This window comes from Populus alba, chromosome 2 (assembly GCF_005239225.2).
Source record: "Populus alba chromosome 2, ASM523922v2, whole genome shotgun sequence".
In the NCBI taxonomy this organism is placed as follows: Eukaryota; Viridiplantae; Streptophyta; class Magnoliopsida; order Malpighiales; family Salicaceae; genus Populus; species Populus alba.
Genome location: NC_133285.1, coordinates 2,693,616 through 2,819,693, shown reverse-complemented (window position 1 = coordinate 2,819,693; position 126,078 = coordinate 2,693,616). Strand labels below are relative to the sequence as shown.

Here is a 126,078-nt window from a genome sequence, read left to right as displayed (position 1 = left end):
ATACATTTTTCGTTTTCATTGAATTCTTGCTGATGAGCTCCTTTTTGATATTTTTTTTCAACATTAATAGTTGAATTAACCCGCTTTCAGAATTATATATTATTACTTTGTTTTTTTTATACATTAAGAAGTTGATTAATTGATCATTACAGAAATAAATATAATTAGATTAGATTTATGTCAAAAAAAAATTTCTTTAGTTCAGTGTAAAAAATGTATTCCATTTGTTAAACCAAAACATTGCAGCTTGAAATCGAGATTCACCTTCGTGCTTGTAAAATAAACAAAGCAAAAAAGAAGAAAGTTATTCTTTGTTTTCCCTTTTCCTTTTGCAATATTCGTACTTAATTGTTCTTATACATGAGAACAATTATCACAGTACTACAACTTTAAATAGCCATAGAATATAAAATTGTGTTCCACGTTCATGACAAATTGTCCTTTAATTCTATTTCTAACAAGCCAAAGGGACATCATTCCCTTCTGCTAAGACTATAGCTAGAGTGCAATGGAAATGATCACCAACCAGCTACAAGGCTAGCTAAAAGGTAACTACCCTGTCATGAAACACGAGATCAAAAGCTAATATATATATATATAGACTATAGCTAGAGTGCAATGGAAATGATCACCAACCAGCTACAAGGCTAGCTAAAAGGTAACTACCCTGTCGTGAAACACGAGATCAAAAGCTAATATGTGTGTGTGTATATATATATTCTTTGTTCTTTTATGTTATATTTCTTGGATTTCTTTAAGAGTTTAAATTTTGGGGGTTAAAAATAATTTTTTAACATTATATTAAAATTTTAATGAGCAAGAGATGACGATAAGTGTTAAAATTATAAGTGTAATAAATAAATGATTTTTCCATCGGTTTGTAAGAAAATTGGTAAAGTATTTTGGTCTTCATTTTGATAGAACAAGTGTCCATGTTATAAACAAAGAGCGATAAAGCTAGTGTTTCGCACCCTTCGCTGCTTTGCTGACTTCCAACTGACTAACTTTCGCCCCCAGGTAGATTTCCTGTTATCCAAGCTACTGCTCAATTCGCATCCGAGAACCCTTGAATAGTAAAAGCATAGTGCGAGTCTCGAAAAAAAAAATTCGTTTTTTTCTGGTTGCAGAATCTTTCTAGCCTTGCTGGCCAGTATCCCTTGAATAGTAAAAGCAATAAGTTGCCTTTTCTTTTGTATTTTAGACTATATGTTTTTTCTTTTGCTAGCACACCATCAAATTGTTTTAGACCAATAGATCACTCTTCATGGATTAGAATCTAACGAAATAATTTAAACTAATAAGATTGTACACAAAATAATGATGAACATGTGCAATTCTTCATATTCAAAGGGTTTTTCATGTATTAGAAAGTTAAATTTCAAATCATTCATTTCACGTAATTTAATAATTTAAGATAATTGATGTGACAAGTCATACGGGGTAAATTATGAGTCTACTAAATAAATAATCAGATTAAAATGAAAAAAAAAAAGTAATTTTATATCTGTTTGTTCAAAAAATTGCTATATTATTTTGGTCTATGTTCGATAGAATGTGGATCCATGTTATAATTAAGAGCGATTAAAGCGACCTCCACTAGATGATAAAGATTTGTGCTTTATATACTTGTAAAAAAAGAGATCACAACCTTTTAAATTGACTTTTAAAAATAAAATAATCTGAATTCTAATTCAAATAAAAAATAACATGAACATCAAATATTATGCTAAAAATTTAAAATTAACTAGAAAAATATAAAAAATTGAATAATATAGCAACTTTGAGCCTAGTTTAGAGGGCAATTCGAGCTTTGTTGGCTAGCTATAACCAGCTGACAATTTATACAAATGATACTGGAAAGTTTTTTTTTTAAATTGAGATATATCAAACAATTGAATGAGAATTTATGAAACTTTCCGTCAAATAGATAGGTTTTTGTGACATTATCTGTTTTTTAGATTTGAACTTTTCCATACAATTCAAATATATACATGTTGCGCTGCCCACAATAAATCTATGTCCGATTGATCAGAATCTCTTGCATCAAGATCCTAGCAATACCTAGTAGTGCCGTAGACTAGAAATCCTAGTCTGTGTGTAACCTACTTGGTTGACAGAATAAGTAATTATATATAAATTTAACTCTGTTATTAAAACTGCCCAAGCTAGTTAATCTTGAAACCTCTCCACTTTAACTCTATACTTAACTCAAGTTGTCAATTAAACCATTTTGAAGCTAACTCAAATTAAATGGATTAATTTTATTGGTCAAAATACAATCTTAATAATGGATAAAAACATGATCTAGCTTTTTAAAAAAAACTTTATGATGATAATTTTTTTTAAAAAAATATTAAAACAATTACAGATTGGATTGATCTCAGTCCCAGTCCCTTAGCGACAACTATCATGGACTAATTAAGTTTAATATATTTTTTAATTATATGATAAAAATATATGCTTATAAAATTCATCACCAAACTCAAAATAGATACTTATTTGAGACAATAATAACCTTATAGAAAGCAATAAAAAATAAATCATGCAGTTTATTTTCCAACCAATTTAATATTAAAGGACAAAATTAAGGGGAAAAAATTAGAAAAATCAAATGACCAAAAATAAAATAATCATATCCGTTTAGTGGGTAAACTCATAAAAACCTGTGAATTAGGTTACTCGGGCTAGCACACCAAATCTGTTAACCAAGTTATAGACTCTAACGAGATTATAATTCATTTTATTCTTCAAACTATCTTTTATTTAAGTATTTGATTAAAAAAAAAAGACAATCTCTAAATCGAACACCAACTCAATACTAAGATGTTGAAAAAAAAACGTTAAACTCGTCAAATCTATGAATCAGGTCAACCAGCCAAACTTGCGAACATGTCCATGGATTTAATAAAGTTTAATAAAATGACTTTTCTATAAAACTATTTTTTTTATAGTATGAAGAAGAAATTAACAAGAAAAAAAATCATGTTTAATTAGAAGAAAAAAGACAGCTCACCAAACTCGTAAATTGAGGCAACCTAGGTTACCCTAGCAAACACACAAGCCACACTAACCCTATATAAAGGAAAAATAAAAGGAAGGTTGGCGTTATCATTATCGTGATCACTTTCATTATTATTATTACTGTTAATACTATTGTTACTATTATTATTATTATTAGCATTATTACTATCCATTATCATAACTATTATGATTACTATTATAATTATAATTATAATTATAATTACTATTGTCATTACTACCACCACAATTATTATTATCATTATTATAACTATTACTATTACTATTACTATTACTATCAATAGCATTAATACTATTATTGTTGTTGTTGTTATTATCTTTACCATTATCGATAATATTATTATCACTATTATTTCTATTATAATTATAATAACTAATATCACAACTACCACAACCACCCTAATAAACTATTACTATTATCATTATTATTACTATCACAATTATTAATATCACCACCACCATTATTATCTTACCATTACTAGTTATTATTATTGCTATCAACATTACTTGTACAACTACCATTGCTATTAGTAGTAACATTACCACTACTATTATTAATATTATCATCATCATTACTGTTACTATTTTTTTTTTGTGGATAATCTCATTACTATTACTATCATCATCATCATCATCATTATCATTAATATTATTATCGCAATCATCACCATCATTACTATTATAATAAACAATTATTATTACCAATATTACTAACATTATTATCACTATTATTAGTATTGCTAGTATCATTTTTACTATTACTATTATTATTACAACTACTATAATTACCATTATTATTACTGAAATAATAAAAATTATAAACTTCATTTGAAGGATAAAATTAAAAACTGTAAGAACTTTGACAAAGGAAAAAAGGAAACAAATAAGAAATGAAAAAGAAAAAGGACTAAACTAAAATAAATATTATCACTATTGAAAAACAATCAAAAACTTAATTTGAAGGATAAAATTGAAACTATAAAAAATTTGAAAAAAGAGACAAGGAAAAAAAAAAAGAAATCAAAAGTAGAAGGACTAAATCGAAAAACTTTATATACACAAATTAGAATTGAAGTATCAAATTGAAAATAAATAAAAGTTTAACAAAAGAGAAAAGGACTAAAATAAACAATTAAAACTAAAACGATGGACTCTAAAACACCAACAAAAATAAGGGATGAATTTACTTTTTTACTTGGTTGGAGAGAAATGAAGGACAATAATTGAAAGGGCCATCAATGATGAACTGACCATTTTTGGATAATACGCGCCACCTTTATAGGAAGAGAAAACAAAGACCAACAAAACTATGCAACAAAATCATATTTTTAACCACCAGGTGGCGTTGCATGCACCACTCCAAAAGCACGGGGCCTCCCACATGCTGGCACGTGTCACCAACTTTTTCAATTTAAAAATTAATATTTAAATGGTAAATTACATTATCACCCTTGACCAACCAAATAATCACAAAACAAAAACCATAAGTGGAAAGACACAATTACCCCTGTGTCAATAGCTTAATGTTTTTCATGCGAAGGGTAAATTTATAATTTAACCATAAATCAATAGGTTGAATACCCGGAAAGCCCTTTCTTCTGAGATGGATGATTTTTTGCTTTCAACAAGTTATTTTTCTTGCAATTAAACCCTTAATAAATTCGATTAAGCCATAAAAAAAATTTTAATTGAGTCCTTAAAACATCCAAACTTGATTTTTCTTTGTCAATAGGGTCTTAATTAGTTGAAAATAAATTGTCAAATCCAATTTTAATTTTCCTTAAATAGTCTTTGGTAATTTCTTGAGCGTTCTGGTATATATATATTTTCTTTCAAAAATTTTGTATTTTCTTTCAAAAATGGGTAACAACTATGCCTCCTCTTTACAATACTTATGGAGCAAGTACTTGTTAAGTGCTTTGCGTAGTAAGTTTTTAAGATAAACAAACTGTTCTTCCAAAACTTATCTTCTTAAAGCTTCTAGTTCAGTTGACCTGAAACTTTGTTTTCGCAGTAAACTTTTCAATTAGAACTATTATTAAATTGTTTATAACTTGGTTAACCCGAAATTCCAATATGATGATTCCCTGAACCAGAACTAAAAGCTCACTCAACCTAAGATCTCAATCAGACAATTCTCTTTAACTAGAATCAAAATTTAAAAAACAGCTCAACTAACCTAAAATCTCAATTCTGGCAATCCCCTTTGTCATAACCCAATGGATGACAACATAAATTCACCTAAAAAAATGAAATGAATGAAGAAAAACTAAGATTTGAGTCAAGACAAGACAAATTGAAAGTCTTGAGGATTTAATCACGTTGGAAGCCAATGCCCCAAGCTTCAGTGATATGTTGAGCTTACCATTCACCAGTCCCCCAGTAAAATGCCCACCCTTTATCAATCACGTGATTCATTGCCCTCACTGTGTCTTCAATAGGAGTGGGCGATGACAATAGATGACATCAACATAGTCCATATCCAATCTCTTAAGACAAGCCTTAGTACCATCAAGAATATGTTTCCTAGACAAGCCTTAATCATTAGGACCAGGACCTCCCCAAAAGATCTTAGTAAACACATATCGCTTGACCCATGATTTCCTCGGCTCTTCCATTAGCATAAGCCTCTGCGTTATCAAAGAAATTGACACCATGGTCTCTGCAACATTGCAACAGTGATCTCGCTTCTTTGACGTTTTTTTGGTTCCCAAAACTTACCCAAACTCCATATGAGAGAGCTGGCTCACTTTCAGCCCTAATCTCCCTAGATTCTTGTATTTGTATTTTTTTATTCTTTCCTTTTGAGGTGGATTGAAGTGAGAGAGAGGCGTGCAAGTATGGAGGAAGTGAAGTGTAATAGTGGTGTTTAGTGGTTGTTATGGCTGGCTGAGGTAAAGGCTTTTGGCTGTGACTTAGAGGGTGGGGTTGTTGGTGATGGTGTTACTGGAGCTGTAGAAGTGGGAGGTGGGTCTCACGGTGCTTGCGAGTCAGGGAAGATGATGGAGAGGGTTGTTGGTTTGGGTTGTTACGGGTTGGTTCTGGTCTAAAGGAATGAAGAAAAGGCTGCTGGCCGCTAGTTTTGCTTATTGAGTCTAGTTTTTTATTTTAATATCTATATATTAAGTAATGTTTTAAAGTTGTTGGAAAATTACTGTAACTTTTCCATGCCTTTTACTAATATATTTACTTATTAATATATTATAATATTATAATTATAATTATATTATATTATATAACTATTTTTTTCTTCTATTTTTTTTTGTTTTTAATTTCTTTTTAATGAAAATTTTTTTGTTTGATTTAATTTGTTAATGTTAAATTTTTTTATTTAGTTATAAGATTTTCATAATACAGATCCCGGGTTTAATTGGTTAACCTGATTTGACGATTTTCATTTAGTTTAGTTTGTTAAAGTTAATTTTCTTTCTATTTAATTATCAGACTTTCATGACACGTATCCTAGGCTTAACGGGTTAACTTGGTTTGATGGGTTAACCTAGTTAATTCTAGGTAAACCCGTTATTTTTTTTTCTATTTAGTTATCAAACTTTCATGACACGAATTCCAGGTTCCTGATGATTTTTTTTCTTTGTTTTTTTTAGTTAATATATTTAATTATCACATTTTTATGACACGACCTTATAGCCAGACTCACATCCAATATTCTTGGGTCCGGTGTTGCAGCCAGACTCACTTAAACTTGGATCATGCAAGTTTAATATTATTATTAATATTATAAATATTATTTTTAGGTTACTTTTATATATATATATATATATATATATATATGTTGTCTGGGCGACTGCGAGCCGGTAGATGTTCACAGAACACGAAAAGTTCAAATTCTAATTCAAACACACACTAAACATTTACAATATACATCCAATTTTATTACCATGTAACTGACTGAAGCAAGCTTGAAGGCCTGTCATCATAACATTCAAATACCAACCTATGACAAACTATATATAATACATACGTACTGGCTTCAAGGCCGTCATTGAAAAGAGCTCAATCACATAAATATCACGAAACTAAATAACAACCATACATTCAATAAAACACAATATATAATGATCTATGGTAGAGGTTCAAACCATCAAGAAAATGGAATAACCTCTATGCCAGTTAAATTCCCCATATTAATCAGCTCGACGGATCTTTTTCCGTCGTGGTAGGCAACGGACAAGAAACGGTGGTCGAGCTTACCTGGTTATCTTGAGAATGTTGTATGTAGAACCCATAAATGAGACGTACAGACGGAATTGCATTATTGCAAATACTAAGACCGGAAGGAATGCAGCAATGGAAAGGAGTAATGTTGTCAACTTTTTCTCTGACTGAATGAGTATCAAGATTGTGGCCCCAAAAGATAGCATGGTCGTTATCACAGCGAAGAAGAGGAAGGTGAAGCCAAAAAGAAGTTTCCGAGGAAGAGAGATGTGAAATTCTTGTAGCTCAAATGGAGAGGTCAACAAAGACAGAAATACCACAAGCGAAGTCAAGGAGCTTGCTAAGGAAAGAACATCCGAGACAGTGAAAACCAGAAAATAGGGAGAGTCGATGAAGTTGGGCGTGCCATTCTTATCAGAACCTCCGGGCACAGTATAGGCAGCAGCAAAGACAACAGTAGCAACAAGTGCAGCTACTGTGGAACAAGACTGGGTCGTTTCCTTTATCCATGTTTGTGCATTTTTCAGTTGGTCCTGGTGACTCTCTTTGAAGAGCTCGTCTGCAGCCTTGCCATCATCGTTTCGAAGCGTGACATAATGAGAAGGAATTACCTTTTCCACTTGCTGCAATAACCGGGAGATAAATATGATTGTTATATAAATGGAGTTTGTAAATAAAACAACGTATTATTTAATTCCGTATAATTTTTAATAATATTTAAGTTGTTGGTTTGGGTGACAAGGAGAACTAGATCAGCCTGATGTCCTAATTAGGTGACATGTCTACGTTTCATTAGCATTAAAATCGATTTTTTACAGTTTAACGGTTTTTCTATAACCTTAACTGGATTGGATAATTTGATTGAAACAAATGTTTTAATAGGTTAGGTGCTCTAATACACAAGACGGATAATCCTGTACAAAGTCCATGAATAATTTTTATCAGGAGGTAAAGAAAAAGGGAAGAAAAGGTCTCACCTCAAACCATTGCAACTCCTCCTGAAGTTTAAGTGCAGGCCCAGGCTTGGTTCCTCCTCTGTAATGCTCCATATCTGCAACATGGTGCAACAATGTGTTGCCCTTCTTATCAACAACTCGATGCAGTCTAGCCAATGGTACTTTCTGATGCTTCACAAGACTGAAGATGTTTTTCTGGCGATGCTTGACGGCCACATCCAAAATGCTCTGCCCCTCCTCATTGAGAAGCTCAACAGCGTGGGGATATTGATTTATTATCTCCCCCACAATCTCTTCTATTCCATGTATAGTTGCAATAAACAATGGGATATGCTCCTTCCTAGTTAGTGATGAGTCCGTTACATTGAGCAGCACAATAGCATCGGGATATTTTTTCATTATCTCCAACACAATTTCTTCTTTTCCATTTTTGGTTGCAATAAACATTGGGATCTTCTCCTTCAATGATGAGTTCGTTTCAGAAATATCTTTTCCTTGGCTAGTGGATTCAGAGAACTGGTTTTCTCCCTTTCTATATTCTTTCCCACCCAGTCCTTCCTTTGTTATGCTGACTTTATTCAATGACTCATCTTTCTTTATTAGGATTTCGGCGAGCCCCAAAGCAAATACATGCATTCTTTTCTGGTTCCAGAATCCTTCTAGCCAACATCCTACTTCATGTTCAAGCGAAGGGGAATGAAATTAAACATGGATGAGAGCTAGACATTTTTAAGAAACAGAAAGAAATGTTAACAATGATAGTAGAAGGATGAACAAAAAAATATCATGATTGTAGAAGGTGAAAAAATAGAGACATGGTAAAGGTGAAAAAAGATAATGATTGTCTGGTTTTTAACCTTTATATCAGCAATTCTCTTTACTTTCATGCCTTATACTTTATATTAGGTACTAAAAAACTATATGGCTAACTTTCCGTTATTAAGAATAGTCTCTCTCGTTTATAAAAAAAATTGTAGAAAACAAAACAACACCAACATTATTAAAAGAAGAATTCGTACGTAGCTAGAAGAAATGAATCTAAATCGTGCAACCATAAAAGCGAGCCTGATAACAATGAGTGATGCATAAATTAAGTTGAGAAATAACCACCCACTGCAAAACTTGAGTCTTTTGAATGAAATACAGAAATAATTATCAAAATCCAATATAGTAGGGGAGCCAGTAAGGACTTAATGGTCCAGTGAAGATCACGAAATTCAAAAGCAAGTTACAATTACAAAGCAATTTAGTTTTGAAATATACACTGTCTTTTGCTGAAATTGTTAAGTTAATTGAAAAAATGAGTGTTAGGATTGGTAATCATTTCTTATTATTAAAATGATATTTGTTTTTGTATTTTAAAAGTATTTTTTTATAATTTTTTTATTTACTTTAAATTAAATATTTTTTTATATTTTTATATTATTTTGATGTGCTAATATACAAAAACAATTAAAAAAATATTATTTCAATAAATTTAAAAAATATATTTTAAAAAACAACTACAACCATGATATCAAACGGAATCTAAATCTCTCATTAAACAGAATTCAAATTCATAATTATCTATTATTAAAGTTATAGTATCATTTAAAAAATCATTTCAATACAAAAAACTTTTAGTTACTTAGTAATACTTATAAGAGAACAACAGAAAAAGGTGGTTGTATCTCTACTCACGTCATCATATTAAAATCTGCAACGTGATAGATTATTACTTATCATTTTTGACGCCGCAAACTGGAAATACAACACTTGTAAAATTTGAAGGAACATAACAAGTCCATTAAATCTTCCTTTGAAAAAAAAAATAAGAGAGAGAGACTCAATATATAATACCGGATTCAAATGTTTGTTCGAGCCATGAAATTTTAATATCGATATACAAAGGTAGCTCAATATATAATACCACCTAGCCTTGAAACCAAAAAGAACGGGCCTGAATTGTGTCCAATACCTTTAGGGACCTTTAAATATTTGAGTATGCCGCCTCTTGGTTTCCTCTCCAGCATCTTTCTTTCCTTCAACCAAGTTTCTACCTGTGATTCTACGTCGTGGTGACGTTTAACAGGAAGGCCTGCAACATAATATAGAGTTCAATTTATATGTGTGTCCATGGTATACATACAAGAAATATGTAGGCAATATAACATGTGTCCATGGTATGCATACACATATATACATGTAAGGTCTAATAATGTGGTTAGTGTAGGCATACAGCAGTAGATGAGTCTTTCACATATGCCCATGGGAAATCCACTCTCAAAAGCGGTTGGCATTTGGGCTAGAAGTTGAAGAGCAGTTACGCCGTCTTCGTCCTTCAACTTGTGGAGCGAGTCATCCAGTTCTTGCAACAGTAAAGCTGTTTCTGCATTCATGAAATTAGGAATAGAAAAATTATAGGATATCTTATATATGTATACTTTTAAATTCGATAATTAGACAGAGATCAATTGTTACCAAAGTGTTGCCCTGTGATAGCAGCGCTAAGGATAGACAGGCCATCCGTTCTCTTGCGGTGAATTGATAATAGGCGGCAGTTATCATTCACGCATTTTTCTGGTTTGGATGTGATTAAAAGCTCCACTATTTCTGTCTCAGCAAATCCAGCAGCTGTAAACAATGGGGTTTCACCGTAGTTATTTTTTTCCTTAAGGAGGTCTGGACAACGTTCTACCAAGAGCCTTGCAGCCTCATAATTCCCGTAGATGGTTGCCTCGTGAAGAGCCGTATTTCCAAATTTGTTTTTTCTCTTGAGAAATTTAATCTCCGGTACAAGGGACTCTGTCTCAGGTACAGGGGATTCTGTCTCATCAGGTACAAGGGATTCTGTCTCATCAGGTACAGGCACAAGGAATTCTGTCTCATCAGGTATATACTTCACGATTTCAAGTAAATCTTTAAGTGGTTGCTTTTGTTTGCTGTACACAGCTAAATGAAGTGCAGTATCCGCAGAGAGCGTAACTGGGAAGGGCACATCTAGGACACGTTCCTGATAATGGTCAAGCATGCTTTTCCAATTTCCATTCATGGCTGCTCTATAAGGTATCCCCATTATAGGAAGAGAACCCATATTTTCTCTCTACAAAAAATTACGCAAGTGACTATTGTTAATAAACAATCTCAACTCAAATCTAAATGAGGTGAAATCCTAAAAATAAATTTATATTATATAGCTCATTAATATAATGGAAAACAAAATTAGGAAGTGAGCACTCAAGGAGAACTGTAAGCATGTCATACCTTTTAGTAATGGAAATGATCGAAATGCTCCTCCACCTACTTCTTGGTAAAATCAATGTCAACAAGAAAACTTGTTTCCGGAGAGATGACTACAAAGAAACAACCTAGCTTGTAGTTTTTTTTCTGAATTAAGTCGTTTGAGAACCCTATATATACAATCCCTTAGTTCCTTTTTCAGAAAAAAAAGAAGTAAATTAGGATCTGTGTGTTGCTTGTTTGGTTTATAAAGTGAAACTATTATGAGAATATAATAAAGATATGTTGATTCTCCTTTCGCTTAAAAATGTATATATATGTTCATGTAAAAACTAATATAAACGGATATCTTTTATATTTATTTATATTTTTTGTATTATTCAATATGGGATATGTTTGTGCTTAACACATGAAACTCTAAGAATGATATGATTTTCTATTAACTTTCTAAAACAACCTCTTTTTTTTTAATGAAAGTAAACTTATACTTTTAAAAAAAAAAATTAATTGTAGTGAATAAGAATTATAAAATTCAAACTCCTTACTTCTAGGTAAATACAATTCTAATATTATATAAAATTTATCTCAATCAAAAAATTTAAATTTTATATCTAACTTTCTAACATTCCATACTATCAGCACCCATCTAAGCTTATTATTTATTTTAAATAATTAAATAATGCTTTGTATCGATCTCCTAAAATACACTTTTTGTTTATGGTGAATTCTTACTGATGAGCTCCTCCTTTGCAGGGATATTTTCTTCCATATTAATAATTTAATTAATCCGTTTCCAGAAGTATATATTAGCTTAAGAACTTGTTTAAATGATCATTATAAAAATAAATATATTAAGATTAGATTTTGGTCAAAAAAAAAATTTTCTTAGTTTCAGTATGAGTGAAAAATGTATTGCATTTGTTAAACCATAATATTAATTGCAGCTTGAAATCAAGATTAACATTCTTGCTTCTAAAATAGGCAAGCAAAGAAGAAGAAATTAATTTATTACTTATCCTTTTTTCCTTTTGGAATAATCCTATTTTAATTGTTCTTATTTGCTTCTTTTAGTTAATTTGTTATTTTTTTTAATGGCATTGCCTAAATCTTATTACTATGATCTCTCAATTACTATAAAAAAATATATATTCTCATTTGCTTTCTCGTACATAGTTACACTTATTACACTACAATATGAGATGTTCTCAGTTGCTTTAAAGAAGCATAGAATATAAAATTGTATAAAAAACAATTCTACCCTTAAGTTCCATATCCATCAGTTTCAAGTTAAATTTATGAGATTTGAATTTCTAATTATTTAATCATTAAGTTCTCATAACATGTTAAATTAAATTATTGAAATGGGGTCAGTAAAAAAAATTCAATTTTATAATGTATAGTCCGTTCAACATTTTTTATATTCTCTCAATTGAAATTAGTTGCTTTATATTTTTTTTTCTAATTTAATTAAAAAATATATAGAATATAAATTTGGAACTCTTCACAGTTTGACCAATATAATTTTGATATTATATTAAATAATTATTTTAATTTTAATTTTTAAATTATTAAATAATTATCAGATTTGTTTTTCTTAGTTCATTATATATGAAAAAATGTATTGCATTTGTTAAACCAATAATATCGCAGCTTGAAATCGAGATTCACATTCTTCCTTCTAAAATAGGCAAGCAAAAAAGAAGAAAGTAAATTATTACTGGTTTCCCCTTTTTCTTTTGGAATAGTTCTGCTTTAATTGTTCTCATTTGCTTTCCCCACGCCACATGTTTTTTTTTTTATTATTTTTTTTTTCTGATGGTTCATTTTTTTTTTGTTTTGTCTTTTTTTTTCCCACATTTGTTTTCCTTTTCTTTTTGGTTTTACATGTTTTCTTGTTCTTTTTTTTTCCAAAATTGTCTTCTTCTTTTATTTTTGTTTTCTTTATTATTTTTTTTTATTTTTTAAAATTATCTTTGTCAATTTTTTTTTTAATATTGAAATGGTTGAAAATTTAGTTCTGTAGTTTTTTTCTTTAAAACATTATGGATTACTACAATGTTTCCCTACATGCCTTCTTTTTATTATTTGTTTTTTTTAATGGTCTTTGTTGATTTTATTTTTTTCATATCGAGCTGGTTGAGAATTTTGCTTCGTACTTTTTTCTTTAAAACACTGTTAATTGTTACAATGTTATCCCATATTATTTTTATTTTGCTATATAGTGTTTCCCCACATGTTTTATTTTTTAAATTATCTTTATCAATTTTATTTTTTAATATTGAGTTGGTTGAGAATTCAGCTTTAACTTTCCCCACATGTTTTTTTTTTTTTTTGCAAAATTATCTTCTTTTTTTTCTTCTTTTTTTTTTGTGTTCTTTTTCAGAATTTTTTTGTTGAATTTTTTTTTTTAATATGGAGCTGGTTGAGAATTTAGTTTCGTAGTTTTTTTTCTTTAAAACATTGTGGATTGCTACAGTGTTTCCCCACATGGTTTTTTTTTCCTTTTTTTATGATTTTTTTTCTAGAATTGTCTTTGTCGATTTTTTTTTTATATATATTCAGCTGGTTGAGAATTTAGCTTCGTAGTTTTTCATTAAAACACTGTGGATTGCTACAGTGTTCCCCCATATGATTTTTACTATTGAGCTGGTTGAGAATTACAATTGTAAATTTCATCATGAAACACTATAGATTGCTACAATGTTTCCCTGCATGGTTTTTTTCCTTTTGTTTTTATCGATTTTATTTTTTCATAATGAGCTGGCTGAGAATTTAGTTTCATAATTTTTTTTTAAAAAAACAATGTGGATTGTTATAGTGTTTCTCCATATAATTTTTTTTATTATTTTTTTAAAATTTTTCTTTATTCATTTTATTTTTTTAATATTAAGCTGGTTAAGAATTTAGCTTTGTAGTTTTTTCCTTGAAAACATTGTGGATTACAATAGTTTTTTTTCATATAATTGTTTTTTATTTTTTTTCATAAATTAACTCACGACAACGCATAAGCATGCTATAAATCTGCAGCATCGCGCCGATATGGCATCTAGTTATTACACTATAATATGAGATGTTACCGTTTGCTTTTTCGTACATAGTTACAATTATTACACTACAACTTTAAAGAAGCATGGAATAGAAAATTGTAGTTTTTTCCTTCTTAAACCGTTTGAGAAACCTATTATTGATGATGAACTCTTCATTTGTAGGAATATTTTGTTCAACATTAATAGTTGAATTAATCCGTTTCAAGTATATATAATACTCTGTTCTTATAGCTTATGAACTTGCTTAATTAATCATTATAAAAATAAATATATTAAGATTAGATTTAGGTCAGATTTTTTTTTCTTAGTTCATTAAATATAAAAAAAATGTATTGCATTTGTTAAACCATAATATTGCAGCTTGAAATCGAGATTCACATTCTTGCTTCTAAAATAGGCAAGCAAAAAAGAAGAAAGTCAATTATTACTGGTTTTCCCTTTAGCTTTTGGAGGAGTCCTACTTTAATTGTTCTCATTTGCTTTCTCGTACATAGTTACAATTATTACACTATAATATGAGATGTTCCCGTTTGCTTTTTCGTACATAGTTACAATGATTACACTGCAACTTTAAAGAAGAATGGAATATAAAATTGTGTTCCACGTTCATGACAAAGTGTCCATGAAATCTATTTTTGAGAAACCTATTATTGATGATGAACTCTTCATTTGTAGGAATATTTTGTTCAACATTAATAGTTGAATTAATCCGTTTCAAGTATATATATTATTACTCTGTTCTTATAGCTTATGAACTTGCTTAATTAATCATTATAAAAATAAATATATTAAGATTAGATTTAGGTCAGATTTTTTTTTTCTTAGTTCATTAAATATAAAAAAAAATGTTATTGCATTTGTTAAACCATAATATTGCAGCTTGAAATCGAGATTCACATTCTTGCTTCTAAAATAGGCAAGCAAAAAAGAAGAAAGTCAATTATTATTGGTTTCCCCTTTAGCTTTTGGAGGAGTCCTACTTTAATTGTTCTCATTTGCTTTCTCGTACATAGTTACAATTATTACACTATAATATGAGATGTTCCCGTTTGCTTTTTCGTACATAGTTACAATGATTACACTGCAACTTTAAAGAAGCATGGAATATAAAATTGTGTTCCACGTTCATGACAAAGTGTCCATGAAATCTATTTTTCCGACAAGCCATAGGAACATCATTTCCTTCTGCTTCGAGTATAGAGTGCAATGGAAAAGAACATGTATTATTAATGGAAGAATCGGTGATCATCAATTCTATCTAGTGCTTTTTACAGAGGATAAATCATTGGTTAGCCATGGTTGTGCATTGTGTCATGCAATTATGGAAAAAGATATGTTAGCACACCAATTAGTGTTATTATTGAATTATTTTTTTCTAATGGGTTGCCTTCAAAATAAAGATCATAACCTTTTTAAATAGGTTTTAAATTGACTTTTAAAAGTAAAAATAATTAGAATTCCTTTTTTTTGTTTTGGTAATAGTTCGAAAGAATTAGAATTTCTAATTCAAATAAAAAAAATAACATAAATGTAGGGAATTTCGATCGGTGATATTCTGATATTTGTCCATTAGAGGCTAAGCACACTGACACAATATTTAACGTGATTCGACAAACCATCTACATCCACAGGAAAAGCCATTTGATTATATAAAAAAAGAACAAGATTTACAATAATAAAAAAAAAGAAATCATCCTCTCTTTGACAACTCTCAACTTCACTCTATTTCTCTCTTCTCCCGTAAGCTAAGTCGGCTACCAGTACTGGAAATTCTTTTCCTCTGTCTCAGCAATTAATTCATTCAGGAAAAAAAGTCAATTAAGCATAGCCGTTACCAGTAAGGAGATTTTTAAAATAATGAAATTAACAAAGGATGGAGGGCACGGTTGATAGCAAGGAGAAAAAAGGGTCACAACTTTTATATGTTGTAATTACTAGGGGAGTTATTTATTTTTGTATTTTAAAAGTATTTTTAAATAATTTAATTTTTTTTTATTTTTTTTACTATAAATAAATATTTTTTAATATTTTAAATTATTTTAATATACTGATATAAAAAATAATCTTTTTTAAAAACTTAATAATAATAAAATATTATTTTAATATATTTCTAAATAAAAAGTAATTCATTACCAAACTCTCTCTAATTATTAGTCAAATCATATAAGGATCGCAATTTTTAATTAAATAAGACAATACCTTCAAAACAAAATGTCACAGTAACTATTTTCGATAAAAAGAAGTCTCTTGCTGGTCAAAGTTGTTGGTCACTATTCATGTATATGGATAAATTTTATTTAGTCCCTAAAAATATGCAATTGTTTCAAATAGAATACTAAACTTTAACTTTATTATTTAATTTGATAAATATCAATAGAATTGGTCCTTAAATTTCTAATTTTAACTTTTATATTTTATTTTCACAATAAAACATATCTATTTATTATAAAAATTTAGTATGATCAAATCAAATTTTAATCAAAAAAATATATTCAAAATGTAAAACCCCCTCAATTATATTTTTGAAACATGTCTATTTATTTTTAAATGTAAGTGAACTTAGAGTATATGTAGAAACCAAAATTTTTCTACCAATCAAATTTCTTCATATATTATTTTTATTTTATTTTTACAATAAAATAAAATTAAAATAAATTAAATGCCACTTTAGTCTCACATATTAATCAAATCGAGCTTTTATACTTTTTCCTGGGACAGAGCTTTTTCCCCCATGGTAGCAGGCAAGAGACACGAAACGATAGGAGAGCTTTCCAGTTTGTCTTGAGAATGTCGTAGGAAGAGTCCAGAATTGAGACGTAAAGACGGAATTGCATTATTGTAAATACCAAGACAGGAAGAAAAGAAGCAACGGCAAGGAGTAATGTTGTTAACTTTGTCCCTGATTGAACGAGTATTAAAATTGTTGACCCAAAGGATAGCATGCTCGTCATCATTGATAAGAAGAGGAAGGTGAAGCCGACGGTAAGTTTTCGAGGAAGAGCGATGTGGAAATCTTGCAGCTCAAATCGAGAGGTCAACAAAGAGAGAAACACCGTAAGTGAAGTCAAGGAGAATGCTAGGGAGACAACATCCGCGACAGCGAAAGTCAGAAAATAAGGAGATTTGATGAAATTGGGCTTGCCATTCTCATCAGAACCGCCAGGCACAGTATAGGCAGCAGCAAAGACAAAAGTAGCAACAAGTGCAGAAACTGTGGAACAAGACTGAGTTGTTTCCTTGATCCACGTTCGTGCACTGTTCAGTTGCTCCTTGTGCTGCTCGTAGAAGAGCTCTTCTGCAGTCTTGCCTTCATCGTTCCGAAGCCTGACATAATGAGAAGGAATTACCTTGCTTACTTGCTGCAATAATTGGGAGATAAACATGATCATTATAAGGAGTTCTAAATCAAACTAAATATTATAGAAATGAAATTACTAGAGTGCAGATAATATTTTAATCGTTAAGTTTTCCTCAAACTAGTTGGTTCATGTGGTAAGGAGAACTCGTTCAGCCTGATGTCTTAATTAGGTTCGACATATACATTAATTGGATTGGATAATATGGTTGAAACAAATATTTTGATAGGGTGGTGTTCTTATACACAAGATGTATAAGATGGTACAAAGTTCATGAATAATTTTTATCAGGAGGTAAAGACAAGGGATGAAAAGGGCTCACCTCAAACCATTGCAACTCATCCTGAAGTTGATGTGCAGGCCCAGGCTTGGTTCCTCCTCTGTAATGCTCCATATCTGCAACATGGTGCAGCAATGTGTTGCCCTTATTATCAATATTTCGATGCAATCTAGCCATTGGTATTCTCAGTTGCTTCACAAGATTGAAGATCTTTCTCTGGCGATGGATGACGGCCACATCCAAAATGCTCTGACCCTTGTAATTGAGCTTCTCAACAGCATGGGAATATAGTTTTATTATCTCCCACACAATCTCTTCTATTCCATATCTAGTTGCAATCAACAATGGGATCTGCTCCTCCCAAGTTAATGGCGAGTTCGTTGCATTGAGCTGCTTAATAGCGTGGGGATATTGTTTTATTATCCCCCGCACAATCTCTTCTATTCCATTTCCAGTTGCAAGAAACAATGAGATCTGCTCATTGCTAGTTAATGACGAGTTCGTTACAGAAGGTTGTGCTGTTGGATGTTGGACTTCTATTTCTTTTGCTTTGCTAGTGATCATTTCAGAAGTTTGCCCCAAATAAGAGAGCTCGTTCTCTCCCTTTTTAATTCCCTGCTCTGCTTCTTTTCCTTTATTTCCCCAAAACAGTCCTTCCTCTGTTTTGCTGACGCTCTTCCATGACTCATCTTTCTCTATTAAGATTTTGACAAGTCCTAAAGCGAATACATTCGTTCTTTTCTGGTTCCAGAATCTTTCTAGCCTTGCTGGCCAATATCCTACATCATGTTCATGTGAAAAGGAATGAAATTAAACATGGATGAGAGCTAGCCATTTTATGAAATAGAAAGAAATGTTCATAATGATAATAAAATGTGAAAAGAAATGTTCATAATGCTAAAATTAGTTGAAGCACAATTAATTATCATATAGAAAACAAAACAACAGCAACATCTAAGTCATGCCGTTTGTCCCAACCACTTTGATTGTTAAGTTATTGAAGATGTAACATTCAAAATCCCATTTGTCAAGCCTCAGGATTATGCAAGTAAGAAAAAATCATTTCAATGTAAAAATTTAAACCATTAAATCAGATTTAATTTCATGAATTGTTTTATTTTAACTCACCAATACACTTTCGTACGTAAGTGATAATGAGATCTAGCTCAGTTAGTATTAGAACCACCAATCTCGCATAAATAAATAATAAGAGTGATATATAAAGTTCAGAATAAGTCATCCACCATGAAATTTAAATCTTTTAAAGGAAATATAAAAATAATTATCAAGTTTAATATAGTGGATGATCGATCTAGTGAAGATCATAAAATCCAATTCGAATCACAAACCTCAAAAATAGGTTACAATTCGAGTCAGAACCACCAATCTCACATTATACAAGCCTTGACTCTGTTGAATCAAAAGTCAATTATCTAATTCAATAACTGGTTGTAGTGTCCTCTCTTGAGAGGAATTGAATTCAAACCTCTTCTTTCTAACAAATAAAAATATACACATCTTCTTAATTGAAAGTTCTTTAATTTTTTTAAATATACACAACCTCACAACTGTTTTTTGTTGAGATTTTTAATTAAATTGAAAACAAATGCTTGAATGATAGGATTTTAAACTCATGGTTGTTTATCATTAAATTATGATATTATGTTTAAAACTATTTTAATAGAAAATTTAAGCTATTAAGTATAACAAAAGGTCACATGAAAAATAACCATATAAAAAGAGAGGGTTTGAAGAAACAGTACCTTGAGGCAAAAATCTGCAACGTAATAGATTACTTACCATTTTTTACTCTGCAGACGGGAAATATATATAACACTTGTAAAAATTTGGAGGAAGGAACATAACAGTCAAAGTTTGTTGGATTTAAATCTTCCTTTAAAAAAAACAGGAAGAAAGAAAGCGAACAGAGGCTGGCTACATGATTCAAATATTTAGTCAAGCCATGAAATTGAAAATTCTTATGATTCCTAGCCTACATGATTCAATCATGAATGAAATGTGTACATATACTCTCGATATGGACAGGTAGCACAATAATACGACCTAGCCTCAGTTGTGTCCAATACCTTTGGGGACCTTTAAATAGTTGAGTAGGCTGCCTCTTCGGTTCTTCTCCAAGCTGCTGCCCGGAGTACCGCTCTCAAGATCTCTCTTCTTTGCCCTGCACCAAGTTTGTACCTGTGATTTTACCTCGTGATGACGTATAACAGGAAGGCCTGCAACATAATTTAGATTTCAAATTAATTAATGATATACATATATATGTATTTGTATATGTCCTTGGTATTCGATCAAGAAATATGCATGTAGGAAATATTGCTAGGTCTAATAATGTGGTTGGAGTAGGCATACAATAGTAGATGAGTCTTTCAAATATGCCCATGGGATATCCACTCTCAAAACCAGTTGGCATTTCGGCTAGAAGTTGCAGAGCTGTTCTGTTCTTATTGTCCTTCAAGCTGTGGAGCGATTCATCCAGTTCTAGCAACAGTAAAGCTGTTTCTGCATTCATGAAATTAGGAATAGAAAAATTATACAATGTCTTATATATATGTGTATACTTTTTTAAAATTGAGAATTATATAAAGAGAGGAATAATTATTACCAAAGTGTTGCCCTATGATAGCAGCGCCGAGGATGGACAGGCCATCCTTCGATCGCTGGTGGAGGATGGACAGGCCATCCTTCGATCGCTGGCGGTGAATTGATAATATGCGGCCATTGCAATCCACGCATTCTTCTGGTTTGGACGCTATTAAAAACTCCACTATTTCTGCCTCACCAAATCCAGCAGCTGTGAACAATGGGGTTTCACCGAAGTTATTAGTAATGGAAATTAGGTCTGGACAACATTCTACCAAGAATCTTACAGCCTCATAATTCCCATAGATGGTTGCCTCGTGAAGAACCGTATTTCCATATTTGTTTCGTGTCCCGGTTAAAATGAATTCTTTTCCCTCCAAGAATTCTCTTCCATCCATGATTCCAAGTAAATCTTTAAGTGGTCGCTCTTCGTTGCTGTGAACAGCTAGATGAAATCCAGTATCTAAAGAGAGAGTAACTGGAGAGAACAAATACTTTGAATATTTCTTATAGTAGTCAATCATGTGTTGCCACTCTCCATACATGGCTGCTATATATGGTGTCTCCTGTATCATCTCAGAATCCATATCCTGTATCATCTCAGAATCCATATCCTGTATCATCGCAGTATCCATATTTGCTCTCTACATAAAATTATGTAAGTAACCATTGTTAATGAACAATATCAACTCAAAGCTAATTGAATTGTTGGGTGAAATCATGTTTAGTACTGTTATGTTTTGTAGTGTACATGATACTTTGTTTGCTGTTTTCTTTCTCTCTTTGTATAGTCACTATTTTACTGGCAATAAGAGATATTAATGAAGTTCCTCTAGTATATCATACCTTGGAAAACAATATTAGGTAGTAAGCAGTAAGCATTGAAAGAGAACTGTAAGTATATAATACCTTTTAGTAATGGAAATGGTCGGAATGCTCCTCTACCTAGCTCTTGCTAAAATCAATGTCAACAAGAAAACTTCTTTTCGGAGAGATGACAATAAAGACACAACCTATCTTGTAGTTTCGGAACCCTTTATATACAATCCATTAAAGAATGGTTCCTTGATAAAAAGAAAAAGGTAAATGAGGATCTGTGTGTTGCTTGTTTAGTTTATAAAGTGAAACTATTATGAGAATATAATTAATGAAGCCAAACTTCTATATTTACTTCTTTTAAAAGAATATAACAATGATGAAATTTAATATATTAATTTTTAACACATCCTTAATTTTTAACACATCCTTCTTTATTTTATTTGCTTAGTCATTAAAAAACTTAAACCTTGTAAAGTTTTATATTAAATTAAATAGCTGAAAAAAATCAAGTCTTGTAATGTGTAGTCCATTCAATATTTCTTTATATTTCTTTATATTTTTATATTTACTGAATATGGGATATGATTGCTAACATATGAGACTCTAAAAATTATTTGATTTTATATTAACTTTCTAAAAATCATATATAATTTTTATATGATTCACATTCTTGCTTCTAAAATAGGAAAGCAAAAAAGAAGAAAGTAAATTATTACTGGTTTCCCCTTTTGCTTTTGGAATAGTCCTACTTTAATTGTTCTCATTTGCTTTGTCGTACATAGTTACAATTATTACACATCAACTTTAGAAGCATAGAATATAAAATTGTGTTTCACGTTCATGATAAATATATTTCCAACAAGCCAAAGGGATATCATTTCCTTCTGCTTGGAGTATAGAGTGCAATGGAAATGATCCCTTATCAAATATGTTTGTTTTTGCATTACAGTTTATTTTTCAAAATACATTTCTATTTTTTTTTTGTCTAAAACGCATTAATATATACTTTTAGATAATTTTAATGATCTAATATTATAAATAAAAAATTATATAAAAAATATCTTATTGATATATTTTCAATTAATTATATTACAACACAATAACGAGACCGCGGTTAGAATTCTATAAAGAGAGAAATAGTTACCAAATACTAACTAACTACTTTTTCTTAATTAAACCGTTTGAGAACCCTATTTATACAATCATTCAAAGAATGGTTCCTTGTAAAAAAAAAAAAAGAGTAAATTAGTATCTGTGCTTTGCTTGTTCAGTTTATAAAGTGAAACTATGACGAGAACATAGTAAAGCTAAAGTTTTATTTATTTCTTTTATAAGAATATAATAAAAATATGTTGATTTTTTTTAATGAATATTGAAGAATTATATAGAGTTGGTCATCTAATGGATGGAAATCCGGCTTGGTAGCATATTACAGGTATTAATTTATTACTCCAATATGCTACACACTCTCTATTTTTTTAATAGATCCATACAATTATGTATAAAACTAGGTTTAAACAAATGAATCCAAGATGCAGCAATGTAAAATAATAATAAAAAAAAAAACAGGGATGATTGCTTCTGAACTAAACAAGCAGAAAGTAAATTCTTTATCTTTTTCCCTTTTCCCTTTGGAATAATCCTACTTTAACTGTTCATGCATAGACGCATAGAATATACAAATGTGTTTCACGTTCATGACAAATTGTCCTTGAAATCTATTTCCAACAAGCCATTAAAGGGGCTTCATTTCCTTCTACTTGGAGTATAGAGTGCAATGGAAGTAGTGATCACTAACCAGCTACTAGGCTAAAGGGTAATTCCCCTTGCCGCGAAACATGAAGTCAAAACCATTAAAGTTTCAGTCAAGAAACTACATCCTTGAACAAGGCAGGCCGAGAATAATATTGCAGTTCTCTTCTATATTTCTGAATACTATAAATTCTTTGTTATCTTATGTTCTTAAAACTATTTCTTAGAAAGAATTTAATTAAATTTTGGAGTTGAAATGATTTTTTATATTATATTTAATTTTAATAGCAAAGAAATTAATGTGTCATGGTTCTAGTCTCATTATCCTCATTGTTTTTTATTAAATTGATAAAATCAGTTATAAGATAGTGGTGAGCCATTAATTTTGACCAAATTCTGCAGTTTTTTACTTTTGACCCATTAATTTAGCTAGCCTACATCTGCAGATTTTTCTTTTTTTATAATAATCGAAATTTTATAAATAAAACATAGTCTTTATATAGAGAGAAATGGAAAACTCATATATAAAACAATTAAACCAAAAGATATTCAGCAGTTGTTAATTTGTCCAGCATCAGATATTTCTATCGGACTTCTGTAAAGATCCATCCCTGTATATGAGAAATTATTGTCCACGGTGTGCAACAATAGTGCTAGGTGGTGAAGGATTAGTACTGTAAACACTGCATTCCAATCGGTTTTTAGTTTTCAAAAATTAGTTTATTTCTTGATGTCCAAATGCCCCGTAAAATGCCATGCGAAAGCAAAATAATTGCTTTCGTTGGAATATCCCGGTCACCAGTGCACTCCTGAGGCATAATCCAGCTGCAGTCTAACCATTTTGTGAACTTCATCCACAGTTTCCACACATCATCACAGTGCAAGAAAAGATGAACAATTACTTTGACCGGTGTCTATCAGATTCCTGTGGAGAAGAAACTCCCGAGTGCAGACTCTACTCTGAAGCAACATCCAAATGAACTGAACCTTCCTTGTGAGTCTGCCTCCCATACTCTAGTGTCCTTTTTATTCAAAATAAATTGAACCCAACTTCACATATGCACGTAATTCTGGAAATTGATTCAATGGATAGATGGTGGCCATTTCTTGAATTTTAATTTCCAAGAAACAGAGAAGGTTTCTGGAAACAGAGTATCAAAGATAGGGAAAGGTACAGTTACAACGGCTCAGCAACAACAGGTTAGATGTTAGAGCTGTCTGGTATGTGCCATGCTTCCATGTAGATGCAGAGAGTAGGTGTGGAAAATATTTCAACACACCAAGTGGTGTTACAATTAGCAAACATGCTCTGCATAATATAAATTATGTGCACAGAAAAATTGTGCGATGCATAGTCCTGGGAAATGAAAAAATATTGGACATTCCGGGTGAAGACGGGTTAAAAATAACTGTGTTTGGGTTGCCTGAGGAGGCTTTGGGCTACCAAAACGCTGGGGAGGTGCCTGCCCAGTGTTGGCGCTTAGACTAGGCTTAAGAGCTGGGCACTGCTACACGCTTGGCCCAAGCATGAGGATTTTTTTTATGTATATAAAATATGCCCCATTCGGTACAATAAAATTAAAAAATAAAAATCTCTCTTTTTAGGTCAGGCCTAAACTTATAGAATTATGTCCATTACTGGAACAGAAATCTGTCAGTTTAGGCTTGGTCGAAAAGAAATCTGTTAATTTTATGACTAGACCAGCCCAACCAGACTAGTGTCCTATTTTTATTTTATTTTTCTTAAACACACGCGTACATGGCAATCCAAATGGACTCCCCCTTTCTCTCGATTCTAAATATATATATATATATATATATATATATATATATTGAGCTCACTGGACTCACAGAAAATCTATAAATTAGCATACATGACAATGCGAAGTTACAAGTTTAAATACAATTAATATGGTGTCATACTATTTTCAGCTTGCTCATAATCTTTTCATTAATGATATAACTATCAACAACTTATTTTTTCTATTTATTTACAAGACAAATACAGAGAATCAAAAAAGTGAAAAACAAGAAGCAAAGGAGGGAGGAGGAACAGAGGGTTCAAAGCAAATCACCGTCTATTCTAGCCTATTTGGGGTTGTGTTTTGGCAAATTTTGATTATTTTTTTTTTGTTAGAATTGAATGCGGTTTGTATTTTTTGGATCGTTTTGATGTGCTGATATCAAAAATAATTTTTAAAAAATGAAAAAACATTATTGACATGCTTTTCGGCACGAAAAACTATTTGAAAAGCAACCACTATCACACTCCCAAACACCTTAGCTCCCTGCACAGGGGAGTTCTTCATTTCCCTCTCCTTTGTAATTACAGGTATAGTTTAGCCAACATATAAGTTACTGTTTTGTGCATAAACGTGTGAACTAGTTACTACGTGCCTGCTGTCCAGCCGGGTTATTGGTCTAGGATCGTGATCAGGTTGGGTGTTGGGTCTAGGTTAACCTATATAGGTTGAGCTAGATTCAGCCTTAAAAAATTAAAAAATATAGTTTTTAAATTTAAATTTTATGGGTTTATTTATTGACATCAGAATAAAAAATACTATATTGTTTGGATTATGTAATATTTATCAACGCCAGAATTTGAAATATTTATAGGTAAATATTTACTGACATTTGGGAATATTATAGAAAAACCATAAAAAAAAAATAAAGACAAATTCTTAATCGGTAATTTAAGACAATCACCAATGTAATTTACCTCAGATATGATAATTAAAGAGTGAAAATATCTTCTTTTTTTTGTAATTAATCTTGTATCTTATAATTTTTATTGACCAATTAAGTTTTTAGTGACCGTAATATTAAACTTCGACTTCTTAAATAAGATTGTTTCTCCCAAGAATAAAATACAAGTACTTGTTTTTATTTTATTTTCTAAAAAAAGTTTAATCTGTAGTTGTTATGGACGGGTGTGATAATTAATTTGACAAATTTATATGTGCGAGTCAATAATCAATCTTGAAAAATGATTTGTGTGAATTTGACTGATAGAAAATTAAAATTTCTGGCTCCACCATGCACGATTAACCCTTCTGCATCACCTTCACTTGTATGTCATTAAACACTCTTTGGAGTTCATTTCCTTTTTCTCTCTTTACGTAGCTATATCATATAGTTACTATAGTAGCTGTAACTAGTTGAAATATGAGTCAACTCAGTGTGCTATTGCAGGAGCCAGAAAGAGAAGCACAAACGTTTCTTGCATTGCTCAGAGATCATATGAATGGTACTGTAGATTCTTCAAGGAGAAGATTGCGATTGAGTCTTAAGGAACGGCTAGGATTGAAAGGGTTGGGTTGTTGTGGGGCCACTTGGGGTTTCAGGGCCACCACCATCACCAATGATGACCTTGATCATGAACAAGAAGACATGGAGCTGGTTATGGTAAATTCGGATCAAAAGGGTACACCAATATTGTTACTTATGATCGCCCAAGCTCAAGCACCTATCAAACATACATGATCGCCCAAGCTCAAGTTAAAGAATAAAGTATTTCTTTAAAACGGGAAAGCCAATTTCTGAGTGTCTTTGAGGTACACGTACATGATCGCCCAAGCTCAAGCACCTATCAAACATCTGAATAAATTGACATTTGATCATGGCAAAATTAAAAGCATGGACATATCACATACGAACTCAAAATTAGCATATCGTGGAGAAGTATGAACCGTGAGGTACGTACATCTCTTAAGCATAAAGAGAAAACAAGAACATGAAGAACAATAAGTTGAATAGCTAAAGGGACGGGGCATATAGCTTTTAACGGGTATGAAATGGATGTTTTCATGTTATCTGCGAGGTAATATTACATAACTTTGGAAGTGAATGAAAAAAGCCAAAAAAGAAAAACAAAGTAGCTTCCTTTTAAGTTGATGAGTACTGGCTCTATATTCCCTTTGCCTCCAATTCCATCTTTTGAGAAAAAAAAGCCTGTTTTTGATTTTTGCTTGAATCATGAGTTCTCTATCTCTCCATTGTTTCTGACATTCACTGTATTGGACTTTATATATCGTGGCAATCTCTTTCTTATCTTTTTCATTGATGTTGATACGCACAAATCTCTCGAGTTTGTGTTTCTTAGAGTTATAGGTCTGAATTATTAGATTCTGTCTGGGAATTTACCTTGACTTTATCGAGTTTTATTTAGAGGGTTTGTCCAGGTTAATTAGATGATAATTTAACTTATCATCTTATCTAATCCTGTGTTTATTAGCATATATATGCACGACAAGTCCATAACTATGCGGCCACTAGTGCGAACCCTCAATTTTTTTGCAAAGAGTACCCTATTATCCTTGACTACTTTCATAGTATTTCATTTGATCCCTCTATATTATTAATACCAGCATATGTTATAGATTGAATGTATACAATAGGCTTTCTTGTGTTGGTAAAATTAAGTTTAAAAATGTTCATTTCTTAAGGTAAATTTTTTCTTCAAGTACTTAGCGCATTTGCATGATTTAAAATCAATTTAAATGACCATTGATTGAATCATTCTTTCCCAAAAGAAACATAATAATTTTTGTTATGACGAATAAATATTGTGCAATTATAATTGATGATATTTAAAAATTTAATATATTCAGAAATAAGATTTAGTGTTTGGATAGTGGGTAATTATATATTTATATCAATATTTTTATTAATATTTTTAAGCTTAAGTTTAAATTTAAACTTAGGCTTAAAATTAAATTTTAAAAATAGCTAGGATGATTCATCAATAATAATAATAATAACATATTCCATCGAATTATCTCAATATTGCAGCCACGATATGAACTTATACCGTAATCAATTTGTAATTAACCAGATAGAGAGCTTCATTTAATATCCAGTTACGGATAAAGATTCCACTTGCGCCATGCTTATATGTGATTTCATTACTCCAGGGATTGTGTTTCCTATTTTATATATTATTAATCCCACTCCTGACTCCACCTTTACTACAATCAATGATCATATGAAAGAAATTATTGATTGATAAATGAATGACAAGTTAAAGTACAATGATCATATGAAAGAAATTATTGATTGATATATTTGTTGAATTATAGTCGGAAAGGGTCCCATTTAAACGATTCCATGTCTGCTTCGGCCTTGTTAACCTATTCCTAATTTTGGACGATTAATCGATTGTGCAATGGACCCCTTCTGCAAGGGCCTGTTTTTGGAAGACAACGTTGGTGGGCTCAACCGTCTAGCACATCATCTTGAGTTCTTGATGAGGTAAAGAGACATAAATTACACATAAAAGAGCTACAGAAGTTATTGAAGGCTGCTGTTTTTTTTTTTCTTTCTTTCTTTTATAGTGAAGATTACTGTTTGGACGCAACTTGAATACATTTTGGATGAAAGCGATGATGATTTGATCAATAAAATTCTATTGTCCCATATGCCATAAGTAATCTGTGCAACTTGACGTGGCATCCACATCTAAATTTTGGTAGAGTCATTGGATACCAAGTGGGATTTTTTTTAATTTGAAAGAATTATTCTTCTTTTTCTTATTATAATTAAGTAAGAAGATAAAGAAAATGTGTTTTTTTTAAAAAGCAAAGGAATTCGGATTCTTCTGCAAAAAAAAAAAAAAAAATCTCAGTGCATATTACGTGTATGAAGGGAAGAATCGATTCAGAAATAATTAAACTCGTGGTACTAATCCTTTTTTTATTACCAATTAAGGAATTAAATTTTCAAAGCTAGCTAAGAATATAAGGAAATTATAATGGTGCAATTTGATCATATGTTATTCTTTCATAGCCGCCATAAACTTAACATATCTATTTATGTTAAGTTTATAAAGAAAGAATCTAGCTAGGGAATCAATGTATATATCTAGAGAAAAAATTAACCTCGAAGCTCTAATCCAAATTTTTTTCTATTTATATGAGTAATTAATATAAAAACATACTAAATCCTCAAATTAAACATAAAAATCAAAATTAATATGATAATAAAATTACGCAAAGTGTAAATAGTATTCTTACATAACGCACCATCACATGCATTGTATTAATTTCTTTTTAAATTTTTTAAAATAAAAATAGTGTTTCATTAATACCAAAAATATACAAATACATAATTATTTTAAAGATCTGCTAGGGTTTCAACCAAACGTGTATCATATGAAATTATATATAATATAATAATATTGGATATATGTACGAACAGATTTTAAAGAATTCTCTTTCAAAGTAATTGACGTAATGGTGGCATGTATAGTCATTTCATAATTATAGAAACAAAAGAAGAAATCCCAATTTATTAGAAATTAATGAAGTCGTTGATTAATTTCCAGTCTTGCTGTTGAAGGGTCAGTTCCTAGTTTTGCTAGCTTAATTAGGTAGACCTTAGAAAAAATTCAGAGTGATGACCGATGACCAAGAACTTGTTAATTTTTAGCCATCACCAAATCTTGCACCTATCATAACACGTTACCCACAAGCTTCTTTGCTCTCTTCTCTTTTTCAATGGAAATGCCATACGATTCATCCATGGAACTGGACTTTAATGAATATTCATTATACACATGGACCTCAATAGTTTTTTTTTCCAACTTGCCAACTTGTTAGTTCAATGTTTTTCTATCAAAGTCCTACACGATTTTGTGCTACATGATGGAGATGAGTAGCCTAAATTACAAGATACTTAACCTTGAAACTAAGAATCTATTTTGTATTTTGCTTAACTTATATTTTATTTCAATTGCGGGGTTGAAAGGATTTGGTTAAACCTAATATCAACTATAGATTTATATGAGTTTCGCTACAAAATCTTTCTTGAAAACTTAGTTTGGAAAAACCTACAATTTATATAAAAAAATCTTTTATCCAAAATATACTAGGATGAAGCAGTTGAATGAGGTATTGACCAACATGACGTCTAGTGGGTTTTGTTTCTTAAAAAGCATCTCAGAATAAGAGAGGTGTTTTTGGTGCACCATATAAGCAACCAAAATCCTCATCTCCTAACCGATGTAGGATAATGGCCTTATCAGAACCCTCCAGACGAGGGGCTTGGGTAGAGCACGGTGTCAACTAATGAAGTGTGTCCCTATCTGCAGCATGGTAAGTCCACAACGAGGTATTGTCCCATATTGCTTCCAGTGGATTTTGTTCCTTAAAAAGCGTCTCGCAATAAAAGAGGTGTCCTTGGTGCCATATAAGCAACCAAGGTCCTTGTCTCCTAACCGATGTGGGATAATGACCTTATCACATTTCATCCTATATTTTATTTTAATGTTAAAAGTGTTTGGTTAAATCTCATCCACTACAAATTTGCTTGGATCCCATTAAAAATCATTTCTTTAAAACTTAGCCAAAAAAACAATTATTTATATTTTTAAAAAAAACTTGTTTTTTTTAAATAATATTCACAAAAATTATCATAATATCACATAAAAAAATGTTTGTTTTCAATTGTGTTAGTTAATGCTTGGAACATCCTCTTCAACTTGTGTATAGAGTACTTTTTTTGTTTTGTGCCAAACACATAACACATAAGGATGATATATAATTTGATCAATCAAACGTGAAATTAGGGTTTGACATTGAACTTTGCACTGAGTTGATGGAGAGACCGAAAGTGGAAAGTTAATGGTCGCCTGATCATAAGCCCATAGCTTCTCTTTTGGTTGAAAGATGAAAAAGCCCCTGGTTTGCTAACTACGCATGAAGCAGTTTTGAAATATTACTTAATCAATTTAGCCACCTAAGTAGCCCAACAACCACCGCGAACTGTCACCCCATAGGTGGTCCTGCTGCCTGCTGAGGCTGTCAACTTTTTCCTCCCCCTTCAAACAGTAAATTTCGAAAATAATTAAATTAAACAAACATCTATTTTATTTTTCTCTTGATTAGACCGTTACCAATTACTGAAATGAATAGATAAATTTTATTGACATTTAGAATTAAACTACTTAACGGTTCACGTCATTGACTATGACCAATTTTCTCACCTTTAGCTCTTAAGAATTTTCTTCCTTGCAGTTTGGTCATTGCATTTTTTATTTTTTTTAATTTTACCCTTTAAAATATTTGTTTAAGGGTTTTATTAGGTCTTATTATGTCCCAATATCTATTTCTATTTACATTCCCTTGTGTATCTAGTATGTCATGAAGTATTTTAACATTAAATTGAAGATATATTTTATAAAATATAATTTAAATTTCTTGTCAAAATAAAATTAAAAAAATCAAGGATCAAACTTGACATAAAAAATAAAATTAAATTTATTAAAAAAAAAACACGAGTTTAAGTTCAAATCTTTATTTCTTTTTAATGTTTCATAATTCCCTGGTTATGAGCTATTAGAGAGAAAGTCATCAAAAAAATAATAACAAAAGAGAAAAGTGTTTATTAGCCCACCATAATTCAACCATTATAATAATTAACTGAAATTAGTGTCAATTGATTCATCCTAAAAAGTAAAAATGGACTAGGTAACTGAACTCAGTGTTTTATATTTTAAAATGTGTTTTGTTATTTAAAATGTGTTTATTAAGGTTTATATGATGTTGTTTTAGATATTTTTAAATATAAATAAGTTGAAAATAAGTTTTTAGAATCCAAATACTCAAATCCTGATTTTCCAATCACAAAGATATGATCATAAATTGCAAAAGTAAATGACACAGCATCTGGCATACTAGATGACATATAACTTTTTCTTATAAGTCACACATATTGGCGTGGCTTGCTAGGCTTAATAACACCTAAACTCTTTTTCTTTTTTTTAATCTCTTTTTTTAGATTTAATTTTTAATTAATACCTACTATATTATTTTTAAAATTTTTTAAATTAAGTTTTTTAAAAATACCAATTGATATTTTGGATTGTTTCTATGATTTTATAATACTTTAAAAATATTTTTTAATTTATCTTTAATTTTTTTCATCTCAAACTTTAGATAGATAAGTTATATTTATATATTTTATTTAGAAAAATAAAAAAAATATATATAAAATGACAAAGGATAGCTATAGTAAACATTTGCAAGTGTATTGATTTGTTGTTTTTTTATAGAGAAAATCAGCTTTTTTTTTTAAAATCAATTTTAACAACTCTTATTTGATTTATCAATTCTTATATTTTTAGTATATTTTATTAAACATATACATTTATTTTTATATTTTTAATTAAAAAATTTATGTTACTGGAAAATAAGTCTACAAAGTCATTGTGTTTTTTTTTTTTTACATAAAAAAATCAACTTGAAATCATATTCACAACATCGCGTAGATGTACTAACTAGTTTTATTTCTAAATGATTTTTAAGATAAACAAGTGCCGTGATTTTTAACTACTAGTCCCTCCTTGAATTAATTACATGTATAGCAATATCTATGATATATCTTAATTAGCATCATGCATTAACATACAGTTTAGTTAACACCAAAGTTTAACTGGATTCAAAATTGAAAACTATGAAAATATATGCTTGGTTTTTATCCCTTCGATATTCAAACCCAAATCCTATAAATATTTTAATGGATGCACTCTTGCATATGCATTTGATTATTCACAAGGTTATGGTATTTATTTCTTCCTTTTCCCATGAATATTTAGGCTTGTTTGTTTGTTAAAAATTAATTTTTTTTATTGAAAAATGATTTACAAGAAAAATAAATCTCTAAAAAGTAAATTATTTGTTTATATTTGGCAATGTCATAGAAAAAAATAAGTTGAGAAATAATTTCTAGTGTTTAGCTATATTGTGAAAAATAAGTTAGAAAATAACTTATTTAATAATATTTTTTAAAATTTATTAAAACAGTAAAAATTAAATCTAACAGATAAAAAAATTTGATAAAGGATGTAGTTGAAAAAAAATATATAATTTAATAAATTATTTAAAAAAATTACAATGAAAAAAAAAAGGATCAAATCTTATAGATTAAAAAAATTAATAGATGATGAAATTGAAATAATAATTAATTTCATAAATTATTTTCAATAAAATAAATAGTAATCGAAAGAATATAAATTAAACATTATAAATAAAAAAATTCAATTAAAAAAAATATTAATTAAAATAATTAAGGATTAAAGTTGGTATAAAAATCAAATTCTAAAAGATAAAATTAAAAAAAATATTTAAAATAAAATATTTAAAAATTAAAAATTAAATTTGATATAATAAATAAATAAAAAATTTAATCATTCATAAATTTTTTAAAAATATTTTTTAATTAAAATTAAAAAAATATATTTTCTAGAAACCGAAACAAATTTTCGTTTTGACTTCATTAGGCAGGCAACTTTCCCATCTTTTCTTCATTTTTACTCGAAGACAATCTTTTGTGGCATGCTTTGCTTTTATTTGCACTCGATGGGATGAAATGATGTTACCAATCAAATCATGAACCGAAAAGACATAGACCACGCTCAAAGCAAGAAAAATACAAAGTACACAAAATAAGAAAAACATTTTTCGTGAAAAGAGAGGCAGCAGGCCAAGATTCATCGGCTGCTTGAAAAATTATCAGGGTGATTTACATGTTTTTTTTTCAATAAAAAATTCTTTGTCTTTTTGTGGGAATTACAAGTGGCAGGCAGAGCACGGGTGCTCGATTTTTTAACATGATAATTAATATGCTCTCGTGAATATGCGAAAGCATGCTTTTATACTAGGAGCAGTAATCCTACTATGAAAAAAAACAGTAAAAAGGAAAAAGAATGTGTCAATATACATGAGTGGGTTCAAGTAATGATAATCATTTTTGGTTTTGTTTAGTTTTTATTAAAAAAAATTAAATAAATTATTTTTTATAAAAACCGAAATCAATTTAAACCAATCGGTTTCGATTTGGTTTGGTTTTTTAAGACAAATAAAAAACATATTTACATTACCTTATACTTAATTTTTATCAAATAAATAGAGATGGTGAGATTCGAACTCGTGACTAGTTGGTTATCATTAAGATTCTGATATTATATCAAATAACAATCTCAACTTAATAGCTTAAACTATTATGTGAGACTCCAAGATATGATTTATATTATTCTCTAACACGTTACAACACATATATATAATTATTCTATCGACACACTTATTTTCCATATAAAAATATATAGAAGAGGGAGAGTATATCTATATCCATATCTAGAGTGCAAAATCAATCAAAAGCTGAAATATTACCACAATATCAACATGAACAACAATTAATTTGTCAAAGAAGAGTAAAATAGCTTATTATACATATTTTAAAGACTATTACGATTATAGTAGTCTGGCGGCAATTGAACCGCCGCCATGTTTTTTGGATTTCAAAGGGATGGCTTGTTATCTGCACACATTTCATATTATATATAAATGGATTAGATGCGTTTAATTAGTTAGGGAAAGATTAATTAAGATAAAAAAAAATTGTCAACTTGTTGATTATATACACGTTCTAGGTATGTCCATCCTTAATATTTTAAAACAACAATGCTACCATATGTGTGTAAATTTATTGCTTGATTGAGATTATGATAGCGGTTATAATTTAAAATATTTTTTTTGTTTAAAAATACATTAATATGATGCTTTTTTATTTTTAAAAAATTATTTTTTATATTAACACATCAAAATAATTTAAAAATACTAAAAAGTATTAATTTTAAAAAAAAAAAAAATTTAAATTTTTTGAGAATACGGGTTGGACCACGTTCCCAAACATGTTTTTAAGCTTAAAGATATAAAATTAAATAATTGATTATTTGTTCTGAATTGTATTTCGTGAGTTCTCTTTCTATATATTCCCTAGTTTATGAAGCATTAATTTTGAATAACGGAAGTTATTACTACTCATTCTCATAATAAATCGTCTGAAATAGCTAGGTTTTGCACAAGTATCAGGAGTTGAAAAGATTAAGGGTGTTTGTTTCAAAAATATTGTTCCACTTTTACCCCTAATTATATTTAGTTAATGTTCGTTTTGGGTAAATTTGAAAATAATGAAGGGTAATAAAAAAAAAAAGTGTGTGAAAATGTATAATAATAATATTTTTGATTTTTCAAATAGATAAATAATTACGATGGTCAACAATAGAAAGTAAGGTACTTGAAGGAGTGATTTTTTGGAAGGCTAACCCGAGCACAAAAATATTTTTGTTTGGGAATATCTATATTATCAAGGAAATTTACAAAAATATTTTTAGTGGCACGAAAAACAATGATAATTCTTAAAAAAAAAAATATTATCTCTTACGGGGATGAATCCATGCATGCTAATGTGTATTGTTTTATGTTTATTTGTTGTAAAATGTTTTAAAGAAAAATTGATAAAAATAATAAATTTTACAATAAAAGCACAAAAATATTTTTGTTTGGGAATATCTATATTATCAAGAAAATTTACAAAAATATTTTTGGTGGCACAAAAAAGATCTTAAAAAAAAATATTATCTCTTACGAGTATGAATCCATGCATGCTAATGTGTATTTTTTTTATGTTTATTTGTTGTAAAATGTTTTAAAGAAAAATTGATAAAAATAATAAATTTTATAAAAAATAATTCACTTCTAATACCATCTAACAATTTTGACTACCACTATATTGTCACTGAATCATCATTAATATCATTATCATTTCTACAACCACTATTTCACCATTACATATAACTCCTACCATCACTTTCATCATCATAACACATCATAATTTTGTTTTTATTATATTTTTCACGTTATTATTTACAAAATGTTCTAAAACAATAATATAAAATATTTTCTATTCATAAATTTTTTTTATATAAAATAAATGCCCTTTAAATTTAAATAAAGTTTCTTATAAAACTTAAAGAAGTTTTCAAACTTCGAAAAAGACACCAAAGCCACCACTAGGCCACTTCCTAAATTCGTCCCTGCTTTAAGAGTCATTTTCTTACAAATCTTTAAGAGTCAGTTTCTTACAAAACTTATGTATATACTGAGTTTTCAAATAAAACCTTATGGTGATTTTTCAAAAACCCACTATAGTGAGTTTTCAAAGAATGATGTCAAACTTAGTTTAACATCTAATTTTTCTTTTTTTAATTTAACCATGTGGATTATTTTTATAATAAAGAAATTGATTCATCTAGATTTCGTTCCTTCATTGAGGATCAAGTCAAATTTGATCGAAAAGATTATAATAGTTTTGATTCATTTAATAAGAGAAGAAAACATTTAACCATATCTACAACTATTATAAACTCTAATAAAGTAGAGTGGGGTGAAAAACAAAAAGACGAAGCAACTTCCTAGATACCTTCCTTGAAATCTTTATATTCTCTAAACAGTCGACATAGATATGCATGATCCTTCGCTCACTCGAGAGAAATATTGGGGCATGCATTGAAAAAGTCATGGCCACTGTTGAGTATTCCTTTGGTCAAGTCGCAGAGAAAGAAAGTAATTTTCGAAGTGTACAACCACGAAGACGTGGGGTCTCCTACCCTCTAAAAGCATTTATCATAGCTAGAAAGGAAGATAACTCCACATACATGCTCCATGAGTCCTGTTCTTCTTTTCTTTTTTTACCTTGGATTTGGATTTTCTAAGGCCCCCAGCTTTTAAGCTTATTCCTTTTTTTGCCTCTCTAGGGCCTATAAATTCCATCCTCCCATAACCTCATTTCACGCACAACTGAGCTACAAACATTAGAGTGGAAAGAGTTAGCACTTGGTGTCAAAGGAGCTCATATTTAGTTAGAAAGAGAGAGAGAGAATCAAGAATGGAGAGCTTCCCAGTTATTGACTTGTCAAAGCTTAATGGGGAAGAGAGGAAACCAACCATGGAGAAGATTGAAGATGCCTGTGAGAACTGGGGTTTCTTTGAGGTGCTTGCAAAGAAAATTAATGTGTATGTGTTTGTCCAGAGAATTCACTGAGTTTTCATTATACTAACAATCTGTTTTATGTGTTTGTTGATGTCTACTACTACTTGTAAAGTTGGTGAACCATGGGATATCGCATGATCTCTTGGACACTGTGGAGAGACGCACAAAGGAGCACTATAGGAAATGCATGGAGCAAAGGTTTAAGGAAATGGTGGCCAGCAAAGGTCTTGAGGCTGTTCAATCTGAAATCAGTGACTTGGACTGGGAAAGCACTTTCTTCTTGCGCCACCTCCCTGAGTCTAATATGGCTGAAATCCCTGATCTTGAAGAAGATTACAGGTTACATTTACATTTTTTTAATTTTCAATTGTCTTACGGAACCTTAAAGTTATGTTAGGTTTATGTTTGAAAACAGAAGATATAGATAAGAAAAAATCATGAAATTTTGAGACAGTCTCATTCCAAACAGTTCCAAGTACGGAAAACATGTTTCAACTATCTTCATTACATGGTTGATTTTTCTGTCAAGAGACGGAGACAGTAACAAAAGTCTTCGGTGCCTTAATTTTAACACAAAAGAATTGACTTCTCAATTCAACGTTTCAAAACTTCGTAACAATGATTCACAAAGATTGTATAACTGTGACGTTCGATTTGCATATTGCAAATCAATGATAGTACTTGAAAGAAAACATTATAAGCAGATGACTTTATGTTTCAACCAAGGTATTTAATTAAGTTGCCAAGAAAAGAAGTGCTTATTGACTAATGATGATCATTTAATATTCTCTTTTTACTTGTTTTTTGTGAACTTAACAGGAAGGTAATGAAGGAGTTTGCACTGGAAGTGGAGAAACTTGCTGAGCAACTTCTAGACTTGCTGTGTGAGAATCTTGGGTTAGAAAAGGGCTACCTGAAGAAAGCCTTTTATGGGTCCAAGGGACCGAATTTTGGTACCAAGGTCAGCAACTACCCTCCATGCCCTAAACCAGACCTGATCAAGGGCCTCAGGGCTCACACTGATGCTGGTGGCATCATTTTACTGTTCCAAGATGACAAGGTCAGTGGCCTCCAGCTTTTCAAGGATGGCCAATGGATTGATGTTCCACCCATGAAACACTCCATTGTTATCAACCTAGGTGACCAACTTGAGGTATAATTACACTCACATAGTCCTGATCAGTACTTTATTTTTTGCTGTCACTTTCAAATTATGGTTCTAAAGTGTGAGAATATGTAGTTTTAAACATATCATGAGTAGTGGGGAACTTGGTTTTTAAAGGAATCTACACCACGTTAAGGGATGACAAGAGATTTACATTAATAATGGTATCATGGTATTGTCAAGTGTCATATTAACAATGTTTTTTTGGCCATGTAGGTAATTACCAATGGCAAATACAAGAGTGTATTGCACCGTGTCATAGCTCAAACAGATGGCACCAGGATGTCAATAGCATCATTCTACAACCCAGGCAGTGATGCTGTCATGTATCCAGCACCGGCATTGGTAGAGAAGGAAGCGGAGGAAAGCCAAATCTACCCAAAATTTGTGTTTGCGGACTATATGAAGCTCTATTCAGGCCTCAAATTCCAAGCCAAGGAGCCAAGATTTGAAGCCATGAAGGCCATGGAATCTACAGTCAACATGGATCCAATTGCGACTGCTTGATCAGTCCTCTTATAGAGGAGGAATGGAAGGGGGTGTTCTGTCCCTACTAACGGGGACTGTTGTCGTTCTAGTGTTGGTATTTTTGTCTTAGTTTACATGTGTTGGTCTAGTGTGGAGCTTCATTGTTTGAATAAGCCGAAAGCTTGGACTAATAATTAGGTCCTAAGGTATGGTTTGATGTTATTCCCGATCATGTCAAAGAGGTCGGGCGTCGAATAGTAATTTTATGTTGTAGAAATATTTAGAACGTCCAAAATCCTCTTTGACATGCAATTATTCGTCCTTGAATACTATGTGATGAGTCATGCTTCAAAATATTGCCTCGATTGTCTCTTCATCTTACCTCTCTATCTTGAGCTCCACAGGTAACAATGGGCAAAACAAATTCAAAGATCTGCCCTCTTCCTTGCTTTACAAGGATGAGGAAGAAGGCATGAGAATTGGTGTAATTTATAATTAATATCTCAAGGTTTTGTTTGGTTCATTTTTCAGTTAATATTTCAAGATAAAAAGATAAATATAAAATTGATGGAAACGTTTTTAATTATAAGAATGAAAATATAAAAATGAATTTGTTTTGAATAGTTTTGAAGTGGATTTTTTTCTTTTAAAACTAGAAATACAATACACTTCTCCTCACTTCATAGATTACTATTTGGTTTGCATTGCATTTCCTCTGTGCCCTTGCTTTCACCTCTAAACACCATATTTTTGGTGTTAAAAAGAATTAAATGCAACCACAAGGCAAAACAAATACAGCCAGGAACAATTTGCGAGAAAAAATCTATAGAATTTACCAACCATTTTCTTTTTTCTTTTTCCTTTTTTTCATTTCAAGCAAAAATGCTCTAGTTTCATAATGGCTCTTGCATCTTGTTGTAAAATACCTTCATTAATTATTAATAAATACTGCTATAGAAAAAAAAAATTAGATAGAACACAAAATTTAATGTCATTTCCGCTCTACTCCACGTCACTACAGCATTTGTCTATGTAAGCTACAATTACAACACGTCGCTTTCACAATCAAATATCATTACTTATATAAAACTAAAACGTGTGGGGGTGAACAATGTAAAGCCGGCGTTGTTCACCCTCTTATAAAATATTGTGGATGACATTGTATATTTTTGTTAATTTTGTTTTGGTTTTCAAAGTTTTATTTTATGTAATTTGATCCTAATTGAATTCCAGTTGCTTATAAATGCTTAGTCAATTGTGAAATTAAAAGAAAATGGACTGAATTGAAACAAACACTAAACATGGGTGGCACGCCAAAATTGCATGAAAAATTTATTTAGGTCCTCGATCTTTAAAAATAACCAATATATATCATTTAGGTCCCTTGTTTTTTCAACAAATAAATTTCCATATACAAGTTCATTTATGTTATTTTTTAGTTCTTAGTTAGAGAGAATAGAGAGAGAGTTGCTAAATTCCGACAAGGAGAGAGAAATTCATTGTTAATTCAATTTCTAACCATAAAAATGGGTTTTTCTTAGTGTCCACGGATTTCATGAGATGAGAGAAACTTCATGGATATCATTTAGAGACTTGATATTGCATGAAAAATTAAATTTGAGCCAAGAAAGCCAACATTAAACCGGTTTGATTTCAAGTTTTTAGAATTTTTTTTTTTTTTGGTATTTAGTGTTGATGGAATGATTTGTAGGTGTTTATGAGTTGTTTTTTTAGTTAAAATAACTTGAAAATTGTGTTTTTTAGGCAAAAGACAAGATATCCTGATTTTTTTTGTCACCATCATAATGACCAGAATTTGGGTTTGTAGATAACACATCATCTTCCACATTGCCTGCTTATATTTTTCAAAAAAAATAGGCACGGATGACACTTTAAAAAAAAATTAAAAAATAAAAATAATCCCAAGTCCGTCAACGCTCTTGGGCTCTTCATTTCACTAGTCTCGTGAGTTTGCGTCTTTTTTGCTCTTTGTTTTTTTTTAACAAAAAAAATTAAATATAAATTTAAAGGAAAAAAAAATGGAACCTAATCAAGTTCAAGATCTGAGTCACTAGTTTAACAAGTTAAGCCACAATAATCGGACAATTATTATTTTCTAATATTAACTTTTTCTTTACTGGTATCTTTTTTTAAAAAATTATGTTTCGATTAATATCCCTCGTCGATATTTTTTTTCTTATTTAACTTTTTTTTATAGAGATTTTTTTTATGGTGTTATGTGTATTTAATTTTTTTAAAAAAATTTCTAATTCATCAATAATTGTATTTTAAATATTTTTGTATACAAGAACTTTATTTTTAAAAAATAAAAAATATTTATTTTCAGATAATATTTCTGATATGTGCAACCTTATATGATATTGTTTTCACTTTTATTTTATTTAATCAATTTATTACATGTGTCTATTTTTAATATCATTTAATTGAATAAAAAATTAATTTTAATAAACAAATTTAGTAACTGAATAAATGTTCTATTTATTAACACATTTTATTATTCTATTTAATTTTTAGTTATCATTAATACCTTTTTTTCATGTTTAATATCATATATGGTTCCTAATTTATTTGATTATATATATACATAAACTTTTCAATTTACACTTTAAATTGTTTTATGTAAAAAAAAACACATTGAAAAAGCCTGCATGTACTAAAATTTTGTAAGAGGGAAAAATATTTGGCCCACGTGTGACGTGTTATTTGAATTTTTTTTTTTCAAAAAACATTGAGTGGACAACATGATGCAACAAAAAAAAAAAGGCCTAGCAGGCCCACACATGGGCCCTAACAACATGGGTCAGGCCCAACAAGGTTTGGCTTTTTATTTTCTATTTCTTTTATTTTTCTTTCTATATAGTTTTTTAACAAATTAATGCTTCTTGATATATATTTTTTTCAAATATCTTTTATTTATATTTAGATTGATATTCTTTTTCTCTTTTATTTTTTTTTAGAGAGCCTATTTGAAATTATGATTATTTTTTAATTATGCATTTAAGTTTTGAAGAGATTTTTTTTATTCAACTATTTTTTTTTTGTAGATGAACTTTATTTTTGAAAATAAAAAAAAATATTTTCAGATAATATTTATAATATATGCAGCCTTGCATGATAATTTTTCTCTTTTATTTTATTTAATCAATTTAATATGTATATCTATTTCTATTATCGTTTGATTGGATAAAAACATTATTTTAATAAAAAAAAATAACAAATACAATAGGATAAATACCTCATTTTATGATATTAAATATTTTGATATACATCTGTTTCTTGATTTTTTCAGTTTTATTTTTAATTATTATTTATGATTTTTTTTTATTTATTAATACACATAATTCTTGATATATATATATATATATATATATATATAAAACCTTTTTATTTTCACTGAAAAAAATTTTAATCGTAAAAACATGCCCCAAAAAGCCTGTGTAAACTTTTTGTGTTTTTTTTTTTTTTTTTTTGAGAAAGCAACCTGACTGGTGTCAACGAAGTAACAGTAATATTCTCAAACCTGATATAAAGAAAAAATTCCCACGCATGAGCATGATCTCATGGTGATTCCTTAGGTTTGAAATGCTATCGAACTTCCAACTATTATTTATTCACACTGATTTAGTGGCATCATTGATTTGTTTTTGTAATTTAAAAATATTTTATTTTTATTATTTTTAAATTATTTTAATGTACTAATATTAAAAATAATTTTTTAAAAATATATATATTATTTTAAAATATTTCCAAATAAAAAATATTTTTTATCACTCTCAAACACTGATGAGTTGAATCAAATTAAATCTCACTCACTGGGATTGTCCTGCCATGTAATTTACCTTTCAACTTGATGAGTAGAAAATGGGTGGTAAGCAAAAACATAAATCACTACTTCCATCACAGTATATTCCCAATTTCTAGGATCACAAGTCACAAGCAGAAATCAATAGGGAGTTATGGAGAGGCAAGCAAGCATTAGCAGCTCTCGCCCTCCTCCCTCCTTGGCTAGGCAAACTAGCGGTGGCCATTTCAATGCGCTGCTTCGTACAGAGCTGGCATCCCAGACTCTCTGGGAGGGAACTCTCACTCAGACAACCGGCAACACCCCACCGACACAAGCAAAGAACATGGTATCATATCAAACTCAAAAACTTGAGGAACTTGAAGAAATTTAGAATCATGATTCATCCATGGCAACTGAGCTAAAGACCAGAGCCATTTTAGCTATCAAGAAATCCTCAAGTCGAATGGGTTGTATGGAATGCTCACAGGTATGTTGACATGACATAATACAGAATCCTTTCCTCCCTTTTAAATCTGGGAAGATTTAACTTGATTAAAGGCCAGAAACTTTATGTTTATTGTAAGAATGCAACCATGGAAAAAAGACCATCATGCATCAAATTAAAACCGTAACAGGATAGCTATTAAAGCGCAACAACTCTAGGCAATTGAATGAGCCAAGTTCCACAAAATCAAGAATTGATTATGTGACCACACTAATGTCAAAAACCCTAGGAACATAAAATTGTTTATGGAAAACGCATTGGTATGCAAACAGGGAAAAAAATCACCTCCAAGGTTACATGGAGACCTTGCAATGCAAACATCTGCAGAGGAACACTGCTGTTTAATGTTGAGAACCAAATAGTCAATTCCAGAATCCATCCTCCAGCTGAGAGACGAACACCCCCCCCCCCCAGTTCATGATGATTAATAAGAACACAAGGAGGTTTCATCGATGCCATTGCACGCTATAGAAACATCAGTCTATATCACTTCCATCATACTTTATTTACCTCCTCACTCTTATCAGCTTCATTAGCATTATCAGTGTTTGAATTCTGAACCTTCTTGTCATCTCCTTCCGCTGCATCTCCATTGGAGCAATGGTTCTTCAAAACCATTGAAATGTCACCTTCAGAAGCTCCAGCAAGCCTAAAGCGCTCAACTGCAGCATCGAGTTTTCTTTTCCAATCATCCATTCCTAATTTGCATTCAACTTGGGATCGCTCAAAAAGCATGTTACCCCAGAAGAGATGTATCTGTGATCTCATTACTGCTGCTTGTTCAGCTGCTTCCTCTGGTGAAATCTCACCCTGAGCACCACTTTCGGAGGACTCGCCCTCAACATTACCTCCTTGTTTCTTCCTTCTTCTCAACATTTCATCTTTCTTGCTTGCATTTGGATCTTTTAGCTCATTTGCTTTCTGTTCCTCCATCTTCTCCCACATCTCAGTAGCCACTTTCATCTTCTCATCTGCACTGTCAAAGAGTTTAAGCGTTTCTGCAGAGTCCCAGCTCGAAAGATCTATTTTCTTAGCAAGCACAAATGACCAATGAAGCTTGGCCATTTCAAATTGCTGCTGCCCCAGCGCCAGTAAACCCTCATAGAAATCTGGCTTGATCAACAGCGCTTCCTCATACTTTTCTCTGGCCAAAGAATATTTATCCTTAACCCATTCATAAGCTGTTTGAAGCTGTGCAGACACAACCTCCTTTCCAGCAGACTCGTCTAAGGGTATGCGTTTCCTTGCTGCACACATATGGACATTTCCCCAATTGAAAAAAGCCAAAGCAGCCACCTCCTGGAACTTTGAGGCAGCCTTGTCGAAAAGGCTTTGAGCTTCTTCACTTGTTACTGTTTCCTCGAGAGCCTCTGAACACAGCTCCATCCCAATCTCATGCAAGTCAATATGAGCATCTGGATCAATACCAACATGGGTGCGAAATAACTGGGCAAACTCAAACAACCAATCATCCATCTCTACTTCCCTGCTTTCAGGATCTCCTGAGGCTTCTAGTTTCTCCTTCATAGTTTCTTTCTCTGCCTTATTAATTTCAGTATCAATCACTTCTGACACAGATTCACCGAGTGATGAATGAGACCCACTTTCATCTCCTTTGTTCTCCTCACTCTCAGGAGGCTCCTCCTCCTCCTCCTCCTCTTCCAGTAAAGGTGGCTCTTGCTCTGGACTCACCTCAACAACATGTAATCTCAGCATCCCAACCGAATCAGTTTTATCTGTACCAGGCTCCTTTACCAAAAGGCTGTCTACAGAGGACTCTGCTAGTCTGAGTTCGGTTGTGCATGTTATAGTCACCAAATCACCATCAGTATCTTTGTATTTGATCAAAACTGACTTGGATGATGAAAAACGCTTGCTCACTATCTCCCTTAATACTTTAAAGGTACAATTAACTGGCATCTGTGCTAGCCTTATGTCATGGTCATAGACAAGTTTCAATGGTCTTGATCGAACTGGCACCTCTGGAACCTGTCTAGGCAGTGACACTGAGGAAGACAAGGATCCCTTTCCCTGTCTATCCTTTCCTGGATTGGCAGAAGCTTTTGAAGAACCACTTGAAGGCTTCAACACAAGCTTGGGCAACTGGTTTTTGGTCTCAGGACCATTTTCACTTACCGAATTCATCAGAGGCTTTTCCATCTTATTAATAGGTGATACAATGGATCCCCCAGATGGTGCAGCAGCCTTCTTTGATACCGGTCGGGCTGGTAAGCAGGGCCCAAGACCACCAATTGGAGCACCGCGCACTGCAGATGCCCCTAAGGCAGCAGGGGATGGGCGACTCTGGAGGTCCTGCTGAGCCTCTTGGCGAGGACCAAGTGCAGTTCTTAATCTTCTAGCAATATCCAATGCATCACGGTGATTCGGATCAGCTCCTAACAAAACCTGAACATCCTGCATAGCCATTTCATACTTACCTATAGCCTCGTATGCACGAGCCCTCCTAAGAAGAGCCCTGACAAACTGAGGCTGCACTTGAAGTGCCATAGTGCACTCAGAAATAACAGTCTCATAATCAATAGGCTTCATTTGCATCAAGCAAGCAGCCCTGTTGCTATGAAATACAGCACGGTCAGGGTGTGTTTTGGGAGTCAAGCGAAGAGCATTGTCATATTGTTCGAGAGCACCTGCAAAGTCCTTATTTTGAAACCTCTTGTTCCCTTCTTCTTTAAGCTCATGGGCTCTCTTCAAAAATATTAAAGAGTTTAAATCAATTCCCCCATTAGCATTTGGGGTTGCTACTGAGTTTGTATTACCATTATTTCCCCCCTTTAATGCTTGGTTAGCACCAGCACCACTTCCCTTCTTTTTCCTACCTCCAGATTTCCCCATAGAATTATTCCTTCTCTAACTCACAAAATCTCAAAAACCCAAATTGATAAATACTTATTTGATCTTAAATTCAATCAAAATAACATTGAAAGCTACAATCTTTGCGCTCTAATTATAAAGGAACATAAAGAAAAGAGTACTTACAGTTATTGAAAAGCTTAAAGTTTAAGCCTTTAAAGCTTGAAAAGGCTCAAAAGAGCTGAATTTGAGAGGAATTTGAAGAGCTGTAGAGTATGAGTTCAATCCAGTGGCCGATATGGGGTTTTGGGGACCTTGGAAAGAAACCCTATAAGATGTTGGTAGGGATCATTTTAAAAGTTAAAACAATACTGGGGCAATCATCTAATTTGGAATCTGTTGTAAGGTCATTATCAACCGTTGGATCTAATGACCTTGAAGAAAAAAAATCTCTTGACTTTTGGATTGGCAACCCAATTGGATCATGCGTGGGCCAGAGGATCTTGTCAAGTGGGAGATAGGTCAATTTGATAAAGGGTGATATGGTAATTTAACTAGTCAAAAGGCCTCTAAGTGCCTTTCAAAAGCCTATGTAAAGATAGGAGTTTAAGTTACAACGTAGTTATGATTATTTTTTAAATATTATTTTATATTAAAATATATATTAATAATTTTTATTATTTTTTAAAAATTATTTTTAATATTAATATATTAAAATAATTTAAAAACATTAAAAATATATTAATTTAAAGCAAATAAAACAATTTAAATTTTTTAAAAATACAGAAACGAACAGGCTAAAGGCTTGCTTGCCGGCGTTAAGAGCTTTAGCTGTTCCTTCAAGATTCATGATTTTTTTATCTCTTTTTTTCCTCTTTTTTTCGTGGCCCGTGTTTTAATGAGGCTTGTTGATTTTGAATGTAAAGCAATGATATTTAACATCAAAACATCATTTTTATATCCTCTGTCCTGTACTTTAACGGGCTCTGGTCTCTTTGTTGTTTTTGTTCACAGCAATGTTTTTGATAAAAAAAGCTTAAGATTTCTGGTCTGAATTTCATTGGATTGTGTTTCTTTCCCTTAAAGAAATGATCTTTAGCAACAAAACCTCAGTTCTGTTAAGGAATAGGAGAGACAGATTAGTCTCTTTTACTCGGAAGAACAGAGGTAGAACAAATGCAATGGCGAGATATCGTTTCAGTCGTCATTCTTTGATTGACGATTCGATTGTTGCTCGCCAACATTTTCTTTAACTTTTTTATATATATATATATATATATATATATATATATAGAGAGAGAGAGAGAGAGAGAGAGAGAGGTTACTAATCATCTGTGAGGATTTCTTGTATTCACTGATGTGATCTTTTGTATTTGATTCGGTTTCTATTTCTTGTACTTGAAGAGAATATTCATGTACTATTGTGTAGTGCAATGCTACTATTTCTGCTAATTTAGTGCCTTGGCCATGCAAGGAATCAGAATCACTTGATTGGATATGCTAACATAGAGGCCAGAACTTGTCTTCACCTTTTCTTGATTCAAAGTAATGATAGAGCAAGTTTCTAACAATAACGGGACATAAGTAGTAAAAACTCTTGCTACAAAACTCAGAAGACCGATTTAATGCTACTAATTTGCTCAGGACTCTGCAAGCTATATGAAAAAAGGTGGATTGCAAGTTCAACTTGGTTGACATTTGCATCAAGTACAGAACAAGACATCTTGACCTTTATATTCTTAAACAACAGAAGAACCATGTTGATGCCAGAGGATAAATGCCCAGAAAACAAGAAGGGCATCCCATGTTTGTGATAATTATTGATGAAAAACAGGGAAACAGAGTTTTATAACTACTGCAGATGTACCCGCTGGTCCACTCAAAATAGGGTGTCAAAAGAACGAAGAAGAATAAGAGCAATAGGAATACTAGTACCCTCTAACTTCTATACCCCACTAAACTTGTCTCCATTTCTGGACTCTCCAATCTCTTTCAGGCAGTGTTTGAGTTTCTTTCACTAGGCTTGTACATTCACTTATCTGCTTGAACAAGGAAAGGACATAGGTAAATTCTTCAAGCTTGAAATGTCAAACAGCTCCATAAACCTCTGATCTGAAACTCTAGCTTTGGCTGCTGCAAACCTCTGGTACTCATCAAATATAGATGACAGGCACCATCTTTGCAATTTTCTCAAACATCCCACCAGACAGCCAGTTCGATGCTGGACATACACCAAAGATCCAACAATCAACACAAGCACTAGCATTTTTTCTTTATTCTAAAAAAGCAGAGAAATACAGAGAAATACAATTACCTTTCCTCGCTTGCAGTGGATTAAAATGGGGTGATTCCTTACATCTGGCATGGGAAAAGAAGAACGTGAGAATATTGTAAAACAAGAAACTTACAAACTGACAAGTCTAAGAAGTTGGAAGCTTTCAAGATACCAAGGAGTACTTTCAATGCTTCACGGATTGTTTCCTCTGGGATGTTTACAAAAGGCTCCTGTCCAGTCCACATTATCAAATCAATTGCTATCAATTTGCAAACAACAATATTGTTTCAAATGCAAAAGAGCTTCATTCACTCCAACAAACACCAAAATAAAAATCCTTATCTTCTTCCTATAGTCCCATAATTTCCAACTCCATGAGCGAAAACACCCCAATCAATTCAAGCCCCATTATTTGAATGATCAACACAAAATTTCCCTCCTAGAGCTCTGTATTGAAATTACCTTTTTGATGTCACATTCAGAAGTATCCTCAGACTAGCTTTCGCACAATGAGATTAAGTTAATAGAAACTAGAGAATTATTACATTAACATGAAATTATGGAGTACCAAAGTTCAAAAATTTCACCCATTTATGATTGTTTGATCGATCATTTAAAAATCCCAAGTCATAATTATTCTTAAAAATTAATAAAATAAAATACTTACAACACAAAAAGAAAAAATACCTTGCACATCTCCATGCCAAACTGAAAAAGCTGAACTCCATTATCCTTCAAAAAATCACTATTTGCTTCTGGATATGGTTCAGGGCACAAATATCTAGAAAAAAGAAGCCATTAAAATTAAAAATAAATAAAACCCATTTATCTCAATAATAAGTAATAACAATAGCAATAATGAAATAAAATAAAGACAGAAATGGTAACCGATCCTTACAGAATGGAACGAAGACTTAGAGACTGCAAGAAGGTGAAGTTAGCAAAATCAGGGAAACCCGACCTGAATATTCCATTATCCACCATCGCAAAATTCAACGGTGGCACAAACAGCTCTTCCTCTCCCTCCTCTCCCTCTCCCTCTCCCTCTCCCTCTCCTCTCCGATCGCCACCTTAGCCGGCGGACTATATCTATAATATTCCGCCAACCCCTCAATTACAGTCCCACTCTCTCCTACTAAATCACTACTGCCATCAACTTTCATTTCTTGCTTTCGCGCCAAGAAAGAAGGGGTTTTTAAAATAAAAATTAGGAGGAGAGACGGGGAGAGTCTTAAAGAAAGGATTTTTTTTGGATTGAATCTGCAAAGATGGATTTTTTTCCTTTTCCTTAAAAAGACGGATCGAGGAAGACAGGAGTGCGCCCCTCATCATTGGGATTTTTTTCTATTTAGATCGTGTTTGGAATGCGGTGAAAAATTAAAAATAAAAGTTAAAAAAAGTAAAATTTAATCGTGTTCAAAGTTCAAACACCAAATTTCTTGATATTTCATTGTCTACGCATTAAATAAAAGTTTGAAATTTAATGCCCATTGATGTTGACATGAGTTTCACATATTTGCTTTTCTTTTTTATAAAAATAACTTCCGCATTAAAGGCAGAGCTTATCATTTTCAGTTTGATTTAATTTTTAATTAAAAATAATTAGATTTAATTTTAAAAAAATATATTTAAATCAACCAGTTTCAATTTGGTATTTAGAATAAAAACTAGTTCAAATTGGTTTAGTTCTGTTTTCTCGATTTAGATTTTTTTTTTCAGTTTGGCTTGGTTTTTTTTATTATTATTATTTAGGTTTGGTTCGATTTTTTTTTATTTCAAACTTATAAAACTGAAACCGAATCGAACCGATTGGTTTTTTCAAAATTTTAATTAGTTTTTTTCACGGTTTGATTTTTTCGGTTACTTTTTTTCCAGTTTTCTTGGTTTTTTTTATTTTTTTTTGCTCATCCTAAGGTTTTAAAATGTGATGGTAAATGAGTTTGTTTTGAATTTTTTTTATATATAGTTTTGAAATAATAAATTTGGAATTATTACTTAATTAAAATATGACTATTATATGGTAGGTAAATTTGCTATGGAAAGTAAACTAGGTAACCAAAAAATTTTAAAGCATAGAAAAAATAATATTTACATTGATAAAAACTTTTGATATTGTTATTCATTATGATATTATGCTTCAAACTTGAAAATTCTCCACCTGCAAACTTAAATTATATAAAAAATATTATCATGATTGAAATATTATTAGGAATCTAAAAAAAATTTATAAATACATAGATAATATTTGGTTATTATCTTGTGTGTAAAAAAAAAAAAAACTAGATATAGTCTCAGCGCAGTTAGAGAAATATGTTTTTTTTTTAAAAAAAAAAATGTAATGGTTTATCCAACATGGTTTTTTGATAGCAAACTTTTATTTTAGCAAAATAAAATGAATATACAAGGTTATCCAATATTTTTTCCTTACAACAAATGCAAAAAAAAAAAAAAAAAGGTGAAAATAGAAATAAAAAAAATCAATATAATAAAGAGCGAAATAAAACCAGGCATCCGGGTTTGTTTTATACCAAACAACAATTTGCTTATTTGGGGAAAAAAAATAAGGGTGGTGCACGGGCCTTAAGCAAGCAACCAAAAAAACCTTTTAGTTTTTTTTGAAAGTATGATAAAAAAAAATTAAAAAAAAAAAAACAAAACAAAACCTTTAAAAAACTTTTAACTCATCAATTAAACCCAAAACATAATCTTTAAAACTCTAATCTTCAATAAATTCAAAATCTCAACTAATAACAACCCTTATACTTATTTAAACATAAACGTTATCTTAACAACTTATTTCTTTTAATTCTTGTCCTTCTTCTCCTTTCTTTCTCTCTTTCCGGTTCTATTTCTCTAATTTCATATCTTTTTTTTCTCTTCCTAGTTATATTTATTGATTCATATGCAATTACCTTAATGCCCCTAATTACTTTATACTTAATATATATCCCTCCAAGGGCTTTCTTACCTTTTCCTATCAATTCTTTCTCTTTTATATTAAAGTATTACAAAAAGATTTAAAATAATCAAAGATTAATTAAAATAATAAAAACTATAACTTAAATAAAAACAAAATGGGAGTATACATTTTATTTTTTTCTTGGGAAATATGTATCACAATATCACATGAGAGAAAAGAGAGGGGGAAATAAAAGACCATGTCACTGCCAGATCATAAAGTAACATGATACACACGCCATCTCAATGCAAGCGCAACCTTGCAATGATTCTGGTGACACGATGATCAAGTGTTTTTTTACCATTGAAGGAGGGTGAAAGCATCGCTTGAATATGGTAGCCCTCCCCCAAACGAAAACATATGTTCTTCAACCTATAACAACTTTTTTTATATATCTTAAAAGACCAAATTAACCTTCATTTACATTGTATATGACGGAAAAACCAGGGCAAAAAGTCTGAAAAGCCCTTAGATAGTAGTTTAATGTTGGAAAAATATATGTTTGGTTAAAACTATTATTGAAATTGAGGTTGAACAAAAAGTAGTTTAATGTGTTTAGTTAAGAATGCTTTTTAAATTGAGTTTATAAATTAATTTTAAAAATATATATTAATATTTATAGTTTTTAATTTAAATATTGTAGATTTAACTACTGCTATTACATCATGAAATAAATCATACTTTATATATATATATATATATATATATATATATATTATTGTTCCATTAAACTATCTACAATTTCATTATGTACAAAATTCATCCGACAAGAACTATAGTTTCCATGATTTTTTGAGTATATAATAAAATTTGATAAAATATTATCAGGAATAAAATTAAGATTACAGTACGAGTACATTTAATTCACCTTAAAATAATTTTTTTTTTTAAAAAAAAATATTATTGTTCATGTTCACGTTAACAGTGCGAGTGAAATCAATTAAATGCACTGGTTTTTCAAAGAAAAAAAACTGTTCATGTAAATAGTGTGAGTGAATTAAAATTCATTGCACTAGTTTTTTGAAAGAAAAGAAAAGAAAACAAGTAACTGTCATGCTCCACTGTTCAGTGGTTCTTCTCCACGAGAAGTAGTAAAATGCTGCTTTTACAAAACCTGCGGCACAACTGAATTTTTGATAGGTCCCACTAGTATCAAACTAAGTTTTTTCCTTAATCCATCGTTTATATTTATGTTTATGGCTACGAGTAAACCTTAACCATAGCCACATTATCAAACATAATCTAACCCAAGACAACAATGACATGTGTTTCTTTGAAAAGATAACCTTATCCCATTACAGAGGTAATTGTGTTTTTGAGTGGAGGCGCAAAATGAATATTTCATTGTAGCAATTTCTATTAATATATATCTTTTATTACAGTGAAAAAGTCACGTCCAATAGTTTTTTTTAATATATATTGGCTTAAAACTCACCGAAAACGCAGTGAAAGCAAAAACTTTCTTTATGAGATAAACACCAGATTCTCAAAAGAAAGGTTATGAAGGGGAAATTCAAATTCAAATTCATGAGATATACTACCTAAAGGAAAGCTCTGTAAAGGCATGAACAAGGATCACCACACAAAGACACAATCTGCCAAGATTGCTGATTGTTGCAGCACTTGTTACAATCAGAATGGCCCACCATCTTTTATTGTCGAAAATACAAAAGCAATATCGGCAGCTTAAAGAGAAAAACACATGAATCTAGTTTTAAGTTTTACTAATTTTTCAGGAACAGTAAGTTTACACACAAGCTTAAATGACAATATGACACTCCATTCCTCATCAATATGATGCATCAATGACTTGCAACCTGCAACCAAGAGTAACTCCATTCTTAGTACAAACTTTGAAGCTATCTTTTTAATTGCCTCCTAAAATTTTATTCATCGAGAAAAATTTCTTTGTATTCATCAAGAAAAAGAAGATAAAAGGAATTTTTACCTGGAGATAATAACTTATATGCAGCATTCACCAGCATCAACTTCATCACCAACTTTGAAGACTCCTCTGGCCTTGGTTGAACCATCTCTCTCTGTTTCCTGCTAGCCTTATGAGATCAGTAAACCATTTGATTCTCATCTCACTTAATATTGTGTATCCTACAGAGAAACCAATTACTATTCCACTTGCATATCCCATCCCCACAATTTTCCAATCAAGTATATACTCTGTCCATGAATCCTCGTGGTCGGCTGGAGGAGTAGCAGGTTCATTCACTTCAGGATTGCATTTCCTTGTCAAAGGAGGTCCGCATAGCCTTGGGTTCCCCTCATAAGAAGAATTCGGAAATGTATCAAATTGGTTGCCTTGTGGTATCCTTCCTTCGAGATGGTTATATGACAGATTCATTACAGCGAGGAATGTCAACCTTGAAAGTTGAGGAGGAATCTCCCCTGAGAGGAGGTTGCTTGACAGGTCCAAGGACTCCAGCTCTGTCAGGTCACTCAATGATGACGGGATTTGACCAAGGAACTTATTATGAGACAACGTGAGGTCTATGAGTGATTTGAGAATCCTTATCTCTTCAGGAATTTCTCCATGGAAACTATTGTTGGAGAGATCAAGACATGTGAACAAGGTTATTATTCTCTCCATATACATTTTCCGCCCCTTGTTCGTAATAGTCACCGACTCCTTGTAGCGTCCATTCATATAGTAGTTCTCTCCGACATACCTTGCCCTCGACTCATTGTTGGAGGTCAACTGCATCCCCACTAAACTTTGAACGAATTCTTTCGAGAGATTGCCAGTGAACTCATTGGAAGACAGGTCCATAACATGCAACATTGGCCAAGTAGTCGCAGTACCACGATTTCCAACTGGACCATAAAATTTATTTGCTTGGAGTACCAGAATTTTTAGTGCAGGCAGCTGTGAAGATAGGTGGAGGTGCCCACCTTGCCCACTTGACCAACTTGGCCACTTGCCCACTTGCCCACTTGGCCAAGTTGGCCACTTGCTCTTCCATGGATGCTTGCCTATAAATAGGCAAGCATCCAAGCATTATACATGCCAAGTGAAGAGAGAAATAAGAGATAGTGAAGAGAGAAATAAGAGAGAGTGAAGAGGGAGCTAAATTGTGAGGTATTTGTGAGAGAGTAAGTGAGGTGTTTTCTCCTAGTAATAGAGAGATTCTTAGTTGTTCTCCTATTATAGAAAGAGGTTGTAATTCCCACATTACTAGTAAAATCCTTCTATACTTGCCCGTGGACGTAGCCTAATTGGGTGAACCACGTAAATTCTCGTGTGTCTCATTTCTCATTTAAGCCTTTTATCTTGTCGGGTTTACATGCCAGTATCCTAACAGTGGTATCAGAGCCTTCCTGGTTGGTGTTGTTAACACACAAAAGTTATTCGTGTATACAATTACTATTCACGTCTACGGCACTATTCACCTATACGGCACTATTCATCCATACGGTACTGTTCACTTTCGTTACTGTTGGCGTATATAGAAAGTCAGTGCGGTGATTAAATACAGTCTAGGAAGTTCTGTCTAAGGAGATTGGGTTTTAAGCGGGACCGTTTGTGACCCCTCCAATCTTTCCTGGGAACTTACTTAGTGAAGTATTATTCACACGATACTATTTCTATATACGTTACAGATCTGTGAAACGGTGATAGCTGAATAGATCTCGGTGAATACAATGGCAGCAAAGTACGAGATTGAGAGGTTCAAGGGGAGCAATTTCTCACTGTGGAAAATGAGAATCAAGGCAATCTTGAGGAAAGACAATTGCTTGGCAGCAATTGGGGATCGGCCCGCGGAGATCACTGATAATGCAAAATGGAATGAGATGGATGGCAATACTATTGCTAACATACATTTAGCACTAACTGATGAAGTATTATCAAGTGTGACGGAGAAGAAAACAGCTAAGGAGATATGGGAGACTCTAACAAAGCTATACGAGTCCAAGTCTTTGCACACTAAGATTTTCTTAAAGCGGAGACTTTATACCCTTCGAATGGCAGAAACCACGTCGGTGACTGACCACATCAACACAATAAGAACTCTATTTTCACAACTCACTACGTTGGGTCAACAAATAGAGGAAAATGAACGTGCAGAGCTTCTACTTCAAAGTCTTCCTGATTCGTATGATCAGCTCATTATCAACTTGACCAATAATATCCTCTCAGACTATTTAGTCTTCGATGATGTTGCAGCCGCTATCTTGGAAGAAGAAAATAGGCGCAAAAACAAAGGAGACATAAACAGTTCAAACCAAGCTGAGGCATTGTTGGTATTAAGAGGAAGATCAACGGAACGTGGCTCCAGTGGGAGTCAAAGGCAGGGGAGGTCCAAATCAAAAAGTAAGAAGATGGTGAAATGCTACAACTGTGGCAGAAAAGGGCATTTCAAAAAGGACTGTTGGTTTAAAAAGGGTATAGAGAATACTGCAGAGTCATCAAGACCTCAAGGATGTGTTGCAAGCACCTCAGAAGATGGAGAGGTTCTATATAGTGAAGCAGCAACAATCTCTACAGATAGAGTAGAGCTCGTTGAGGTCTGGCTAATGGATTCAGGAGCAACATGGCATATGACCCCTAGACGAGATTGGTTCCATACATATGAACCTATCTCTGGAGGCACAGTGTTCATGGGTGATAATCATGCTGTAGAGATTTCTGGCATTGGCACCATCAAATTGAAGATGTATGATGGCTTAATTCGTACTATTTCAGGAGTGCGACATGTGAAAGACTTAAAGAAGAATCTTTTGTCCGTAGGACAATTTGATAGTCTTGGCTGTAAGATCCGAACAGACAATGGAATCATGAAAATTGTCAAAGGAGCGCTGGTGGTTTTAAAGGCAAGAAAGACAGTTGCAAACATGTATGTATTAATGGGAGAAACACATCATGAGGCAGAAGCATCAATCGCATCAACCAGTCCTGCAGAAGAGAAGACGATGATGTGGCATCAAAAACTAGGCCACATGTCAGAGAAAGGTTTAAAGGTTCTCTCTGATCAGAAGTTACTCCCTGGGCTTACAAAGGTTACTTTACCCTTTTGTGAGCACTGTGTTACAAGCAAACAACATAGGTTGAAGTTTGGCACGTCAACAACTAAGAGCAAATGCATCTTAGACCTGATTCACTCTGATGTTTGGCAAGCACCGGTTGTATCCTTGGGAGGAGCAAGATACTTTGTATCATTCATAGATGACTTCTCCAGGAGATGTTGGGTGTATCCGATTAGAAGGAAGGCAGATGTGTTCGCAGTTTTTAAAACCTTTAAAGTGCGAGTAGAACTTGAATCTGAAAAGAAGATCAAGTGTTTGAGGACTGACAATGGAGGAGAATATACCAGTGATGAATTTGATAACTTCTGTCAACATGAAGGTATCAAAAGGCAGTTCACAACGGCATACACTCCACAACAAAATGGAGTGGCAGAGCGGATGAACAGAACTCTATTGGAAAGAACAAGAGCAATGTTGAAGGCTGCAGGTCTAGAAAAGTCATTCTGGGCAGAAGCAGTCAATACCGCCTGTTATGTAATAAATCGATCTCCGTCTACTGCAATTGAGTTGAAGACACCGATGGAGATGTGGACTGGAAAGCCAGCTGATTATTCTCGATTGCATATATTTGGAAGTCCTGTGTACGTGATGTACAATACTCAAGAGGTCAGCAAGCTGGATTCAAAATCCAGAAAATGTGTATTCTTGGGATATGTTGATGGAGTGAAGGGGTATCGCTTGTGGGATCCCACTGCCCACAAGGTAGTCATCAGCAGAGATGTCATATTTGCAGAAGATAAAATGCAAATGGAAGAAAATAATAGCATTTTAAAGGAGACTACAGAAGTCCAGATGGAAAATACTCAAAATCATACTTCTTCTGAAGCTGTACCAGAGCATGAAGAACAAGAACAAATTGAGTCTGAAACTCCTGAAGTTCGACGGTCAACTCGTGAAAGAAGACCACTGGCTTGGCACTCAGAATATGTTACTGAGAGCAATATTGCATACTGTCTTCTAACAGAGGATGGAGAGCCATCAACTTTCCATGAGGCTATCAAAAGCACAGATGTATCTATGTGGATGACAGCAATGCAAGAGGAGATTGAAGCTCTGCACAAGAATAACACTTGGGATCTTTTTTCGCTACCACAAGGAAGAAAGGCCATTGGCAACAAATGGGTTTACAAGATAAAGCGTGATGGCAATGATCAAGTGGAGCGGTATCGTGCAAGATTGGTGGTGAAAGGATATGCTCAGAAAGAAGGAATAGACTTTAATGAGATATTTTCTCCAGTGGTACGACTTACTACAATCAGAGTAGTCTTGGCAATGTGTGCTATATTTGATCTTCACTTAGAGCAGTTAGATGTGAAAACTGCATTTCTTCATGGAGAACTTGAAGAAGAAATTTATATGCTCCAACCAGAGGGTTTTGCTGAAACAGGCAAGGAGAACTTGGTTTGCAGGTTGAACAAATCTCTATACGGTCTCAAACAGACGCCGAGGTGTTGGTACAAGAGATTTGATTCCTTCATAATTAGCCTTGGGTACAACAGACTCAGTTCAGACCATTGTACGTATTACAAGAGGTTTGAAGAAAATGATGTTTTCATCATTCTGTTGTTGTACGTGGATGACATGTTGGTAATAGGCCCCAACAAAGATCGAGTCCAAGAATTGAAGGCACAGTTGGCTAGGGAGTTTGATATGAAGGACTTGGGACCAGCAAACAAGATTCTAGGGATGCAAATTCATCGAGACAGAAGTAAGAGGAAGATTTGGCTTTCTCAGAAGAATTATTTGAAGAAGATCTTGCGACGCTTTAACATGCAAGATTGTAAGCCAATTTCCACCCCACTTCCTATTAACTTCAAATTATCCTCAAGTATGTCTCCTAGCAATGAAGCAGAGAGGATGGAGATGTCTCGAGTACCGTATGCATCAGCAGTGAGAAGTTTAATGTTTGCCATGATATGTACACGACCAGACATTGCACAAGCAGTGGGAGCAGCTAGTCAATACATGGCAAATCCTGGTAGAGAGCATTGAAATACTATCAAGAGGATCTTGAGATACATCAAGGGGACCTCAGATGCCGCATTATGTTATGGAGGATCAGAATTCATTGTCAGAGGTTATGTTGACTCAGATTTTGCTGGTGACCTTGAGAAAAGAAAATCCACTACAGGCTATGTGTTCATAATTGCAGGAGGAGCTGTGAGCTGGGTCTCTAAACTTCAAACTGTTGTAGCGTTATCCACAACAGAAGCTGAGTATATGGCAGCTACACAAGCTTGTAAAGAAGCAATATGGATGAAGAAACTTATGGAGGAGCTCGGGCACAAACACGAGAAGATTCTGGTGTATTGTGATAGTCAGAGTGCCTTGCATATTGCAAGAAATCCAGCGTTTCATTCAAGAACAAAACATATAGATGTTCAGTATCACTTTGTTCGCGAAGTGGTGGAAGATGGAAGTGTGGATTTTCAGAAGGTTCATACAAAGGAAAACCCAGCAGATGCTTTGACCAAACCAGTCAACACTGATAAGTATATATGGTGCAGATCCTCTTATGGCCTAGCAGAAACGTAAGCAGCATGAAGATGGCAAGTATTGAAAGGATAGAAGAATCACAAATGATGAAGTGTGAAGACTTGATTCAATCATCAAAGTCTTCAAGTGGGAGAATGTGAAGATAGGTGGAGGTGCCCACCTTGCCCACTTGACCAACTTGGCCACTTGGCCACTTGCCCACTTGACCAACTTGGCCACTTGCTCTTCCATGGATGCTTGCCTATAAATAGGCAAGCATCCAAGCATTATACATGCCAAGTGAAGAGAGAAATAAGATAGTATAAGAGAGAGTGAAGAGGGAAAGTAATCCCACTAAATTGTGAGGTATTTGTGAGAGAGTAAGTGAGGTGTTTTCTCCTAGTAATAGAGAGATTCTTAGTTGTTCTCCTATTATAGAGAGAGGTTGTAATTCCCACATTACTAGTAAAATCCTTCTATACTTGCCCGTGGACGTAGCCTAATTGGGTGAACCACGTAAATTCTCGTGTGTCTCATTTCTCATTTAAGCCTTTTATCTTGTCGGGTTTGCATGCCAGTATCCTAACAGCAGCTTCTCCAACCACACTGGAAATGTGTCACGTATCATGTTGCCTCCAAGATCCAAAACCTCTAGCTTTGAACAATTGGCTAAGGAGCTTGGCAACTTCCCTTCCACTCTATTGTCACTGATTTTAAGAGACAGCAGATTACTTGCTATCGCATAACTTGAAATGGAATCGAAGTTATTTCCTTGTAGATTCAGCACCGTGAGGGTAGGAACTTTTCCCAAACAATCAGGGATTTCCCTTCTAAGTTGGTTATGGGACATGTCAAGCAAAGAGAGTTGACTGCAATTGCATATAGCTTTTGGGAATGAACCGGGCAATTTATTGGCATGAAGATCAAGAGTAATAAGAGTATCTGAGTAGGGGAGGGAGATGGGATTGGAGAACTGGTCTAAAAAATCAAACTTGTTGCAAGAAAGGTTTACATATTTTAGACTCATGTTCCATATCCACTTAGGTATTTGACCACCGAGTTTGTTGTCTGAAAGGTCTAGAAATACTAGCGTCTCATGGTTCTTTATAAACTCTGGAAAGCTACCTGTTATGTTACAGGATGACATTCCCAAATTCTTTAACGTCATGGGAAAGGAAGAAACTCCATCTTCATTGTAGATTGGTGTGCTATGGTTTCCCTTGACAAAAGGAGGAATTTTTGGAAAATCAACAGGATTGCCGGAAAGGTATAACGTGCTGAGAGTTGTTTTCCGAATCCAACTGGGCACATAACCTTGAATTCTGTTGTTGGAAAGATCTAGAAGAGTCAAACTGTTTTGTGTTTTGAGGAAATTTGGAAATTCAGTGAAGTTGCAAGAGGGCAAATACAAAGTTGTGAGCTGGACATAAGCAAGGCTCCTGTTATCACTCTCAACTGACACACCAGAAATTGCAAGGAATTCTAAATTCCTCTGATTCTTGAAATCACCAAGCTTCAAGGGGCCAGAAAATTTGTTATATAGAAGATTAAGGTCTATAAGGCTGGGGAGCTTGAAGATTGACCTTGGTATTGATCCGCTCAAATTATTGTTACTCAACTCTATTATCACCAATGAAGAAGATCCATCTGAAAACTCATCTAGGTGGCCGCTTAATTGGTTTGAACTGAGATCTAAATTCTGCAAGGATGGAAGAGTAAATAGAGAAGAATATAGGATTCCTTTAAGCTGGTTATGCTGCAAGGAAAGGGATAAAAGGTTTGCAACTCCATCTCTTTGAAATGGAGGAATGGAACCGTCGAAACTATTAAATGAAAGATCCAGAGCTTCAAGTTGGGTGAGGTTTGCAAGTGATGGTGGGATAACTCCATAAAATTTGCACCTACTCAGGTCTAGTTCTTTCAAGGACTTGAGATTGCTGATTGACAGTGGGATGTTCCCAGAAAAGCTTGTGTTCCTGAGTGACAAGTATTGAATAGAACTATTCAATGAGAATTCTGGAAACTGTCCTGAAAGGAGTAAATTTTCAGAGAGACCAATGTACTGTAGTTTTGGCAATAGGAAAATGTTGTTTGGAAAACTCCCATTCAAGCCACAATATGATAGGTCAAGAGTTTCCAAGTTGAAGGAATTTGCTAAGAAACTGGGTGGAATGGAAGAGAGTTCAGAATTACAATCAAGATGGAGTTGAGAGAGAAAATGGAGTTTTGAGAGAGAGGAACAAAGAGGACCAGAAAGACCAGAGGCAGACAAACTCAAGACTCTAAGGTTGGGAAGCACATGGGAGATGACTTCACACCAATTGCTACCTTGTGCTGAAATGTTTACATTATCAAGATTGAGCTCTACTAGAAAACTGAGATTCTGGAAAAGCATTCCAAGGTTTGGCTTTTTGAGTGAAATAGAATCTCCATATTCACCATACGCAAAACTCAGGTCAAGTCGAGTGGCATGACCAACATCATTACATGTAACTCCTTCCCAAGAGCAACAATCTGTTTTCAGGTCCCACAACTCAGCTTTTGAAGATGATACTGGGAATTTAAGGTTCTCTTGCAGCTGTGCGAAGGCCGATCTCTGGTCATCGCGGCATCGGTGGTGGGCAGCTTTTGGTGCTGTTGACAGAGATGAAGCGATACTTGCTTGAAACGAAGAGAGTAGGAACAGGTAAAGAAACAAGAGTAAACGATGATGAAAATCTTTCATTTTTCCTGTAGGAGAAAGTTGTTACAAGTAGTTTTGATACTTGGTAATTTAGTTTCCTGATAATATATAGTAGAGAAAACTCTAGCTGGACAGTTCTTGGAAATTTCTATGGCTGTAAAGTCGCAAGACTCAAATTGATTGGATGCATAGTGTAGAAACAAGACAAACTTATACAAATTGAAGATATTGTTGATGGTTATTGCATGACTAAGAGAAAGTCAAGTTGGATCTGAAAGAATGTTATGGTTATTAGATTCTACAGCCTTCACTTGATTTCTAGACAAGTTCATGCAGTTGTAGGGTATAACTGTTGAAGAAGTCAAGTGAGAAAGACAGTGGAAGTAATGAAGGTGTAGAAGTTCTACAAGTTCTGTGGACGCAACTCACTAAAGGATAAGCCTTTGAGTATTCTGCAGCCAACAACAATGGACTCAGGTTGGTTGGATTCATTGATGAGGGGAAGAAATGCAGCTGAAATTAAATTGGAGATGTTGATGGCTATTGACAGGCTGAAGTAAGGACAGGACAGTTAATTTGGAGATGTTGATGGTTGTGGACCAGCTTGAAGGTCCAAGTTGAATAACATGTCCTTTAGGTTTGGTTTTAAAAAATAAAAGAAAAATCTAATAACCCGGTTATATCCATGATCAGTCAAATAAATTTATTTTATGTGAGTCAAATGAAAATAAAAATAGAAGGAATCATAATAAACAGATAAGATTTTACAAATATCATGATGTTACTCGTGGAAAAAAAATATTTATCCAAGAGGTAAAAAACAATGTTGTTTAATTTTCAGTTAATAAAATATGAAATAATAAAATATAATTAAAAATAAATAAATAAATCGATGTATGTCAATATAGCTACCCGCGATGATACCGGATATCATTAATTTGGGCCCTAATCTAAGAGGCGAGCAATCTAAGGTGAATTCACCAAATGTTTCTCGCATCCTGAATGTTCATAAGTTGGATTCAAGTAACTGAAAAAAGTATTCATTTAACCTGATAAAAAAACTAAAAAAAAATTCTTCCGATTTTTAAGGAATCTTTTGGATGTTGGAAGCTAATACCATTTTATATTTTTCTACTGCTTAAATTTTTTACACAAGTCCTTACAAAAAAAAAAGGTAAGCAATTCATCACCGAGATGATATATCAGTTTGATTTCTTTAATCTTTATATTCAAGAAGAACCCGGGTTAACCCGGGTTGACCCACAAAACCCGTGACCCGGTCATTTTTCCGGGTCAATTACCGGGTCGGGTTTTATAACTATGGCTGGAAGCACCATGCATAAAAAAACTACATAGCCCAGTCTCTAAGAAATGAAACAGTGAAGGAAGGTGAAGGAAGAAGTAGGAAAAAAAAATCACACAAAAACTTCATACTCATTTTCATTATTCACTTAAGTTTTTTTTTTCTATTTTAATTACATAGTGAAATAATTATAATATCGTTAAAAGTAAAAAAAATTAAAAATAGTATAAAGAATTTTTTTTTTATTATTATAATATATAAAGGATAATTTGATATTTTATCAAATATTAAAAAATAATAAAAAGTTAAAAAGACATCAAAACCACCAAAATACTTTTAAAAAAAAAATTTCAAAACTGGAGTAAAGAGGTTTTTTCTTCGTTTTTACAATGGGTTTTTCCTTATTACTCTATTGTTATTGTACTATCACATCACCTGAAGCATACTGAAACAATATTTAACGTGATTCGACAAATCATCTACATCCACGGGAAAGTTAATATTATTAAAAATAAAAAAAAATACAAAACAAATACATAAAAAAGAAGGATCATATCCACTCTAACTTAACTCTCAGCTCACATATATTGCTGCATATAGCAGCAGGGCTGCTGCCCATGGCAGCAGCTCCTTTTTCTCTTTTCTTCTCTTCACTTCATTTTTACACTCTCTACATGCTCTCAAGAAACATGCCTCTTTTATAGGCAAATATGATGAGCTCCTCCAGCACATTTTGTCAACATGGAGGGGACAATAAAGCCTTAAAACATGGTATAAATTATGTCATAATTCATGCTTCCACTTATACAAGTTGTAGTGGAGTAGTTACCACAATAATGGCAATTTCCTAACAGGTGGAGTTCACACAGAAAACAGACCTGCGAGAGAGGAACAAATAGGACTAGAAAGAGCAGAGTAAGCCATACTCAACACTCTTTAAGGTTAGGAAGTGCATGAGAGATGGCTTCACACCAGATACTACTGTGTGCTGACAGATCTACACAATCAAGATTGAGTTCTACTAGAAAACTCAGATTTTGGAAAAGCATCTCAAGGTTTGGCAGACTGAGTTGCTGTGTTTGATAAACTAGAGAGGACTCAGGTCAAGTTTCGTATATAACATGACCAACACCATTACATCAGACTCCCTCCCAAGAGCAACATTCTGTTTTCAGGTCCCACAACTCACCTTCTAAAGAAACATAGCCAAGAAAGTTTTCTTGCGCGGCAGATTTCTGGTGATCAAGACATTGGTGGTGGGATTTAGCTTGTGGTGGTGTTGATGATGACGAAGCAAGAATTGTTATCTGGTACAAGGTGAGTAATAAGAAAATCTCTAACGTGCCAACGAAGAACATTAATTGTAGACAAGGAATGGAAGTAGATTCAACTCCTTGGTAGAAGATCATATTCGACAAACGAAATGAAATCACTAGGAAACCCAACATGACTAGAGGCTTCTTCATAGCCTTAACAAAAGACTCCAGAAAATGACTACAGCAATATGCATGTTGCTTGCCAGTAGCACAGCAAAACTCATTCTTTATCTGGGTATGTACATAGTTAATATTGAGTGCGATTTGAAGAGTTCAATTATTCAAGCAGCAAGAACAAGCACTTTAATGGTTCCTTGACTATTTGCAGCTAGCATTGTAGGGCTATCACTCTTCCAACACACAGCACTAGTGAAGTATGATCCAGCATCATCGCCACCATTCTCCAAATCTACACTAAATCTATGCGAAGCTGCAGGCTTAGAGATAGCCTGCAATTTTTGTCAAAACTATATTATTAAAAAGGATTTTGAAGCCAAAGGAACCAGCTTATTCAAATGTTCTCTAACCTTGTGATACACAAACACTTCATTTGTTTCGCTGCCGCAAGCAATGTATTCACTATTCACCGCAAGACCCACAAAGTTTCTCTCATTCGTATGGCCTCTAAATGTACGCAGCTGAAAAAATAAAGGATCATGGTAAATTTGAAGCGCCATGGAAAGAAATCGAAAATGGTACCAAGTATCACAGATGCAATCACAATTCCAGAGAAAGCAATCAAAGGAGTTGTAATATATCAAGGACTGAATTCTTTTTTCTTGGAACGGGCCATAACTTACTGCTAGATTTTCCTTCACGTCCCATAAGCGCAATGTGCTGTCAGTAGATGCAGAAGCCAGTTCGTTACTGGATAGAAATTTCACATATGAAACAGTTTTCCGATGCCCGCTAAACACATAAAGTGGTTGGCAAATGTTTCTCAAGTCATAATAGTGAATACGATGATCAGCAGATCCCACCTGCAAGATACCAAGTATCATTTCTTAAACATGACTCCATCCAGGACTAATCTAATGTGTGCTATCCAGTTAGATTTTCAAACAAAAACAGGATGCATGCAAAGGCATTATAAAATTTTCTTGCATTCTCTCTGATTGGCAAGAAGAAAGAAGAGTTATATTTCTTTGCTTTAATGGAAAATATGATACTGGTGTAACTTTCTTGACCATAGACTCTGGAAGGAAAAAACTCGTGTAAAATTCTTTATATTTTTTTGTGTTAGCAAATTCATAAGAAACATGATTCATCTAGCAGGAATCATACAGAGACATACCGCCACATGAATGCTGGATCCAGGATTATACTTGACAGAACAGATATTTGCTTTCATATCAATGTTGAGAACACTTGCCTCTTGCTTTGTGCTCCAAATTTTCACCTATTAAACTCAGAATCGGATCTAAGCATGGATGCATAATGAAACCAATCATCAATTTATAAGCAATGAAAAAAATAGATCCTGGCTCTGTTCATATTTTGGTAAATGGCTGGATTGAAAGGCTTCTTGATAAATGGATGGTATCAAATTTTGCCCTGGAATTATGGTTCTTTCCAAGTACCTTGCAGTCATCGCTCCCAGATACAAGCATTGAAGGTTCATTCTGTGAAAAATCAACACTCCAAGCTCGCTTTTCGTGCTCCTCATACTCCATTATGCTCTGGTGAGAAAAAAGTCTTTGTTAAAATAATTTAACATCCCTGTCAGGAAAATTTAAGGAAATGAAAGTTTATGATTATGGGACATAAAGGCCGTTTGACAGAGCAAAGCTGAAATCATAAATTTGCATTCCAGCTTTGCAGGTTTCAGGCCTGAAAACAGACGCTTTGTGTAAGAAATTGGAGGGTAGGGCTACATCCAGAGTTTCCTGCACTGGTGTCAGTCTGTCATGAGCATATGGAACAGAACAACAAAAATGAAGTATCATGAAGTACCTGGCGAGTAGTTACATCCCACACTGTTACTATCCCCTCATAATCACTGCTAGCAATATGATTTTTCATATACTTGTTCCAGCTCACACAACTGAGTTTAGATCGCGTGGACATTTCGACAACAGGACAATGCACATCTTCCGGTTCATCCATGACCTAGAAAGAAATGATACAGAGACATGATTGTCATAATGGATACTGAATTGTAACTTGCTTCGCGATGATCATCAGCCCTGAGTTCTTCGAAAGACTGATAGATTAAGCACAGTAATCAAAACCAATATTCTTAATCATTTGATCAATTCAATCAATTTGATGAGATGTCTGCTAACGAGGAATTAAGCAGCTAAGGTGCATGATACTTAAGTTGGTAAGATAGTATAACACTCTTCCCACACTTACTTTGGAAAACTCAAAAATCTTAATGCGCCTAGAAACTCCAGCAGTAGCAAACAGTTCATCATCACGATCAAATTCTATACTGCAACACAATGTGATTTCATGATGATTAGGATAATTGATTGTAATAACATATAAGAGTTGGAAAGACAACCTGGGAAATGCAAGCTTTATGAACAAAGCAAAAAACATATGAAATCAAATGAATCTACTTGAAAATGACCGATCGAGACCAACTAACCTAGACACGATGTTAGCAGAGTGGAAAAGGTCACCTCGTCTAAGTTCAGCGACAACCCTCAATTGACTAACACAACAACCAACAAGAAGTCAGAAGGAACCAAAGCAGTTTTCAAATGTAATAGAGCAAATGAGTGGCCAGGTTTTTGAAAGAAAGTAAAGATTGATTGGAAATAACAATATTCAACATTGAGAAATTCATCCACCTGCATCGAGTGAAATTGGTTAGCACGGATTGGAAATCCTCAAGGCCTGGATTGTATCCTTCTCTATTTAAAGTATCTGTATCCCTCTCTTCCTCTTTACATGCTTGTCTAACCCAATTTCGACGCTTTTGCAAGTAACATTCTTGCAAAGCATTGAGCTGTAGCAAGAGAAGACAAATGAGAACCTATTTAGACACTAAATCAGATTGAATAGTTTGACTGCTGCTGCAAGAAATCAAATGATATAACCCCAAGTCTCCAGCAAGACCAGTACGTTGGAAACAGTGATGCTATCACACAATCACTCGAACAACAAGAGAGTGGCATATATGCAAGTTCAGAAGATCCTTACCTGTGCATGGACCCATTTCTTTTTAGATGCAATTGGTCCTGATTGAGTAACAAACTTAGAATTTGGATCATCAGCGAACATCCCAAGTTTCAGTGAGAATCTGTCATTTGCCCTGGACAACTCTATTAGTTTCTTCTCCACAGAATTTATGTCCTCCTCAATGTACTGGAGATCTGTTTGAATCTGCAAAAGGTACAAATGTCTGTTAATCTGCACGCTAATGAAACACCAGTAGGCACTCGAACTGGTACCAACGGGAATATGAGACTTTAAAACCCATCATGCCTAAGACACAAACAAAAAAAAAATTCAAGAACCTCATTGAGATCATCAAGCTTTTGCTTGCTGAGGCAATACAAGAAGTCAAGTAAAGTTCGCATATTTGTATCTGCTTCTTCTTGCTCCATCTTTCTCTTTTTCTCTGCAAGGAGGGCCATAAGGCCATCTACCACCGTAAATGACACTCCACAACCCTGTATACGAATACCATGAAAGAGTCATTCAAAAATACAGAGGACATATTAATGCCCACCAATGAATTTATCCAAGTAGGCAATCATTGAATCCCATCAATGAACCATCAAAATTACAATAACAAACCTGTTGTAATGCCTGGCGAATATGTTCATAAGGTGATGCAGTCTTGGCTACTTGACGAGCATAAGTTCTCTCCAGTAACTACATTCGTTCAATACTTATGAAGCTGTAAACAAGCTTGAACATTATATATGAACACAAAAGCTTTGTTTTCTAAGAAAGAAAGCACCCGAAACACCAGAAAAGATAAGGTAAAGATGAGCAAACCTTATTTAGCAAAACATTAGGAAAGATATGGTTGTAGGTGAGGTAATGAGCGCAACAAGGACAATCATTCTTAAATGAGTAGTAATGCACTTGTAACAGAAGTGATGTAGTCAGCTTGAGATAACAGGTTATTATTATGCGCAGTGTGCATCTGTAAATGAAAATTTGTACAGATTATATAAATAGTATATCAGATGTATTTATAGACCGATAAAATATATTTAGATCTAAAAAAAGATTTGATAACTTTATATTAAAATAATAATTTAAAAAATTATAATTTTTTAATCTAATCGTTAAATTAAGCTTATGATTTTACAAAAATTCTTGAAGATTATTTTTTTTTTATAATAACTTTTATAGCACCATGCAAATATTAGATTTTTAGGTATCTAAAATTTTTCCTTGAGCTCTTGGTTTGGGAAAAATTTTGTTTTTTATTTTTTAAAAATTTCATATAATATTTTAGATTTTATGGTTATTTTTTATATTTTTTTATTTTTAATTGAGATAGGGTTTTTGAGACTTCTCGAATATTATTTTTAAAGAAAATAGAATTGTAAATTTAGAGTTATATCTAGAGTCCTTTTCAATCATCAGATTTCTATGTTCTACGCAATCTTTAGCTTCCACGGGCATCAAGAAGCTGTCCACAAGAAGTGACGGAAGCATCCTTAATGATCTGCATGCAAATAGGAAACAAATCCTTGTCTAACTCCTCCGTTGGTGGTGGCATTTTGGAGTTAGTTGCCTCGGAGTTCAGGTGGGGACTAGTGCCCCTACTGAGCTCTCTCCTCCCATAATGAATAATAGCTAGAATAAGCTATCCTTGTCTATCTTTGTTTTCTTTCCTTAAAAAGAAAAGAACCAAATCTTGTGGTGTGAGTGAGTGATGTGAATGTGATCATATATAGGAAGAGTTGGTGGAGGGAGAGCTTGCTTTGGCATTTGGTAGTGGAAGAAGGAAGGAAAAGGGAGGAAGTCAAGGTGTTTGTTAGCTAGAGAGAGTAAAGAATGTTTGTGTAGTGAGGATGGAAACGCTCCATGTTGGGCAGGTGCTTTAGGTTGTGCACCGTGTTTCCAAAAAATTTGAAATTTTTTTTTTTGTTAAAATTAAGTGCGGTTTATATTTTTTAGATCGTTTTGATATATTAATATTAAAAATAATTTTTAAAAAATAAAAAAAATCATTGACATGCATTTCAACATGAAAAGTTATTTAAAAAACAACTGCTACCACACTGACAAACACGCTCTTTAGAGTCGTTAGATTAGCAATCAAAACGTAGAAAAGTTTATGGCAAAAGGATGTGGCTGGTGCTGCTTCTTTCTTTCTTCTTTTTTTTTAAAAAATGCAGTGGTGCATGCTTTTCTTGTCGAGAAAATTAAAACCCACTTGTCTTCCGTCGTGTTTTTTATATATATATATATATATATATATATATATATATATATATATAGATGGGGACATTAAGATTAAACTCTCCCCTTCTGGAAAAAAAGTTTCTGATAATGTTTTAATGTCTCTAGTACGGTTTCTGGCGGTAGTTGTCAATGGACCAATTAGATTGTTACTAGCAGACTGCCCGCGTGATGCCACGGGCTCGTCTAAGAATATTTTATTGTCTACGAATATTTCATCCATTTTTGAAAGATGCATGTTGAAGTACTCGAGAAACATGCCGTATCCTCGTCGGGAACAAGTGCTAAGCACAACCAGCTTTCTGTGTTGGCATTGGCAACGCTCTGTTGAAGATTATCAGACACGTTGTGTCCATTTCAATCGATGACCTCATTCTGGGGATGGAACTACTTAACAGACAGCGCACATCTCAAAAATTTTAAATGTTCATAGTTCCAGTTTAAGAATTCAAGAAGGATTCATACTAGATGGTTGAAAGGGTGGCCCATGATCATGGAGAAGCTTTAAATGTTCATCGTTCCAGTAAATCCAACAAGGATCCAGGAAAAGCACTTGGGCCAGGTTTCTGGATTGAAATTCTTTGCTATCACAGGCTATGCTATTTAAGCAGCTAATGGAGGACCATATGCATCAAGATTTGCTAGCTCTGTTGTGCAGGAAACACCGTTTCTAAAAATACAATTTTAAGATAGACTAACCAAGCTAAAAAAGTGATTCAATTTTCATTTATGGCTTGAAACATGTAAATTATGTAAATTTGTAATGTTTCTTTCTATGTGTACAATATCTCACTATCCATCACCTGAAATGTATACTGTTTCCTTGTTCTCCTTCAAATATTTTGCTTTGATGGAGGAGATGTTACAGATTTCTTTATACAATCAACAATACCTTCACAATCTGCTTGAGGAAGATCACAGCCAGTATCATCTTCAAAAGCATCCTCTGGATATGAATGTGGAGAGCGGAGATTTCCATGAGTTTGGCAGGCCTTCATGGTCTTACAATGTTCAGCCTCATCATCTCTGACGTTCAGAAATACATCGTACAAATTCTCTGGAAAGAAAAGGAATTTGACAAGAGAACACAAAAGTTCTGTCAGTGTCACTTTAATAGTTCAACTCCTATTTTTTCCCTTAATTCTCTTTACATTGAAAATTTTGACAACAGAGTCGGAGTTTATTCTTACCTATTTTTGGCCTACGAGAATGGGGAGCTCTGGAAGTTTGAAACTCATCTGGAAGTGATCAGAGTTGTTATCCCAATGTCTCACATAAGATGCAACCATTGTTTGTTAAATAAAAAAAACTTACCAAACAAGTACAAATCACCCTCGGTATAATATTTTACAGCAACCTCAGGTGCAGGCAATTTTTTCAAATCATCTACAAAGATTAGAAGCAAATACAATGTATCAGAATAAAGGTTGTTGATGTTGGACAAGATGAATCTATAAAGTTAAGCATATGATAGAAATCATTCATCAAACTGTTTTGCGTGCTGATAGATTTTTGGGGTGACCCATGACCTGAATACATATGCATAAATATTTTTGGTATCATCAAGCCGTTGGTTTAATAGCATCCAAGACGTCGTAACTCAGAAGTTATCAGTCAAATTATAGATGACTGCTAGTAATTAATTGTATCACATGAAAAATCATAAATGGTTGTCTTAAGGGTTAGCAATTCTGTTCACATAATTACACTAAAAAAAATAAGAAAAGGAAACGTGCACAGAATGAAAACATGAAGTGACAGTAGCCAAATGACAAACACAAGTGAAACAGAGGTAACGGAAATTGGTTTTTTCTCAACATCTATACTCACAGATGATGGATTTGCAAGCAACTACTCTAATATCATCAACCAACATATGAAACTCTTAACATACCTCCTCGGGCCTTGATAAATTTGTCATAAGTTGCAAATGCATGGCTCTCAACACATTCAGAGAAGTGATCTGAAAAAAATGATCAGGTTGAATTGATCAAATTCGACATTTTGAGATAACTGACTATGTGTAGGTTATTCTGCAAAAGACTCATCCATAAGACGATTTATTTTGGGAGCTTTTCCAATGGGATTAGAGCAATATAAAGGAATTGAGTTATCAAAATCACCAACTTGAGCTCAATATCAAAATACCAATTTGAGATAAATGACTGTAGATTTTCAGCAAGATAATTTATTTAGGGTGCTTTTCCTGTGGCTTGAAGCAACATGGGGGAAAAGAGTCAAAAAAACAATTAAAAGTGGCTATAAAATAAATCATGTTTATCTGTTTCAAACTAAAATAGAAACCAACAAACATGGAACTTTTTAGAGCTCTATGAGGTCAAATAATGCTTATGAGAGTTCCAAAAATATGTTCAAAATTGAAATTTTTAGACAGGCATACCTGGTTCATCATTTTGTTTCAGTTATGTTCTCATAAATTGATAAATTCTCATATCATTTAATCACTCAAGACTCAAGAGGATTGAATGAGTGGGAGGTTACAATGCAAGGAAGTTATTAACCAGAAAACCAGATGTGCGTACTTACATGCCATTCTTGGGCTCAATGCATACATAAAGACTGTCATGAAATAATAAGAGGTTGCTATAACTTGAGCAAGAAGCCGGTCAAACCACCAAGAATTACCACCCAATTCCTGCAGCCAAATCAAGATGCCATCAGAATCATGAGAATTATGCTATAGTATTTTGTATTTGGAGCCACTGAACCATATATAAATAACCCTAAGTGTCATGGGTTGAGTTTGCATATTCTGTATTTTATGACCAATCTACATTGGAAAAGGAGCACGTTTATCCATTTTCTTCCTCGATTTTCTTTCATCTATATTAAGTTTCCAGATCATCTCGTATTCAAATGCCATCCCATGCAATAAATGACAAATTGAAACAGTGAAACAGCATTTACTGGACTTGAGAACAGGACTGCTGACCATAATCAACAGAGAAAACATAAAAGAAAAAAAGTCCCACTAACAGAAATCAATAATAGAAACATGCAACCATTAAACTGCAAAAGATACTTACTTCCATGATAAGCAAGTGATGCATCTCATTCCAGCTCTCAGCAAAATGCACTTTGAGATAATCAGCTCTTCTCCACCAACCAAAACTCTCATACATGTGAAGAACAGATATAAAGGCTGCAATTGTTCAGAAATCAACAGTTACTATTAAATTCAATATTTGTACAGCATAATGAGAGCAATTCAAAGAACCCCAAAACCAAGTCAGCAAATTCAATTTTGACGAACTGCAATAATTTCTCATCGCATCATGGAAGTATGATATATACACTAATACAATGTGCAATGAAATTTTTCTCCTGTTGAAAGCATAATCACACCCAAAAGATCATTTTCTACATGACCATCCATATTCCAACCCATCAATAACCCCAGTTCTAAAATTTAATAACATAAGCCGTGTTTAGTTTGAAACTAATAAACCCTTATTGGGTTTTATCAAAATTGAAAGAGAAATCAATATATATTAGTAATACTGACCAAAATAAGGAACTCTAGCAATAGTTTCCAAAACAAAGAACCTAGCATAATCGCGGTCATGATAAAGAGTATCAAGAATTTTTATCACCGAATCCTGCCAATAAAAAACAATCAAGAAATGAAAAGCATAATCAATTACATACAAAAACCCCAATTTCCTTATGCTACAACCAAATTGGGACATTGAAATCAAGTATTAAATAGAAATCAACAAACCAGAAACCCTTGCAATTCAATGCAAGCAAATGAAAGTGAATCAGTAAATCATACAGTGAGAAAGACATTGACAGATTGTTCAAGCTTGATAGCCCAAGTCTCTAATCCACTAGGAGATGAAGATTGTGGTGAGCCATGGACAGGCTCATGAGTGAAAGTCTTGGGTTGAAATGATTCCTCAACAACAACTTTCTTCTCTTCATCTTCTCTCAAAATTGTTGCTTGAACTGTACACAACTTTCTATAAAAAAGATAAAAAACAAAAATTTTCATCAGTAATCTCAATCAATATTAGAAATTTGATGATGATTAATGTTCTTGATTAGCAACTAAAAACAACAAAAGCAAATACCTGGAAGGAAGAAAAGGGTGTGAAGTGGGGTTGCTGCTGTTGTTGCGTTTGAAAAGCAAAGGGTTTTGTGGGGTTTTAGTGAGATGTCTTCTGGTTTTAAAGGATGAGGAGATTGTGAATACAGTACATGAAGAAGAAGAGAGACCTGCTGCTGCCATTTTCTTATTATTTTTGAGAGATTAGCTGCTGAGAAGCTGTCTGAACATAAATGAGAACAAATTGCAGAAGTTGTTAGAAGAAGAAGAAAAGTGTGAGTTCGGTTGATTGATTCAAGGCAAGGAAATGGAAGCGGTCGTAATGGGTAGTGTCGTCGTTTATAGTTTGGCAAGCTGGGCGTTTTCTGTGGCCGAATCCATGGTATTGGTATATTCCTCAATTTGTCTTCGTCTTTGCTGCCTGCCGGATGGGACCGTACTTTAAATTAGGTTGACTAATTTGAAATGAGATTTTAAAAAAAAATATTATAAAGTCAAATTCAGTTTTTTTTTAACGTTTTAATTAGATGAGTTAATTCAAGAAATGACTGGTTTTGATCTTAATTGATGCAGGAGAGTTTTCAAGAAAAAAAATTAATTATTATTTTTTTATTTAATTTTAAAAATATTTTTTATTTTATTTAGTTTAGGAAATAAAATATTAAGATTGATAATTTTGTTTTTATAGTTTATTTAAAAAATTTATTTATTTTTTTATTTTTATTTATTTATGATGGTTCCTAGACTTATTTAAGGAGTTATAAATATCTTAAACAAAATATCATATTTGAATCTTTTCTTAAACAATAAAACTATGATTTATAGTTCATGCATTCTATCATATTTCAATTCATTAATATGTTTTCTCATATTATTATTTTACTTTTTATGTTTTTATTTTTTTTCATTAACTTTCACCTAATTTAACATGAAATTCAACTTAAATCAATTTCAAAATCCATGAGTAATCAATCAGATTAATAATTCGTTTAGTTAGGGTTTAATAACATTGTATTTTGTGTGTTATGTTTAGGATATGAATTTGAATATTTGTTTTATAATCTCAATATACTATATGTATTTTTATGTTTTTTTTTATTTATCCTATTTTTTTATTCAATTCAATGACAAAAGATTAAACAAATAAATTTATGATTTACTTTTTAAAATAATTTTCTTTAATAATATAATAGTATAGAGAAAAAATAGCATGAAGAGGATTATTGATTTTAAAATATGATAGTATAGGGAAAAGAAAAACTTGGAAAAATTATAAAAACACATAAAAAATCTGATATACTTCACCGTAAGTAAAATATAAATAAGAAGTCAGAAATTAAAAAAGATGAAGTTATTAAAAAAAAAAACTCAAAAACTTAGAATAATAATATAGAAAAGGAAGGGCCCTAGGCTGAGAGCTTAGTTGAAGCGCGTTTGGGCTTTGTCCAAGTGCACCTAAGGTCAAGTCCAGCCCGCTTATTTAAAAAAAAAAAAAAACAAATCCCATTTTCTTCACAATCCCTGCTATCATTTTCTCTGCGTTTTCTTACAGTGAGTTTGACATGAAACCGCCATAACCTTGTAAAGCAAGCTCAATCCTAGCTTCCAAGCATCATAATTGAAGGCAGAAACGCAGGGGGCGCTTCTTGTAATGCATCTTTTGTCAGCTTAGATCGTCAATATGATGCAAGAAAGAAGATCCATAAATCATTCTTCCAACCAGGTCATGAGTTGATCTGTCGACTGGGTTGGTTTTAGCAACATTCATTTTAGATGACCCATTTAATTTGATTTTTTTTAAATACGAATTATTGTTAATTAGCTTGGTCCATAAATCAAGTGCTTGTGTGTGCAATCTTCTGCATAAAAAATTATTGAAATAACTGGATTAATCGAAACAGAAAATACGAAAAGAGGCCATGTATATATCATTTCCTTCAAACAATGCTTCCCCTAAAATATGTACATTGCATCATATTGCATGCATACACATAACAGGGAAAGGCTCTAAATATTATGGCATTAATCTCTCCACAGTAACTCAACGCTGCTAATCTTTCCAGTTTATTGATCTTCTAAGCAAACATCTCTACTCCTCAATCAATGGAAGACTGGATCCTGCACACATGATGAACAAGAACAGATTAATTAATGTGAGAAGAAATTCAATCCACTTAACGAAAAAAGAAAAAGGAAAAGAGAGAAGTCAGTCGTTTACTTGTCACAGTCGATTTGGGGTAAGATGGGCACGGGGACAGGGACTTTGCACACATCAGGAAGTTCCTTAGCTCTGGTAGGATCAACCTTGTAAGCGAGAGATGCGCTCTTTAAGCATTTACAGAGGACCCTACGGTCTTGTGTGGTGGTAGCATGTTGACTCACCCATCCCACAGCCACGCAGCAAGAAAGAGACGGTGATGGGGCGGTGGTAGTCAAGAATGGGAGGCAGTTGAGCAACTTAGTCATGGCTTCTGTGCAAATGTCGTCAGCCACGCTTGTGCTTCCACTCCCAAAAGAAAGCGTTAGCCAAAAAGCAATCACAGCCACCACTATTTTCTTCTTCATCTCTCTTCACTCTCTAGACTACTGCTACTTACCTATATGATCAAGCTGCCTGTTTATAGTGCAGTAAGCTCACAGGAGAACACTATTCAGTGTGCATGGAGTTGCTTTTACACACTTTTTCTTTCTTTCTGGTTTTGGATTTGAGTGGAAAGTGGTTCGATTTTCAATTTCCAAAGCCTGATTAATTAACTAGTTGACAAGGTGTTTGATGCGTTTCAACTGCTTTAATACTTTTTACTTCTAATTTCCTCCAGCCATTTGCCTTTTAGGGTGTCATGGATTCTGGTTTTAATGTTGTTTGGATTTTACCTTTGAATGTGTATGTATGTTCTTTCAAATTTTCAAGCTGTTGTGTAACTGAAAATAGTTCAAACAATTATATTTTATAGGTGATTTATGGCAATCAGTTTCACTTATTTTGTTTTTATTATTACAATACATGGCATTGGAATATTTTAAATGGGATTTATTTCTTTGAGAAATTGGATGATCATCATCTCAAGAATAACTCTAATATTTCATAGATACCTATCACTTTGCATCGATCGGGGCATTTTCCATTATATATGTTTTTTTAAGTTTAATATTTTATAATGTAATTTTTTCTGATTTTCTAGTTTTGCTCAAAAGTATTTTTTATTTAAAAATATATTAAAAATTTTTTTTAATTTTTAATATTAGCACATTAAAATCATCAGAAATTAAACACTAAAAAGAATAATTCAATATTTTTTGAAGTAAAATATATTTTTGAAACATATTCAAACACAATTACATATACAAAAAAAATGGTAATGTAATTAACAAATATTATATTATAATTAATATGATTTTAAAAAATGTAAACAATATATGAGAACAAAAAAAAAATCACATCAACTCTTATTATAATTGGTATGATTTATGCTATTCAAAAAAATAAAAATCATATATAGAAATAAAAATATAAATTATGTACGAGTATATATTTTATTTGATCCCTCGATCATAAAAAACAAAACAAAAAACTGCATCAAAGGGTATTATATCATAATTTATTGATTCTGTACGACTTATTTCATCTTTTTTCCCACAATAAAGAATTGAGAATCTTTTTTATTTTATTTATTTCACAATGATTATCATAGAGTTGCTTCGGATTGCATGTTAATTTCTCAAGGGGGGTAAAAGCAAAGAAACAAAAGAATCTCAGGGGGGGAAGGAAAAAGATTGGAACCAGCAAATTCATTGAAAAGTATAGAAATTTTGAAGGTTCCAAAATGAAAATAGTCAACTGTTAAATTCTGTGTTCACTGGTTTTCTTCCATGGTGAATGAAGGGAGAAAAACAGTCAATATATATCTAATCTATGTAGCTTTCGTAAAAGAGTTTAGCACGATATGTACAAACACTACATGCCGTAAGGGTGAGAACAAAGCGATTGATTCATAGCAAAAAAAAAAGGACAAGATCCGGTATTTCTAGCAGCATACCTCAATTTTTTATACTGAATTTAGCTTTCGTAAACTTTGTAAGAATCGATTACTTATTGTGTCAAACTTTGCCAGCAGGTTCCTATACGTCTTCAAATCAAATGACCCCCACCCCAAGCTAAAATCCTTTGATCTCCACAGCAAAATCAGCCAGTTCTTTACATCACCTGCTCCATCAATGGCTGTAAGTGATCTCGCAGCTAAAATATAATACTCAGTTCTTTTTCTCCCCTGTTTTAAAGATGTTTCTTGGTGTCTAGTCTCTAGGTTTGTTTTTCTTGTCCAACTTGCTCTATGTCGGATCATCTTTGCTTGAACTGGTATTTTGTAATGAGATGATTTCTCCAATCTATCCTGTGTTATCTTGCAATAGCTTTGTTGACGCAGCGTATAGCGAAAAGACAGAGCTAGCTGGATTTTCGTATTTCTTAATCATTTCTATATCGATCTATTATTATTATTACAGAAAATTAAGATATGGTAATAGCCTTTTCGACGCAACGCGTAGTCAAAGGAAAGAACTAAGGTTTCTCACGCCAATGGCTACGCGTTATGTGTCATCTGTGAACAGTATAACAACCTGCTATGTTAATTTGAAGCTTTAAAGAATCTAAATACATTGGTAGTAATGATGAGGTTGAGTTTATAAAGTGTGTATCTGCACAAAATTTCCCCATTCTTACACATGATTCTGTCACAGCAACGTCACCATGTCCCCAAGTTTGGTGGCTGGGATAATGATAATGTTCCATACACTGCCTACTTCGACACTGCACGCAAGGAGAAATCCGGCAGGAGGATGAACCCAAATGATCCGGAGGAGAATCCAGAGGCCTTCATGCATGCTAGAGGGGTCATGGAAGATGATGTTGATTTCTCTTCTGGCGCCTATCAGGGAATTACTGCAGAACATCACAACATTGATCTGAGACTCAAAGGGCACAATGCACACGGGACAAGATCTTCAAATGATCATCAGAAGAGTGCAAGCCACAAGAGCATCACATCAGAATCAGGAAGTGAGAAGAGTAGTTCCGAGGGAAATAAAGCCTTGTCTTCATCAAGACATTCTAGACAGAGAAGTAGAAGCACTCATTCAACTAATCATGACGGTGTAAGCCTTCTTAATTCCTAGCCTAATAGCATATTGTAACTAACTTTTTTCTTTTTTGGAATTTTGTTGGGTTAGTACAAAAATCCTCCTCGCCTATTACTTAAAAATTATTGTGCATTTTCTAATTGTAATTATCAATACGTATTGTATAAGAGAAAGATAGACACAAGAAAAAAAAGAGAGAAATATGACAGAAAATTAGAAAAAATGATTTTTAAGGCAGAGAGAGAGATTTTTACTGTCACTTAAATTTAATTTTCTTGAGTTCAATGGGGATGACAGCATCAGAGGGCAGCATCGATTCCCAAATTTGGAGCATGGGATGACACAGATCCAAAGTCAGGTGAAGGTTTTACTGTGGTTTTCAACAGAGTGAAAGAGGAGAAACAAATTGCATCAAAGACATTTCCTTCTGTGCCAATCCAACCAGTAAATCGTCAAATTACTAGTCAAAGAAACCAAGGAAGTTCTTCCTCTCTATCAAAGGTAAGCACTGCGTATGATCAACTCCATACCAGATAACCTGTAAAATATTCTGCAGCATGCAGTACAAGCACCAGGCATTGAAGAAGTTTTATGCTGCCTTTTCTAAGATAATTTCAAATCTAAAAATCTTTTTAAAAAAACCCTTATGAACTTCAATGTTCTCCTCCAGATGCTTCCATTTTCTGTCTCGTTTACGCGAACAATTCTACTATCATGCAGTTCTGTTGCTGTTTCTTTCCGCGAGGGAATTGAGTGACTAGATGGCTACTTCCGCTTCTTGCAACCTTTGCTTAAGATCTGGAGATACTTCATTTGATGGCATGCAGCAATGGTTTCTCACAACAGTAGTTCCCTTTGTCCAAGGACTCTAGAAATTTGGTATTCTTTGTAGCTTTACATTAATATTGTTCCTTATTACTATGGAAAAAGAGAAGAAAAAAACAAGAATCTTGGTTTTTGCTCCTTGTATGAACTTCGATTACAGCTAGCTCTATTTTCTGCAGGTAAAATAGAATTTTTATCATGTCGTAAAGTGCTTTATCGCAATTTCCTTCATAGTTATTTTTTTGCACATTTTCTATGGGAATTTACGGTGATGATTTCTCTTTTCTTTTATTTTGATCGGCAAACTTTTTTTCTCTGCACTTAGATCCTTTTATGGTCAAATTAAAAATGAATTGCTTCTAATTTTTTAAGCATGGATAAACTAAAAGATAGGAGATCAAAATAAAAAATATGGAGAAACTATATGGTCACTTTGAAATTAACTCATTTTTAGTCTTTTTAGTTTTCAAAAAATTAATTTTCTTCCAAAAACTTTATTTTTTATTTTTCATTTTCTATTCGAGTAAGGAGTGAGAAATTTATTAAATTTCAATGATAAAAAAAAATTAGGTTAATATTGATTTCTACCATGAAAATAATCAGTTATAATGTCAACAACTTTCATTTAACTCTTTTTTTAAAATTTTTAAATTTTTAGAGACTAAATTTCGATTTAGGGAAGTTTTTGGATTTTCAATTGATTTTTTTAATTGAGTTAGTTAAAAATATAAAAAATTATTTAAGATCTTTAGAATATTTTTTGAGATATTTTTAAATAAAAAAGATTATTAATAAAAAAATAGATTTCGGGGTGTACAGCACCCTTGCCCCAATTAACCAGTGGGTCGCCGGATTCCAGACACGCAGGCTACATATCATTTGCAATTTTTTTTCAAAAAACACAAGGACGTCATGTTATCCACTTTTTAGTAAAAATAATTAAAAAGAAAAAAAAAACTAATTGCGTGAACTTTTTTATTATTAAGAACTAGACGTGTCGGGCCATCCGGGCACATTCTGCCAGGTTTTAACCATGAGTTTTGGACCTCCTCCTTCTCAAACGGTTTACACTCGTTAAGAAATGCTAACGTGCACGTGACTGTGCATGCTAATCCAGTGAGCTCCAACATTCTCGTTGCACTCATTTGTTGTGAATCAAATTCCGTCTACGCTTTCTACCTGAATAATCAAAGTTGTTTAAAATTATTTATTTTAGATTATATTAGTAGTTGTTTTTTAAAATATTTTTTGTGTTAAAATATTCAAAAACGATCCAAAATATATAAAAAAATTAAATTTAAAAAAAAGTTAAATTTTTTTTAGAAATGCAGGTACAACTGTTTCCAAACACTTTCTAAAACTGTGAATCATGTTCTTCAAAAATTTTAAATTTTTTTATTTAAAATAAAAAAAAACTTACATGTATTTAGATTAATTTTTACATGTTTGATATAATTTTTTTAAAAAAATTTTAATTTAAATATTTCTAAATAAAAAATATTTTAAACTGTTATTTTTATCATAATCTCAAACTGGACTTAATTTTTTTGTTCTTGCCAATACTACCTTGACTTTTATTCCTATCATTCCTTTGTAACCTTTATTGTTCATCAATCTGAGAAATTATTATCTGAACGTATTTTTTAAAAAAAATAGAAAATAACACTTAAATTCTTAGCATATGTTATAGATTTTTTTTTTGGGGGGTTAACTATAAAAATACTAGCTATCAATATGTTACCATTACATATTAATCTTACCCTTAATGTTATGTAAGGTTTTCAATTCTAGTCTCTTCCATGTACTATATACACCCATATCCATCAACAAAAATCATTGAAACACGCGTGCAAAAGCTCTTGAATTTGATAAAAAAAAAAAGAATTTAATCTTTTGGAAAGTATTTTGAAAATATAAGTTAGCAGTTAAAATATAAACAAAAGGAAAGGGAAAATCTGAATTAATCTCATTCAAACTCAAAATTAAAAACAAATTAAATTGAAATTTTCAGGTTTTAATTTTTTTTCAATAATCTTTTGCTATCATCAATCATGTTTCATCCCACACTAAATTAATAGACCTTTAAATTCTGAAGTTGCCATATAGGCGTTGAAGGGAATATTTTAATTTATAGTTAATTAATCCATTTTATTTTATTTTTAATTAGCTCCTCCTAATTTCAAGCGCGACGTACGGGTGATTAAGAGCGTGTTTGGCATAGCGGTTGCTTTTCAAATAGCTTTTCATGCCGAAATACATGCCAATGATGTTTTTTTATTTTTTAAAAATTATTTTTTGACTCAGCACATCAAAACGATGCGCATTTGAAAAGCAATGCCAAACATTAATTGTATATGCGATGGTTAACATGCTAATCCGAATGAGCTTCAACATTAATTCATTCTCGTTCTACTCATATATATTGTGGAGCAAATCCACCCTTGCAAGTCGTGTTATTCTTGCCAAGACTACATGGCTATGCCTATTTATTCCATATTGCATTAATCCTTGGGGTTCCTCAATCAATTTATGACTATATATTGACAAATTAATGAGTGTCCAAACACATAACTTTTTTTGCTTATTGAGAGAGATATAAACTCTTAAATTGTGTTTTTAAGAATTATCTAAAAAAGCTAAAAATAAAAAATAATTAATGGTAATACAAAAACATATTAAGGAGAAAATACATTGCAAAGCTAATCTTTCGTAAAATATAATGTTATAAAGGTGATGTCATTTTTCATTATCAAGCATAACTAATCTCTTACATGAATATTTGAAATCATTATATATTTTAAGATTTTTAGTTTTTTTTAATCATTGGATGATGATTCTTAATTTTTCTTAATATTACTTTTACCCCCTCTTAATTTTGGAGAGTTTCTAGACAATATCATGGCGTGACAAGTTAACTTATGTTATGGATTTTTTGGGTTATCTCGAAGAATACTTTATATATAAAATTTTATTTATTGAAATATTTATATATATAAAAAAGAGAGAGCAAGAAAGACAGTAGGCCACAAAGATCATAATATTATCGAACAATATCACCATAAATTTCAAAACCAAAGATATTTTATATAAAAAGAGACTGTATTATTTCAATAATTTTGTTAATTAATTTATTTATTTATTACATATTGTGTTGTTTATAAAATTGCTTGGACTTCTGTAATGAGTTAGGAAAGGCTCTAAGATATCTAGGCACCATGCCTCCATGCAGTTTATTCCCTTACTATTAAGCAGACATCTCAATTTACTCCTCATCAGCAGCTTTTATCCTGCCCATCACAGAGAAAATAGATCAATATATTAGCAGCCAGGCATAGATCATGAAAATTAAATTAAGCATTTAAAAGTAAATCCCTGGAATATTTAAAGAAGCAAAATAAATGAATAAATAAATAAAGAGAAATAATATCAATGTTTACTTGTCACAGTCTATATTATCAGGTACGAGCGGCACCGGGAGCTGGACCTTGCACCGGCGAGGGAGTGCTTTGGCTGTATCCAGGATAACGCCCTTGTGCTTCAAATCTTCCACCTTTAAACATTTACAGAGTTCCCTTTTGTCTTCCCTGTTGATAGCATGCTGACTTAACCATTTTAGAGATTTACAACAATTAGCATCCGGTGATGAGACACTACCCAGCAAGAACGGGGCGCAGTTAAGCAATCCAGGCAAGCCGGTGCATGCATCGCCGCCGTGGACAGAGTTTGCCGTCGCAAGCAAAATCACTGCCCAGAAAACAGAACACAACGCCATCTTTCTTTGTTCAGAGAAAGGAGCTAATTGCCTTTATGAACTTTGGTTGGCTGGACTTGATGCTTTGCCTCTTTCTCAGGCATACGTACCCTCTGTGTTTTTATACTACTGTCTGCTACCATCGAGCAGAACCGGGAATGATATATTAATTTTATTGTCTGTAGCTTTTTATCATTTATTTCTTTAAATATATCTTTAAAAGTCACAAGATCACAATACAAAAATAAAACAAAATCATTAAATAGATCATCAGATTAATTAATTATTGTTATCTCATAATCATTCATACATGTAGATATTTTATAATAAATTGTGTTATTTAATTAATAGAAGTACTTTGATCATCCACTCCACTGATTGTGGTGCATCCTCTACGGCCTTCCTTTTTTTTTTTTTTTTTTTTTTTTATGATTGTTATCATCTAAATTCATTAGAATATTTTGTTTAACACTATTATTACTCCATGGCCATAATTCAGCTTCATTAAAAATAACATCTTGACTAAAAATAAATTTCTTGGTGTTAGGATTATGTAGTGTATAAGATTTTGAATAATCACTAATACCAGGAAAAATATAATTTTTTCTTTTATCATCAAGTTTTTTTTTTTTGTTAAAATATGTTAAATAATAATATAAATCATATCCTAAAACCTTACCTAACAACTTAAACTATTGGTTTGAAATGGTTTTATAACATGGTATCAAAGCTTTGATAACCAAGCGGTCATGAGTTTAAATCTCACCATTTCCATTTGTTTGACAAAAATTAAGTACAAGGTAAAGTGGGTTGTGCAAGTTTTAAGCTTCAAAAGGCTTTTCATTTGAAGTGGATGTGTTAGAAAATAATATAAATCATATCCTAGAATCTTACCTAATAACTTAAGCTATTAGGTTAAGATGATTCTATAACAGAATATAGAACTTGTGAAATTTTATTTGATGTCTTGTTTTTAAAAACAAGTTTATGGCTTTTATTCAAAATATAAATTCTCCAATTTACTACTTAAAGTCAATAAGTTTTTTTTATTCAAAAAAATTTCACCGTTCACTTTCTAAAAACTTGCATTGAATACAACTTCTGTCTCCATTTTTATTTTTACATATCTGCTTAAATTTAAAATAATAATTCAGTACTAAACAACTCCTATATAACTTTAATATGAAAACATAAATGTGTTTATATTTTATTATATTCATGGATTATTAATCAAATTAACTAAATTATTTTTATAATTAATAAAGCTGACTAGATCTACTAAATGATTTACAAAACCTATAATATAAAAGTTAATTAATATCAAGCTTTAATTTAAAACAAAAAAAAACAATAATTTTGATAAACTCAATTGACTTGCATGTTTATTTTTAATTTAACTAATTCGTCAAACCTATTATATTATAATTTTTTATATTTTAATTAATTTAGTTAAGTTAATTTTTAAAATAAAAATTTAACTGAGGTTGATGGTATGCTAGCAATCCAAGACTCGAGTTTTTTTTTCAACTGGGATTCGACACGTGGCGGGACCAAACAACTATTTCTAATCCTCATATTTTCAAATTTCAAATACCATTCACAACAGTCCCACGAGCCCACAATATTGATAACGTGCCAAACTGACGGCGTCTTTTCCCTGACAAATACCCTATTAAACGACGACGCTCCCGAAAATACCTCAGCGCCAATCCAAATAATAATAATAATAAAAAACCACTTAAATTTCAAATTCCCGGCTCTCTCGCTTTAAATTTTGAGAATCCCAAAACATTTTTCTTCTAAATTAATCATTATTAAAAAGTAATACTAATTAACAACTGCTACCAGCAGTAGCAAGCAACCCTCACTAGTCACTTCCCTTGAAAGGAGAGCAGCACAGCAGCAGTTTCTCTTGCTAGCATTTGAAAATCCAAGAAGAAGAAGAAATGGAAGAGATAGGGAAAAGTGCAGGCAGTTCCTTCTCAAAAGAACAGCAACAGATCTACAAAGAATGGTTCAATTTAGCCGATTCAGGTTTGATTTGATCCCTTCCTTTGCTCTCTCTTTTCATTTCAATCCCTAACTTATTAATTTGTAGATGGAGATGGCCGCTTTACTGGAAATGACGCTACCAAGTTTTTCGCCATGTCCAATCTTTCTCGCCAACAACTTAAACAAGTACTAAGAACTTCATCTTTTAATTTATTATTATTATTAATTTATTATTTGTAGTTGCTTAGGTTTTTTTTATTAAATGATTAATTTAATTATTATGAAGGTTTGGGCACTGGCGGATTCGAAACGACAAGGGTTTCTAGGGTTTACAGAGTTTGTTACAGCAATGCAGGTCCTCCTATACTCCTAACCTTCCTTGCTTTCCCTTAATTAATTAATTAAATCGTAAATCTCTTAGTTAATTGATTAATTGATTGCAGCTTGTTTCTCTGGCGCAAGCAGGGCATGAACTAACTCCAGATACTATTAAAACCGCATGTACGTTCAAATAAATTGATTTCCGACTTTTTCTCAGATTTTTTTTATTTATTATTTAGCGGTTTTTAAAACCCTAAGTTTGCGCTTAAAGTAGTGTTTTTTTTTTTTTTTTTAATCTTGCAGCTAAAATGGAGGATGTGAAGCCGCCTTTGATGGATGGCATTGATGCCTTACTAGCTGTAAGTGGTCTCCTTTACCTTATTTTGTATGGTTGGATTACTGGGTTGAACTAAAAGATGTTTTTTTTTTCCAGAAAAATAAGAGTTCAAGGATTCGTGAGAATGATATCAATGGTAAGTTGTTCTTTAACTTTGGTGTCACAAGCGGCATTGATTGTTAGTTAATTTGATTTGTGGTCATAATTTAGGATCCACGCAGCTAAGCCTATCAACAGGGACTCCTCAATTTGGTGCAAAATCATCAAGAAAGGTGAGCGACATGTAACATTGTGCCATCATTTGTTAAAGAAAATATGACCTCTGTGCTTGGTTTGGTGTTGTTTTCTTCTTAGTTTGGGTTATTGGCCCATTTTTTGTTGCCACCTTGTAATTTACACCATTTAGGAATTGTGTCCTACACTTTGTGGGTACAGTTGTCTTGCACTAGATTCTGATTTTGAAAGATGCCAATTTATCTCGTGACATGAGAAGCTCAATGTATTTCTATATCAAAGAATTCAAAATGTATTGTTTACTTGTCTATGTATAGTAGCGTGCTACTTGTTCTCATCTTTCCTGCAACGGATGTTTGTATGTTTATTTATTTTTTAACGTGTTCCCTTTTTTCACTTTTTGCTCAGATGCCGCTCACTGCAGTTACATCAATTATCGATGGCTTAAAGCGATTGTATGTAGAAAAGCTAAAGCCATTGGAAGCTACCTATCGTTTTAATGACTTTGTTTCCCCATTGTTGGTGAGTGGTTGAGCGGACACTTAATATTTTTTATTGTTATTTCAACATTGATAATTCTATGTGATTTTGAAAATTATGATGTACCCATTTTTTTTAACAAAGTCATAAGCACCAAGTACAAATGATATATGATGCCAGGGCAAGCTAAAAAGGGTTAAATGTCTGTTTATTCTCTGTCTTGGTCATAACTCAACTGGTATCATAGCTTCTCAACTCCCACACAAATACTACTTAGGGATATCGTGTTAATTGAGTTGCAAGACTCTTGCGTGCATTATAGTGGTTGATTAATTGCATTACAGGGATTGGCTATTGTTGGGCAGGCATTATATAATTACTATTGCTCTATTTCCAAAATATAGATAATTGGATTAAACTAGTTAATTCTAATATAAATACAGTGATTAAAAGCTGATAGCTGGGTATTAATTTCTCATTGTTGCTTATATCTTGTTTTCTTCCCCGCCTCCTTTTTTTTCTCTCCCTCTCTATTCCTTTCTTGGTTTTAATGTTGCTTTCACCAACTGTTTGCATTGATTTTCCAGACAAACAGTGATTTTGATGCTAGACCTATGGTTATGCTTTTGGGTCAGTATTCTACTGGGAAAACAACATTTATAAAACACTTGCTTAGATGTGACTATCCAGGTTTGTTTAGTACTTCCATTTATCTTTTCTTTTCCTATTGGTAAATATTTCAAGTCATCAATGAAAAAAAAATCCTGCTCATTTTTCTTTCCTTTTTTTTTGCAGGAGCTCACATTGGACCAGAGCCGACAACTGACAGATTTGTTGTTGTAATGGTATAAGCATTTTCATGCTTTATGTATTCTTAAATAAGCATTCAAATGGAGTAACAAAATATTTTATTTCAACATGGACGTGATCTGGAGTTTTTTGAGCTTTGTTTTTTCATAGCTAGAAAACTGAACTTGAGTGCAGATTTGAACTTTCTAAGTCTGATTTCTTTGTTTGAGGTTGTAAAGTAGCTAATGTCTGTCTAAATGAAAAGGGATTTGTTATCTTCATGTATATTACTTCTCACATGTTTTTATATTCATGGCTTTTGCATTTTGTTAACATCTATCAAGCTCATACCAACATGCCAAAAGCCTAGAAGTAACCCATTATTTTGAGTTGCTAACGATTCTTGTGATTTGATGATAATCATCAAGAAGTGTTGCTTCATTTTATTTTCATGATATCATGGTTGTTTCCACTTGCTGATAGACTTTTTATGCTCAGTCTGGACATGATGAAAGGAGCATACCTGGGAACACTGTTGCTGTTCAAGCAGATATGCCATTTAGTGGCCTGACACATTTTGGAGGAGCATTTTTATCAAAGTTTGAGTGTGCACAAATGCCTCATCCAGTAAGTTTGGTTTTTCGCTTATTTTTGGTAAGGCTGTTGTATACTCTCCATTCTGTTATTTATCACCTTTACTGCTGCTGATGCACATGCAGTTGCTAGATGAAATCACAATTGTTGACACTCCTGGGGTTCTCTCTGGAGAGAAGCAACGAACACAAAGGAGTTATGATTTTACTGGAGTTATATCATGGTTTGCAGCAAAATGTGATCTGATTCTTCTTTTATTCGATCCTCATAAACTTGATATCAGTGACGAGTTTAAGCGAGTAATTGCATCTTTACGAGGCAATGATGATAAGATACGAGTTGTGTTGAACAAGGCTGACCAAGTTGATACACAACAGGTTGGATGCTTGTTTTTCTTCCACCTTCACTTTTAAAAACTGAGTTTAACAGCTCCATATGACTTGCATATTTGTTGATGTTGTATAGTTGATGAGAGTTTATGGGGCACTAATGTGGTCACTTGGAAAAGTTCTGAACACCCCTGAAGTTATGCGTGTTTATATTGGGTATGTCCTTTCTCTATGCTTTTTTTCATTTTTTCTGTTTAAATCTTATGTACTCTTTAGACTACCATGCCACCACCTTGCCCATTTCGTTTGCTTCTGTCTTTTCTTATTGTTATATCCATCTGATTCATTTTTATCATCTTATTGCAAGATTTTTCTTTTATGTATGTACAATTTCTGTAAGCTGTGGAACGTAAATCCAAATGCTCAACCCAAGATGTTCTATTTGTTCAGTGTATTTGCAATGTCATTTAAGTTATGCTTGTATTTTTCACAGTTGTATATTTTAAGTTCATTAGTCCTTTGTTCATCTTGCAGCTCGTTCAATGACAAACCTATCAATGAAGAAACTGCCAGCCAAATGTTCTGTGAACTTTTTGAAAAAGAACAAAATGACCTTCTGATGGACTTGGTTGATATTCCCAAGAAAGCTTGTGATCGTCGAGTATGTGGTTTTTGTTCTTTTTTGCTTATTCTCACATGCATATTTGTATGTGATTTTCATTGTTTTTTGCATGAGGCTAATGGGTACCTGTGTCTTTGTATAACATCCTCTTTGAATATCGGTATATGTTATATTCTTGGGCAGTTATAATGTTATTGTAATTATGGTATTTGTATATTGTAGATCAATGAATTTGTAAAGCGTGCTAGAGCTGCTAAGATGCATGCCTACATAATTAGCCATCTCAAGAAGGAGATGCCTGCTATAATGGGCAAGGCTAAGACTCAACAACGCCTTATTGATAATCTTGAAGATGAATTTGCTAAGGTTTCTCTCCTGACCTTTTTTCTCTATTCTCCCTTCCGTCTTTACATTGTGTATAAACACCATCTTTTCTGTAAGCAGGTCCAGAGGGAATTTCATTTACCACCTGGAGATTTTCCAAATGTAGAACACTTCAAAGAAGTCTTGAATGGTTACAGCATTGACAAATTTGAGAAACTGAAGCCTAAGATGATACAAGCTGTTGATGATATGCTTGGTTATGAAATCCCAGAGCTCTTGAAAAGTTTTAGGAACCCTTATGCATAAAGTCCTGTCCTCCAGGACAAATCCAGAATCGAAACAGAGCGGTGAGATGAAGTTTGTTTGTTGCAAAAGTGCTATGCTTATGATTCTTGAGTAAATATATTTTGTGACATTCTTGTTAATATACATTTGGAGCTTTCTGTATTCAGGGATCTTGCTTGGATTTTAAGCATGATTGTCAGTTTTTGAAAGTGATGATGCCTTGACAAAAATTTGGATTCTGAGCAAGTACAAGATAATTCCACGAAAATCCATTTATTGTTTTGGTTAATTGGATCTCAGGGCAGATGCGATCGTGCTCCCTTTTTGTCGATGAATTAAAAATGAGAATAATATCAATTTTAGTAATTAAACCAGGCCTGGTCTAAATGCTTATGTATTAGTCAACTTACAAGTAAATTTTAATCTGATTGAGCTCGATGAATTAAAAATATATATTTTTGCAAATAATATATATAAGCATAATTACCTAGAGGATGGGTTATTTAGATTAAATTGGGTTTAATTTAAAAAATAAACTAATTCCTTAAAGGAAATTCAAGTTCACTAAGATTTATAATACAATTTATTATAATAGTATAATGACATAATTACCTTTTAGCCATTAAATTTTGACTTGGTATTGGGGAAAATTTGGTTTTTTTATAAATTGTATGGGCTAGATTGGCTTTTTTTTTAAAAAAAAAAAAATCACTAATTTAACTCTAGGAAAAAAAAATATATAATGCTTGCTATTAAGGAAGGTTTTGATCTTTTCAAAATGATAGGACTTTGATGCCTTTAAAAATAATCAAGATATCTCTCTCACAATTATTTTTTTGGTTTTATTGTTAATTTGAAATTTACTCATATAGGTATTATTATAATTAGTAATATTGTGTTATTTTAAAAAAAAAATTGATGAATACTATGCACATATCAAACACCTCTTTATAAGAAATGTTTAGAAAACCTCACAGCCCTCAATACAAAGGAGTGGTGCGTGTCAGTAACAGACATTAAGAGAACTTTTTTTTTTCCGCTCTCTCCTCACCTTATATTGAGCGCCAATCCTTTTAAAAAATTAAACCAGTACTTGTAATTTATTTTTTCCATCAGATTTGACTTATATTTATTTTTATATATATTTTTTATAATTTATATATATATTTTTTTTTATAACCTTACCGCTATTATTTTGTAATCTATAAACAATATATGAAATTACAAAAGCTTTTTTAAATTTTACCCTTTATGATCTTTTAATTTTTCAAATTCAATCCTTATTTTTTTATTGTTATTTGTTTAATTCAAGATAATTTTATTTATTTATTTAATTTTATCCTCCTTCTTTTTATTGATATATGTTTTTCTTTCGCAAGATTCTTTTATTAATATTTTTTTATAATTCTATCCTTCAAAATTAAATTAGTTAAGAATTAATCTTTTGATTGAATCCGAATCCAGGATTTTTACAGATTACGAGTTTTAACGATTAAACCAGGTTTAGAAAGTTCACCTGAGTTTGATTTTTTTTTCCTTTTTTTTTTAAGATGTTGTTTTCTTATTTTTTTATCTTTCTTTTTTTTAGTTTTGTTTTGTTATTTTTTTACAACTTGTCTTTTATGGGGTTAGCTCCAAGTTTATAATCAGAATCATTGATTTCAAAAATTAATGTGGGTTGATTTTTTTTTAAAATTGATTTATTTCAAATTCATCATTCAAACTTTTTTTCCTATTTTTTTTAATTAAAATTTCTTAATCTTATGCTCATGAAATTTGCTAGTTCATTCAGTTTAACATGATTTTTTTGTTTTTAAAATTGTTTTATAATTTTACTCTTTGATTTTAAGTTATTTAATAATTTAGATAGACTCATACTTTATTATTATTTTTTTAATTTTAATTCTTTTCAAAAATATTTTTGAAACACAATGTCAAACGCCTCTAAATAATTCAAATAGATTTAGATTTGATTTTTTTTTTTATCTTTTTTATTTTTATTTAAATTTATTTATTATTTTTACTTTTTTTATATTATTTAATTTTAATTGAATTAATGACTTCAATCTTAAATTTTTTACTTTAATATTCTTTTTTATATTAAAAAAAATTCAGCGCAACAGTGGAACATAACACCAAATCTAGTAATTAATATAAGATGTACTTTTAGGGGTTAGATTCAAATAGTACGGCTTTGTATTTTTTTTTTTTAAATAAAAAACTGTTAATAGAAAAAGATTGAGCCAAAAAGTTAGGAAAAGCATGCGAAAGTGCTCTGTGAAAACATAATGATTGATAGCGACTTGTAGTTTGTCGATATGGTGATTGTGTGTTTGCCTATTTAGTTTCTCCACTCTCAATTTTATCTCACTTTGGTCCTCCTTCTATTGTTTATCCTTATATCATTCATCTACTTCTTCTTGTTTTTTTTTTTTTTTTTTTTTTTTTTTTTTTTTTTTTAATGTTCAACGACAAATTGGGCATATTTAAATGAGATTGTATGAGCTGAAACTAAATTCTCTTCACAAGTGACCTTAAAAGCAAATTTCTACATCTTAGATCAATTTCTACAAATATAATTGTTCTTGATCTGTTTTTATAATTTAGTCTATTTTCATATAAACAGGTAAAAATTCCACCTAATTTTCTAAAACAGAAGAAATTTTAAAAGAGAATGATATATTATGTTATAATTCATTGTATTTTTAATAAAATACAATAAAAAAACATCTACCATAACATAAAAAATAATGATAGATTAAAGAATAATCCAATACATAATGATAGATTGGAAGCAATTGACACATAGAAGTATATTGAAAACTAGACATAAAATATAATTAATGTCATCTATCAACTCTTTATTTCTGTAATTATTCAGCCCTCTCATTAATCATATTGCCAAGAATACTGTTGATGATTCGCTAATAGGAATTGATTGAAGAAAAATTGTAGTTTTTATTTTTTAAATTTAATTTCAATTATGTGGCAAATGCCAAAAGGTTGACAATAACAATTGCTAAAAACCTAACCCCTCTACTATAAACGATTTTGTAAGGTTGATAAAAGTTAATTAAAAGGCTGATAATGCTGGGTTTGATCAAAATTCTTAATTTTGTTTTATTTTATTTGTAATAACTGAAACATTTCATATCAATTAAAAAATAGAGCAAAATAGAATAATTTTCATTTTATTTTAAATCTTGATTCATTTTGGATTTTTTGTATAAATTTTAACTTGTTCTAGATTTTCAAATCTTGGTTTAAACAACTATAATATCTTAAAAAACAAATTTTTTTTTTTGTGAACTTGAGAATTCTTTGATATCAAAGTTAGTATAGGTAAGAGATAAGGCTTTGTAAAGTTAAAAGTGAATGTGTGTATGTGTTTAGATGATAAAAAAAATATTAGGGTCAGACAAGAAAGAAAAAGGTGAAGTTAAGCATCATGCATTATCTTAGGGTTTAATGTTATTTATATACCCTTGAATCTACGTGGATGTGTTCATGGAAGGGCAAAACAATTAACATACTTGTAATTTATAGTTTTGGAGTAATTAAGGATAAATACTTAGCAACGACAAGAAATCATTAAATATTAAAGTTGATTTAATTATGGGTTATGTGACCAATTAATGACAAACATTGAATGTCTACTTACTTAGTGGTGAATGCACTGAGTTATCTATGGAAGTCTTTTCAAGGAATGCAAACCCCCGACCCATGATTATGGATCAAATAATGATATGATATGAGCTGACACCAATTTTCACGTTCTTTGATGACAACGAGGGAAGGATATCATTATAAAAGAGAGAACAAGCATGGAGGGATGAAGGAAAAACAAAAGATAGTTGGAGGATCAAAGTTAGATAAAACTAAGAACACAAAGACCTTTTAAAAAATCAGATATTCTCAATCATGATTCTCCCAGAGAATAAAGAACCAAAAACATCAACGTGTGAACCAAATTACAGAGCAGGTGGTGGAATCCTCACCGATCCACTATATTTCCAACTTACTCTAATTTGTATCTTCGATCATAGTACTAGCAATATCTTCTATAAGAAGTTCAACATTGTTTCTCAAGTTTGCCTTGTCTTGTAATTTGCAAACGACAGAGAGACTAAAGAAGGAAGATGAGTAGCAAGATTATCAGTGGAAAGAGATTTGAAGGGAGAGTGGTAATTGTGACTGCTTCAACGCAAGGCATTGGCTTATCCACAGCTGAAAGGTTTGGACTGGAAGGCGCTTCTGTTGTCATCTCTTCTCGCAAGCAGGTGCTCTTTCTGTTGCTTCAACATTTCCTTCCTTTTCTTTTTCTTTATCATATCATTTCTTGTTTTTCAGGGATCAAGATTGTTTTTTTCTTTCTGGGTTTGTTTTGGTTTCTGGTTGTTTTAGGCTTTCTTTGGTTTCTGCTGGTATTGGATTTGAGGAAGTATATAAACTTTGAACTAGACTCCACCTAAAATGGTTTAAAAAATCATGTTCTTTTTAAGAGCAGAAAGGATATGCCAAATCCTGCTCAGTTGAATGATGTATCGATACATAATTTGCTACTTCCAGATGCCATCCTTTCCCATCATTCATTCAAGTATCAAGTGGTTTTTGGTTCTTTTTTATCACACGATATTTGAAAATTTAAGCACTAAAGTTAGCTTTTTTAAGCTATTTCTAGCAGTAACTGATATGGGCCTTTTTCTTTGGATTACTTCCGGGATGAAATTTCTTTTGGTCTTTTGTTGAATTGATCCAGAAAAATGTAGATGAGGCGGTTGAGAAACTCAAAGCTAAAGGCATCAAGGTGGTGGGTGTTATCTGTCACGTGTCAAATGCGCAACAGAGGAAGAATCTCATAGAGACCACTGTACAGGTGAGAAAGTCAGCTTCGTTTCTTATAGTATGCAAGTGCGTCTTAATATGATGCTGCATATTGGACTATATATTGGTTAATTCTCGTGAATATTAGACTATTCCAACAACTGGTTAGTCTCTTCTTCTAGGATGACTGTGTTATATGAAAGAGGATGCTGCGTTTAATCTTTATTTGTTTGCTTCCAATAGAGAGTGATTTCTCTTAAAATGATCTATTACTACCCGGTTTTCGAGATGTCTAGCCATTTAGCTTGTTTGTTCTCTTTTCTGTGAACGTGATATGTTTCTGCCTATTTATCTGGTTTCTTTTTGCGAGCTCCTAAGAGTGTTTGTTTGCAATGAAAGAGCAGGTTTTTTGTTTGATTATTTAGTCATCTTGATTGATAGAAAGCTTCTGGTTCTGGTTTCAGAAATATGGAAAAATAGATGTTGTTGTCTCCAATGCTGCTGTCAGTCCATCTACAGACTCCACTTTGGAAACCCATGAATCTGTCCTTGATAAGCTGTGGGAAATTAACGTTAAAGCCGCTATCCTCCTACTGAAGGTAAGTTTTATTACACAGGTTTTCTTGTAGAAATCAAGATCCAAAATGTCATACCGGGCCACACTACTAGGAAATTCTGATTTTGGTTGTAGTGAAGATGGCTAACATCTTGGTTTTGCTCTGTGTTACCTGTGATATTCTGTTCATTGTTTACACCCCTAGAATTTCCTTGCTCACAGCATTGCAATACACGTCCACTAGTTTTAGTTCATAACTGATTTTGCTACAATTCTATGTGATATCCACTTGCAGGATGCGGCCCCTCACATGAAGAAGAGCTCTTCAGTTATTCTGATTTCCTCTGTTGGTGGCTACCATGTAAATGATTCCTTGGCGATGTATGGTGTCACAAAGACAGCCCTTTTTGGGCTTACCAAGGTATCCTCAAGTTGTGTTCTCCGTTCATATCTGTTTCATCAAGAACTTGACAAATCCAACTCACTGAAATATGATGATGAACTTGAAGTTATTACCCTTGTTTGAAATAACAGACCATGGCTCTTTTCCTAGCAGCCCGTCTCTTATTATAGATAAGCTGGAGCACGGGCGTGTTTCTTTTCTTGTGCTTATATGCATGTGTGCTTCTTGTTCCCTTTACCAGGTTTTTCTGCTTGGGTCAATGAACTCGTGAAAAAGAGAATCCAGTTCCTCTCTTTTAGTTTATGGACAATAAGTTGGACAAATGCACGTAACAACACCATGCTTTTGTTTCTAAATTTTGTGATACTTCGTAGGTGCTTGCAGCTGAGATGGCTCCTCACACTCGAGTGAACTGTATAGCTCCTGGGTTTGTACCAACACACTTCACTGGTTTCATTGCAGGCAATCAGGCTCTTGTAAGTTTACATTACTTTTGGTGTTGATGTGTTTCAATGATTTCAAAAAAAGAACAGCTGCTGACCTGTCTTGGATTCAATTGGATTCCTAATTACTGTAGAAAAAGTCCATTGAGGATAAGACCTTGCTGAACAGACTTGGGACCACAGACGACATGGCCTCTGCAGTCGCCTTTTTGGCTTCCGATGATGCTTCTTACATAACAGGAGAAACTCTGGTGGTAGCTGGAGGGATGCCGTCCAGACTGTAGCTCCCCTCCCTTAAAGTCTACCCAAATAAAAAGCATGCTATGATTTTTCATGGTACCAGCTGAAAACCATGCTGATGCTCTTTGTTCATTTCTTCATGGAAAATTGACATTGTTTCCTTGAGATTTCCTTGTCGGATAAGATTAGAGTGTGATATGCTTGTCGAACATAACAAAATGTAAAAGGAGGGAGCCATAACTTATCCCCTTCACTACATTATTTCCAATTCCATGGCAGGTTGTGAGGGAGTGATCATGCATGCTCCCACTTGACGTGTGGCCCGTTTGTCTTCGGCTTCAAGATTTTATTTCCTTTCATAACATTTAATTGCCACTTCATTACATTTATGTATACAAATGGAAGAAGAATGGGAAAAATGTTAAATATACTTTACATAAATTGTTGGTGGGATAAACTACTGGTGGTGGCTTTGAAACACTCAAAAGGGATAAAATACACGGTTTTATTTTAAAACAACAAGTTTATAAAATACAAGCAAAACACTTTTAATACACACTTTTTTTTTTCTTTTTAGTGTTTCTCTCTTCTTTTTCTCACACATAATAACATAAATTTAGCTGTATATTTATACACAAATTAAAAGTAAAAACATTTAAATTTCAAGTAGTGGTTGATAGTTGGTGGTTGCAGGTGATAGTTAATGTTTGCAGGTGATTAATTGAGTTTATCATAATAAATTTTCTCTTTAAACTCAATCAAGAAATATCATGACAAGCATAAACTTCAATCTGATAAATATTTCTCCCTTCAAATGATAGAAGAATGGGAAAAATGTTAAATATACTTTACATAAATCAGCCAAAATCAAAATGCTTGAGCACCATCACTGTTCATGAGTGGACAAAGAGCTGCAAATCAAAATGGATGGAAAGGGAAGATTTTCAGGGAAAAGATTTGAGGGTTTGTGAGTTGAGAGAGTTTCTCCTCCATTAGTGTAATTTCCTATTTTCTCTCTAAATAGTAAAAACCAGTGCTAAATCCGGGAAGGGAAATTAATTGAGTGGATTCCATTAAAGGATCTAATTGCTTAAAATAAAAATGACATGGGAATGGATTGGCTATAGTTAGATAGATGCTGCTTTTATCTTACTTTGTTTTTTTAGATCATCAAAATGAAAGTTTTTTATTTTTATATTTTGGCAAAGATAGAAAATGTAGATTTTATACTGTTTCTTCCATATCACTTACTGTATACTTATAACATGTTTCGTTGCTACATGGCGCCTTCATTATTTCATCTCTGCAACTTCTGTGCCATTTACATGCTCCTTAAAACCTGAAAAAGAAGGTACAGAGTGGTTTGGGGGTGCTTGATGATTGCCATGGTTGACACCCTTCAAATATTTTCCGGTGAAATCCAGTTCAAAAGAAAACTTACATCAAGATGAACAGCTAAATATCTACACAAGAACGGCATCAGCACTTTGATTATCATCACATGTCAAAACAAGGCCTTCAACATGGGCTGGAAGGAGGCATGGGAACCACTGACAACCTGTTGAGACGGCTCTTGTGGCGGAACGACCATCGGAAAATTATCATGTCGTCGAACAACATCCATCACGCTAACAGTGCTCCCTTCTTTGATATACCTGAGATCGACGCAAGCATTTCTCAGAAGTATGCAACTCAGAAAACTTACTACAACTGCCATGGAATCAAGAATTCAGTTTGCTGAACACTTTTCTTAAGCCATACCCTTCTCTGAGACGCATGATCCGGTCATCACTTGAGAGTTTGCGTTCAGCTAAGCAGCGTCAAAAGCTGGGAGAAATATCATTGCTCTCTTTTTTGTACACCCATTACTGTAGCTGGCTTGACAAATGGAGCAGCCTTGAACAATACACATGGAAAAAAAAGGCTTTTAATTTGTATTTGATTATTGTTCCTTTTATTTTACTTTTTACAATAATCATAAATTAATCTACGCAATATCTAGCTACATGTCATTTAACTTTGGAATGATCTCCAACACCGCAAATTTATTTGAAAACATGCAATTTGAAAAGAACGAAAAAAATTAAAGAATAATGAAAATAAAACTTATAAGAACTAAATTGAATAAAAATAAAATTTGATATCTTGTTACATACGGTGTCTTTCGTACAAATACTATAGAAACATGAACTCCATTATCTTTATTTAAATAAATAGAATTGAAAAGAAAATGTTATTTAGAGGTACTATTTATTGTTTTTTTATAGTTATTTTTTTTTTAATAAATTGAGCTAGGTTTTAAGAGCTTGTTTGGAAGTATGGTTGCAGTTATTTTTTAAATTGATTTTTATTCAAAAATATATTAAAATAATATATTTTTTATTTTTTAAAAATTATTTTTGATATCTACGTATCAAAATAATCTAAAAATACAAAAATAAAATTGAATAAAAACAAATAAAAAAATTATTTTAAAAAAAACATTTTTAAAACATAAAAATAATCAGGACCTAAATTTCTCGTGAATTAGCTTGATTTATTTTATATTTTATGTCTTTTCTTCAAACTCGCCCTGCAAGTCTAATTGCTTAATTTTGGCTTGTTGATGTATTTTAGTTCATTCTCCTATCTATTTTTCTAAATCACATTTTCATGCAAGTGAATATAAATACTCTCATTTAAAAACTCGGTCAAACTCCATTTAATTTATAGAGAAATATATAAATTTGAAAATAAAATGATATATATATATATATATATATTGTTATAATTCATTGTTTTTCCTTGGTTATTTGTTTAATGAATCATGATAGTTTATAGTTTTCACGTAAGAGGGTTTTTGTTAGTTTAGATAAAATATCTAACATAATGACAAGATTGAAGAAAAATCCAATACGAAAACGATGACTTGAAACAATTGACATGCATGAATGTATCATATTTCTGTACCCTTGAATCCATGTAGATGTGGACCTTGTGGTCATGCAAGTACAAAATAATTAACGTGTGTTCCCATAGTTCAACTTCAGGTTTTTATTTATTGTTAATAATTATAAGTTTGATTCTTTTTAAAATTATTAAAAATTTATATAATTATTAACTTTAAAACTTATGTATTTAGTTAATAAATACATAAGCTAATCCAAACACTTACATTAAAAAAAATAAAAAAATTCATGTGTGTATCAGATTATTTGAGAATAAAGATCTCTTAGCTATGTTAATTTTGAGCCATATATTGTTAATAACAAGCATCGAATGTCTACTTAGCCAATGGACCAAGTTTGATTAGGGTTGTGGTGATTAGGGTTGTGGTTGGGTCGCTAATCAACTCAAGCAGGTGGCAAATTTCGGACATGTATTTGGTCATTTAGCGTTTGATATTACAGTAATAATTATTTTTTCAAAGTTTTTTATCGTTTGGAAATACATTAAAATAATTTTAAAAAAAAAAAATTATTTTAACATTAGCACATCAAAATAATTTAAAAATATAAAAAATTAATTTTTTTTATAAAATACCATTTGGATAGCGTTTCCAAACACCAACAAAGATTTTAAGCCTATATTTATACTCACCCTAATGTTGTGTAAGGATTTATATGCCTTCTTCAAGGATCATAGACCCCATGCCATCATCATGGAATAAATAATTAAATGAAAAGAGTCAACACCAATCTTCATATTGTTGGATGGCAATGGGGAAAAGGATCTCGTTACAAAAGAGAGAACAAGCATAGAGGGATGAAAGTATAACGAAAGATAGTTGGAGGATCAAAGTAAGATAAAATTAAGAATACTTGAAAGATATTCTTAAGGGTAATGACTCGTGGACTCTGTTCCCAATGAATAAATAACTAAATAAGCATAAACATCATCGGTGTGATCAAATGACAGAACAGAAGGTGTCCTCCTCGTCCGTCAATCCATCCTCAACCTTTCATTTTATAAAGTGATCGAGGGTGGTCAAAATTTATTTATTTTTAAATTAATTCATTTTTTATGTTTTTTTAATTTAATATTTTTTTTTAACTTATCACTAATCTGTTTCATTAATCACAGTAGTAGCAATATTTCCTTTAAAAACCAACTTTGTTTTTGAAGCTTGTCTTGTCTTGTAATTTGCAAACGAGAGAGAGAGATCAGAGAAGGAAGGATGACTAGTAAGATTATCAGTGGAAAGAGATTTGAAGGGAAAGTGGTAATTGTGACCGCTTCAACTCAAGGAATTGGCTTTTCCATAGCTGAGAGGTTTGGATTGGAAGGTGCTTCTGTTGTTATCTCTTCTCGCAAGCAGGTGCTCTCTCTCTCTCTCTCTCTCTCTCTTTCCATATTCATTGCGTTTAGCATTTCCTTTCTTTTCTTTATCATATGATTTCTTGTTTTCAGGGATCAAGATTGAATTTTTTTTTTCTGGGTTTGTTTTGTTTTCTTGAATCTTGATTGCTTAGGCTTTTTATGGTTTCTGCTGGTATTGGACTTGAGGAAGTATATAGACTTTGGACTAGATTTCACCTAAAATGGTTTAGAAGATGTTGATTTTTTAAGAGCAGCAAGGATATGCCAAATCCTGTTCAGTTGAATGACCATAATTCATCACTTTGAATTGGATTTAGTTTTGTTTCCCAGTGCACACATCATGGTCTGTATTTTGTTGTTTGAAGTTTGAACTCATATGGGATGAGCTGAAAGTGATTCTATTAGTACTGCTAAATGGAGTGCTGCAAGAAAAAATTGCGAGGGCCAAAATATATTGATACTGGTAGAGAATCAATACTGTGATAGTGTTGTTTTCCAGAATTGGCTAAGCACGCAAGGGGATCAATTAAAGAATCGGCCTATAACAGAGAGAGGGAAAGAGAGAAACAAGAACATGTGTGAGAGAGAGGACTTGCATACTTTCAGTGATTGATTTCCCATATCTCTCGAGATAAGTTTTGTTAAAATTATATCGAAATACGAAATTCCTACAAGAAAACAATAGAATATCCTGCTAAGTGATAAAATCACAGCACCCTCTTCTCCCCAATAATGATGTATCGATACATAGTTTGCTACTTCCTGATGCCATCCTTTCCCATCTTTCATTCATGTATCACGTGACTTTTGGTTCTATTTGATCACAAGATATTTTGAAAATTGAAGTACTAAAGTTAGCTTTTTTATGCTGTTTTCTAGCCGTAACTGATATGGGCTTTTTCTTTGGATTTATTTTGATTACTTTCGGGATGGAATTTCTTTTGGTCTTTTGTTGAATTGATCCAGAAAAATGTAGATGAGGCAGTTGAGAAACTCAAAGCTAAAGGCATCAAAGTGTTGGGTGTTGTCTGTCACGTATCAAATGCACAACAGAGGAAGAATCTCATAGAGACTACTGTACAGGTGAGAAAGTCAGCTTCGTTTCTTATAGTATGCAAGTAACCAGGAAAGGGAATTGGTGTCTAATTAATTTGATGCTGCATGTTGGACTATTGGTTAATGCTCGTAAATGTTAGACTAGTCCAACAAAAGGCTGTGGTTAGTCTTCTTCATCCACCATGCTCATGTAGGATGACTGTAAGATGAAAGAGGATACTGCATTTAATCTTTATTTGTTTGCTTCCAATAGAGTGATTTCGAGATGTCTAGCCATTTAGCTTGTTTGTTCTCTTTTCTGTGCACATGATATGTTTCTTCTGCCTATTTATCTGGTTTCTTTTTGCGATCTCCTAAGAATGTTTGTTTGCAATGAAAGAGCAGGTTTTTTGTTTGATTATTTAGTCATCTTGATTGATAGAAAGCTTCTGGTTCTGGTTTCAGAAATATGGAAAGATAGACATTGTTGTATCCAATGCTGCTGTCAATCCATCTACAGATTCCATTTTGGAAACCCAGGAATCTGTCCTTGATAAGCTGTGGGAAATTAATGTTAAAGCAGCTATCCTCCTACTGAAGGTAATTTTTATTAACATAAGGTTTACATATAGAAATCAATACATGAAATGTCATCAAGAACAGATGTGTTTCCTGTGATATTCTGTTTGTTGTTTTCACCCCTAGAATTCCTGCTCTTGTTCCCATGGTCAGTCAGGTTTACTCATTAGTATCCATGTGTTGTCATTTTGTATCCTATTTGATATTCACTTGTTTTTTCAGGATGCGACCCCTCACATGAAGAAGGGTTCTTCAGTTATTCTGATTTCCTCTATTGGTGGCTACCATCCACATTCTTCCATGGCTATGTATGGTGTCACAAAGACAGCCCTTTTTGGGCTTACCAAGGTATCGTCCAGTTGTGTTCTCCTTCCATTTCTGTTTCATCAAGAACTTGACAAACCATTTCTGTTTCATCAACAACTTGACAAATTCAACTTACTGAAATATGATGATGAACTTGAAGTTATAAACAATAACAGACCGTGGCTTTTGTTTTTTAGCCTATCTCTTATTATAGATAAGCTGGATCATTTGCATGATTCTTTTCTTCTGCTTATATGCATGTATAATTCTTCCCTTTACCAATAAACTCGTGAAAAAGAGAATCCAATTCTTCTCTTATATTTTATGGACAAAAAATTTACATGGACAAACACGTGATTATTTTTTAGTCTTTCTTGATTGCATGCAAAAGCATCAGGCTTTTGTTTCTAATATTTTTCTGCTTAATACTTTCTTGATACTTTGTAGGTGCTTGCAGCTGAGATGGCTCCTCACACTCGAGTGAACTGTATAGCTCCCGGGTTTGTACCAACACACTTTGCTGATTTCATTACAGGCAATCAGACCATTGTAAGTTTACATTTTTGGCTTTGAGTTGTTTCAATAATTTCAAAAAAAGAGCAGCCGCTGACCTGTCTTGGACTCAATTGGATTCCAAAATATTGTAGAGGAAGACGATTGAGGATCAGACCTTGCTTCAAAGGCTTGGCAGCACAGACGACATGGCCTCAGCAGTCGCCTTTTTGGCTTCCGATGATGCGTCTTACATAACAGGAGAAACTTTGGTGGTAGCTGGAGGGATGCCGTCCAGACTTTAGTTTCCCTCTCTTGAAGTTTACCTGAATAAAAAACAGAACCCGCGTCAATAAATTCATGAAAGGAAAATTTACGTTGACACTCTTTGTTTATTTCCTTTTGGCAAATTGACATTGTTTCATTGAGATCTCCTTGTCGGATGAGATTGACTTGTGATATGCTACTTGTTGAATATAAAAGTGGAACAGAATGTACAAGGAGGAAGCCACAATGTATTCCCTTCATCAGATAATTTCCATGGCAGAATGTTAAGGAGTCATGTATGCTCCCACCTGACTTGCGGCTGGAACCTTTTGGTTTTCTGCTTCAAGTTTTGATGGGAGTTTGCCTTCCTTTTCGTAAAGATTATTTGTCCTTCGATCCAACTTCTCCCAATTTGATTATATGCCGGTGGTTATGTGTGAAAATCATGCTGAAGTCTTGAAAAAGAGTTTGATATGAGACGGATCCATATATATATATATATATATATATATATATATATATATATATATATATATATATATATTGACGCAAGGAAAACATTTGATTGCCATAATGCAAGTGTCCTGAATCCTGATTCATTACAGAATGGGTTATTAAACCCATTTGACAGGTTGAGTGGTGATTCGTTGATGGAGTGGGATTCAAAATAAACAAGGTAATAGTCGACCTGACAAAGTAATCCCTGATCAACTTAGTTAAAACTAGTTTGGCTCTTGAACAAAAAAATTTGAATAACCTGCCCACCCTGTAAATCAAGCCTTCAATCGAGTCGTGTTATTTATCTAACTAGTTTATTGAATTTAATAACTTTCACGATATTAAATAAACATGTATTAAAAAAAATTAAAAGAGATAATATTTTTATTATTGTATATCTCATAAAATATTATTTATTATAATAATATTTTATTTTTTTAAGTTTTTTTTTTTAATTTATCGACTTTTTGTTTATTGATTTATTTTTTATATGATTATTATAATCTCCTTACTCGAGTTGCGAGCTTAGGGAGTTGGCCTGGTTGGCTTGAATATTTTTCATTATGTATTTGGTTTTTTTTTCTTTCAATATTAAATTAATTAGAAATTAAGTTTCATAATTTGTTTTTGGTTTGTTTTGTATGAAGTTATCTTGATCTCATGATTTAGGTTATGAGTTTTACAAGTTTACCCGAGTTATTTTATTGTCTTTTTTAAAATTAATTTTTTTTTTCAGTTTCATCCTCAATAATTGATGGATAATAAATTAAGCTTTGTATTTTATTTTAATTTATTTTCTATGAGATTATTTTAATCTCATAACTTGGGTTGCACATAGGCTTAGAAGGTTTACTCAGGTCATTTTTTAAATTTGTTTTCTATGAAGTTATCCTGATTTCATGACCAGGTTTATGGGTTTGGTCATTTAACTAGGGTTGGTTTGCGAGTTATTTTTTTGTTTTTTTTTTCAATTTTATCCTTCAACATTGAAAATTAAACTTTAAATTTGTTTCAATTTACTTTTTATGTTATAACAATCTTATAATCCAGATTAAATATTTGAGAAGGTAATTTAGATCAATCCAATATGTTATTATTTTAATAATTATTTTTAAAAAATATTATTTTGAATTTTTTTAATTAGTCAATATTTTTATTAATAATCTAAGTTATTATTAATCTAAGTTATCTTTAGATTAGCAAGTGAACTCGTTTCGTCAAGCCAATTTTTTTTTTTTTTTTTTTTTGCTATTAAAAAAGCATAGATTTGCATTGGACGTGCCAAAAATATAGTAAAAACCATAGAAGAACGAAAAAAAGAAGATTAAATACTAGGGTAATTATCCCTTGAATTTACTAATATATATGCCTCCTACAGAGCACAACAGCAGAATATTAACGTACGTAGACGCCATGTTCACAATCCAAGGCCCTAGTGGGCTCCTTCAGACCGAAGAGAAAACAAGCAATCCAAATACAACACACCTAAACCTCTAAACTTCTAAATGGAACCTAAATACAATTACAGCACATTTGCTAGATTTTAGTTCAGGCGAACGCGACAATTTCCGTACCCCTTAGGGGGATTTATGTACACAAATCAGCCAAAATCATAATTCTTTAGCACTGTCACTAGAATATGTTTCGTTGCTCCATGGCGCCTTCATTCTTCCATCTTTGCATCTTCTGTGCCGTTTACATGCTCCTTAAAACCTGAAAAGAAGGTACCAAGTAGTTTCGGGGTGCTTGATGATTGCCCTGGTCGGCACCCTTCAAATATTTACTTGTGGAATCCAGTTTAAAAGAAAACTTAGATTATGATGAACAGCTAAGTATCTACACAGGAACCACATCAGCATTTTGATTATCATCACATGTCAAAACAAGGCCTTCAACATAGGATGGAAGGAGGCATCGGAACCACTGACAACCTGTTGAGACAGGCTCTTGTGGCGGAACGATCATCAGCACATTATCATGTCGTCGAACAACACCCATTACGCTAATAGTGCTCCCTTCTTTGATATACCTGAGATGCAAACATTTCTTAGAAGCATTCAACCCAAAACACTTACTACAACTGCCATGGAATCAAGGAATCAGTTTGCTGAACACTTTTCTTAAGCCATACCCTTCTTTGAGTCGCATGATCTGGTCATCGCTTGAGAGGTTGCGATCAGCTAACCAGCGTAAAAAGCTGGGAGACATATCTTTGTTCTCCTTTTTTACATCCACCACTGTAGCTGGCTTGACAAATGGAGCAACCTTAGCTCCATAGCCAGCCTTTACTAGTGCTCTTAGCCCACTTTGGAAATCTGATACGTAAAAATCAGCGACAAACTTCTGTTCACCAGAAGCAAAGCATCACCACAATGCTGGAGGCTTTTTTTGAAAAGAAAAACAGAACTTTGGAAAACAAGAACTGAAATGTTGCAACATGCAGAATTAGCTACTATAAATGGCGGACACGCAATTACACCACAGTTGCAATATTAGATGCCAAAGACTGTCTTCCCAGTTTTCAGTTATCATAGGGAGTCAGATTATGTTGTCATTAATGACACATAAACTAGAACTATCTTCATTTTCTGGTTCATTAAATAGCTACGTACTGAATCATATAAAGAACTCACGTTGCCTATTGGCTTATCGTCATGAATGTGTTAACAACTTAAAGCATTCAGTAAACATGAAGTGCTGGTCAACTTATTGGTTTCCGATATCATATAAACTTGCCCTAAAACCTGATATGTTTTCCCCTAGTCAGTAACTTACATTTTCTCGGTCAGCTCAACATCTCGGTATAAAAAACATAATTTAGGTGTCAGGTGCTTTGTTTATTGCTCAAACATTTGTTGGCATTCGAGTAAATTGAACTCATCATGCTTTCATTAATGAAAACCTAAGTGCCATGAGCTGAAGCTGAATCATCATTTCCTAAACCGTTTTCCACATCAATATTTGGACAGATCAACATGAGAGCTCAGCAAACTAACCTCTGAATGTCTCAAACCCCATGAGAAAAAACAGTGCTTTGCATGGGCAGACTTTCCACCCAACCCTCTATATTCGTACAACTCTGATGAAACATATACACATCTGGATACCCTCTGGTAAGATGACTCCAAAGGTATACTGCCACAGGTGACAACCTACATAAAAAGATAAATCAGACATTATTTGTGACATTATACTGCAAGATATAATACAAATTTGTTGCAATTGCAAAAGGAGCTAGCTTAAACAAGGTCCAAAAACTTAATTAATGATGAGTTCCATATGAGAATGAGCATTCAAAGTTTCAAATAACCACAATGGTGGAGATCCATATCTTATGAGCCCATGTTGCCTCTAGCCCTTCATTCTGTCGAACTTTCTTAACAACCCTTTTCATCTTTTAATTTTGCCCCCTTAAATTTTACTGCATCACTGAAATGAGGAATGTAGACTTTTCAGGACGTGATACTCTACAAAAAAATGGCAGCGACAGACTCAGGCTGACTGGTTTTCATAGCAACAAATGATTTCAGCACCACCTTCAACCTATTAAATCAATGATGCTGTTCACCATAACAAATGTCTACGGTGCGCGCGAAATGACATGGACTTACTTCCACTTTCCATGTTGAAACGAAGTCACCAAGAATACCTTTAGTGTTCAAGACAATGATAGGAATGATAGACAAGGCATCCATTTGGTCATCTTCACATGGCTTAGTTCTTATAACTAAAAAAGGAAGTTATTCAATCAAGCCTCATATTTGTATAGAAAGAGCTGGACCACCCATGCCTATTATTAAGAAAACACCCTTCTAACTTCAACTCGGTAGATCTTTGACATATTTAACAAATTAGTTGTCAGCCATCTTGATCCCCTACTCCAAAAAGTTACAGAATTTCATAAAAAAAGCAAGCATTGCTGTCATTACTCTTTAGAAATTTTCTTCCAGGTAACAACTTTTTTCCATGAGACTTGCCACAGGAATTGTTTCTACAACACAGAACTCATTGGCATTCTTCCTCGTAATATTTTTCCATATAAACCAATTGATTTGAACATATACTCCAAAGACAATTTAGGGGAAGAATCAACTGCTCTTCTAGAGAAAGAATAAGAACCTCACAATAATTCTTCCAGCAGATTTGAAAGTCATTCCACATTTTCCTATCCTTTAACCCTGAGAGAAGCAAATTATGATTCCCTCCAAATTCCAACTTTGCACATGCAACAATAAAAATCAACCATGACAGCTGCACTTCCTTAACTTTTGTTGTCATGTGAATTCTAAACCGACAAATTTGCCTCCACCAAAAATGTAAATTCCTAAAGTGGCATAAAAAAATATAATCACTTCGCAATAATTCATCAAGCAAATTGATGACAGCTTTCAGAATTACCTACTTTAACCCCTGAGAAGTAGATTATGGTCCACTCACCGCCTCAACATACAAGAAAGTAAAAGCTCATAACAGCTTTGCTGGCTCAACTCCACCCCATCAAGTAGATCAAATTTCCTCTTTTATGAAAACACCCACAATAAATAACTTTCAGAAAAGAATCCTGGATAAAGCATCCAGGCAAACAACGATCCTATACCACCCAAATAATATGCAAGTTTGCGTCTACATCCAAAAGGATATGTCCTTTGGTGGACTAAATACACAAGCCTCCTCCAACCAAAAAAAGTCCCCCCTTTCTACAAGCCAAAGGAACCACTTTGACACCACCGAAATAACCCTTGATGGATGAAGATTCGTGTCCATAGGTCAAAATGGCTTTTCATCCAAAATCTATTCCATAAATCTCTCCGTTAGGTAGTTTTCAATTTTCTTCCCCTTGCTGCCTTTCTTCATCAAGCAACCATTGAAAGTGAAATTCAATAATGACAAATTCCATACCCATCTTATAAGTTAAGAGCAAGCCACGAAAGTAGACCTGCATAATGTCAGAAATGACCAGAAGATAATAAAACAATAACGGCAGGCACACTAGTTTAACATTCTTTGGAATTTGATTAATGGATGGTTGGATACTCTTACCATAATTAGCACTAATCTAATCACAAATAAGACAGAGAAACACATAAAAAATAATAGTAGTGAAGAGAAAGAAATTGAAATTACCCCAGTAACCTTGACATACTGTCCATCGATTGCACCTCTAAGCGCAGTATCAGGGTACCTCCTCACAAACCCTAACAACCCTCTCCTTCCCCATGCACAATTCCAAATCAACCCCACAAATAAAGGCACCAAAACAGCCCCAACAGCCACCAAGATCACAGCTTTTTTAACTGCAACCATCAAAAAAGCACCAACAAGCAACCCCATCAAAACCACCACCATCACCACCCACACCACTGGCCTTGAAACCCTTAGCCCCACCTTCACATCATCAGCCAAGCTCGTCACTGCTGACCCGTAAAGTGCCTTGCTTGATCCGGATCCTGTACCAGAACCGACAGCACTGCTGTCAAGCTGACCCGATCTCTTTTGTGAGCCTGAGCCCAGGGGGCCGGAACCAAGTGGTCCGGAACCAAGTGAGCCAGAAGTGAAAAGCCCTGTCGGCAGGACGACGTTCAGGGGACCTGAAGAATTTCTCATGGGACCTGAAGAAGAGTTCCTCATGGATCCGCTTGAAGAAGTAGAAGCACGTGAAGGTGGTTGCTTTGGAGGGTCAGCCGCCGCCGGGATGTCAAACATTTTCCCCAACTCACCGGATTTCTTAATGTCACCGCCTGTATAAGGAACCGCGCGTGATGCCATGGTGGGTTGTTTCTCTTTTTGTTGCTGTCCAAGTCGACCGGACACCACCAACCCGCTTTTGAGCTGGTGAGACTGAATTCGGGTACCCATTTTCTCAAAGCTTGAAAATTTACAGCGTTTTTGGAAGACACGGTGCTGTGATCAGTTGCTTGGTGGTGGTGGTGGTGATGGTGGAGAGGGAGTGAGAACGTGGGTAGTGAAGGGGGAAATGACAAGAAAGGGCTTGGAGAAATGTGATAATGATGTGTCTTGAAAATGGAACTGAAACTTTTTGTGTGTGTGTTGTTGAGGTTTTAATTAGGTATGGGCAATATAAGCATGGCATGGCATGGCATGGACTATGAGGGTTATTTTCTCCTTGTGGCTTATGTCTAGGAGTGTCTTGATTATGATATCATTAGCTTCTTCTTCTTTTTTTTATAAAAATATTTTATAACAATATTTTTTATTTTTCTTTTTACATCTGTATAATCTAAAAATATAATTTTAAATAAAAAAAATAAATTTTAGCCGGCTTTTGTTCAGGTCATACTCCCAAACAAAAGCTTAAAGAGTTTTTCATGTCAAAAATACATTAAAATAATTTTTTTTATTTTTTAAAAAAATTATTTTTAAGATTAGAGTATCAAAATGATTAAAAGAATATAAAAAAATTTTAATTTTTAATAAAAATAATTTTGAATGTTTTGGAAATGCAGGTTAGCCCGCGTTTCCAAATGCTTAAAAATATTTTTTTATCATAGTTTAATGTGTTTTTGAAAATAACTTTTATTTCAAAATATATTAAAATGAGTTTTTTATATATTTTTTTATTATTAACATCAGAACATCAAAATCATTAAAAAAACACTAAAAATTAATTTGATAATTTTTTAAATTAAAAATACTCTTATAAATCACCTCAAAAGAAAAGCAGAAATTGCGTCGAACACCCTTTTTATTATAGTATAGTATGGTTAGAGATATTTTTAGACTGATCAAAATTTCAAAAATTATTTGGTTTTTATTGTTTAAACCTGTTTTTCATCTTAAATTATGGTAAAAATTTAAGTTTCAGAAAAATCATAATTTTTAATTTTTCTGAAATATATTTTTTCAAATAGGAAAAACACTTTTCTTCAAGAGAAAGATAAGGGGAAGCTTATTCGTGATACTTGTTTTGATAACTGATTTTAAGAAAGTAAGAAAAAAGACTAGATTATTAAATTTCCGAGTTAACTCATTGATTATCGAATGAATTTAAAATAATTATTTTTATTAAAATGCTGTAGTTTCATTTTTTAAAATAAAAATAAAAATCATTGATGTTAGTTCGGCCGAGTTGGAGAGAGTGGAGGTGGGGGAGCACTGCTCCTTATCATCTGTCAGTGTCTAGCTGCTTGCAAATGGTTCTACGGTGTAGATCTGCTTGCCAGAGGACCTTGTACATTTTGTATCGTTGCTATGTGCAATTTGATTAGACATATTGAACGGTCAGGATAATTCCAATCATAATCAGACTAGCCAAAATAAATTAAATTTGGATGGTAGAGAGTGACCAATATAACCTTCATAAATATTGAGTAATCGTAGTCCACTAGTAGATCTACCGTCATAGTATAAGTACACAGTTTGATATCTTATTTGAAAAAAAAAAAAAAAAACCCTAGTTACTGAATTGTTGGATTAATTTATGAATAATCGAGTAGGGATGCGTATAAAAAGGAGTCATCAAAAAACCAAGAAAAAAATCCAAGAAAAAAACCTAGAAAAATTAATCTATAAAACTTAAAATTTTTTTAGTTCAGCTCAATTTAATTTTAATATAAAAAAATTAAAACCAACTAAACCAAAATAAATCAAATCAGTATAATTTTAAACCCTTAAACATTGCGAATGCCAACAAAATGTTTCATGCACATAACAAAGAAACAAACAAAAAAAACCCAAAAAACACTGTAATTTCATTGTAAAAATAAAACCTAAAAATAGTTTTGAAAAGCTTAGTCCATAATAAAAAAATTCAAAAAACTAATTAAATTGATATAAATCTAACTGGTTTTTAAAGAAAAAACCACAAACCAAATCAAATCATTCAGTTTGAAACTGATTAGTTGATTCAGTTCATGGTTTAAAAAATACAAATTTTAATTTAAGCTGATTTTTTATTCAAAAATCAAATTGAACCAAAATTATTCATCATTATTATTAAATTGATCTTAATATTAGTTTTGTTTGGGAACAATGTTTTTTAGTTTTATTTAAAAAAAAATTAAGTTTTTCTTGGCCAATCAATCAATTAAATTATAGATTTAATCAAGTCAATATCAAAAATAAATTCAAATTCAAATTTGACTATGATTAGTCTTTTAATTGCAAGTTTGGTCAATCAATCCATTAGACTGGATATAATATTTATGTCCAGAGTCCACATCAATTCACATCTTTATATATATATATATATATATATATATATATAAAAGGAAGAAAATCATAAATCTGTTGGGAAACAATAAGATATATGGAGATGAAAGGCAGTTAAAAACAAGAAGATGGCCGCGCTCCCACGAGCAAGATGAAGTGGTTTGAGGGCATTTTTGGAAAGTTCCTATCCAAGCTAGTCGGTGGTGATGGAGATGGCAGCTCCAGTGGTTTCCAAAGTTGGTGTCATCGGTCGAATATATCCTTGTTCTGGAAACAGTTAAAAGATTCATTCTGCTGAGAGGATCCGAGGTTCAAGATAACAGCTTCTCACCAGATAATAATTGAGGAAGTTAATTGGAATAAATTAAAATAATGTTGTTCTAATTTAAAAAAATTAATATAATGCTGTTTTAAAATTCTTTATCTAGATAATAACTTGATTGACTAAATCATAAATTAATATATCCAGTGAATTCAATCAATTTTAATTAATTTATTTATATTAAAAACAAGCCAGGTTTAATAAATACAATAATACAAAATGATTTAGCCCGTTTTGCTTAGAAAAGGAACAACAAGGCTTTGCTTGATTAATCCTAATAATTACAAGTGCAACTTAGTGGGTGGATTATTGATTTTGTGGTGAATTTTTTTCCTCATGATATTATAATATATGTTGTTTTATGCAATTGGAGTGTGTTTTTATAAAATATAATGAATTTTTTTCTTTAAATTTTTTTTTGTATTTTTAAATTATTTTAATGTGTTAATGTCAAAAATAAATTTTCAAATTAAATAAATAAAATATATTATTTTTGAGAAAAAGAATTTAAAAATTAAAATTAAAATTTGAATAAGTAAATCTTAAAAATTCGTCTATCTTCCACTCGGTAAATATAGAAGAAGCAAGATTTTTGAGTTGATAATTTAGTTTTATAATAATAATAATAATGTAAACGTGTTTCTTATATAGCAAAGATCCTCTAAAGGTGGAAATGATTGGGGTTAGGTTCCATGGACCAAGGAAGAAGTAGTTAGGGTTGGACGCGACCTTGATGTGTACTAGCATAACTTGGGCTGCCTGTGGTTGTAACAACATGGACTGTCAACCACATGATATCCTCATAAGTATATATTTTTTTTAGTTAATTTTTTTTATTTATTTTGTATTATTATACTTTTATCAATTTCATTTTTTCCTATTTAAAGTGAATATATATATATATATATATAATTAATTCATGTTATATTTAATGTTTGTCTCTTTATTATCTTAATTGGGATAACATGTAATATGATTAAATGATAATATGCTCTATATAAGATAACTTAGTTATCTAAAATTTAAGGATCGCTTACATAACCATTATATGAGTTTTTTATAGATATAAATGATCTCTCCATATAAAATTTTTACACATGTCAGTTCAGTGTACATATCTTATGACAAACACCTATATATTAATCTAGATATCTCTTATAATTCAACTTATGAGAGCAATTTATTCATTTCATAAATGAAAGAACATAATATGTACTAATCTCTTCATATGAAATTTTTACGCAGGTCAGTTCAGTGTACATATCTTATAACAAGCACCTACATATTAATCCAGATATCTCTTATAGTTTAACTTATGAGAGCAATTTATTCATTTCATAAATGAAAGAACATAATATGTACTAATCTTTATGACTCTAATAAATATATAATATCTAATAAATATATAATATTTAAGAGAGTATCGACCAAGAACATTTTAGGAACAATGTTTTGATGCAATATAAATCTCATAATTATAATAACTTTTATAATTTTCTCTGTAAAACTTTTTTTTTCCATGGACTTTATCTTTATTCTATATTCATAAATCAAATATTAGATTCATTAATTCAATATTATATGAATATTAAAGATAAATTAAGCCTCTATTAATAATAAATATATATGTACATTAATATAATAACACTATGTGTAACCAACCGATTAGTTATAGAGTATATTAAACTATCATTAAAACCCAACGATTCTTATCAGTTAAGTGTATTGTTGAATAACAATGATTGGAAGAGTTCACAAAATAAGACATGCTTATATAAGAGAGGATGAATAGGTTCCTTATTTGGAGAGAGATGCCAAAAACCAAGGATGTTATTTTCTTTCGCCTTAGTTGTTGTTATTAGAAATCCTAATAATGAGACTCATGATGGAGAGGCACACACAAATGTGTTATATTAGAGATCCACAATGTTGTGCTACGGATCCATGATATAAAGATTCTCACAAAGATTTAGGAATTCCATGATGGGATGACATACACATAAAAAAATATTTGTGGTGGAAGATAATTTCTGACTGAGGTCTAAACTCAAGAATAAGTCCCTTCCAACCTAAGAAAATTAATGTATAAGCTTTTTAGAAAAATAAATATTTTTCTTAGTTATTTTTTTTTTCTATTTTATACTTCTTATTCTGAATTGGTATGATTTTCTAGATTTTTTCCTTTTTGAAAGGAATTGTTTTTCTATTCTATTTTTTTTTTAATATATTTAGTATAACTAGGTTTCTGTAGTTCTTTTCTATATAAAGGGTTATAATAGCTTTTGGTTAAGTGGAGACATTGATGAATAAAATTAAATATGTTAGATGTCTCCTCATAGTCATGGTGTTTTTGGTATTTAAGGGTTTGGATTTCTAACAGACTATGTTATCATTTATTTCCATTTACATCAATTAGTATCATGACCCAACAATTTCTAGTGACTAGCCGTTGTCTGTTATTGAATAACTATGGCTAAAAGAGATCGTATAATAAGACATGTTCATGTAGAAGGAGATGCAAAAGACTACCTATCAAGAAAGAGATTTATAGGAGCTAAGTGTGTTGTTTCTGTTTGTGTTATTTATTGTTATTGAAAATCTTGATAATGAGATTCATAATAGGACAATCCTCATAAAAACATTGTTATTGGGGAATCAAATGTGTTGTGATAGGGATTCATGATGAAAAAGCTTACATAAAAATGTTAGAGCTCATGATGGGAATGACCCCACAAAATAAAAAAAAAAATTCATTATGGAGGATTGCTTGTGATTAAGGTATGAACTCAAGGACTAATCCTAGAAAAATTGATGCAAAAGCTTTTTTTTAAATATAAATAAATATTTTTTAGTTAGTTTTTTTTTTTTTTTAATTTTTTCAAGTGCAAACATTAATAAATAAAATTAATTATGCCATGTCTATCCCTATAGTTATAATATTATTGGCCTTTAAAGATCTCAACTTATAATTAAGAAACCGTTTAAAACCCTTTACTTGTATCCACGTTCATTGGGTTTTTATATAATTGAATCATATTGATTTGATAAAATTTAATTAATTAATTCTGGTTAGATTTCAGTGATGCATTATCAAACTCACTAGTTGGATCAATATAAAAAAACATTCATATAATCTTTTTTATCTTAAAAGCAAATCAAATCAAATCAAGCCAATTACAAGGGTGCCAATGTGAATATAATTCCATTCCTCCTAGCTAGAAAACGGTATGGTAAGCTTCGCAGCTGTCACTTTGCTGTGCCCATCAAGCATATTTCCTTTTACAAAAGGATGCTTTGTCTCGTCGCTCCCACCCCTTCATAATCACGCTAGCCTTCACTAACTTTGCATCTTTTCTTGTCCTCTTTGCTTTATAAAGAACGGAAAAGAGAGGTTTTTCTATGTAAACTTGTACTCATAACTCGAGGAATTAGGGCATAATGCTTGAGAAAGGCTGTTCCATTCTTTCTTATCCTTCAAGTTTAAATCTCTCAACTTAAAGTTTAATGATATTTCTATATTATAATCTAACACTTAAAAAGTTTACGTAGCAAATTACTCACTCAGTTTTTTAAGGTCTTCGATTTCAAGTTTTGCCGCAGCTTTATTATAAAAACTGATATGTCCATGTCAATTCAGCTAGATTTTATTCAAAGAGATATCTTAAACTTTCACTCCATCATAAATACAATAAAAATCCCTTCACACATGTGTGGACGTGACGTAACCATGCATGTTCTTTATAAAATTAAAGTATTTTTTTAATTAAAAATATATTAAAATGATATTTTTTTATAATTTTTTACATGGGTATTGAAAAACCAACAAGAAATACTTAAAAAAACACAAAAATAATCTAAAAACAAGCAGCTAGTGGGAGTGACGACCGGCTTGAAATTGGGGATGGCAATTGTTGTATGGCATTGTTTAGTTTATTAGCCTATGAACTTTAAAAGCGTGGATTGATCATCGATTGTTTGGAGGCTCGTTTTGTGGAAGATGGTCGGAACCTCAAGCCTAGTCTAGTGGCTAGTGAGATTAGAGACGAGATGCTCTCAGATGCATGGACATGTCGACGGGCCACAGGTTAGGTAAGAGGTTGCTCTTAGCTTGCATTGGACCACCAATATGAAAACAATGGTGTCTTTACAGAAACTTGGGTCACTTTCTCTTGGATCGATTAGGATTTAGAGGAGAGAATTTGATTAATATTTAACTGCACAGGGAGCTCATAATCAAGATCCTGCTAAGGAAACATGGGGTTTGATTTGTATACTTTTTGGCTGTGGTCAGTGAGGTTGAGTGAGAGAGACAACATTTTCAATCGCTCTTCTGGAACCCTAATTAAGTATAGTTTATATTTTGCTTACATTCCCATCGCTTTCGGATATCTTTTGCATAAGCAAGGTGGGTGATCTTCAAGTGACATAGCAAGAAAAATATACTTGATTTAATCTAATGCAATTGCATGGCATGTGGTTGTTCATGCTAAGTCTTGTGTTTACTGCGTGTTTGGTAAAGTGATGTCGGAAGTTTTTTTTAAAAAAGAATTATTGTTTGGTAATGTTTTATCAATTTGATATTTAATTTTTTAAGATAAAAAAACAATTTGAAAAGTAAAAATTATCTCAACGTGAAAAAGACACTTTAAAAAATTATAATCTTATAGCAACTGCTAAGCTGGTTGCAAATCTGTTTTGAGCCAACCATTTTAGGGTTAGGGATCATTCTACACACAAACCATTGTTCTTGCTACGCTCCACCATTTATGCAAATGGGAGGAATGATTTCTGTAGCAGTAATAAAAGCAATTAACATAAAGGTAGACCATATATGTAAAATTTGGCCTGGACATAAAGGTCTAATCAGGTCTTAATCGGATCTATCAGGTTAATTAATTTTTTTTCTTTCTTAATTTTTCTAAAACTAAATCGATTCATGATTTAGGTTCCATGTTTCGAGTTGGGTTGATCACAAATCAACCATCAAGCACGTCAAGGTTTTAATGCTATAATTTAGCAAAATATTAAATCAATTAACAGAAGGTTAAATCCATATATGTCAAACTTGATCCAGGTTGCAGCCTCGTCACAAATCAGAAAAATCTAACTAAATCAATCCAGGTTAAACCCCAAATTTTTTTCTTAAAAAACCAAAATAATGTTATTTTAACTAAGTCTTTTTCTTTAAAAAAAATAATGGATTGAAAGCCAGGTTTTAACCAGATTTATAAAGTTAATTGAATTTTGCTAATGATACGGCAGCATGGCCATGATGGTGATCGTGGGTCTGGAGGCAATGGGTCCAATTATCAATTCTGAGCTAATTAAGGACGAGCTGGACCTGGCAGGTTTTGACCCTTTAGCACCATCCCACCTAGCCCACAATGGCAGAACAGCTGGCAAAGACGATGCATGAAGCCACAACTTGCAAAGGATTGTATCAAACTGGGTCTTAAATAATCTGATTTTTAAAAAAAAATTGGAACAGTAAATTAAAAATATTAGCAGAATAACATGGTTTTTAAAAAAAAATTAATGAAATAACACCGTTTGAATGACTCTCCATGATTGTTTTGTATCTCTCAGGGGGCATGCTCATGAGAACTCCTTGCAGCATAAAAAGGAGCTAGAATTAATAGGTTAAATAACTATAGTATAAGTCATAATTAAAAAATAATAATTTGAGGATAAGATTGACATAAAAAAATAGTTTGGGTATAAAATTGATACTCTCTTGGGAGTATGAGAATATATGTGTTTGCCCAGTAAAAAAAAGAAAGAACCAAAATCTTCTTTCCCTTTTGTTTCTAATCAAAAGATGGGAATACTCTTTTGTAAGAGAGACTTCGAGAATTAGATCCTATTTGTGAGAGTACATGATAGCTTTTGTTTGTTGATAAGTTTTTAATAATATATTTTTATAAAAATTATTAAATTAGTAATATTTTAGTAATATTTTTTTTTTATGATTGTGATAGATTAATATTAAAAAAAATATATATATCCTTGATTGGCCTGGTTCTATCCTCGGAATGCCTGTGCTGTACTCATTGAATAGTAGACATAGACCAGAAGCCAATCATGGGAGGCATAAAAAAAAAAAACATCTGCTTTGATTCTCTGACACCTGGATAAAGTGCAAGCGAATATTATTTCAATTTATTAATTAAAATCCATGTAGTTTGATTGAAATATAATTATAATTATTTTTTAAAATGTTTTTTATATTAAAATAATTTAAAAAAAAAAAAAATCAACACATTCAAAACAAACTAAAAGAACCATTATAAATATGACAAGCAAAAGTTAATATGCATTTGCCTCAATCCCCCCTCCTTGTTTATATATATTCCTTTCAAAATGGGAATCTTAGACATTTGATAAAGTTTGCTTTTGTAATACAATTCAGATGTTTTACTAAATTGATTTTTTTTTTTCATATGATTTACATCGTTGTATATTTTATTTAAATGGCAATGTTTTCTTACACTTGTTTTATAAATGGTTTTACTTAAAAAATATATAGATTAGTGAATCATCTTATTAATCTATAGTTTATGTCAATCATTTTTATTTTTATTATTTTTTTTAAAATAAATTATCAAAGATGATCTAGTCAAGTTTAAATTGGATTTGATATAGTCACCTGAATTATAAAAAAAACCATGAATTAATTGATTTTTACTATATCAATATCTTTTTTAATTTAACTAGAAACCTAGATGGACATAGGTTTTGGGTTATGTATTTTTAATATTAACTTATCAGGCTAATCTGGGTTTAATAAATATATTTTTTTTAACTTAAAATTACTTTTGAAAACACTCAAATTACAAAACCAAATCTTGCATAACTAACTGGTGTAATCGAACACCATCAACTAAAATCTCAAACACTAACACAGAAATGAAGGGGAAAAAAAAAGAAATTTAACTTTGAAGGGATGCCGATGTTCATTACTGTGAACTTAATTATCGAATATGCCACTGCTTTTGTTTTAGAGATATCGATCGTAAAATTATAGCCTGTGGTACGTAACATCATTTACTGCTCTCAATCACATGCAGACGACCAAAACAGTTGCCAATAGCCCTTGGATAGACTGAAAGGGACGACCCTCATAAATGAGTTCATTTCACATCAAATCCTTAAACATATGTTTATATATGTAGATCATAGCTAGTTAATGTTAGAAGATAGAAGAAAGATAAACTTAAATATCTAAAACAACAAGGGATTTATCTTACAATCATAGTCAAAATGAGAGAGGTTTGGTTGTTTTTATTGAAGAAAGTAAAGTTCAAATCAATCCGTTGATCCACAAGTTGACCCGTTTAATATAAAATCTGGATCCTAGGCTTAGTCAGAGATCTGATTGCGTCTTGTAACCATGCACAATGTCTAGATTACGACTGTTTTTGCGCGTGAGCAATTATTTAAACAAATATAGAGGGATCTTGCTATATTCGAAGATAGTTCAAAGACCTCACAAGAAGGAATTAAGAACAGACAGTGGTGTCAGATGGTGTATGATTTGCCACTTGTGAGGTTTCCACCTGTAAAAGCCACTTGTATGTGGCACACAAATGGTAGTGTAGCAGTCATTAAAAGATGCGTATCCTAAAGTTTGGATTTTTCTTTATCCTAATGTTGAAGGCAAAGCTTAGCTTAAGAGGTGGAGAAAATCAGAAAATGTTAATCAATCAGGATCATCTGATGAAAATAAGCCACACTTTGCCACTGTACCCACTTAGTAGCATCAATGATGATAAAAACGAAAGATTAGATGCAGCAGAAAACAGAGGAGTCGGCTTCTGTCCAGAAAAGAGCTCCCCTCTCTTTCCTTCTCTCTTGATATCTTTTACTTTTCATTGGAGCATTCACGAGACCCCCATGAAGTTTCTGCTTTGAATTCATCTATATTTCCACTGCCAAACGACCTAATCTCTTGATCCTGCCGTGAAAATCTCTCTTCTCCTTGTTTTTTTTATTTTGCTACAGTAACACCCCTGCATTTTCATGAATTGTCTTCTTCTCTTTACTTTTCAGCTCTTCATGCCATGAATCCTCATAACCTTTCTTTGTTTGTTCCTTGTCTTTATTGGTAGTTATCATCATCTGTTGACAAATTTTCAGATGGAAAGTTGTCATTTGGCTGGTTTTTTCATGCGCTAAAGAACTTTGATGAGCGTGTTTTCTTTGTTGTGTGCATGACTGTTTCTTGTACTGGTTTTGATCAGTTCATGAAAATCCATTTTTCCTTTTCAATTTTCTGCAGAACCCATGTTTCTGAATCAGTTCATGCACTTTCTAAAATCAATCCACACTTTCAGGAGGAAAGCTCATTTTGATTGTTTGATTTGACACCTTTCTTTTTTTCTTAATCATATCTTTGGCAGTCATATCAAACACAACAGGAGAGGTTCTTCAATGGCGAGTTCATGTTTCCATGCATTTCGTCTTCGGAGACCGAAGAGCAAAACATTAACAATTCCTTCCTCATCAAAATCCCATTTGAATTCTGAAATGGATAGCTTGGAGAGGAAGAGATTTGACAGCATGGAGTCATGGTCAATGATACTGGAATCTGAGAATGTAGAGACTTGGGAGGCTTCAAAGGAGGACCAAGAGGAATGGACTGCTGACCTTTCACAGTTATTTATAGGCAACAAGTTTGCGTCTGGAGCTCATAGTAGGATTTATCGTGGAATTTACAAGCAGAGAGCTGTTGCTGTCAAAATGGTGAGGATTCCAAACCAAAATGAGGAGACTAAAACTTTGCTTGAACAGGAATTCAAATGTGAAGTTGCTTTGCTTTCGCGTCTCTTTCATCCCAATATAGTCCAGGTCTGTGTGTTTTGCTTTCCAATTCAGTTAAAAGCAACAAAAGCATTTCCTTTTATTAATTAGCAATGATGTAGCTGATATGATTAATATGTTAATGAGTAATTAGTGAAGATATAAAAGGTAATCAATGTATCCTGCGGGTATTTCTTTGGTCTAATGTGCTTAATTTTGAAACTTGACTTGGACAAGGAACTCTGTTCCAATGTGAAAGCTTAGTTGATTTATAGAATTCTCTTCGTTATCCTAAGTTGTCTTCAAGCTTTAGAAGATGCCATACTTGGTTGGCCTGATTTTTTGAGACAGCCTCAAATTTACCGGTATCAGCTTGATGAAAGCCTCAAATTTCTTATCTGTATCTGTGCTTTGTACCTCAACCTGAAGCTTCGATGAGTATCTGAGATCATGCTATTGATGCTTCTGAAAAAAATTAGGCTTTAGTCTTGCTTTATAATCAATTTCCATAGGCGGAGAAAGGATGTTCAATTAAAAACTCATCCTCGCTTTGGTTATAGCAATATGGTAAGAGTGCTTTCTTTGCAGTTCATTGCAGCTTGTAAAAAGCCACCTGTGTACTGTATCATCACAGAATACATGTCACAAGGAACTCTGAGGATGTATCTCAACAAGAAAGAGCCATACTCACTTTCAACAGAAACAATACTGAGATTAGCTCTTGATATATCACGAGGAATGGAGTATCTTCATTCACAGGGAGTCATCCACAGAGACCTGAAATCAAATAATTTGCTTCTGAATGATGAAATGAGGGTTAAGGTTGCTGATTTCGGTACATCATGTCTAGAAACACAGTGCCAAGAAACCAAGGGGAACAAGGGAACCTACCGCTGGATGGCACCTGAGATGATCAAGGAGAAACATTGCAGCCGGAAAGTTGATGTGTATAGTTTTGGGATTGTGTTATGGGAGCTAACTACAGCTTTGCTTCCCTTTCAAGGAATGACCCCTGTCCAAGCTGCATTTGCTGTAGCCGAGAAGGTATGCAGATTGTTTTTGTTCGATTCAACTCGCATTTGCTAATTACGAGCTCTCATAGAAAAAAGATTTGCCTGCATGCTTCTTTTATCTTACAATTTGATGTTTCCAAAAAGAAAAATAAAACGCTCATCTTGTAGCAGTGGGAGTTTCCCATAATATATTAGGTAGTGTTTGGTTAAAGTCTTGAAACTAAAGACGCTGATTCAATTAGAATAGAGAGACATGTCCTTTCTCTTTTGAAATAATAGAAATTCACTTCAAAACTGTTATAGACATGGATTTATGTCTCTGTTTGTCTTATCTGTCTTTTTCTTTGTCTCTTCTACTAAGTATTTGTCCCTTCTATCGTGTATGCTAACCAAAAGCAACTGTTCATAAAATCAATGAGATCTATTATCTCAAAGAACAATAATCCAAAACAGTAAAAATTGAATGAAAAACTCGGAAGGAGAAAAGAGGCGATTTTGTCTGTTATTTTTGTATTGCTATGTTACTGATCATCTGCTAGTTTCAAGATGTGTATCTATCTTATTTAGCAATGCACCCCTTCTGAACTCATGCTTGCTATTAATTAGGTGATATCTGAATTTTTCTGTGAAATCACTCATTGGTGGCCATTGGATAAACAAAAACAGTAACAATGAACTATCTTGGATGGGTTCATTCAATTTGGTATCTGCTTTGAAGAATAATTTTGGAGGGAAAAAGCTCTGAGAACTTGGAAATGATGAGAAAGGTTATTTCCAGAATCTAGCTACAAACAGTACTGCAAAACATGTTTTCTTAAATTAGTTCAAGTTGAAAACAAGTTTCGATGAGTATGTATCACACAAAGTTGATATTCAGCTTTATTCCTCTCCATCCTTAGGGCATATGAGCAGAAGGAGCATCTCCTTTCTTTATCTGCCCGAATTTTTCCTCAGGGAGTGAGTAGACTAATTCCGTTATCCCCATGATACTGTAAATTTACATTGCTTTATGACCAATTGAGCCTTAATAAAATGATTCGGGATTCTGCTGCTTGTTGCCACTACTGTTTCCAAAACTTAATGTTTTCCATCTGTTTTGAGGCTGTAAACTTTAACTGAGTTACTGCTGTGTTAAATTTGTTTCAATGGAGATTCTAAAAGGCAGACAATTACCAGTTTTGGTTAGGTTGATCATGCTGTATTTTCAGGGTTAGACTCCGAGATTGCTCATCAAAACTCTTGCTGCTGATCTAGTTCTCTGAAAGAACATTTGATCCGTGTGTACAAAACTAAGATTTGTAGACATCAATTGAACCATGTCGAAATGCTTATAAAAACTGAAAATGGTTACTTATTTTAGGGACTATAGGGATGGAACCTGAGAGCTTCCACTATGGTCATTTGAAATATGAAAGGGCTCTGCTAGGCATATTAGCCGGAGCATAATTTTAGATGAAATTGAGCAAATGAGGCTCTGTGAATAACTGGAAACATGCCATACTTATTTTTTCAAGCTCTGTCATAAGCATGGTTCTTAAACTTGGCCCAGCCCGGTGGTTGACCTGCCGACCCGGGGCTTAGACCAGGCAGAGTTAGTGGAAAACCCTGGATTAAAAAACCCTGCAGTTTGATGCCTGTTTCAGTTTTTTTTTTTTTTTTTTAAATAAAGCTAGATTAACCTGGCCAACTCGTAACTGGGCCTTAAGCAGGGTCAAACTGCAGGTTGGGTGTCTTAACTATGGTCTGGAGTATCTTTCTGTCAGTTTTATGGGAGCAATCTTCCTCTGGTCTACCATTGGTAAGGCTCCTATGCTCAAATTATGGGGGAAAGCTGTGGTAGCAGAAGATATGTGATGGAGCTTAGAATGCATATGAATGATCTCACAATAAAAGGAAAACTCTCTGCGGGATAAACATATCTGATCCCATTGTTGTTTCCATTGAAAATGATCCTTTTGTTGCTAACTATATTTTTAACTCTGAAATGCAACCTGTGGCCTCAGAACTTGGGGCAACAGACCAATTCTATATAAATTAGTTTTTGTTTCCATGGCAGAATGAGCGGCCTCCGCTGCCAGCAAGTTGTCAGCCAGCACTTGCACATCTGATAAAGCGCTGTTGGGCAGCCAACCCATCCAAGCGACCAGATTTTAGTTACATTGTTTCTGCTTTGGAGAAGTACGACGAATGCGTCAAAGAAGGCCTTCCTCTTGCTTCACACTCGGGGCTCGTCAGCCGGAATGCCATTCTGGAGCGCTTGAAAGGCTGCGCATCCATGAGCTCATCCGTACCTGTACATGCCTAACTCCAATTCAAGGTACTGCCATATCTCTAGTCCCTTATAACCTTTCACTTGCACATGATGTTCTTCCATAATCTAAGGTTATGGTCTGCTGGAGGCATATCAATAAGTTCTCTCAGATTTGGATTCACCTTCCAAGGTTCCATACTCTGGACAGACCAAGGAAGATTGTTTCACTTCTTGAGAACTATAAAGAATGCTAAATCTTTTAGAGAAGAGACTGAACATGGATGCCGCTGTTGAGCTATTAGTTAGATAATGTGGCGTGTCTATTAGTGTTTGATTACTGTCAAAAACAGGAAATCCACTTCAAAACTGTTCTAGAGATATCTTTAACCAAACACGTTTCTGTTTTTATATACATGTTCTTCTACCCTTGGATGCTAGCCAAACACCAGAAAGCTAAAAGGAAACTTATGTTGAAATTCTTCAATGAGCAATGTTGTTTTCAGTTTGTATTAAGCTCATACATCATGAATTGAAGCCTTGCTTCCCTTGTAGCAGGTGAGATGTTAGGCAGGCTGGACCTGTCGTGGATTCTCCACAGCAAGGAAGAGAGACTGAATTATCCAATAGGGAAGAGGAGGACCCACAAGAGGCCCATCCCACAAGCAATCATCTTGAAAAGAGCTGTAAATATATGGTGTCTGTGTCTCCCAAAAAGAAAGAAATTTTCAAATTTCAATCATGGATGAATATGATAGCTAGCTAGCAATCCAGTTAGAGGAATCTCCACCTAATGCCACCATTTTTCAACCTTAATTATTGATCATCATAAAAGTTAGGGTTAGCCCTAAATCACGACGGAAGAATATCTATCACGTCTATGCCTCATCCAATTAAAAATAAAAATTGTGCTAACTAGCTATTGCTTTTTTGTTGCCCTTTCTCTCTTTTGTTTTTCTCCATGATTCTCTCCCCAACAGTCGTCCATGGTAACATCATCCAAGCAGTTTTTAGTTGTTCTCCATTTGTGCTGGATAATTTTATATCATATCATCTCTATATCTTACTCATGATATTTGATGATAAGACAATATTTTTTTTATTTTTAATAATCAATTAAGAAATATGATTATGAACTAAGAGGAAAAATAATTTAAGGCTAAACAATGAATTGTCTGGAAATCACTAATTTGATTATGATTATAATATTGGTTTTTAAGTGTTCGATAATACTTTAAAAAATTAATATTAGAATCATTTCCATGTGTTGTTTTCATTTGTAGCTAAGAAATATATGCAAAAGGCTTTAGTAATAATAAGTGATTATGTAAATTGTGTTATTGTGTTGGTTAAAGAGCCTTTTAGGCAGCTGGCTCACATGCCATTGTATTGAGAAAAGCAAGACAATGTGGCACTTCCACTAGATAGCATGGGCATCATGAGTTACCCTTTTCAAAGTAGATGACAATATATATATATATATATATATATATATATATATATATATATATATATATATATATATATATATATTCAATTTCAAATCTTACATGAATTTCCCAACTTTTGACTGTGATGAGACCAGAAGTTGGCTGATCCAATGAAGCAAATGGATGGGGATGGAGATGCAGGTTGAAACACATGTATAGAAACTTTCAATGAGAAAATACTTTTTTAATTTTCTCGAATCTATTTCAAATATATTTTATAATTTTTTTTTTACTTTAAAAGAATTCAAATATCTAAATATAATAGATTAATTTTCTCATCTAAATTCAAGTCACAGAACAAATAGGTGAGAGAAAAAAAAAAAAAAAATATAAAGATGTGCATTGAAACATAGCTGATTATGAAGGGGTATTCGAGAATATAATAGTGTTGATTTTAAAAGTGTTTTTTCTTATAAATGTATCAGAAATATATTTTTTATTTTTAAAAAATTATTTTTAATATAAATACATCAAAATAATTTGAAAAATAAAAAAATAATTTTAAACAAAAAAAACTTAAAAAATTATAAAGGCATAAATTACACCGCAACCTCAAACAAATCACGAGAGGGTAAGGTAAATAAGGGTGAAGTTGATGTTGATGTTGCTTTGTTGGGGTCGACTTGCACCGAAATTAACTCTATGATTATTGACTAATTCCTAACAAAGAGAGAGTCAAAGTATAATCTTATTGTCATAAAAGGGTATCACCAAGAACATTATTGGGTTTTGCTTTACCATTTCAAAAATTAAT

General features: G+C 32.6%; 15 protein-coding genes, 1 long non-coding RNA gene and 2 other non-coding genes across 26 annotated transcripts; 7 read left to right on the top strand and 11 right to left on the bottom strand.

Annotated features, from left to right (window-relative positions):
• Nucleotides 1–6,914: 6,914 nt before the first annotated feature.
• Nucleotides 6,915–11,544, bottom strand: LOC118049395 (uncharacterized). Of its 2 annotated transcripts, none has more exons than XM_035059390.2 (6): nucleotides 11,415–11,544; nucleotides 10,632–11,253; nucleotides 10,390–10,539; nucleotides 10,129–10,248; nucleotides 8,193–8,845; nucleotides 6,915–7,838 (listed from the first exon to the last, which is right to left on the bottom strand). In XM_035059390.2, exons 2-6 carry the CDS (start codon nucleotides 11,242–11,244, stop codon nucleotides 7,248–7,250), a joined length of 2,127 nt encoding a protein of 708 aa, XP_034915281.1. In that variant the 5' UTR covers nucleotides 11,245–11,253; nucleotides 11,415–11,544; the 3' UTR covers nucleotides 6,915–7,247. The 2 variants fall into 2 exon arrangements, with proteins under 2 accessions (XP_034915281.1, XP_034915282.1); XM_035059391.2 differs by having other exon boundaries at nucleotides 8,193–8,842.
• Nucleotides 11,545–17,031: 5,487 nt separating this feature from the next.
• On the bottom strand, nucleotides 17,032–21,707 carry LOC118049393 (uncharacterized). 2 transcript variants are annotated; one of them, XM_035059386.2, is made up of 6 exons: nucleotides 21,587–21,707; nucleotides 20,700–21,321; nucleotides 20,447–20,596; nucleotides 20,161–20,310; nucleotides 18,116–18,852; nucleotides 17,032–17,796 (listed from the first exon to the last, which is right to left on the bottom strand). In XM_035059386.2, exons 2-6 carry the CDS (start codon nucleotides 21,310–21,312, stop codon nucleotides 17,122–17,124), a joined length of 2,325 nt encoding a protein of 774 aa, XP_034915277.1. In that variant the 5' UTR covers nucleotides 21,313–21,321; nucleotides 21,587–21,707; the 3' UTR covers nucleotides 17,032–17,121. The 2 variants fall into 2 exon arrangements, with proteins under 2 accessions (XP_034915277.1, XP_034915278.1); XM_035059387.2 differs by having other exon boundaries at nucleotides 17,609–17,761.
• Nucleotides 21,708–36,859: 15,152 nt separating this feature from the next.
• On the top strand, nucleotides 36,860–39,062 carry LOC118049392 (1-aminocyclopropane-1-carboxylate oxidase). Its single transcript, XM_035059385.2, has 4 exons — nucleotides 36,860–37,075; nucleotides 37,188–37,414; nucleotides 37,895–38,228; nucleotides 38,457–39,062. Exons 1-4 carry the CDS (start codon nucleotides 36,971–36,973, stop codon nucleotides 38,745–38,747), a joined length of 957 nt encoding a protein of 318 aa, XP_034915276.1. The 5' UTR covers nucleotides 36,860–36,970; the 3' UTR covers nucleotides 38,748–39,062.
• Nucleotides 39,063–43,109: 4,047 nt separating this feature from the next.
• LOC118049390 (protein CLMP1) lies at nucleotides 43,110–46,180 on the bottom strand. 2 transcript variants are annotated; one of them, XM_035059384.2, is made up of 2 exons: nucleotides 46,016–46,176; nucleotides 43,110–45,724 (listed from the first exon to the last, which is right to left on the bottom strand). In XM_035059384.2, the coding sequence occupies exon 2, from the start codon at nucleotides 45,572–45,574 to the stop codon at nucleotides 43,514–43,516; it is 2,061 nt and encodes a 686-aa protein (XP_034915275.1). In that variant the 5' UTR covers nucleotides 45,575–45,724; nucleotides 46,016–46,176; the 3' UTR covers nucleotides 43,110–43,513. The 2 variants fall into 2 exon arrangements, with proteins under 2 accessions (XP_034915275.1, XP_034915274.1); XM_035059383.2 differs by having other exon boundaries at nucleotides 43,110–46,180.
• A 767-nt stretch (nucleotides 46,181–46,947) lies between these two features.
• Nucleotides 46,948–47,073, top strand: LOC118049440 (small nucleolar RNA snoR111). The gene has a single exon (XR_004687684.1). It is a non-coding gene; the product is annotated as a small nucleolar RNA snoR111 (small nucleolar RNA).
• A 412-nt stretch (nucleotides 47,074–47,485) lies between these two features.
• On the bottom strand, nucleotides 47,486–49,479 carry LOC118049389 (inositol diphosphatase DSP1). The gene is made up of 5 exons (XM_035059382.2): nucleotides 49,003–49,479; nucleotides 48,792–48,885; nucleotides 48,277–48,334; nucleotides 48,144–48,187; nucleotides 47,486–48,050 (listed from the first exon to the last, which is right to left on the bottom strand). The coding sequence occupies exons 1-5, from the start codon at nucleotides 49,086–49,088 to the stop codon at nucleotides 47,865–47,867; spliced, it is 468 nt and encodes a 155-aa protein (XP_034915273.1). The 5' UTR covers nucleotides 49,089–49,479; the 3' UTR covers nucleotides 47,486–47,864.
• A 3,161-nt stretch (nucleotides 49,480–52,640) lies between these two features.
• Nucleotides 52,641–53,937, bottom strand: LOC118049388 (uncharacterized). The gene is made up of 2 exons (XR_012169277.1): nucleotides 53,012–53,937; nucleotides 52,641–52,880 (listed from the first exon to the last, which is right to left on the bottom strand). It is a non-coding gene; the product is annotated as an uncharacterized protein (transcript).
• A 5,006-nt stretch (nucleotides 53,938–58,943) lies between these two features.
• Nucleotides 58,944–61,639, bottom strand: LOC140954213 (receptor-like protein 6). The gene has a single exon (XM_073407763.1). It carries the CDS (start codon nucleotides 61,298–61,300, stop codon nucleotides 59,129–59,131), a length of 2,172 nt encoding a protein of 723 aa, XP_073263864.1. The 5' UTR covers nucleotides 61,301–61,639; the 3' UTR covers nucleotides 58,944–59,128.
• Nucleotides 61,640–63,056: 1,417 nt separating this feature from the next.
• LOC118049256 (E3 ubiquitin-protein ligase COP1-like) lies at nucleotides 63,057–67,853 on the bottom strand. Its single transcript, XM_035059206.2, has 12 exons — nucleotides 67,628–67,853; nucleotides 67,345–67,500; nucleotides 67,028–67,210; nucleotides 66,676–66,833; nucleotides 66,471–66,536; nucleotides 66,233–66,311; nucleotides 65,831–65,986; nucleotides 65,458–65,556; nucleotides 65,172–65,276; nucleotides 64,678–64,857; nucleotides 64,405–64,515; nucleotides 63,057–64,326 (listed from the first exon to the last, which is right to left on the bottom strand). The coding sequence occupies exons 2-12, from the start codon at nucleotides 67,462–67,464 to the stop codon at nucleotides 64,159–64,161; spliced, it is 1,425 nt and encodes a 474-aa protein (XP_034915097.2). The 5' UTR covers nucleotides 67,465–67,500; nucleotides 67,628–67,853; the 3' UTR covers nucleotides 63,057–64,158.
• A 2,104-nt stretch (nucleotides 67,854–69,957) lies between these two features.
• On the bottom strand, nucleotides 69,958–73,726 carry LOC118049387 (ubiquinol oxidase 4, chloroplastic/chromoplastic). The gene is made up of 9 exons (XM_035059380.2): nucleotides 73,348–73,726; nucleotides 73,050–73,236; nucleotides 72,780–72,873; nucleotides 72,301–72,416; nucleotides 71,801–71,909; nucleotides 71,148–71,216; nucleotides 70,568–70,639; nucleotides 70,444–70,491; nucleotides 69,958–70,310 (listed from the first exon to the last, which is right to left on the bottom strand). Exons 1-9 carry the CDS (start codon nucleotides 73,503–73,505, stop codon nucleotides 70,087–70,089), a joined length of 1,077 nt encoding a protein of 358 aa, XP_034915271.1. The 5' UTR covers nucleotides 73,506–73,726; the 3' UTR covers nucleotides 69,958–70,086.
• A 3,642-nt stretch (nucleotides 73,727–77,368) lies between these two features.
• LOC118049386 (RPM1-interacting protein 4) lies at nucleotides 77,369–79,454 on the top strand. 2 transcript variants are annotated; one of them, XM_035059379.2, is made up of 4 exons: nucleotides 77,369–77,543; nucleotides 78,060–78,473; nucleotides 78,756–78,959; nucleotides 79,179–79,454. In XM_035059379.2, exons 1-4 carry the CDS (start codon nucleotides 77,538–77,540, stop codon nucleotides 79,209–79,211), a joined length of 657 nt encoding a protein of 218 aa, XP_034915270.1. In that variant the 5' UTR covers nucleotides 77,369–77,537; the 3' UTR covers nucleotides 79,212–79,454. The 2 variants fall into 2 exon arrangements, with proteins under 2 accessions (XP_034915270.1, XP_034915269.1); XM_035059378.2 differs by lacking the exon at nucleotides 77,369–77,543 and having other exon boundaries at nucleotides 77,958–78,473.
• A 3,091-nt stretch (nucleotides 79,455–82,545) lies between these two features.
• Nucleotides 82,546–83,055, bottom strand: LOC118049254 (non-specific lipid-transfer protein 1). Its single transcript, XM_035059203.1, has 2 exons — nucleotides 82,721–83,055; nucleotides 82,546–82,570 (listed from the first exon to the last, which is right to left on the bottom strand). Exons 1-2 carry the CDS (start codon nucleotides 83,053–83,055, stop codon nucleotides 82,546–82,548), a joined length of 360 nt encoding a protein of 119 aa, XP_034915094.1.
• Nucleotides 83,056–84,769: 1,714 nt separating this feature from the next.
• On the top strand, nucleotides 84,770–89,580 carry LOC118049385 (EH domain-containing protein 1). Its single transcript, XM_035059376.2, has 16 exons — nucleotides 84,770–85,068; nucleotides 85,133–85,212; nucleotides 85,313–85,381; nucleotides 85,470–85,527; nucleotides 85,651–85,706; nucleotides 85,781–85,820; nucleotides 85,895–85,956; nucleotides 86,327–86,440; nucleotides 86,986–87,088; nucleotides 87,194–87,243; nucleotides 87,686–87,814; nucleotides 87,907–88,158; nucleotides 88,247–88,326; nucleotides 88,645–88,771; nucleotides 88,955–89,098; nucleotides 89,177–89,580. Exons 1-16 carry the CDS (start codon nucleotides 84,981–84,983, stop codon nucleotides 89,360–89,362), a joined length of 1,638 nt encoding a protein of 545 aa, XP_034915267.1. The 5' UTR covers nucleotides 84,770–84,980; the 3' UTR covers nucleotides 89,363–89,580.
• Nucleotides 89,581–93,303: 3,723 nt separating this feature from the next.
• LOC118049384 (tropinone reductase-like 3) lies at nucleotides 93,304–96,075 on the top strand. The gene is made up of 6 exons (XM_035059374.2): nucleotides 93,304–93,621; nucleotides 94,101–94,217; nucleotides 94,630–94,764; nucleotides 95,017–95,142; nucleotides 95,499–95,600; nucleotides 95,702–96,075. Exons 1-6 carry the CDS (start codon nucleotides 93,481–93,483, stop codon nucleotides 95,849–95,851), a joined length of 771 nt encoding a protein of 256 aa, XP_034915265.1. The 5' UTR covers nucleotides 93,304–93,480; the 3' UTR covers nucleotides 95,852–96,075.
• Nucleotides 96,076–96,396: 321 nt separating this feature from the next.
• LOC118049383 (uncharacterized) lies at nucleotides 96,397–97,840 on the bottom strand. Its single transcript, XR_004687676.2, has 3 exons — nucleotides 97,569–97,840; nucleotides 97,249–97,462; nucleotides 96,397–97,146 (listed from the first exon to the last, which is right to left on the bottom strand). It is a non-coding gene; the product is annotated as an uncharacterized lncRNA (long non-coding RNA).
• Nucleotides 97,841–99,713: 1,873 nt separating this feature from the next.
• LOC118049382 (tropinone reductase-like 3) lies at nucleotides 99,714–103,164 on the top strand. The gene is made up of 6 exons (XM_035059373.2): nucleotides 99,714–100,104; nucleotides 101,073–101,189; nucleotides 101,607–101,741; nucleotides 101,943–102,068; nucleotides 102,474–102,575; nucleotides 102,674–103,164. The coding sequence occupies exons 1-6, from the start codon at nucleotides 99,964–99,966 to the stop codon at nucleotides 102,821–102,823; spliced, it is 771 nt and encodes a 256-aa protein (XP_034915264.1). The 5' UTR covers nucleotides 99,714–99,963; the 3' UTR covers nucleotides 102,824–103,164.
• Nucleotides 103,165–104,602: 1,438 nt separating this feature from the next.
• On the bottom strand, nucleotides 104,603–109,363 carry LOC118049277 (uncharacterized membrane protein At1g16860). Its single transcript, XM_035059223.2, has 4 exons — nucleotides 108,408–109,363; nucleotides 106,280–106,435; nucleotides 105,415–105,626; nucleotides 104,603–105,312 (listed from the first exon to the last, which is right to left on the bottom strand). The coding sequence occupies exons 1-4, from the start codon at nucleotides 109,137–109,139 to the stop codon at nucleotides 105,120–105,122; spliced, it is 1,293 nt and encodes a 430-aa protein (XP_034915114.1). The 5' UTR covers nucleotides 109,140–109,363; the 3' UTR covers nucleotides 104,603–105,119.
• A 9,934-nt stretch (nucleotides 109,364–119,297) lies between these two features.
• On the top strand, nucleotides 119,298–124,650 carry LOC118049370 (serine/threonine/tyrosine-protein kinase HT1). 5 transcript variants are annotated; one of them, XM_035059358.2, is made up of 5 exons: nucleotides 119,314–119,733; nucleotides 120,174–120,621; nucleotides 121,162–121,617; nucleotides 123,643–123,903; nucleotides 124,393–124,650. In XM_035059358.2, the coding sequence occupies exons 2-4, from the start codon at nucleotides 120,205–120,207 to the stop codon at nucleotides 123,889–123,891; spliced, it is 1,122 nt and encodes a 373-aa protein (XP_034915249.1). In that variant the 5' UTR covers nucleotides 119,314–119,733; nucleotides 120,174–120,204; the 3' UTR covers nucleotides 123,892–123,903; nucleotides 124,393–124,650. The 5 variants fall into 5 exon arrangements, with proteins under 5 accessions (XP_073263468.1, XP_034915251.1, XP_034915248.1 ...); XM_035059360.2 differs by having other exon boundaries at nucleotides 119,313–120,516; XM_035059357.2 differs by having other exon boundaries at nucleotides 119,313–120,621; nucleotides 124,390–124,650.
• The last annotated feature ends 1,428 nt before the right edge of the window (nucleotides 124,651–126,078 follow it).

Coding starts and splice junctions, on each gene's coding strand:
- LOC118049395 (XM_035059390.2), bottom strand. CDS start 11,244: ATGGGTTCTCTTCCTATAATGGGGATACCTTATAGAGCAGCCATGAAT. Junction 10,540..10,631: donor TATCACAGGGCAACACTTTG/GTAACAATTGAT, acceptor TCATGAATGCAG/AAACAGCTTTACTGTTGCAA. Junction 10,249..10,389: donor TGAAAGACTCATCTACTGCT/GTATGCCTACAC, acceptor ATTATGTTGCAG/GCCTTCCTGTTAAACGTCAC.
- LOC118049393 (XM_035059386.2), bottom strand. CDS start 21,312: ATGGATACTGCGATGATACAGGATATGGATTCTGAGATGATACAGGAT. Junction 18,853..20,160: donor CTATTTAAAGGTCCCCAAAG/GTATTGGACACA, acceptor AACATGATGTAG/GATATTGGCCAGCAAGGCTA. Junction 17,797..18,115: donor ATGAGTTGCAATGGTTTGAG/GTGAGCCCTTTT, acceptor CAATTATTGCAG/CAAGTAAGCAAGGTAATTCC.
- LOC118049392 (XM_035059385.2), top strand. CDS start 36,971: ATGGAGAGCTTCCCAGTTATTGACTTGTCAAAGCTTAATGGGGAAGAG. Junction 37,076..37,187: donor AGAACTGGGGTTTCTTTGAG/GTGCTTGCAAAG, acceptor CTACTTGTAAAG/TTGGTGAACCATGGGATATC. Junction 37,415..37,894: donor GATCTTGAAGAAGATTACAG/GTTACATTTACA, acceptor TGAACTTAACAG/GAAGGTAATGAAGGAGTTTG.
- LOC118049390 (XM_035059383.2), bottom strand. CDS start 45,871: ATGGGGAAATCTGGAGGTAGGAAAAAGAAGGGAAGTGGTGCTGGTGCT.
- LOC118049389 (XM_035059382.2), bottom strand. CDS start 49,088: ATGGTGGATAATGGAATATTCAGGTCGGGTTTCCCTGATTTTGCTAAC. Junction 48,335..48,791: donor TTGGCATGGAGATGTGCAAG/GTATTTTTTCTT, acceptor TGGACTGGACAG/GAGCCTTTTGTAAACATCCC. Junction 48,051..48,143: donor TCCACTGCAAGCGAGGAAAG/GTAATTGTATTT, acceptor GTGTATGTCCAG/CATCGAACTGGCTGTCTGGT.
- LOC140954213 (XM_073407763.1), bottom strand. CDS start 61,300: ATGAAAGATTTTCATCATCGTTTACTCTTGTTTCTTTACCTGTTCCTA.
- LOC118049256 (XM_035059206.2), bottom strand. CDS start 67,464: ATGGCCCTCCTTGCAGAGAAAAAGAGAAAGATGGAGCAAGAAGAAGCA. Junction 66,312..66,470: donor TCTGCTAACATCGTGTCTAG/GTTAGTTGGTCT, acceptor ATTGTGTTGCAG/TATAGAATTTGATCGTGATG. Junction 64,516..64,677: donor ACGTGAAGGAAAATCTAGCA/GTAAGTTATGGC, acceptor TTATTTTTTCAG/CTGCGTACATTTAGAGGCCA.
- LOC118049387 (XM_035059380.2), bottom strand. CDS start 73,505: ATGGCAGCAGCAGGTCTCTCTTCTTCTTCATGTACTGTATTCACAATC. Junction 72,417..72,779: donor TGCTAGAGTTCCTTATTTTG/GTCAGTATTACT, acceptor GAACAATTGCAG/CCTTTATATCTGTTCTTCAC. Junction 71,217..71,800: donor ATTGAGCCCAAGAATGGCAT/GTAAGTACGCAC, acceptor CATTTTTTTCAG/ATCACTTCTCTGAATGTGTT.
- LOC118049386 (XM_035059378.2), top strand. CDS start 78,045: ATGATTCTGTCACAGCAACGTCACCATGTCCCCAAGTTTGGTGGCTGG. Junction 78,474..78,755: donor ATTCAACTAATCATGACGGT/GTAAGCCTTCTT, acceptor TGGGGATGACAG/CATCAGAGGGCAGCATCGAT. Junction 78,960..79,178: donor GTTCTTCCTCTCTATCAAAG/GTAAGCACTGCG, acceptor ACTATCATGCAG/TTCTGTTGCTGTTTCTTTCC.
- LOC118049254 (XM_035059203.1), bottom strand. CDS start 83,055: ATGGCGTTGTGTTCTGTTTTCTGGGCAGTGATTTTGCTTGCGACGGCA. Junction 82,571..82,720: donor GATAATATAGACTGTGACAA/GTAAACATTGAT, acceptor TGTGATGGGCAG/GATAAAAGCTGCTGATGAGG.
- LOC118049385 (XM_035059376.2), top strand. CDS start 84,981: ATGGAAGAGATAGGGAAAAGTGCAGGCAGTTCCTTCTCAAAAGAACAG. Junction 87,244..87,685: donor ACAGATTTGTTGTTGTAATG/GTATAAGCATTT, acceptor TTTTATGCTCAG/TCTGGACATGATGAAAGGAG. Junction 89,099..89,176: donor TTGAAGATGAATTTGCTAAG/GTTTCTCTCCTG, acceptor TTCTGTAAGCAG/GTCCAGAGGGAATTTCATTT.
- LOC118049384 (XM_035059374.2), top strand. CDS start 93,481: ATGAGTAGCAAGATTATCAGTGGAAAGAGATTTGAAGGGAGAGTGGTA. Junction 93,622..94,100: donor TCATCTCTTCTCGCAAGCAG/GTGCTCTTTCTG, acceptor GAATTGATCCAG/AAAAATGTAGATGAGGCGGT. Junction 94,218..94,629: donor TCATAGAGACCACTGTACAG/GTGAGAAAGTCA, acceptor TTCTGGTTTCAG/AAATATGGAAAAATAGATGT.
- LOC118049382 (XM_035059373.2), top strand. CDS start 99,964: ATGACTAGTAAGATTATCAGTGGAAAGAGATTTGAAGGGAAAGTGGTA. Junction 101,190..101,606: donor TCATAGAGACTACTGTACAG/GTGAGAAAGTCA, acceptor TTCTGGTTTCAG/AAATATGGAAAGATAGACAT. Junction 102,069..102,473: donor CCCTTTTTGGGCTTACCAAG/GTATCGTCCAGT, acceptor GATACTTTGTAG/GTGCTTGCAGCTGAGATGGC.
- LOC118049277 (XM_035059223.2), bottom strand. CDS start 109,139: ATGGGTACCCGAATTCAGTCTCACCAGCTCAAAAGCGGGTTGGTGGTG. Junction 106,436..108,407: donor AGTATGTCAAGGTTACTGGG/GTAATTTCAATT, acceptor CTTTTTATGTAG/GTTGTCACCTGTGGCAGTAT. Junction 105,313..105,414: donor ATCATGCGACTCAAAGAAGG/GTATGGCTTAAG, acceptor TTTGCATCTCAG/GTATATCAAAGAAGGGAGCA.
- LOC118049370 (XM_035059357.2), top strand. CDS start 120,205: ATGGCGAGTTCATGTTTCCATGCATTTCGTCTTCGGAGACCGAAGAGC. Junction 120,622..121,161: donor TTCATCCCAATATAGTCCAG/GTCTGTGTGTTT, acceptor CTTTCTTTGCAG/TTCATTGCAGCTTGTAAAAA. Junction 121,618..123,642: donor CATTTGCTGTAGCCGAGAAG/GTATGCAGATTG, acceptor TTTCCATGGCAG/AATGAGCGGCCTCCGCTGCC.